This window comes from Amphiura filiformis, chromosome 12, assembly GCF_039555335.1.
Source record: "Amphiura filiformis chromosome 12, Afil_fr2py, whole genome shotgun sequence".
Taxonomy (NCBI): Eukaryota; Metazoa; Echinodermata; class Ophiuroidea; order Amphilepidida; family Amphiuridae; genus Amphiura; species Amphiura filiformis.
The window spans coordinates 19,170,078-19,314,256 of NC_092639.1; the positions used below are offsets into that span (position 1 = coordinate 19,170,078).

The 144,179-nt window shown below is 36.9% G+C and overlaps 3 protein-coding genes and 1 long non-coding RNA gene across 6 annotated transcripts in view; 1 reads left to right on the forward strand and 3 right to left on the reverse strand.

Annotated features, from left to right (window-relative positions):
* The window catches only part of LOC140165903 (scavenger receptor cysteine-rich domain-containing group B protein-like), an 18,370-nt gene extending 1,576 nt beyond the window's left edge, over window positions 1-16,794 (forward strand). Inside the window, exons 2-10 of the mRNA XM_072189246.1 lie at window positions 4,176-4,493; window positions 7,570-7,905; window positions 8,592-8,714; window positions 9,657-9,884; window positions 10,383-10,545; window positions 11,136-11,263; window positions 12,971-13,228; window positions 13,951-14,268; window positions 16,009-16,794. Coding sequence (XP_072045347.1) covers window positions 4,176-4,493; window positions 7,570-7,905; window positions 8,592-8,714; window positions 9,657-9,884; window positions 10,383-10,545; window positions 11,136-11,263; window positions 12,971-13,228; window positions 13,951-14,268; window positions 16,009-16,010 — 1,874 coding nt within the window. The 3' untranslated portion in view covers window positions 16,011-16,794. The remainder of the gene's footprint in view (window positions 1-4,175; window positions 4,494-7,569; window positions 7,906-8,591; window positions 8,715-9,656; window positions 9,885-10,382; window positions 10,546-11,135; window positions 11,264-12,970; window positions 13,229-13,950; window positions 14,269-16,008) is intronic.
* A 1,475-nt stretch (window positions 16,795-18,269) lies between these two features.
* Window positions 18,270-28,343, reverse strand: LOC140165904 (uncharacterized). Its single transcript, XR_011860782.1, has 5 exons — window positions 28,276-28,343; window positions 26,660-26,796; window positions 25,839-26,121; window positions 20,324-20,867; window positions 18,270-18,514 (listed from the first exon to the last, which is right to left on the reverse strand). It is a non-coding gene; the product is annotated as an uncharacterized lncRNA (long non-coding RNA).
* Window positions 28,344-39,576: 11,233 nt separating this feature from the next.
* Window positions 39,577-73,234, reverse strand: LOC140165905 (uncharacterized). Of its 3 annotated transcripts, XM_072189248.1 has the most exons (34): window positions 73,106-73,234; window positions 71,534-71,660; window positions 70,527-70,797; window positions 68,573-68,689; window positions 67,780-67,896; window positions 66,499-66,618; window positions 64,140-64,253; window positions 61,777-61,890; window positions 61,485-61,598; window positions 61,237-61,350; window positions 60,331-60,570; window positions 60,096-60,209; window positions 58,484-58,630; window positions 57,836-58,162; window positions 57,293-57,601; window positions 56,545-56,853; window positions 55,733-55,846; window positions 54,990-55,103; window positions 53,725-53,838; window positions 53,187-53,300; window positions 52,684-52,797; window positions 52,466-52,582; window positions 51,598-51,822; window positions 50,861-51,023; window positions 50,622-50,749; window positions 49,388-49,645; window positions 48,713-48,823; window positions 47,899-48,021; window positions 46,154-46,378; window positions 45,628-45,790; window positions 45,132-45,259; window positions 43,996-44,253; window positions 43,363-43,680; window positions 39,577-41,225 (listed from the first exon to the last, which is right to left on the reverse strand). In XM_072189248.1, coding segments are annotated over exons 3-34 (5,283 nt in total). In that variant the 5' UTR covers window positions 70,765-70,797; window positions 71,534-71,660; window positions 73,106-73,234; the 3' UTR covers window positions 39,577-41,223. The 3 variants fall into 3 exon arrangements, with proteins under 3 accessions (XP_072045349.1, XP_072045350.1, XP_072045351.1); XM_072189249.1 differs by lacking the exon at window positions 64,140-64,253; XM_072189250.1 differs by lacking the exon at window positions 54,990-55,103.
* A 12,810-nt stretch (window positions 73,235-86,044) lies between these two features.
* On the reverse strand, window positions 86,045-88,489 carry LOC140166689 (uncharacterized). The gene is made up of 2 exons (XM_072190187.1): window positions 88,432-88,489; window positions 86,045-87,117 (listed from the first exon to the last, which is right to left on the reverse strand). Exons 1-2 carry the CDS (start codon window positions 88,487-88,489, stop codon window positions 86,045-86,047), a joined length of 1,131 nt encoding a protein of 376 aa, XP_072046288.1.
* Between the last annotated feature and the right edge of the window lie 55,690 nt (window positions 88,490-144,179).

Genomic DNA, 144,179 nt, shown 5'->3' on the forward strand with positions numbered 1-144,179 from the left:
TCAAATTGGCCCCAATATTGAAAATAAAATGGAAATTAAAGTAAATAGGGCCAATAACTACGCATCTAGTCATTTATTTTCAATATTGTGGCCATTTTGACTTTTAAACCTTCCGAATTCGGCACATGTGAATTTAGGGGGGCTAAAACTTGCCAGTATACAAAACATTAATGTTTTAGCCCCTAAATTACATTTGTTGTCAGAATAATTGTTTTTTTGTTGTCACTGATGCGATATATAGGACAAATACAATGCATATCCAAGACATAGAGGTGACAATTTATTTACATTTCGAACAGCGCCCTCGCAAAGATGAAATTTAAGTTGCAAATTCAACATTTTCAGGGGCCCAAAGTCAATGTGGTCAACCTTCAAAATTCATAAAACATCACTTTTATATGACTACTAGTCTTAAAGTACAACTTTGCTATATCCCAGTAATTTTATAGGTTGACTTCATATAAAACGACAAGCCCAAAGTTGGCCACAATATTGAAAATAAATGACTAGATGCGTAGTTATTGGCCCTATTTACTTTAATTTCCATTTTATTTTCAATATTGGGGCCAATTTGACTTTAACCCTTCCAAATTCGGCACATTTGCAGTACATGCAATCATAAGAAAATGGTCAACTTTGGGCTTGTCGTTTTATATGAAGTCAACCTAGACAATTACTGGGACTTTGCAAAGTTGTAATTTAAGACTAGTAGTCATATAAAAAAATGTTTTATAAATTTTGAAGGTGGACCACATCGACTTTGGACCCCTGAAAATGTTGAATTTGCAATAAATTTCATCTTCGTGAGGGCGCTGTTCGAAATGTGAATGAGTTGTGACCTCAATTTTTGGATATGTATTGTATTTATCCTATATTTAGCATCAGTGACAACAAAAATAATTAATCTGACAAAAATGTGAATTTAGAGGGGCTAAACTTGCCAGTTTACAAAACATTACATTTTTCTTGCATATTTAATGACCCCGTGACACAACGCGCAATTACAGATTTTTTTTTTACTTTTTGACAAATTGGGCATGCAGTTAGTGTGTATACAAGGTTTCAGACCTCTCTTATTTTGTAAAGAAGTCACAGACTCCCAAAGATGACATTTATTTAAAGGGCAACTTTTGAATCCAAATTTAGACCCCATACTCCAACTTTAAATGGCTGCCACAGAAAATCCGTAAGAGCTACAGACCTCAAATTTGCAGGTTTTTAATATTTTTACAGGTACAACATATGACTAAAATATAAAGCAAATCTGAGGGGGTCAGGTGAGGGACCTCCTTGATATCATATGGACTTACCCCACTATGGAATACAGCCGACGAACTGTTGAGTAAAATGAGTGAATTGAACTCAATGTTGATTAAAGGAACTAATATTGAGTAAAAATGTCATCAATTGACACACTTTCTTGTTCTGTTCCCTTTTTACTCAACATTGAGTAATTTTACTTTTTGATACTCTCTAAACAGCTACCAAAGATTGATAAATAGTTATACATTCAGGGAATCATGTTAAAGAAATCAGATCCCCCGGAGAAATCTCATAAGCCTGCTGGTTTTTTATATTTAAAGGAACGTTTTTTAGGTTTTAATTTCCGTGAGAAAAATCTGCATTCTTAAACACTTGAGAATGTTCTTGCAATCTTATTGGTTCTTACCCGTGTGATATGACACGATATTACATACCTTAATGCGTGCGTGTCGACGCGTTACTCGTACGCGCTATTTGAAGGTGCATAGCAACAACGGGACATCGATTCTAAGCCATAGGTAATTCCTTGTAAAATGTAGTATTTAATTTGATTAAAATATTTAATATGAATTGAAGTGTTTAAGAATGCGAATAAAGGTATTGTTTTTAGCCGCTGTCGTGTATATTTCGTGTCATATATAACGCGACATCATTATTTTTGGCGTCAAACAACTCGCCTTCGCCTCGTAGTTTTATCTAAAATGATGATGTCGCCCGTGTTATATGAGACGAAAGGTTTTAATTTCCGTGAGAAAAATCTGCATTCTTAAACACTTGAGAATGTTCTTGCAATCTTATTGGTTCTTACCCGTGTGATATGACACGATATTACATACCTTAATGCGTGCGTGTCGACGCGTTACTCGTACGCGCTATTTGAAGGTGCATAGCAACAACGGGACATCGATTCTAAGCCATAGGTAATTCCTTGTAAAATGTAGTATTTAATTTGATTAAAATATTTAATATGAATTGAAGTGTTTAAGAATGCGAATAAAGGTATTGTTTTTAGCCGCTGTCGTGTATATTTCGTGTCATATATAACGCGACATCATTATTTTGGCGTCAAACAACTCGCCTTCGCCTCGTAGTTTTATCTAAAATGATGATGTCGCCCGTGTTATATGAGACGAAAGATACACGACAGCGGCTAAAAACAATACCTTTATTCTCTAATTATAAACCTTTGACCCTTATATCTCTGTTACCATAAGTTGTAGATAATAGAAACTATACTTTTTAAAATCCATGTGACAAGACGGATCGTTTGATATGCATTTACAGTATTCCAAGCATTTTTAATTTCGACCCCTGTATTATGGATCCCCCCCCCCCCTCTGGAACTAGCCCACACTTTTGTGAGGGACATAGGAGCTTGTGTTATTTCAATTATCTCAAAGAACCGATATCAACCCTCAATAATTCCTCTGCTCTCGGGGTCATATGGAAAGGTTTCTATACAAAAACGATTCTCTTATAAACCATCTACGCACAGTTTCCATGGCCACCTCGATACACCTGAACACACATTTTCGTCTAAGAGCTTCCAAGCAGAGAACAGCAAGCAGTGAATTGTCTCCACGCTGTCTTTGATTACACTACACGGTTGAGTCCATAGCATCGTATGAGCTGTGGAGCTTTTAGCTGGAAAATGGGCCTCTGTAATTGTTTTTTGTCGAAACCTCAAGTGTTCCCTTCATCCAATCAGAATTTGTTTTATATCAAACGAAAGCTAAGACTTCCCCTAAAACACTTTTCGTCACAAGGTCAACAGATTCAATGTTATAGCAAGGCGAATGTGGTAAATCTGTTGAAAACTACCTATTAATATCCAAGCACAATTTTTGACCAAAATGTAGGTTTTAAAATTCAAAACCTCAAGTTTTCCTTACAATATTTGTCAAATTTTATGTCATTAAATGAAAAAGCACACTGAGCAATGAGCAATGGCCAATTCTCTTTAAATTGCAAATCTTGTACAAAATGTTACTATTTTCGCCTGTTTTGTCATACGGTTGTAAATAATCAATGAACTATGACTTTGCTTAAGAGCGCTTACAAATTGATATAAACGATCATCACCTGGTATGTTACGACACAAAGTTAATGGGGCTTCCAAAGAGAAAATTCGCCAACGAGTAAAATTTCACTGAAAGTAATAATCATGATAATGTATATATTTTCAATTTCACATGACTCGATAATTTGAAAAAAAATCTACTAAATCAAAACGATTATCACCTGGAATGGTTCGACACAAAGTTAATACCAAAGAAAGGTTGTCATTAAGTAAAATTTCACTGAAAGTGGTAATAATGATTATGCATTTTCAATTTCACATGAAAAGATATATTTAAAAACACATTCACAAATCATAATGATAATTACCTAGTATGTTGCAACACATTATTTTCAATTTCACATGACTCGATAATTTGAAAAACAAAATCTACTAAATCAAAACGATTATCACCTGGAATGGTTCGACACAAAGTTAATACCAAAGAAAGGTTGTCATTAAGTAAAATTTCACTGAAAGTGGTAATAATGATTATGCATTTTCAATTTCACATGAAAAGATATATTGAAAAACACATTCACAAATCATAATGATAATTACCTAGTATGTTGCAACACAAAAGTTAATGGGCCTACCAAAGAAAGTTCGTAAAATTTTGCTGAAGGTAATAATCATGATAATACCAGGTTGAACAAATTCACCAGCATCGGTAGAATAAAACAATCAAAATGTTCTTATTTCTGATCCAAATAAATTGCATTTACTGTGTACGTTTCGATAACCTCTGTGTTCTTTGTCAACACTGAATAAAAACGCTCTGATTTTGATCAAAATTACGTATTTATACTTTTTATATTTTGTATCATTTTGATATTGAAACCCTCAATTACAGAACTGAGCGTTCGCCTTGTTGGAGGAGGTACCAATAATGAAGGAAGAGTTGAAATCTTTTACAATAACACCTGGGGAACTGTATGCGATGATTATTGGGACCAAGATGACGCCACTGTAGTATGCCGTCAACTGGGACTACCTACTGATTTAGTAACAGCGTATAGCGAAGCATTCTATGGTTCAGGATCTAGTGCCATTTGGTTAGACGATGTTGACTGTTCAGGATTGGAAAATAGTTTAATCAACTGCACTTATCCAGAATGGGGAAGTCATAACTGCGACCACAGTGAAGATGCGGGTGTTTCGTGTGAAAATGGTGTGGTATTAGTTTTAAAATATTTTAATTCATTTTTAATTATCCTGATAATTGAATTGTAAATGAGCAACATGTAAGATGTCAAAGTCTTCTTGAAAACAGACAAGATAAATTATACTTGATAGAAACAAAATAGATTAAAAAAACTACAATAACCATCCCCAAGAATACCAAAAAAATTATACAATAAGATTAGATGTTCTTCTGAATATGTGTGAATGAATTTGTTACTTCCCAACGGTGTTTCATTAACAGTAAGTCGGTAGTTCTGAATGGTGGTTCTGAGTGGGGAGAACCTGGTACAAACCCGCGGTGCAGGTCTGTAGATTCAATATAGAGCCCCGCAGGGCGTGGAAGCAAGGGTAAATGTAACACATTTTAACACCAAAATAATATATCAATTAGTAAATTGTTGGGGCCAGTCTGGAAATTTTATGCAAACCAATAAAAAACAAAACAAAACAAAACAAAAACGATATCCATTTTTGCACAGCAGCAGAGACAGCCCACTACCGTAAATAAAACAAACAAGAAATGTCTTTAAAAAAGACAATGCCTCCAAGATACCAGTGGGCACCTTTTGTTATTAGTTAAGGAGACACTTATAATGCTAGCTTTAAGGTAACTCTATTGTATATAGATTTTTGTCTGATTGAAATATGTGAGTCCATTCTCTCCTGATTACAAGACTGAAAATTTTATTTTATTCGGATATTCGGTTACCAAAATATATGGCCTATCAAAATGGCGCAAAACCAAGAAGTTGGCAACAAATTTCTTTTATTTTTGTTATGCAATGTTGTCAGGTAGGCCTTATTTTCTAATTATATATGCAAGAATTGTACAAAGTAAAATGTTCAGATCGGCTACAAAATAAGATATAAAACCCATGGATGCCTTTTTCCATGCAAATTTCCATTTGCATAATTAATTAGGGCCCTAATCAATTTTTCTAATAAGTGGCCCTAATTAATTATGCAAATTGAAATTTGCCAAAACGCAACCGTAATTTTGTAGTACAGTGTGTGTTCTACCCATGTAGGCCTACCATGCCTCAGTACTATAGCTCTTTTAATTGTATCTGAAATCTGTACTTTGCATAATTCATGCATGTAATTAGCAAATCATCTGGCAACTGGACTTAAAAATATAGAAAATAAAAAGAAAGTTGTAGCCAATTTTTCGTTTTGGTTTCGCGCCATTTTGACAGGCCATTATATCTCAAGAACCGAATGTAATCTACAGGGCATAAGATTTAACATATTATTTAAATAGAAAGAAAATCTAAATTTGTGTATTAGCCAATAGGGCCACGGTCACCTAAAGCCATCTTGCAATCTTGCAGATAATTCTGATGTATGAAATAAGACCTTCAAACTTTCAGATATGAAGAGTTCCAGATGCAGGCAGCCGTTTCTGGTTTTTTTTAAATACTATGCCCAAGTTGTATCAAGAGTCATTTCTCGTGGATTTTTTGACTGAAAATTACGATTGTAACGTTTCAGAGTAACAAATTTTCGTATCAGATTTTTTTATGCTTGTTTATTATATTTTGTATTCAAGACTAAAATAATATTAATATTATTATATTTAGGGGGTCTTTTTATAGGCCATTACTCTTTTGTATGTGTAATTGAATAAAAAATCAAAAACATTATTGTTTTATTTTGTTTCCTTCATTTGTGCTTTGTCTTGCATCGAAAGGGCCAATATCAACACCTTGTTTGTAAGAATTATTGTGTGGGGAAAGATGAATCTTGCATTTTATTTTTATTTTTATCTTTACAAACAAAAAGCAAATTTCTCAGTCAAAGTCTTGAAACGGTCATGGGTATGCATGCAAAAATATTACAACAGTACTCAGTAGAACATAAAAAACTGATACATGACCAACCACGCATGGGAATTGGGGAAACACATATTCTAAAACGAATTATTCCGAAATATATCAACGCAATAAAATTGCAATACTTTAGTACATGTATTTGAACAGCAATGAAGCCGGCCATAGGCGCGGCTAGGCGTATCATACCATACATTGCAGTTCAAATGCATCATGATCATGATTGTGGCCTAGTCGAGCCTAGCATGCATGCCAGTCGGTCTGCTGACTCGCCGCGGCACAAAAATACCTCCAATTTTGCACAAAACAATCCATGATGTCAAATTATCACATCCAAAGTGTCGCCATGAACGTCAGCTTCAACTTCTCCAGCCAAAGTTTTTGCATTGATAATCAGGTTTCATGTAATCATGAAATTAAAAGCTTGTTTGATGTGTATTCCCATTGCCACAGCATAACGGTTTTCCAATTTGTCTTCTACGATAAAGCTGCTGATGAGCGCTGAGGCTACAACCTATAATTAAAGACCGAATTAAAAAGTCTAGTTTGCGTCTGACGTCATGACAAAGGCGCGCCGTGATTGGTTGCTGACCTGCGCAGTATGGCATTTTTGGTCTGGTTGACAGGACGGCATACGCAAGCTAGTCTTTTTAATTCGGTCTTCAATTATACAACATATGAGTTTGAAAATATTCTAATGCATAATTCATTAACTTGATAGACCCACGCCATTGGCGCCACGTGCTAGGTGTTTCTAGAATCCCTATAGTATAAGATTAATTTTAATGCTAATTTATTGCACATGCTGAGGAAGCGTGATTACCTTTTTGAACATTCGGAAATGGCGATAGGCGAATTTATGTATGGCGCAGAGAGGTGGGGGATATATATTGGGCTCTCAATATTGGGCGGAAATTAGAGTACTTGTGAGAATATAATTTGTACAATCGGCCTACATGCCGCGCAATGTGCGGCATTTTAGGTGTCAATTTCAAAGCAAACTACCTCCTTCGGAGGCAGAAAAACTTCCGGTAGTGGAACTGTACCGGGTTTTTACCACACATGTACCACCATAGTTCTGATTGATTTTCTTGTTTCTTGTTAGTCACCGGTGTTCTTCATATCGCCCCCCCCAAAAAAAAAAAAAAAGACAAAGCTATGGTAGTTGGTTAATAAAATAGTTGGACTGTACACCAAGTTCTAATTCCAAATATCAAATACATCATTGTTTAGCCTCTGCGAGCTCTATTCAACATCAATTACGCATTGTTGGCGGGCCTAATAGCTATGAGGGAAGAGTGGAAGTATATTATAACAATTCGTGGGGAACAGTATGCAATGACTATTGGAGTATTAACAACGCCAAAGTTGTATGCCGCCAAATCGGACTGCCGTATACTGTTGCTAAACCAATCGGAAATGCTCCATTTGGACCAGGATCGGGACAGATATGGCTGGATGATGTTGTCTGCAATGGATCAGAAAGTAGACTGCAAGAATGTAATCATAACGGATGGGGTATCAACGATTGTGGACATTATGAAGACGCCAGTGTTGGCTGTTATAATGGTACAGAATTTAAAAATAACAATAATACTATACTTAGCATGCTTAGTGTACAGACATTGTAAAACGACGTTATTTCCCCCTTTAATTTGTATATAAATGTTAATATGAAATTATGCAATGCACATATTGCACGTGGCGTGGTAGAAAACTGGCCTGAAACGTCTCAAATGCATATAAATCGATCGGTTTACGACAAATATGTATTTTGGGTTATGAAAATGATCTCGGAATTTTGATCCATGAACTTTCCCACGGTGGACCAAATTTAGATAAAAAATTATCTCAATTTCTTTTAACTACATTTTTGTCCACCGTGGGAAAGTGCATAAATCAAAATTCCAACTTAATATTTATAACCCAAATACATAGCCAACAAATTGTCACACATCGCTCCTGCTCAAGCTATTTCCGGTCCTCGAACCCACGATCTTGGGCGCCAGCATATAGACCAAAAGAGGATATCAACGTCATGTCTATCCACTAACGCATTTATACCTCTCTATGACAATATAATAGTCCTATTTCTGGTAAACCGATAAAATTATGTGTACTTGAGACGTTTCGGCCAGTTTTCTACTACGCCACGGCCATTTCTAATAGCAACAGTAGGTTATGGCTCTCTATGTTATTTCACTAAGTAAACATGGCCTATAATGCTGACAAATTGCCTCTTTTTTGTGTTTCAGTAAGCAACCCATGTGACAGTGCACCGTGTCTTAATGGAGGGGTTTGTAACAACCAAGGTACCTCATACACATGTGCATGCCTGGCAGGTTATGAAGGATCTAATTGTCAACATAATAATCCAAGTAAGTAATAACTATCAAGTGATTTAGAATTTATATTACTAATTGATAATTCACTTTGGGCAAAATCAAAAGCAGGTTAATACTGGAAACAGTTAAGGGGGTACTACACCCCTGACCAATTTTGTGCCTATTTTTGCATTTTTCTCAAAACTTATATAGCGCATTGGTGACAAGTAAGATATATATATTATAGGGGCAAGGACTATACAACTACTGTACTGAAAATTTTATTTCAGCACAGACAACAGTGGAGTTACAGTCAAAAATGAGGGAAAACCAATATTTGATCAATAAATCAATAAATCAATAAATACTTGCCTTGAGTTGCTAAATTTTCAGTGCAGTAGTTGTAGTCCTTGCCCCTATAATATACATATCTTACTTGTCATCAATGTGGTATAATTTTTGAGAAAAATGCAAAAATAGGCACACAATTGGTCAGGGTGTAGTACCCCCTTAAGCAACGTAAATATTGCAATACGTATTATTTTACTGATGCTTTGGTGTGTTTTATAATTATTCAAAAAGTTAATCAAGTTTTACCCACATAAACATAATTATACATATGTAGCAGACTAGTCTCGTGATTTAATATGAAAATATCCGTAAAATCGGTCTGCGTTGTTTAGTATGCAATTAACTATTATAATCCATGCGTATTATGTACTTGGTCACATTCAAACACAGTGGCGGCGCCAGGAATTTTTTTTTCGGGGGGGGCAAAATTGCCAAATTTTGCGCACAATTGCCGCAAAAAGTGGAAATTTACGTGATTTGTGGTATATTGCCTCAAAAAGGGGAGGGTATAAACTGGGGCGGCAAGAAAAATATTTGGGGGGGGGGGGGGAAGTGCCCCTAGCGCAGACACTGTTCAAACACCCTTGCTACAAGATAATCTAATAAGTACTTGTGACATATCTTAATATGTTGTCAAATATACAGATAATGATATCATAATCGTCACTGACCTTGACTCAGCGAAGATTTTTACAGGGCCGATGAGTACACTACAACTGGTTGAAATCCCTCTACAAAACGTACAACGTCCAGTAGCTGTTGACTTTGATCCTGTAGATCAATTGGTGTACTGGACAGATGTAACTACTAATACAATAAACAGAGCATCTCTAGATGGTTCAAACCAACAAGTTGTTATTTCAAATTTGTCAGGTTTGTTTATGGTGTTGTATATATTCTATAGATATTAATAACGTGTATGACAAAGTGAACTTCTACTGCAATAATATATTTAAAAACGATCTACTGTAATAATATATTCAAAAGCAAAGTATTGTTTGAATGTAATTAATTGATAACAATAATTATGTTGTTAATAATAATATTTTTTTCTGTTTTTACAGACTTTTTCTGGGCCTTTTTTAACATACATTTTTTTAAACGTAATACCTGTACTGAACCAGCAAGTTGCCATTTATATAATTTGCTTTGTTCTTTTACAAGGCAAAGTACAAATTATTTGAAATTTTGTCGTAATGTTGTAGTTTTTAAGGAGGATGATCATTTTTATAGACATATTCAGAAAGAAATTCCCGCAGCATGCTATTTGTCAAATTCAAATTAAAAAATAATAATATTGTTCAATATTAAGAAAATATTTTAAAAACCGCACATTTTTAGCAGTGTAGACACAATGCTTTCATTCCTTAGATCCAGAGGGGCTTGCATTAGAAACGGTGAATAGACAGTTCTTCTGGACAGATACTGGTAGTAATAAAATTGAAAAAGCTAACATGGACGGTAGCGGAAGGACGCCTATCATAGATCAGAATTTGGATGAGCCAAGGGCAATCGTGGTAGACGTACAACGAAGGTAAATCTACTAAATTCTACTTTGAGCTATTTCTTTCACATTCTTTGTGGTAAACTTAAAGATGTCATTTAGAGAAAAAGGTGGAAAACAATATAGCAAAAGATAATCAAAAATTTACTTCGTATATTATTCGCATAGTCCTCAAACAAGTACGTTTTTATTGCGAAAACAATATTGGGAATCAGTTGGCCTTTTGACCAAGTCAGTGATTGGTCAGAATTAACTCTCGCAACCTTCACAATCTTCGGTAAGTAGTGTCTCATGGTTATACAGGTTTAGGCAAAGTAGATTTCATCATGCTGTTGCCATCTTTCTCTCTCCTGTCTTCTCCTCTACTCTTCTCTCTCCTCCCTGTCTCCCTCTCTCGTCCTCTTTATTCCTTCCCTCTTCTCCTCCTTTCCTTCGTCATCACTTTGTCTCTTTCGTACTTTGATCCCCCTTACTATAATGTTCACTCACTTTCAAACTGTCCGTTAACTGTTTGATCATGAAAAGGAAATTGTTTCTTTAAATTTTAAGGCGATAGCTATGTATTGTACATGTATACACCTTAACATATAAATCATGCGGATCTTCTTCTCCGTCAACAGCCGCTTTTTTTGGACTGACTGGGGAACAAGTCCCAAGATTGAACGAGCAAACATGGATGGAAGTGTGAGAGCAACTCTTATAAACTCAGATTTACAGTATCCTAATGGCTTGGCAATTGACTTCACAGGTATATAAATATTGTCACATTACGCGACAGGTCCCTTTACGTTTGAACAATTTTTGTTTTTGTTCCTAAAGGTAAATGGAATGGACTCCCGCACACATCAATCAATACGTTTTTATAGTTTTGTAACCATAGTAACATGCTAAACACCCGCGCATGTGAACAAGCTTGATTTTCCCCATTTACCATATCTAAGAAAAGGAAGATTGTTAATTTCACCATTTTGAGCAATAAACAATAAGAAAATAATCCTTTAAGGGGTCGGTCACACCACTTTACACAGTTTTCTTTGTGGGACCTGGGAGATCCCCAGCAAACACAAAAAACGTTTTTAAAACGTTTTAAATAAGTTATATTTTGGCTTTTGGTTTAGGTAAAAACGTTTTAGTAATATTAAATTATATAAACGTTTTTGTATGAAAACACACTACAACAATATTTTGTAAAATGTTTTCAAAAATGTTATTGTAAACTATTTTTGCAAACATTTTTTGCCAAATATTTTGTCAACACTTAAATAACGTTATGTTAAAATATTTGCCTTTTTATTTGCCATATTTTGTTTTCTTCAAAACGTTTGAATAACATTTAAATGTCGGGTTATATAAAGGTCATAAAAACGTATTTAAAACGTTATTGCAAATATTTTGGGCAAAAATTTTTCGCAAAATATTTTTTCAACCCAAACATATTATTCTTTTTAAAATGTTTTGTATCAGATTTTCAAAAATGTTTTTGGAATGTTATTAAAACGTTTTATACCCTTTATATAACCCGACATTTAAACGTTTTCTGGGCAGTAGATTATCAAAAAAAATTTCAATGTTAAAAAACGTTTTACACCCTTAATATACCCTTTATATAACACGACATTTAAACATTTTCTGACAACATTTTATAACCTTTTGCGAATGATGTCGAAAACGTTTTGTGTTTGCTGGGTCATCAGAACATACCGAATACGAGGAATGGCGTTCTGATATCAGTTAATTTGATTGTTTTTTAAATTCGCGATAAAATACCAATTTCAATTACCATAAGGAAGATTGTTAATTTCACCATTTTCAGCAATAAACAATAAGAAAAAAAACCTTTAAGGGGTCGGTCACACCCCTTTGTACAGTGTTCTTTGTGGGACCTGAGAGATCATCAGACACACCATAGTGCATACCGCACCGTATACGAGGAATGGCGTTCTGATATCTGAGAGACAGGATCCGAAACACCACCATGCGCAAAACCTTGGGTGTTGAGTTATCCATCTTGGACAGAAGAACCCGAAAGGTCTACATTACTTTGGCCACATCCAGAGAATGCCTCCCTTTCCCCTTCTCAAGATGGCCTTGAATGCCTCATCCAGGGAGTCAGAGGTGGGCAGACTGCCTGCTAGCTGACTGCAAAAGAACCAACTTAAACGCCATAGTAAATGCCAGCCATATAGCAGACGACAGAACAGTTTGGCAGTTCATTGTGATGCGGATGTCCCCATTCAACCCCCAGTTGGAGTGAACGGGGTAGGTCAAGGTAGATCAAGATCAAGGCTCACAGGTCCCACAAAAATACTGTGCAAACATCAAGCCCTTAATGAAAATCTAAAAATATAAACATTGAATATAACTAAACCTGGTCAACTAAAACGAGATCAAAGTTGGGAGTGTTTTCACTGAAACGCCCTGTATATAATATATTGAAGTAATATGTTGCTCGCAGGTAATTTGATGTACTGGTGTGATGCAGGTATGAATCGCATAGAGGTTGCCGACGTAAATGGACAATCCAGGAGAATTATTGCTACTACCACCAGTGTTGATATTCATCCTTTTGATATTGGTATTTATAACAACGACATCTACTGGTCTGATTGGGGTTTACATAGGTTAGCTAAGGTGAATAGATACAATCCCGAAGATGTAACGACAGAAGGGCAGCCAGTTTTTAATAAAGCTGGAGGATTACATATCTTTAAAGGTAAGTCATAATGAATAATTACTCGGAAAAGAAATTGATGCTGTTACGTTTAATTTTTCTAATTAATTCTATCATGACTATAGTTGTCTTAACCCCCTAAGCACTACCAGCCTCTGATTGGTCAATTACATATATAATATCTTCATTTTAATCACCAATCAGAATGGAGCTTTGCAAATAATTCACCCCAATTTTTTAGGTGATGTAATTATTCTAACAATGTTGCTGATTGGTCCAATTGATAATGAAAACTTCTTGTTGGCCAATCGGCAGGTAGTTCTCATGGGGTTTTAGTTTCGAATTGTGAATACAACATTACCACAAATGTTGGTGCCTCAAAATCCCCTTAATCACATTTTGAATACTGAGGAATGAACAGGGGGAATGAGATCTATAAGATTCACTCTAGCAGGGCAAGAGAATGCGAGACATAATTCTAAATTGAAAATGAACGATACAAGCCCGTGGCATTCTACATTATTTAATATGTACCTGTAATTGGACGCTACGACAAAGCAATATAATGAGCAGTCATGACTGAGGTGATATTACCCGAGTATAATCCCCGCTGAGCCCTGATTTTTTCGCTCTCTCAATTTATGTCAGTTTTTGTGACACTTTTTGCTGCAATTTTCTTATGGAGCAATTTGATCATTTTGACATTTTCCATTGCGATGTAATAATTTTTACAGCGTCAACAATTGTTATCTTTTATTTTTAAGCAATTGGAATTCAACTTGCCGGGGGAAGTAATAGCAACGAAGGCAGAGTTGAAGTATTTCATAACAATGTCTGGGGTACAGTGTGCGATGACTCGTGGGGTACGAATAATGCAATAGTTGTATGCCGTCAACTTGGACTCCCCTATACGGCTGCTCAAACACTAGGAACTGCTGCCTTTTGGAAAGGATCTGGACAGATATGGCTGGATGAAGTAGACTGCAGTGGATCAGAAAGCAGCCTGGAGGACTGCGATCATAACGGATGGGGCACACATGATTGTGGCCATACTGAAGACGCTGGTGTTCTTTGTTCCGATTGTAAGTCATATTCATCATGTTTATGAGCGCACCAAGGTTCGCTATTCGCTATAAAAGTGACTTAAGGCTACCATAGCAATATATGACTATATCGCCCTGCACTACAACGTTCACGCGGTACCTATGCATTGAACCATATCATGCTGAACACTCGCACCTTTTAGATTGGTATCTTTGAAAAGAGCGGTATTTTATTCAATCTATGATTGCAGACAAGCACAGGTGATGAGTACAACCAACTTGATTGTAGTGCAGGGTTTTGTAATCAACATTGTATTCATCTATTGCTATGGTAGTTAATCCGATTATTACGCCACTTCTACAGCGAATACTTTGTGCAAGCTATGAGTGACAAGACTTATAACATCGTAAATTGATGTAGAATACCGTACACACATTTGGGCGCAGTAACGTAGGCTTTGTGTAGTGTTTGACAGGCGGGCGCTTATGTACGCGAGCGTAAGTTCGGACTTAATTGACAAGCACAGCAAGAAAACCCGAATAATGTTTGCCGCTTATATTTTGAAAAAAACTATAGGAGCCATTCTAGGGAATTATAACAACAGTATAGGAAGAATATGCGTTAGTGGCGGCATGTTAACTTAATACATAAAGATAAAAATAAAGGTATTAACTTAATTATATAAAGACAAAAATAAAGGTGTTAACTTAATTATATATATAAAGACAAAAATAAAGATGGACTGTCTAACCTGGCTACTAATTGAATTTCTATTTGAAATTGAATCAATGATTGTAATAGTTAAAACCTCGCGAATAACTAAAACCAGCGCAACTGAATAAATTACTGTAATCATATTTAAAACAAGTTAGTAATGGTAATTTTGCAAGTACAGTTACCCGTTATTTTGGTTCCTAATCATTATTTACCTCATTGGATTGTATCAGATTCTGTCACAAAATTCTGTAACAAAAGTTTCTGCATGTCACTTTTAACAGGTTCTACTCTAAATAAATCTATTGGAAAGGAAAGAAAGAAATTTTATATAAAAGGTTAGCCCCCCCCTTGTATGCAGTATTCCGCCGATTGTATCACAAATCGTATATGACTTTCGGTAATTGTTGCAGTGACATATCTTCGTATAGAGGCCGTCAGCCTTTCGCCATCTTGTGGGTACAACTGATACGCGTGTTCATGCGCCAGGCACTGCGCGCAGGGCGCACCTTGCCACGCAGCTCTTTTCACGCATCGGCGCAGTGATTTTGCTGTTCACGCATGGAGATCGAACGATCATCGCAGCGTGTACCCACAAGATGGCGGCATATGACGTCACGCTGACGGCCTCTATTCGCTGTAGAAGTGATTATGTAACAGGATTAAATACCATAGCAAATAGGCTAAAACAATTTTTGAATATATCGCGCTGCACTAGTGTTCAACAATTGTTTTATCCTATTGCTATGGTAGTTAATCCGATTGTTACATGACTTCGACGGCGAATAGGCTAAAACAATTGTTGAATATATCGCCCTGCACTACAAGCAGGTCGCACTCATCACCTGTGTATGTATGCAATCATAGATAATCTTACAGGTGCAAGTGATCAGCATGATATGGTTCAATGCAGAGGTACCGCATAAACGTACTAGTGCAGCGCGATATATTAAAACAAAATTAACCTATTACTATATGGTAGTTAGTCCGGTTGTTTACATCACTTGCGAATACACATGTACATAATTTCACAATTGCTCTTCTTTTTGTCTTTAATGTTTCAGAACCCGCTTGATCTTGCCTTTATACAGCCATGCACAGTAACAAGAACTGTGCAGGATATCAATCGATTGTGCTTCATAGAGTAATTCAAGGACCTCGGTGCATATTTACCGTTGCCATAACATTTATTTAAATAATTCCACACCGCAAAAAAAATTATTACTCATAAGTACTCGAAGCTTGGCTAGTGGTCAGGCTTCCAAAGCTAGCAGGCTAGCCCTATCAATATGGATCCATTTTATTGATCTATCTTTCTGTCAGTGTGAAATTGTAAGCACTGTTATATGGGACTAATTGGGACTAATAAAAAGTCTGATGGCTTAGGAAGCTTGACCACTAGCCATGCTTCGAGAAACCGGCCCAATGAAGCTAATGAATAGCTGCGTATTTTAAACGGATATAAACTTCGCAATAATTTATTTCTTAAGTTGTATACTAACCAGGGGGAATGTTGGCAATTGCAATATTTTCATCAAATTTATTATGAGGTTATGAGGTTTTGAGGCCTCACCCCAGACAACCTACTACCGTTTGTCTGGGGGTCAGGGGGGCCGGCCAAGATTGACTGAATTTTGACGTCGTCATTGGTTTTACACGTAACACGAAAATGTCTCAAATAATTCCAAAAGTGTATGCATGTTATCAAGCACTATTTTATCAGTCTCAAACCGTTGAGGTTCGACAGTGAACCTCATTGTAAGTACTGTTTTTTGAATTTTTTGTATGATATTTTCGCACGATATAAATAAAATAAATGTAGACATTTATATAGCGCTTTATGCCGTAAACAGCCTCAAAGCGCTTTACATTTATTCCGCCGTCACTAGAATATGTCGGAACCACGTTTGCAGCCTACAAGTGGCGCAGGGTCCATCAGTACAACAACTGTGACTACCCCTAACAGCTTCCCATTGCACCTGGGTGGGGTGAGGCAAACGAGGCAAAGCGCCTTGCCCAAGGGCGCAACACGGTGGTGGGACGGGGAATCGAACCCACACACGTCGAACAAGCTCTCAGATTATGAGTCCAAGGCCGTAACCACTGAGCCACCGTGCCCTCTGATATGTTATGATATATACTGAAAATTTCCTCCCACGTATACCAATGTATGTATGGTCTAGAGGTTGACATGTTCGCCTGCCACGCAGAGGGTCCCGAGATCAATTCCTACTCCCGGCTGATTTGTTTTTCTCCACATTCATTTTGAATCCAAAATTATTTATTTTCATGTGAAAATGTATACATTGCACTGGGAAATATATTGTGTGCATTTTTTTTTCTGTAACGGGGCCAATAGAGCTAAAAACGCACCTTGGCTCGGGGAAAAATAATTGCGTCCCGTCCAGGCAGTGTTGCCGTCATATTGTCTGTTTTGTTTGCGCTATTGGCTGTTGCCACATTGAATAATGTCGGCCACCGTCGTCTGTCTGGGCAGACGATGGTGGACTACATTATTCAATGTGGCAAAACAGACAATATGACGGCAACACTGCCTGCACGATGGACGCAATTATTTTTCCCGGAGCCAAGATCCGTTCTTAGCTCTATTGGCCGGGTGGCCCCATTACAGAAAAAAAATGCACAAAATATATTTCCCAGTGCAATATATACATTTTCACATGAAAATAAATAATTTTAAATTCAAAGAAAAAAAGAAGAAGAAAAATTTTTAATCATCGCCGGGGATGGGAATCGATCTCGGGACCCTTGGCGTGGGCGGCGAGATCCGTAATCACTACACCACGTAAACTCATTGATACACGTAGGGGAAATTTTCAGTATATATCGTAACATATCGTGTGTTATTCATACAAAAAAAATCAAAAAAAGTACTTACAATGAGGTTCACTGGCGAACCTCAACGGATTTAGACTGATAAAATAGTGCTTAATAACATACGTACAGTTTTGGAATAATTTGAGACTTTTTTGTGTTTACGTGTAAAACCAATGACAACGTCAAAATTGAGCCAATCTTGGCCGGCCCCCCCTGTGTCTGGGGGTCTCGCCCACATTCACGCCCTCTATCGACAAGAACATAGGTTTTGATTTGTTATTTGCTGTCGAAGTGACGTAATAATCGGATTTACTACCATAGCAATAGATTAATACAATTATTGAATAGATCGCCATGCACCACAAGCAGGTTGCACTCATCATCTGTAAATGTCTGCAATCATAGATTGAATACAATACCGCTTATTTCAAAGATACTAATCCTACAGGTGCGAGTGATCAGCATTTCTTCGGCATCTATGATTCAATACATATATTCATCTATAATTGCTGTGGTAGTTCGACAGCGAATAAACTTTATGTTTATGACTTTCATAATTTTAGATAATGTTTCACTTAACTTTATTTTGTATTATATTTAATGAGGTAGATTATGAGGCATTGTATTAAACGTCTAAAAACTAGTTATAATTGAAGACCGAATTAAAAATGAAATTGGTTGCTGACCTGCGTTGACCTGCGCTGATCTGGTTGACAGAACGTCATACGCAAACTAGGCCTACTCTTTTTTTTTTTAACTCTGTCTTCAATTATATTATGTTTGACTTTGTTTTCTGAGGTTTGAAATTAATTTCTATTCTTTTATATTATAAATGATAAGGATTTGAAACAGAAGCAGGGCCGTGGCACTCGTATTTAAACCCTGTATAAAAGGTGAAGTCACTTTACGGCAGTTTGATTGACACATCGGCAGTTTGAGTGACAGTTGCTAGGTATTTTCAGTACACATAGTAACGCTTAGAACTACTTAGCTTATAATGTACGTACTTGTACATTGTTCGTACTGCTTCAATAGTGAAACAGACTTATTCTCCGTATTTTAATTGACAATCCTGTATTTGATCGACAGTTGCCAGGCATTTTCAGTACACCAAATTTATTCAAGATGGCGGGTGTCGAGTGCTATTTTACGTTCCCTTTCGAACAAAGATACAGCTGATTTAGCCCAAAGTCAACATGGGGTCATCGGTTATAATATTTTCCTAGCATATTTAGCTAACACCTCAGCTACTTGGTTTTTCACAATATAATAGTAATGGAAAGAAACGCCCGACATTCATTCGTCGGTATTTTTTTTTATAGAATGAAAATAAACATTCATAAACTCTTCCACAGGTCAACCTCTTACACAGCGCATGTATGATCGCGCATTGAGTGTGTGACTGACTTCATTTGCGCAAACGTACGTGTGGCTTATCCTATAGTATATTATTACTCGAAAACCTTGACAGAAGCATCTCGGAAGTTGATATTTATGATTTCCCTCATAATAATTATAATAAATACACAAGAAATGCATTTTGAATACGTCACAAAACAGCAAATTGAACAATAAGGTTCTTCGAAGAAATATAACGCGCTTCCCGTGCAGTGATCCAAGTAACACAGGACCAAAATGATGACCACTGCGAGTTTGTTGTCTTTGCTCCAAAGATTTTTTCAAATTCTTCTTAAATATAGGCCTATCTATGAGGAGATGTTGCAGTACGAAGAGCTGTTGGGAGGTCATTCCCTGAGGAGCATTGAAGTAAAAAGATCTGTCAACAGGGGATTGAATGGAGTGTTCTACTAAAGTTTGTTCGGCTTATATAAGGAGGGAAAAAATAAGATTCCTGTGTATTTGATTTGATTTGATTTGATTTGATTTGATTTGATTTGATTTATTCGGGTTTTGACAACTCTGGATAACCCAAGAAAGCCTCTATTGAAGCTTATTTCCATTGGGGTCCAACACCGGGGCGGGTTGGGAACAGGCAGGGGTTAACACCCTACTCTTTTCGAAACTGGTTGCGAAATACATATACAGGTATGGTTCTCTGCACACAGGACCGTCGGCTTAACGTCCCCTTCGAAGGACGGAGTACTTTTATGATTCTTTTACCCAATTCTAATTGATCCATGAGGAGAGCGGAAGTCTGAATTTAATGTGCAGAAGTTGCCAATTAATTTCAGACCTTTTCCAAGTCAAAATCCCAGCAATCGCCACCGCCGGGAATTTAACCCGGGACCTCATGCACTAAAGGCAAGTACCCTAACTATTGCGCCACGCTCACCCTCTCCCTGTGTATTGATATAGAATTGCGTGCACGCTGTTGGGCGCATTACATTCCTTGACTCAACTATTGCGATAGTTGCACGTTATACTCGCACGTTATACTCGTGCGATACACTCTTTTTATGTGCATTCACCTGTATAGGAACAACCTTGTGCACAGAAAATGGGGAAAGGATTTAGCATAACAAAGGAACAAGCTCCGAGATCCAGGGTGAAAATAATGGAGCGTGAAATTGTCTTCTTTACATAACAAGGCCTAACATTTTTAGAGCCAACGCCCTTTATATCAATTTTGTGTAGTTCTGCTTTCTCATGCGCAATGTTTACGCTAGGTGTGCGTTGCGTAATGCGTGAGTAGCGCACGCTTATGTGAATTTACGCGAGCGTGAGTTGAGACTTTATTCACGCGCGCAGTAACAAAAGCCGAATAATTTCCGCCTTATATAAACCGAACAAACTTTAGCCGGGTAGTGTCTGCTGACAAATTGTAATTCGAATATTTATAAGGAAGGGGTACAAGATGGTCGAAATTTCATTTCAGTGGCTTTTAATGAGTAGCCGGCACCTTCAGGCCTCGCCCACGACCCCCAAACTATACCCTTATTAAGGGGCCGAGATACATTGATCGGCGTATTGTAGTAAACACCATTCAAATTCCCGATGTGACAAAGTGGTGGTGGATGCTCATTGAACCACCATCCAGACTCGAATGGTGTTGCACAGTCGTCCTTCTCTGGTCCGTGGTCTGGTACGGAGAATTTGCTTGAGTGGGCAATTATCAGCGAGTCTCCTTTAATTAGAGAGAGAGATAGAGAGAAAAGACATAAAAGTTTTTATTAACGGGAAAAACATGAGATTTAAAGTACATAAAAATTTGAGTCTATCAAAATAATTAGGATTTTGATCAGACGTGTAGCCAGTCCGGTTAGTTCAAGGACGTTAGAGCCATTTCATAAAAAGCCTCACATAAGTGAACCACGGTGGGAACCTTGCAATGGATATAATTTCAACAGATTTGTGGTGTGATCAAGCAAAATCAGTCTGAACAGTCCGGTCCGACTGCCTAATCAGGAAATACTGCCGAGTCAGGCAGCATGTTGCTGAGTCTGGCAACATGGTATCCCACAATGCAATGCTCTATTTCAAATAGAGCATCTTTTAATATTCCGTTATTTCTTGGTTTAGAGTAAAGAAGTAGGTGAAATATATAAAATTATCAATGGATGTACATTAGTAGTATCTTTTCATCAATTTTAGTTAAAATAACCCGGTGAAAAATTGTCAACTTACATGTAGCTCATGTGTGTCAAAGTAAAATTTCCACTGATCTTTTATAAAATCACCATGCACAATTTAGTCCTTAGTCTGTCAAATTCGGAAGGGTTACCAAAGCCTGTATTGCCTGACTATGCAACATGCTGCCTGATGCGGCAGTATTTCCTGATCAGGCAGTCGGACCGGACTGCTGAAGATGGTCATATTTAATTTTCTTATAGGACAGTAAAAAGCATTTACAAAGCCGCATTCTACAGAAAACCTCTTTGAAATTGAACGATCAATTCAAAAGATGAGCAATTAAAGAGTTTCCAAAACAGGAGGAAACATTTTATACGGTTATGATCCTGTACCCAAAAAGGTGGTTTTGTTACATTTTGATGTGCAGCTTGGATTTCAAAACACTGTCTCTTGAGTATTCCTTTACTTAGGTCTTAAATTGAGGCTAATTGATTCTATATTACTCGTGTTTTTGTCCTGTTTTAAAATAATCTTTAATTATTTTCTTATGACGTTTGGCATGAAATGTGCCAAGGGTGGTTGAGGATTAGGGGGAGGGATTCATATCGTAAATTTGATCTAAAACCCCCATTACAAATTTGAATCTAGTAAAAAAATGTCTAACTGAACTCCCAGACATCTAAACCAAGTAAATAATACAGAAGGTCATTTAAAAGACTAATACTTGCTCAGAATGATTGTAAATGTGGAAAAAAGAGGTTGGGTTAAATCCCACCTACTTTGTGATTGTTTTTGCCCATTTCCATAAAAACAAAATGGTATCAAAATGCTCAGGAGGATGAACCACTTCAAATGAGACGTGTAGGTAAAATGTTTGAAACATTTCTTTTTTTTACTATGTAACACAAAGGTACCCCAGTTTGTGACACATGACCTTATAGTTTATTACACCTATTTGGCCGTTTACCTATGTTTCTGCCTGCGTTACTACACCTTTATTTTCCTATGCTACGTATATTATATGCACGAAGGATTGCGCTTGGGCAACGAAAAAAAAAACCCTGTTCTACGGGCCGGACCTACCTACCCATATTTTGTGTTTTGAGGATTTTGTTTGTACTTTTTTTTCAAATCATGTTTGCGGATTCGGATTTTCAGGAAATTTTTAAGGTAATTTCGCCCGCCATTTCATATAATAGTGTTATATTTGCCAAATTCGTATTTAGTTATACAGGGTTCAAAAATTGAAAGTGTTCAGATATCACTTCAAAGTATATCAAATTATTCGTCTAGGCCAAAGTATCACAAATATGTATTTTTTTTTCTTAAAGGGGGGTAACCCTATCGGTTTAGGATATGGATTCTCTTCAAACTTACACACAATGTCAAATATTGTCCCCTTTATCAATCTATGTGAGAAAACGGAACAATTTCAGCATAAATGTGAATAATTAGCATATTAGCAAGCCAATACACTGGTACGCGTGCATTGCATTCTGGTCAGGCATCCCGAAACAACGGCCGAGCGCATGTCCCGGTGGAAACAGGAAGTGTTCGCCTTGGCACTGAAAACCGGCTCGCCCCTGTACACTTTTATACCCTCTATTCATACTGATTAATCTTAAAAACATTACATATCACTGCGCTCATTATCATTCTTGACAAGATAGCCCATGCTGTATTTACTTCGCTTAATTATTTCTTTATTTTTAGCTATATGATGCACATTTTCACATATTTATGATTTTTCTTTGTTTTATTTTTTAACTAATTTTTTAATGGGGGGGGTGCTCTCATAATTTTTTTTCATATTGCTCGTATCATGCTTGACAATATAGGTCATGTTTCCTTATTTATTTCGCCTTTTATGTATTTCTTTATTTTTGTTTTTTGTTTTATATCATTGTAGCGCCATCTATAGTTTGACATTAGGGGGCCTATTTGATGTATTTTTGCGGACGAATTGGTACTGGGGTGAAGTCTTCCGAATCTTTTCCGATTTCATTCTATGACTACCCAAAACTCCCGTGTCGTGTAAAATGCGAACAACTGGTAGCCTGTAAAAACCGCTGTGTTTCATGATTTCTCCGGAAATACATCGACTTGGAGCGTCAAATTTCAGGATAATAATGAGAAAAATAGTATCTATTATGTGATACCAAAACCTCATCAACAATGAAAAAAATCGGGGGGATGATGCTGTCGATCGGGTTACGGACCTTTAATGCGACCTGTAGTTCAGAAGTTCATTACAACAAGTTGCGATAGACCTAGTGGCAAACTTTAATGAGCTATGACATCATCGCCCAATTTACATCTCGCCGTGATTTAATAGTGTATTTACCATGCAAAACTATCCCAGTTCTACGTGGCTGAAGGTCACACTCGCTATACCTCAGTAAACATCAAAAGATGAGCTTGCTGGTTTCCGCATGTGGGAATTTCTAGCGTATATATTTCTGTGTATAATATTTGTGTATTTGCCAAATGACAAATATGGGCATTATGACCAATATTTATGAATATTGCATGGTACATAATTATAGGAAAAATAACCGGGTGGTGTCCAAATTTGGCTAGAATATACTTTATGGTCTACCAAAAGGAATTCAGAAACATAATAGCTCACACTAGCTACAATGTATAGCTCACACTAGCTACTTAGATAGACGATAACAAAGGTCAACCATCATAGGTTGCCATTTGATCTTATTGAGATTATTTACTTATGCAATATTTGTCTCCGTAACTCATCAACCAGTCATCGAAGCTAATGCAAACTATTATATTTCCGAATATAGAAAACACAATAAAACGGGCGGACGCTGTTTTCAGGAGAGACCCAATACACACATATTGTACATGGAAAACACTGTGACAATACGTAGTGTATTGTCACGGTGAAGACCGTGCTTGGAAGAGTATGTTGTATGCTAGCATACGTATGGTCACGGTGTATCCCGTTGTCAAAATACCACATACTTTAGTACAGTAATAGCGCCCTTTGTTTGTCATAATTCACTTTAAAACGTATTTTCAACGTAGTGAAGAAATATTTTAGGTAATATAACACTATAGAATATAAAAACTAGTATTTTTAGAAGTTACATTACAAGGTTTTAACATTAAGGTTTTTTTAAATTAGAGACAGCCCGTCATCCTTAAGGTTACTCATTCTTGTTTGTTGATGCTGGGGCCCAGTATCAACCAAAAACATCAAGGCCGCAGGGCCGGCAGGCCCGATGCCGGAGACTCCCATACGACGACTAAACACTCCAAGTGGGACCCCAATATAAGGGCCCCGCAGGGCAAGAAAGCAAGAGTAACCTTAAGGATGACGAACTGATAACGAACATTCTGTTATATTTACGGACATATTTTACTCTTTACCCCGTAATTCCCCTCATTCTTCAGGCCCTGCCCTCTATCGGGGGCTAATTTATAGTTTAAGCTTGTTTGCTATTGTTTTTGTTTCTTTATAAGCCTGCGGCGCAACCTTGAACAATATTGTCTTAGCAATATAGCCCCGTAGCCACCCCCAGCCAGCCCCATACCTCATTTTGATTTTAAACATACTAATATTCTGCTTTTTATATTCTATGGGGTCGCATATTACCTCAAATATTTCTTCACTACGTTGAAAATACGTAATTATGACCAACAGAGGGCGTTATTACTGTGCTAAAGTACGTGGTATTTTGACAACGGGATACACCGTGACCATACGTATGCTAGCATACAGCATACTCTTCCAAGCACGGTCTTCACCGTGACAATACACTACGTATTGTCACAGTGTTTTCCATGTACATACGTGAGGATCATTTTGACTATATCCCCCTGCACTACATGCAGGTTGCACTCCCAACCTGTGTATGTCTGCAATCATATATTGAATACAATACCGCTCTTTTCAAAGATACTTATCTTACAGGTGCGAGTGATCAGAATATATGGTTCAATGCATAGGTACCGCGTGAACGTTGTAGTGCAAGGCGATATAGACAAAAATTGCATTCCTCCATTGCAGTTAATCCGATTATTACCTCACTTCTACAGCGAATAGCTTAGTGTGAGGTATCAAAGTACGCAAAAAAATGTAAAAATGTTTTCATCAAACGAGCAAATTTATTTTAGTGTCTATAAGAAACGTGATATTGTTTTAAGTGTACGGATACACTTTGTGCGCAGTAATTATATGCTTTAAATACCCGTGGATACACGGAGTCAAAATTGTATTCATCCATTGCTATGGTAGTTAATCCGATATAATTACGTCACTTTGACAGCGAATACGTATTTGAATGGCAAAATGAGGCATTTTTCATCTCAAAATGTTTAGAAATGAGATGCAAATTCTTTTGATTCGTAACTAAAGCGGACAGAACTTTATAATTAATACCTTTTAATACTAGAATCGATATTTGACTACCAAAGGAAAAAATGTCAGAACCAATCGCTAGCGACTTAGGCAAATTAATGATTGGTACAACAAGCGAAGCCAACTTGGCCGGCGCACACTTACCAGCAGTTCCATTATTTAGTAAAGATCCAAAGTCAGATTGTCCGTCCGAACCTGTAGCTAAGAACTGTTCATACTCTTGGTAACTCGTAGCGTTATTAAAGTCCGTCAATTCAATCCGCAGACAACTGAAATCTTTATTGAAAATCTTATCCATAATCGCCGTAATGTTATCTAGACCCCACCAAAATTCACCACAAAGGTCAGTACCGGTACCAAATCCATAACGGTAGTTATCCCAGTCTTGGTTAAAATCTATGGAGCCATCGAACCGTCTTTGGAAAACCTTCAACAAACAGTAAAGCGGTTATTAGAACTTGGCATGTGTGATTAGAAGTAGGAAGTCCCTTATAGGTTAGTACATTTTTGAGGTCAAAACGAGTAGCCTAGGACTGTACAATATATAGGCAGGCGTGTGTTGGTATGAGTGGCATTGAAATGTGGAGTCATGACGTGGAAGGTTCTTTTTTTAGCTCTGAATATTTAAAAGGAGGAAACTGAACCCGGTAGGTTCACAGCACGCAGTGGCGTGGCTAGGAACCAGGAAGGGCACGTGTCCTGGACTGAGCCGTCATTTGAAAGACCGTTTTAAGATCGCAATGCAAGTTGACTATAACCACATTGGTAGGTCCTACAGTATTTGTACAAATTTGCCCTCGCAGGAATTGGAGAAGAGTGTCACCCTATCTTTTCCGCCTGGCGCCACATCGCTACTGGCAGGACTGGGGGAAAGTCTCAAGCTTCTGTCGTTAATCTGCTGGCAAACAGCATACATACCACGGTGTATCCTTTACGTACATAAGAAATATAAAGTTTAAGCTTACAAGCCATCCTCCGCCATTTGTTTCCATATCACAGAACGCCTTCGCGTAGGCGTTGTCAAAGAAGAGCTGATATATGCCACTTGTATTGTAGCCTTGGTTTTTTGCATGCTGACAACTTGAGAATTGTAAATTATAAGCTGTAGATAAATAAATCAATAAATCAATAAATCAATAAATCAATAAATCAATAAATCAAAAATCAAAAAATCAAAAATCAAAAATCAATAAATATAAATAAAATAAATAAATAAATAAATAAATAAATAAATAAATAAATAAATAAATAAATAAATAAATAAATAAATAAATAAATAAATAAATAAATAAATAAATAAATAAAACTGGAAACTGTGGAAAGGCAACCGTTACCCTGAGTTTCACGGCATACCTTCACTTTCGATCATTTGGTACCCGATCATCAGACGGATGGTGCTCCATGGTCTTGTCTTAACCGAAATAAATATACATACATTCTATGGTGTCACGAGCCCAAATCAGTGACACTGGTTTTAAGAGAAAATAAGACATTCTACATGAATCTGTAATTTTTATACTGACAGTATATAAATTAGCTAGATGTATTTGAATGTGACTTCAATTTCATTAACACTTCAGCTTTCTCTGTTTTTGACCAAATTTTTCATTTCAAAAATACCAAATGACAATTTAAGCAATAAACTATTTTTTTTTGCACTGAATGGATCTTTAATTCTTTCTGTCACCTTTATCTTATTACAGCTACAGGGATTTCCCAAACAATAAAATGTTCATATTGAGCCATGTATATTTAGGATTTTAAGATATTATTAAATATTCACCAAGAGGCTTCCCCCAAATTGTCATTACACACCAACTCTTGCATGATTAGTTGAATATGTTTAAAGGGGTTTCCATCTCTCACATCTGTCATGAAATAGCTTCAAATTGTAAACGAAGTTAAATAATCAAATTAAATTACTCATTACTCACAACCCACCAAGGTTAAGGGATGGTGTATGAACGTTTGGACAGTATTTATTGTGGGACATTAGAGCACATCAGACATATCGAATTGCTTTCTGAATACGAAGAATGTGCTTCTGATATCAAATAATTTAGATTTTTGAAATTCGCAATATAATACACATTTTATGGCAAATGATTAAAAATTGATATTTTTGATATTTAACAGTACTGGAAGTAAACTTTATAAATCTGATGATTTATACTTAAAGTGTATGTAGGTGGAATTCCCCCCCCCCCAAATAGGTCTTTTGGTGAAAAAAATTCATATCTTTAATATGAAAGGTCAAATTTTTCAATTGATCGTCGGCTTTTTTCCTACCAGTTACATACACTTTAAGAATATATCATTAGATTTATCAAATTTACTTCGAGGACTGTTATATATCAAAAATGTGAAAAATATCAAATTTTAATAATTTGTCATAAAATTTGTAGTATATCGTGAATTTCAAAAAATGAAAATTATTTGATATCAGAAAGACATTCTTCGTATTCAGAATGCAATTCGATATGTCTGATGTGCTCTCATGTCCCACTAAAAAATACTGTCGAAACGCCCAAAACGCTCATTCCAGATCTCTTAAATACTCAAATCAAAAAGTAACCCTTACTAAAATTTGGGAAATTTGAACACGCCCAATTTTCGACCGGTTCTGGATCTGCAAAGAATATAACAAAAATACGCCTCAAATTAGCTAGGTCAACATAGACATTTCAGTTTTCTAAATATTCTTTTCACGGGAAAACACTATTTTCTTCTATACGTAAGGCTATGTGTCAAAAGTTGGGACCCTCTTTCGTGACATGCTATTTTCATAGCTGAACGCATCAATTTTGAGATGACCATTGTATGTACCAATTTCAGGTATAAAAAAGTATACATTGCTGGAAAGCATAAAGATGAGAGATTACAATGACCCAAACCTGAAGTCAATATTCAGGTGGTACTAGACGATAGGCTCTTTTTAGGAGTATTTTCTCAATATAAGGACCACAAAATCAAACAGAACTTGAAAAAGCCCACCAGAAAATATATACTTTATATAGCGTGTGATGCTTGCTTCTAAAAATGGGCTTCGTTGTCAGACCTCGTTAAAACGGGTTAATTAGTGCTAATTAGCTGATTAAATACTTTCCAGTAACTGCTTTCAGTCATAATAATCAGTCAAACCATAATAATAATACAATATCTCTTTGTTTGCCACTTTCAGACTAATTACTCGCAATTCTGAAAAAATTCCGTTTTATATAGAAGCCTATGCGAACACGATCCTTGAAACGTTCTCTTTAGTTTAATTAATCAGATGAAATTGTACAAGGTATATATTCAACAGTTCCTACAATAACTGACAGTAAATTGGTAATAAATATTCATGGATTTTAGTTTTCAACTCAACACAAAAGGAAACAAAGTATGTCATCAAATAATTGTTTATGATCTTTTTCCATACACTTTCTATGGTACCGTGTCCGTCCATCCTCCATACCGCAAGTTGAAGTTCGTTAGCTTAATTGATCATAAAATTGATTAGCAATAATGAAAAATCCTGGTTTTGGTGTCAATTAAAAAAAAAAAAAAACATGCACTTTAAAACAAGACCACTATAAAGGTTGTAAGTATTCATCTTCATTTTGAAAATATCATTTCATTTTATCAAGACCTTGTTAAGGGTCCCAACATGAGACACATGGCCATATACAACATAAATACACCCACATATTCATGTACAAGAAAATAAAAGTCATTAGAGAGATTGCGACATTGTGCGGTAGAACGTCATAATGCCGTTCACATCCAAACTAGCCTCCTACACAGCCAGTTTGTGTCAGTCCTAACGCTCGTCGTTCCTAGTATGTTCGTGATAGCCGCATACAGTCTGAACCGAGACTACATGTAAACGCACTTGCAATAAGCTCATGGTGGCGCTATGCCGAGACAAATATATCTAAAGATATAGGAAGCACCCATTGATTCACCTTGGGTGCATCGAACCAGAGAAGATGAGAATAGATACTCATCAAAAACAGACAATTCATACCGCATTATGCCGTAAGACGACACGATCTTGCCTAAAACGCCTTTTCGCAAGATGATTTTTGGACGGCATTCTGCACACACAAATGAATAATAAGGCAATCTGCCCGTTCAAATTCGCGTCGAAAAAAGAAAAGAAATGTATTCTCTTCTTCTTGTCTGTACTAGGTCAAATTGTACATGTCAGACTCTACTTGTTCTATTTGGATACTTTGGATCACTTCATAACATGACAAACATAAAATTTTTCTGCATTTTGTAATGCCCTTTTTTTTCATTTTGGAACTTCATTTTTTGCTACCAACCGCAACGTAACCGCCTTCACGGTCTTTCACGATTGACCAATTCACAATGAATTTCATCCTCTAGAGGGCATACTAACTTATTTTCGACTGATGTAACATGTGGTTGGCGTTCCCGTATCACGTTTCACGTACATTCGCAATCTCTCTATTATGTGAAAAGCTAGGTTTTCAGTCCATTCTTGGCAATTCCTCGTATGCAATTCGATATGTCTGATGTGCTCTCATGTCCCACAAATATACTGTGCACAAGTTGCTATCCAATGCCTTAAAAAACTGAAAAACAACTTTACTAAACTGATTCACATGATCATTTTGTACATTAATATTAATTATGATCACTTAAAGGCCCATTCAGTGATTTGCTCATCCGGACGATCGTAAAAATCATCAAAATTCAGATTTTGGTACATTTGACATTATCATAGATCTGCTAACTTAGCCTGCGAGTGGTTCAGCCGAAAGCCGTGTATTTAAGACAAAATAAGACATTTTACACGAATCTGTAATTTAGATACTGATAGTATCTAAATTAGCTACGTGTATTTGAATGGGGCGTCAACTTCGTCAGTACTGCTGATTTTCTTCGTTTTTTGCCAAATTTGTCATTTCAAAAATACCAAATGACAATTTCAATGATTTATCCTTAACTTTTATGCAATTTATAAACAATTTTAATTTTTTTACACTTGCGCTGGGATCACTGAATGGGTCTTTAAGTAGAGAGAGACTACTCAGTCAGTAACCGTTAAGTTCTAGCGGCGAAACTTTCTGGTCAACCATTTTTGTTTTGTCCCACTGAAAGTCACATTGCCCCCACTAATTCATAGCTACGCTATTATTAAAAAATGAAAAATAAACAAAATGAAAAAATGAACTAAAACAAATATCTAAGAAAATATACATAACAACAGCTTGTATACTTGAACTAGGATTAACAACTTATAAGTTCCCCCTGAATACTTTTTAAAAATAAATATTTGACAAAATGCAATCGTGTAAAAAAGGTTGGGTAGCCTTATTTGTTTTACACATATGGACCAAATTATAGCGTCACACGACATTGCGTTCAGTTACAATGGTTCGTTATGTAAAAAAAGAGACCGTTTTAAACAGTGTTAAAAGTTGCATCTGCATATCTGAGTCCACACAGTAGGCCATGTCTATTCATGTGTTTGTTAAAGAAAATCTGACCATGCTGACCGCTATGGACTCAGGTGCAACTTTTAAAACGGCCTTTTTTACACAATAAACTGAGCGTAATGGCGTGTGAACGCTATAAATCGGTCCACATGTGTAAAACAAATAGGGCTATACATACCTTTTTTCATTTTACATTTCGTAAAATATTTTTCGACTTTTTTTTTTTTAAAGTATTAGAGGGGACGTAAAAGTTATGGACCCTATAATGCAGAACTTACCTTCTTCCTTTTAATCATAAGAGGGCAAGAAGGTGAGAAATAAATTACAACATTGAGTTACTTATTGTGTGCATGTACATTGTTTCGCCTCAGGATGGAAATACTTGGGAATTTCGCTGGTCGCAGTATCAAATCGCGCACGTAAAGTTAATCGCGCAGAGAGCACGCGTATAAAAAGGGCGGTTATGGATGGCGGAAACCTTCAAAATACGCCTAAGAATACGCCTAACCTTAGACGTCTAAGATGCATTCTTAGGCGTCTAAGATGCAATCTTAGGCGTCTAAGAATTTTGCGGTAGACTTAAATCAACGAATCACAGGACCAGAAATTCCAAACAACCAATCATCTTAGGCGTATTCAATTTTTGACCAATGAAATCTTAGACGCCTAAGATTTTACACGCCTAGATTTTCTTAGACGTCCAAGATTGACCATTCGACCGTGACTAGTGATGGACGGTATCGCAAATTCGATCAAAACGTACGACGGACGCTGTTTAGGCCGGTATCACTTGAAAAATGGCGGTCACACAATCTGAACAATTTCTCGCTGAGATCAGGCGTACTATACACGATGTAGTTCGACAACTATCGGCAGAGAGTGTTCCCAGAGATTCTCTAGACGCAATTTCAAACAGGTAAATGTATACAACTTCGTATAGCTATACATGTATGGTGATATCCGAATAATCAGACCCATCCGAACCCCCGGGGGGCACTGGTCATTGACAAGAGGGTATCATGCGTGGCCATGAAGTCTCATATAGCACCCTACACAAGTATTTACGAGGTCTGAAAATGCACCCCTAAACAAGTATGACAAGTGCAATTTTATACCCTAACGAAGTATTGACATTATTTTTGCCCCCATTAGAAGCAAGCAAATCAATCATATTTTGACTCTAAAACCCTTCATGATAACTGGGAAAACACTAATTCAACGAGCTGCTGGTAGTCTTCCAAGGTGCTTTTGGGAGCTATCACATTGGTGATACCGTCCATCACTAAAATATCAATCTTAGACGTGTAAGAATTCTTAGGCGTGTAAAATCTTAGGCGTCTAAGATTTCATTGGTCAATAATTGAATACGCCTAAGATGATTGGTTGTTTTGGATTTCCGGTCCTGTGATTCGTTGATTTAAGCCAACCGCGAAATTCTTAGACGCCTAAGATTGCATCTTAGACGCCTAAGAATGCATCTTAGACGTCTAAGATTGCATCTTAGACGTCTAAGGTTAGGCGTATTCTTAGGCGTATTCTTAGGCGTATTTTGAAGGTATCCGCCATCCATAGGCGGTTGGTTGGAACGCTTGCAGCGCAACCGCGAAAATAATTGACGTCACTACTGAACTTGAGGTGAACCAAAGAATAGCAGGGAAGGGAGAGTCATTTCAAACCTATTCATAACATTTCTACATGTATACCGAATAACGGCTCAGCTCAGGCCATAACAAGCTAGATATCAAAAAGTTGACAAAAAGTCAAAGTCTGAGACGGTTGTGTTATTATGTGCTGGTGATTATATTAGTACGAATATATATAGTTGCCGTAACCACATATACTGCACCAAAAAGTATCCTTAATAAAATAATCACAATTCCAAAAATGTCCATAGGACTGTCAAAATATGGTTTAGTTTTAAAATTAGGATTTTTCTTCCCTTTACCTGATTAAGCAGAGCTTTATGACATATATTGATTTGATTGAATTGTGTGTTTAATTTTTTTTTTTTTTTTTGAGGAAAATTGTAATGTGAATTTTGCTTTATGGCTATAATAGGCATACGGAGTATGTTATAATAGGCTTAGTAGGCTATAGTATGATACACTCAGACTCCCCATTTGATTCATGAATACTCTTGAGTATGTTCAAACGAGTATGTCATGTCGTGAGTACGAGTACAGTAACATCACAAATCATGAGTACGAGTACTATTCCACGAGTACGAATACATACCTCTAAGTGCGAGTACGACTAATAAGAGGGCGGAAAGGCAGGATAAAAAGTCAACATTTAATCATGACATGTATCTATTTTCATCATATACATTATATTATAGCATATAATAATAATAATAATAATAATAATAATAATAATAATAACATTGGTGGCACAGTTGGAAATATAATCATGGCCTACATGTATTTCTGACTAAATCATTGTTGAAATTAAATAGACGATATAATGAAGAAATGCGAGTGGGGTAGCTCGGAATAGACCCATTTTGAATTAAATAATCAGTAAAATTATCAGGAAGGAATTCATGAACGAGGGTCTCTCTTTAAATGACCCACTCCCCTTCGCTCGATATGTCTCTCCTCCCGGCCCCACCGTCCCTTTTATTTAATACTTCAGACTCACCCACTCAGATGGTGTCGAGTATATCTGGCAATCTGGTTGTGCAGCCTTGTTTGTTTGCAGAACACCGGAAGATGTTATAGTCATTAAATCGCAAGTTGTCGCCGCAGATTTACACAAACTAAACGAATTACAACCAGGATTGCGAAGACAACTGGCAGCACAATGCAATACATTCACACTTTCAAAGGTAGACAATTTGCTACCGGTATAAACCTGGTCAACTTCTACCATATGGAATGATGAATTCCGGGATAGAAATTCCGCATTCGTCAAAACTAATATCTGAATAATAATAGCAAGAAATCGACAAAACCCGATAGTCGAGTTAACCTGTTGATTCATCATCTTTCCAGTTTTAAACCTGTTATGTTATAAAGGTACAACTGTGTATATGGTAATCGAATGAGAGAGAATAACATACTGAGGTTTATTAAGGTGAAGGGTGCCCTGACAAATTAGTGGATAAAAGCTTTAATTATATTTTATAATTATAATCGATATAAGAGCAAAATTAATTATGTTTTCATAATCGATATAACTGAAGCTGCCCACCTTTTATTGAGCTGTTTTTCGTAGTCATTGTGATTATGGTATGCTGTGACGTTAAATCCAAATTAATTAACAAAAAGTGCAATACCCACTTTACATGCTGATAAATATTCTTTAAAGGCCCATTCAGTGATTTGCTCATCCGGACGATTGTAAAAATCATCAAAATTCAAGTTTTGTTACCTTCGTCATTGTCATAGATGTGCTAACATAGCCTGCTAGTGGTTCAGCTGAAAGCCGTGTATTTAAGACAAAAATACGGCATTTACATGAATCTGTAATTTATATACTGACAGTATAATTAGCTACACGTAATTGAATAGGGCCTAAACTTTTTTCCTACCCGCTGTTTTTCTCATTTTTACCAATGTTTTTCATGTCAAAAATACCTAACGACAATTTTAATGACTTAACCTTCACTTTCAGGCAATTTATACACAATTTCAATTTTTTTGCACTTTCGCTGGGACCACTTAAGGGATCTGGAATGAGCGTTTTAAGCGTTTCGACACTATTTTTTGTGGAACATGAGAGCACATCAGACATATCAATTGCATTCTGAATACGAAGAATGTCTTTCTGATATCAAATAATTTTCAATTTTGAAATTCACGATATAATACAAATTTTATGACAAATTATTAAAATTTGATATTTTTCACATTTTTGATATATAACAGTCCTCGAAGTAAATTTTATAAATCTAATGATATATTCTTAAAGTGTATGTAGCTGTGAGGAAAAGCCGACGATCAATTGAAAATTTTGACCTTTTATATTGAAGATATGGATTTTTTTTCCCAAAAGACCTAATTTTTTTTGTGTTTTGGGAAAAAAAATCCATATCTTCAATACGAAAGGTCAAAATTTTCAATTGATCGTCGGCTTTTCATCCCACCTACATACATTTTAAGTATAAACCATCAGATTTATAAAGTTTACTTCGAGTACTGTTAAATATCAAAAATATCAATTTTTAATCATTTGCCATAAAATGTGTAATACATTGCGAATTTCAAAAAATCAAAATTATTTGATATCAGAAGGACATTCTTCATATTCAGAATGCAATTCGATATGTCTGATGTGCTCTAATGTCCCACAATAAATATTGTCCAAACGTTCATACCCCACCCCTTAAAGGTCCTTTAATAAAAGGTCTTTAAAAGGGCTTTAATAAAAGTGCTACATTGATTAACGATACCAACATTTTAAATGAGAAACGGGTTGGTTTTTGAAGCTCACCCACTCTTGCCGATGATTTTACATACATTCTGATAGCAGTACATTTCTTCAGTATCACTGCAAATATAAAATTACTCAATGTTGAGTTAAAAGGGAACTACCCAGCAAACACAAAACGTTTTAAACATGTTATATTTCGGGTTTGTGGTTTGCTAAAAACGTTTTAATAACAATACATGTTGGGTTATATAAAGGTCAAGGAAACATTTTAAAATGTTTTCAACATGTTATTGTAAAATATTTTTTGCAAACATTTTTTGCTAAATAGTTTGTCAACACTTAAATAACACTATGTTAGCATATTTGCAGTAGGTTATCATCAAATGTTTTTGAATGTTATACAAACGTTTTTACTCTTTAAATACCCTTTATATAACCCGACATTTAAACGTTTTATGGCAACCCTTTCTGACTTTTTGCGAATAATGTCGAAAACGTTTTGTGCTTGCTGGGTTCTCAATGTTGAGTTAAAAGGGAACTAAGCACCAGTGAGAAATCGTTCTCAAATTGAGTAAAAATTTAATATCAATTTCCATCAAACTTATTATGTCGCTCTGTTTCATTACTCAACATTGAGTAATTTTTACTATTTTTTATTTAGATTGTAACGCGAAAACCAAAGGAAAACGTGTTGATTAGCAGCTAATAATGACATAATGGTAGAGAGAACAATGCCTTTATAACTGCGTCATATTTATTGCTTTTAATTACGTGTGTTCAAAGTTATGAAAACTCAAAGTAGTACGGACTCTCTTTTTTGATGTGTTTACTTTAGAGGGGTATACAGGTTGTATCAAAATGATCGGTACCAATCAATTGAATACATGAATCCAAAACCCACCCAAGTCCATGGGAAGTGATTCTGAGAAAAAAACCTGTGTATCCTTTTAATTCCTTCAGTTAGATTTACCTGGTCAATATGGTAAGTTGTACGTGCAAATGGGTGGGTTAAACTGTATTAGGTATGACGATTAGCATTTCAGGGACTTCGTGGGGTTCATTTTAAATTCTGGACTTGGGTGGTTTTTTGAATCATATACTAAGACAATAATGTTGGAATGAGATTACCACTAGTAAGATAATACAAAATAAAGCACACAGTTATGTATAATGTTGATAGCATTCTGCCATGTAATATAAACCACACACTTTCCTTGATTAAACCCATTTTTTTTCAAAAGTCACTCTCCAGCAATGAATGTGTTACAAGTGGACTTTTATACATACTGGATTTCAATCAATGTGTTACAAGACTCAAATCATGATCTTGGGTTGATTCTTTCATACATGCTATTTTTCACATGCTCAATAGACACAGAGGATGAATTTGAGTTGTTCTTTCATACATATGGCAGGCCTATGTATAGCAACACTTTCCCATGCTTAACTCAATTTGGCCAAAGTATGGACTTGGGTGGCTTTTGTATTCATGTTTTTCCCCAATTCAACATTGAATCCTATTAGACTGGCTCTATTTTGGAAATATGTGTACTTATTTAAGCATCAAGCGGCAAGTTCGCGTAAAAGCTAGCAAACAAATTATTTTGGTTAATTATTTAACATATGGGAAGGTTTGGCTACAAAACGATTCTCTTATAAACGCATCTATGCACAGTTTCCACCTCGATATACCTGAGGACACAATTTCGTCCAAGAGCTTTCAAGCAAGCAGTCTCTACACAGTCTTTGTTTACACTACATGGTTGAGTGCATAGCATTATAAGAGCTGTGTGAACTTCTAGCTGGTGACTAGTGGAAAATAGGCATCTGTGATTAGTTTTGTCAAAACCTCAAGTGTTCCTTCATCCAATCAGAATGTTTGTATATCGAACGAAAGCTAACACTTCCCCCTAAAAACACCTTGTTTCATTACGTCAACAAATAACGCAATTTAATGTTTATAGCAAGGCGAATGTGGTAAATCTGTTGAAAACGACCTTTTCAAGCACAATTTTTAACCAAAATATAGGTTTTAAAAGTCAAAATCCCACGTGATCCTTACAATATTTTTCAGATTTTATGTCATTAAATGAAAGATCGCACTTATATTGTCCATATACCAGCTTCATTCAATGAGCAATGACCAATTCTCTTTAAATTGCAAATCTTGTCATACGGTTGTAGATTTAATGAACAATGACTTTGCTTTTATGATTACACAAAAGTAACATATTTACCCGTAGGACATATAGTTACTAAGTTATGAGGTTCAACAAGTCCAATGTCAATGTTCATGTTATACGGGTGAACAATTTAAGTTGCTCCAATTTTCGTAAAATGGATGCAAACTGTTCCTCAAGTTCAAGAGATTCAGGAAAAGATTAGATCTGCGATGTCAAGTGCAGTGAATTGTCTCTATACAGTCTTTGTTTACACTACACGGTTGAGTGCATAGCATTATAAGTACGTCTGGGTCTGTGTTACAGAAGATAGATGATAAATGAATACAAATTCCATTGAATCCTATGGAATCCTACATTTCGTTTGACTCTTTGCTGAGTAACATGCTAACTAAATATCGGAGATAGTGCAAACTATTCTTTTTCTGAAACCTTTAAGATAGCCAATAAGCTTTGCCTCAATTTTTACGAAAATTTGAGCAACTTTGCCTTTTGACCCATACACAACAGCTAAATCTACCTGTGACGTTCTGTGCCCCATAACTTAAACGATAGGCCGTATACGCACAAACCTTACATTTCTGAGATCGGTGGGGCCAGACGCATAATTTGACATGTTTGAAAGAATTAAGTTTGCCCCTATACGATCTTATAGGGTCATTGGGGGTATTTATTGGATATTATTGCATTTTCATTGCATTTTAATGTGCCCATCACTGGAAACTGATGAGTACCAATTATTTTGATACAGCCTGTATTGGTTATTTATTGTACTTCTTGTACATATAGGAAATCAGCACAAATGTCGCACACATATCGACCGATCTGTAACAATATATAGAGGTCGCATCGATAGCTCTTGATCGATGAAAACTACAGATGACCAGACAGACTATGTTATGGTAGCCTATTTAGCAGAGCCATGTCGGCTTCACTGACCGTGGGTCGATGCAAGCAGGATCAATAGTAACAGAAGAAGGCATTATTAAGTATTTTATCTAACATCATTATTATGGTTGTTACAGTGCAGAATGTTGAGGGCAATCGACCTTTTCATAATATTATTATTTATAAAAATAAGGAATAGAAACACCATTCGGATTCATTCGGATTATGATCGATCCCGATCCTTTTCATAACAATCCTATTCATTATGTTCGGATCCAGTCCGAACAAGTTGTAAACAATAGGAGACGGGGATAAAAATCGGTGGCGTGCTGAAACAGGGAACTTAAAAGGGCATTTCGTGATCCATAGCCTCATCGCCCCACTTTTCTCAAAAAAAGTTGAGATTTTTATATCACTGGAAACCTATGGCTACATAATGTTTATATACACAAAATTTCTTGCAAATTATTTCGTTTAGCAAAGATATCGTGAAATTTTAATTTCGTTCTGGTGCACCAGAACGAAATTACAACACATTGTCTATGGAGCAGTGTAATACACATAATCATTCATAACTCGCAAACGCAAAATCGGAAACAACTTAAATTTTGGGAATAAGCTTTTTTCGTGGATATCTACTGAAAAATGTCATAAAAAGAGGATGCTAGGATCAAGAAATACTCCTTTAACAATATCGGGAATTGCCTGTCACGCATGATCGCACACAGTGACGTGGGCCACAGTGCCCCATCATACTTCCATGCCGCTTGCCGCTACGGCCAGCGGCAAGACGTATTAACCAATGACAAGCTTCGATTGTCCGTTTGTCTGCAATGCGCGTGCGTCACGCCGCTCAGCGACAAAAGTATGAAACAAGCATTGGTCGGACCTCATCTCTAACATAATAACTGACAAAGGTCAATATCCTTCCCGACATGCTTTGTAGCCAAGTCCGTAGAAGATTATTATTCTTGTGATCCACACACTATGTACACATATACATTTGGCCACATTTTATTGTACGATAAATACGAATTTATTAAACATGGTAACAAATATTCTCTAGCAAATCGGTTATACGATCGAACTGGTAGGCATATTATGAATTCGGGATATTAAATATATTCCTGACCAGCCAGATCTGCGCATGGTCAAAGACGATTCCTTACTAGCCACATACCGTCCGCTGGAATTAGTTAGAACATGAACCATTCGTTATAATGAACAAAATGGCTGTTGGTCGGACCTCATCTTTCTATAATTTAATTAGACTATGGATTGTTTAAATGGAATCTTTAATTATATTTAAGTATGCAATATTGCTTAAAACTACACTAAAATTATAGTTCTGTATGTGAAATAGTTAATTTCCCGATATCTCGATTTAGTGAACGATGACGTGACTTTAGACGCATCACATGCTGGTCTGAAAATGCACTTTAAATACCCAAAAATTCAACAACAACAACAAAAAACCATCAAACACTTTTTTTTACAGTGATACAAAAATAAAGAAAATGATTTTTTTCCTATAAATATGCCAAATGACACTTGAAAGTTAATATTCGTGGCAGTCACAGCTTTCAATATTCCCATTTAGCCCTCCACAGCAATATTTTACCATGAATCACAAAAAATCATCAAAAAGGTTAGTTTGGTTCAGAAATGGTATTCATGGTCATTTATAGTGATTACCTGCATTTGGCGGCCATTTCGGACGACATCTTGCAACCCCGCCCCCTTGCGGCCAGATAATATTCTTGGGCACATCCTGATCATCCTGAAACCTGCTGGTTTTGTTTGGTTCTGGCGGTGCAAATGAGGTGTTTCTAGCTCCCCTAGTACCATGTATGGATAAGCCAATACAATGGAGAACTGCAAGAGGCTTACCCGAACTGTTGCAGCAAAAGTATATCGGAGTTAATTTGATGAATTTGATCTTTGTAAGCGTATTGTATAGAATACTGTGTACATAATACATTTGCATATCCCTTTGATATTGTGTCAAATAATTCTGGTGGACAGAGGGAAAAGCAAAAAAGGGAGGCAAGCCATTTTGGCAGGTTAACTATGGATTAACTAATTGTTTGGTTTGATTTGATTTATTTCAGCATATCAGCATATCAACAGAAAAACAATATAAGTACACATATAAATGTTCCATTTGAATTGCATTTAAAATTTGAATGATATATAATATGTAAAATACAAAAACATATATAAAAGGCAGATACTAAAAAATGTATGTTAAGGATAGCACTTAAAGCTATCTGAACAGAAGAAACAGCCATTTGCGGTGGATGGTCACATATTATCAGTTTTCTCAGTTGCTTTAGCAATTTCGTATCATTGTTGTACTAATAACGGGTAAATTCTGAGTAACATAATGCAAAATACAAAGTTAATGTACACGAAATGCATTACAAGCTATTGTGAAGTTTTTATCCCTTAAGACAAGCTACCGATCACAGTTATTATGACCCAAAACTTTTACAGCTGCGCAGCTTCATTTATGCGTGGAGGATTCTTTATATAAATGTTAAAGATACAAAAAGTCCCCCCAGTGTATTATGAAACACATCCTCTATAGTCCTTGTTACTTCCGTGCATGTCTATATAGAGGCAAGATCAGGCGGGTCCTGAAACAGTAAAAGACAAAACAAGTAGAGAAACAAGTTATTACTAGGCATATCACCTCAAAAATAAGCGCAGCAGAAATGTTTCTACATTATTCAGCTTTATTAAAGCATCAAAAATCAAAAAACAGAATTGAAATCGTTCAATGCATTGTCGATGTCATGTAGTGTCAATTTAAAGATGCTCGTAGATGGAATAAAATCCTGCCACAAATGGCTGTAATGACAAAATTGCCACATTTCGTGATTTTGAAGGTTTATTTGGACGCTTGCTTGAAAAAGCAGCGTTAATTTAAATATCACATGTTAAATGCCTATCTTTCCTGACTTCGTTAAAGAAAAAAAAAAGAAAAAATCTATCATTGAATAATAATAATAAATTAACCAAATATACTATTTTAGCAATTTCGGCCAATCTGCAGACAAATTAAACCTGAAAAAAGTTCAGCTAATTAATATGCAAAATTGATGCCAATAGAAAACCGTACATGATATAAATGTGCGGTTTTTTTCACACATATGTATACAAAGTTATTTCAATTGATAACAAAAAATACACAAAAAGGAATTAATTATGCAAATTAGGTAATACAGCTAATTATGTATTGATAATATTATTCTGCAAATTAGGCATGAGTAATTTTGGTGTTTTTTTTTTTTTATTCAATGAACGTCTATTCATTCATCATAAATTTGTCAAGTATGAACCTGTTATGAGGTTGCAAAAATAAACTGCAGCCAATTACTTGACATTTTGACGGTGTCTGGAATAGAATTTTCATTTTTACTGTAAACATGGTATGTGTCACCATTACTCAAAGCCAAACCCGGAAAGTAAAAATAAAAATTCAGTTGAAATGAGACTTGAATTTTGTTATCTGGATTAACATGGGAGGACAATCGGTAAAAGGAACCGCCATTACACTGTACCGCGTATACAAAAATAGCGTGGCCTTGGGCACACACAATGGCTTACAGCAATTGTGGTTTGAAAAACTACTCCCTACGAAATATCTTTGATAATGTTATGTTTCAAAGAGTTTTCCTCTAGTGCTTCATTCGTTGTCGACTGAAATAATTTACATGCAAAGAAAGATTAGTATTTCAGCTAAATGGTGGTTGGTCAGACTATTTCAATAGGCCTATATTTACTGATTAATGATTTACTGATTTTTGAGCGATCTTCAAAAATCCAAAAAACAGGCAGTAACTCTTAACCAAAGCAATATTTAATTTTGTCGGACTCGATGGTAGCCCAGGCTTCACATACCATATATTAAAAATTCAAACAATTCATTTTTCGACATGGATGTTTTCTAAAATTGACCAACTTTGAAGCGCTCGCTTTTCAATTCACGTTTATGCTTGCATGCACAGTGTGGCAGAATTAGTGTGCAGCCACTGTGACAAGTCAAAACTCTTAATTTTATCAACAAGTATCAAAAGTCAGATACGTAAAAGTATGGAATACCGTAAAAAAGGGAGTAATTTTGGCAGGTTTTGGCAGGATATTTTTTAAGTTCAACTCTATAACAATCTTCCAAGTAAACCTGAATTTAGTTTTTCCAAAGAAAATCAATTGTCACCTTTGGACAGAGCTTTCTCCATTGCTGCTGCTTAATCGTGGAATAGGGTTTCCAACACACTCAGAAATCAGTGCTCCAAACATAAAGAGTTTCAACACCCAGTACAAACATCAAGTTTATCCACGGTCATTTTGGTTTGTTACATAATACTTTGCATGATAATTTCACCTTTTAATTTAGTATTCTGGCTTGTTTATATAATTTTTTTTTTTTTTTTTTTTTTGGCGTTGCGTAACTGTTTTGGAAAAGGCGCTTTATGTTGTTGTTTGTATGTTTTATATATTTCCGATACATGTATGTAACGTTGAACTTTTATTTCCCGATTCATGGCTTTAATTTGTGGCACAATCTGATCCAATCAGACCAAAGTCGCGAATGCTGAATCGTATACCTCACAATTTGGTCTTGTATTTTATTCAAACAAACGGTAATTGCAACTCTTTTGTCTCCGTAGCCTGGAAAGGGATATTACTTTGTGTCGCTGAACACTTCACTATTGCAAGAAAACTCAACATTATAAAATACATACTCCGGGGTGCACACATTGGACTTACAATTGGAACAACGAACACCAGCGTCCTCATTATGCCCACAATCATGTATGCCCCATCCGTTATGACCGCAGTCCTCCAGGTTACTTTCTGATCCACTGCAGCCAACTTCATCCAGCCATATCTGTCCAGATCCTTGCCCAAAGACCGCGCCACCTAATGCTTGAGCAGCAGTAAAGGGAAGTCCAAGTTGACGGCACACAACCATTGCATCATTCGAATTCCACGAGTCATCGCACACTGTACCCCAGATATTGGTATGAAATACTTCAACTCTGCCTTCGGTGCTATTACTTCCTCCGACAAGTCGAATTCGAATTGCTACAAAATTAAGGTAAAAGGCTGATCTTATAATATGTTTGCTAAATCATAGATCGCAATGGAAACTGGTTTCAATTATATGCTCAAGATTCTCCATACGAAAACTGCAACAAACTACAAAATGTATTCGTTTTGTAAATAAGGGATTTGAAGGCGGCCTCAATTTGTTTTTCGCGATTATATAATCATTATAAGCCAAGTCTTTCACCACAAATTCGGACATTATTAAGATAATTGGGATCCCGAGGCAATTTATAGACTTACTAAAATTGTGACATCTATTTGTTTTTGCCTGAAGCATTATATTTGACTTACCTTTATAGATATGTAATCCTCCTGCTTTAGTAAATATTGACGGTCCTTCTGTAGTTACTGCATTCGGATTGTATCTATTCACCTTAGCGAGCCTAGTTGAACTCCAGTCGGACCAGTAGATATCATTGTTATAAATACCAATATCGAAAGGATGAATATCAACACTGGTGACAGTAGCAATGACGCTCCTGGAGTGTCCATTTAGGTCAGCAACCTCCACGCGATTCATACCCGCATCACACCAGTACATCAAATTCCCTGCGAGCAACATAATTATATTTCTACAGGATAACAATAAATCACTACCCAAATTCCCTCCTCCCCTTTTTTTTCCTCTCAGATTTATTTACAATAAATAATAGATTTTTACATATTCATAGATTGTATTGTCTTTAAAAATTCTTAATGATGAAATTATCATCTTGCATTTTTGAGTTCTACATGTTCTCTGTTGACAAGGGGCAGTCTTCATTGAACAGCTCTTCCTCAGAGCGAACAAACCTTTAATTTAGCAGATAGGCGAGGTCTGCTTGTTTTCTGTTGACAAGGGGCAGTCTTCAGTGAACGGCTCTTTTCAGAGCCACCAAAACTTACAAAATCTGTAGTTTCTGTTGACAAGGGGCAGTCTTCAGCAAACGGCTCTTTTCAGAGTCATCAGTAGACAAGGGGCGGTCTACATGTCTCATTCTTAGGTACTTTGTCCTGAAGAAGTCAGAGCTACTCCTGACGAAAGCTTGACAGTTCTAAACTTGTCCGACGGCGAACCCGCTAAAACCTACTAATTGATAAGATCCAATATTCAACAAATTCGTGATAACAAAGAACTGCCAACCTTAGATCGGGCCTTAGATTAGGTAACCTTTACTTTAGCTCAACAGTAACCTTGTACTGCATATGGAAAGGTTTGGCTACAAAATTCAGGCTGAATGTCCCAACCCCATATTTCAAGACAAATTGACGCTAATGCCGTTGGGCAAACAAAAGTTCAATGGAGTAAGTCGATCGACCTGAAGTCAATTGACCTGAGGTACAACTGGTACACTCGTCATCTCTGGAACACGGAAAGAATAACTTTTAGAACTATAAAAATGCTAAACAATTAAAGAAAAACCGTAGCGTACTATGACAATTTATACCTGGGAAGTCAATTGCCAAGCCATTAGGATGATGTAGACCTGAGTTTATAAGAGTTGTTCTCGCACTTCCGTCCATGTTTGCTCGTTCAATCTTGGGACTTGTTCCCCAGTCAGTCCAAAAGAAGCGGCTGTTGACAGAAAATAATATGGATATACTATTATAATATATTATATATAGCTATTGCCTCGCACATTGCACAGAAAGAAAATGTAGATTTTCTGATCAAAGAGTTAACCCTTCGACGGATTGAAGGAGAGAGTGAAATTATAGTTAAAAGATCAAGGTATGAAGGAGACAAAATGATGAAGAAAAGAAAGGAGAAAAGATGAGCGGAAGAAACAGGGCGCTGTAGTAGAGGAAGAAAGGAGAAGGATGTTATGGAATATGTTTTATCGACAACAATTTTCAATGTATTGCCTCGAGTCAATTCTGACGTCATTCAATTTCGTTATAATAAACAAAAATCTGGTTATGAATATTATACAACGTATTTACCTTTGTTGTACGTCTACCACGATTGCCCTCGGCTCATCCAAGTTTTGATCTATGATCACTTGACGTACAGTACCGTCCATATTAACTTTCTCAATTTTATTGCTTCCAGTATCTGTCCAGAATATCCGTCTATTTACAGTGTCTAACGCAAGTCCGTCTGGAGCTAATGGAAACATTGATACGTATACACTGTTAAAATTGTGCGGTTTCTTTTACAGTTTGTGATTTTTGGTTAAATATATTTAACAACAATGGGTCCGTTTTTTAACGGAAATTTTACACGGATTGCTTTTTCAATATGCCTAAAAAATGTCAGTCACAATTAGTTGTAATTAAAAGGTCGTATTAATATGTAGTTAATGTAGTATATTAAAAAATGTGTAAAAACTCAGCCGAATCTTGCTAGTAAGAAAGAACAAAACACATCAACTGTCCGTGTTCAAATTTATTTTCAATTTCATTCAGACAAAATTTCATTTGTCAAAATGTAAAACTATTTTCATACAATACAATACCAATAACAAACCTGATAAGCCTGAAAGTACAACTTGTTGGTTTGTTCCATCAAGAGATGCACTGCTTATTGTACTAGTAGTTACATCTGTCCAATAAACTTCTTGTTCTACTGGATCATAGTCAACAGCTACTGGACGTTGAACGCTTTGTAGAGGAATTTCAGCCAATTGCAGTGTGCTCATCGGCCCTGAAAAGATCTTCGCTGAGTCAAGGTCGGCTACGATAATGATATCAGCTGAAATGTTATGTTGAGAACAATTTTGTAAAATACAACGTTTTTTCAAGTAGCGCCTACTTAGTTTATCCGTTGAGCAAGTGTGTATGAATGTAGAAAGTTTTGTTAAAGACCATTTTTAAGTAAAAAAACGTCGGTCTAATGTTTTTCATGTGAAGTGATAATGATCTAATGTATCTTGGTGTAGATTATTCATCCAGTAGTTCAAAACATTATTTTGTAAATTAAATCAAATACTGGAACTAAAATTTGCAACTCACTTTGCTACGTTGCGTCCGAAAGCATCGGACTTCGTCAGGCATCTGATTGAAGATGTTGTGATGACGTCAGATGTTGTGACGTCAGACGGTGAGACATTCCCCATACCATCTTATCAATACACAGGACTTTGTAAAGTGGACGATAACGAGATCATTACTTCTTATGATGTGAGCGCCCTTTTCACCTCCATCCCCCGGACGACGCCATCAAGGTTGTGAAGGATTTCTTATCGCAAGATACCACTTTGAGTGAACACACAGATTTAACCGTTGAACAAATTGCTGAACTTGTCACCATCTGCCTTAAAACAACTTATTTCTCGTACGACAATAAGTATTTCATCCAACAATATGGGTGCGCGATGGGCTCAGCCGTTTCCCCAATTGTGGTTAATCTCTACATGGAGAAATTTGAACAACACGTGCTGAGTAATTACCCCGGTAAACCGCCCAAATTGTGGCTTCGTTTTGTGGACGACACATTCATTATCATAGACAAAAGCGAGTCGGAGTCCTTCTTTAATTTCATTAATCAAGTTGACCCGAACATCAAATTCACTCAGGAGGAATGTGTGGACAATAAGTTAGCTTTTCTGGACTGATTGGTTCATTTGAACAGTGACGGTACCCTCAACTCAACAGTTTATAGGAAACCCACGCATACCGATCACTATTTACAATTTGACTCACACCATTCCCTGATCCACAAATTAGGCGTGATCAGAACCCTCCAATACCGTGCGGACACTGTGATAAGCAATTCTGAGGACATTCCGGAGGAAAAAGATCACCTACAGAAAGCCCTTGGAAATTGTGGATACCCCGGTTGGGCGTTTACCAAAGCAAACAAAACCAAAGACTCCGCTAAATCTACCACAGGAGAGGCAAACTACGACAATCGCACACAGGTAACCATTCCATACATCGCTGGATTATCTGAAAGGCTTAAGAACTCTTTCAAGTCCTTCGGCATCACTTCGTGCTTCAAACCTATTAACATCACAACATCTTCAATCAGATGCCTGACGAAGTCCGATGCTTTCGGACGCAACGTAGCAAATGAGTTGCAAATTTTAGTTCCAGTATTTGATTTAATTTACAAAATAATGATCTAATTGGTTTAGGGGTGCTAATAAATTCTGGACAATACATCGGAACTTTTTGCAATCCCGGTACCTTGTGCCAACTGTCATCTCTCTTTGCTTTGTAATTTTGTCCAAACCAAGTTATCAATGCTTAAATCGCTAAATAATTACTTACTTTGATTATTAAGTTGACAGTTAGATCCTCCATAACCTGCCGGACATGTACATGTGTATGAGGCACCCCAGTTGGTACAAACCCCTCCGTTAAGACACGGTGCACTGCCACATGGGTTGCTTACTGAAATGTCAAGAATTTGACAGCATAGTAGTCATACAATCCATAACTTATCATTGGTATCAATATGTTCTGACGTGTGCGATTATGATTAAAATCAAAAACATTCTCGTTATTGTTTGGAGAGGGGGATTTTCCATTTACGCTATTGCTCTTAACTGCCTCTGACGTGTTCCAAGTATTGAATTTGAATATCGGTTATTCAGACCATTATGCGCCAGTTTCAATAATACATTTATCATATCAATACGGAAGACAAGGCAGCTCAATATACTCAGGAAAGAAAACTTAGTTTTAGATGCAGAGAGAAACCAGGTAACCCTGGAAGAGCGAGTATAGACTGGATTGGACCTCAGTTGTGCAAAACGATAACAGAACCGACGGCTAACCCGGTCCTCCATACGTGTACGAATTATTTTGAGCGTATTGACCAATTATTTTACTTGATTATTTAGACTGTTACGTAGAGTCCATTATTATTGTATATACTGTCGGAACACATTCATTTAGACATGGCATTGACGCATATTGTTTCTTTAATCACAACTTATGAACTGACATAATTATAAAAATAAAAAGCATTGTAACCTAATTTATCATAAAAATGGTGTCAAGCATTTTTACGAGTTATACTCGTTCTGATTAATAGCACTAAAGAGCCTAAATTATTTGTGTAATTTAGGTGTCGACATACCTTGACAGTTAGTTCCTGAGTACCCTGCTTGGCAAGTACATGTATACGATGAGCCCAGATCGTTACATAACCCTCCATTTAGACATGGTGTACTGGCGCACGGGGTGCTTCCTGAAAAAGGGGTGCTTCCGGGTTAAATAAAATTTCAATTACTTAGAGATTAGTTCTTATTCAAATTGTGTCCATTAATCATGAAACTCTGGCTGGTGACCATGTCGCAAGTCTAGTATATCGTAAAAATCACGTGCTCGTCTTTTTTCAGTATAATGAGGCATTCAATTGACCACCAGATGTAGCCAAGGGGTGACAGAGGGGGCAGACCGCCCCTGGGACAAAATATTTTCGAACAAATCACGATGGAAGAAATGTAAATTAACTTGAAATTGTTGTCTTGAAATTCTGCTACACCTCCAAATTCTCGAAAACCGGGCTTTTGTCCCCTTGGATGAGCTATTGCGCGGGTGGATATGCAAATTCTTTCCGGTGAAACAAAATATTGTATCCACATGTACTGTTTTCAATAATTATTATGTAAGAATCAGTCACTGAAATAGGGGAGTCTCGTTTAGTTACATGTTATCCACAGCTATCAATGTTTGTTTGTTTTATTTCTGCTTTAACCTGGGACACTCAATCAGTTGAAAACACAATTAATCATCTGTTCTTCCTTCTCACCCTTATAAATATGTAATCCCCCAGCCTGAGAGAAAACTGATGGTCCTTCAACTGTTACTTCTACAGGATTGTACCTATTCATCTTAACTAATCGAGATAAAGCCCAGTCAGACCAGTAGATGTCATTGTTATAAATTCCGATATCGAATGGATGAATGTCAACATTGCTGATAGTAGCAATGGTTCTCCTGGATTGACCGTTGAGGTCAGCAACTTCGATTCGATCGCGTCCTGCATCACACCAGTACATCAAATTCCCTATGAAAAAAGGCAATATCCGATTAGTACCTGTTATGTTCTTGGTGAACTACTAGTTCCCACAGTGCCCTCAGTATAGAGACCAGAAATCGGGTACTCAACTGCTATGTCATCCCTGTATTAATGTATGGAAGTGAAGCATGGTCAATAACAACAGACATTAAAAGAAGATTGGAGAGCTGCGAGATGTGGTTCCTTAGAAGAATGATGAAGATCCCGTGGACTAATATAGTGTCTAATGACGATGTCCTAAGTAGAGCAAATGTGAACAGGAAGCTGTTACGTGAAATCAGAGTTAAGCAGCTCAAATTCCTTGGTCATATCCTCAGAAAGGATGGTTTCGAGAACCTAGTATTGACAGGAAGAATAGAAGGAACAAGGAGCAGAGGCAGGAAGAGAGTGATGTGGTTATCAAATCTGAAAGACTGGCTAAAAGAAAGGGGAGCTGAACATAAAGCGGCAGAGCTTCTGGAGATGGCTTATAACAGAGAATTGTGGCATGACATGATCGCCAACGTCTTAGGATATGGCACCTAGAGAGAGAGAGAGAACTACTAGTGGTATTATATCCTACTCACAATTGATGTCTTGGTAGGCATTGCAAATCGGAATCGGAATATGAGGAGGGGAAACAGAAGCAGGAGTAGGACTGCTACTGGAGGTACATCACATCATGATGTAAAGCACGATTAGGTGAAAAGACTTCAATTTGATCGTTTTGTGATCGTTTTGTGATCGTTTTGTGATGCCAACATGTAAACTTCGATAGAGAGCTGGTTAATGTTAATGGGGTTCAAAGGGTATGATTCAACTGCTATATTACCCCCATGTCTTTGCGTCATTTACACAGAAAACCAAAAGCATTTTTATACTAAATTGTTGGCTCCTGTATGATCTTCGATTGCTTTTTAACCTGAAAAGTTATTTTCCATCATTTTGCAGTATTTAAATATCTTATGACGATATAATAAGATACCTGGGAAGTCAATTGCCAAGCCATTAGGAAACTGTAAACTTGAGTTTATAAGAGTTGCTCTCACACTTCCATCCATGTTTGCTCGTTCAATTCGAGGAATACTTCCCCAGTCAGTCCAAAATAGGCGACTGAAATAGGGAATAAGATGAAAATAGTTATAATCAAGAATAATAATATTTGTGAGGAATGTTCCGTTTAGTGTTTTAGGATAGCCAGAGATATATGTTCTAGATATTTACCTTTTTAGTACGTCTACCAGGATTGCCCTCGGCTCATCCAAGTTTTGATCTATGATCACTTGACGTACAGTACCGTCCAAGTTAGCTTTCTCAATTTTATTGCTACCAGTATCTGTCCAGAATACGTGCCTGTTAGCAGTATCTAAAGCAAGACCATCTGGAACTAAATAAAGGCAATGAGAAAGTATGAATGTTACTTTAATTTAAATCGATGAACCGAAAGAAAATCAAGACTCTGCCAGTTATTCGATTACCTGTCGAAATAAAATACCACCACCATGACCACCACCCGGGTTCTTAGTTGATACTCGGGTAATCTCATTATTAGTCATGACTGCCAGCGGAAAATTATAATGAGGAATGATTTAAATCATTGTTTCTTGGGCTTGCATCGCATATATTATTTGTGTCTCACATTGTCTGTTGCAGATAGCGGGCCTGATTTGGTAAAATGATCTATGTAACTGGAAAATCGCTGTTTCGAGAAGAAGAGCTTTAAAGTTCGAACACTTGACGTTTTTCTTTTTTCATCAAATGAATTATTAAACAGGTAAAGCATCTTAGAAAAAAACTTTCGTTCAATAACTTTGAATAACAAACATTTTTAGGAAGATTATTGTAGATTATTTTACATTGATTTACTTCGTAACAAAATTAAACACAACATGACTCGTTAACTATGGTAAAACGATCTTGAGATAAAAAGTTGTTTTGAAAATATAACACCAAAAACAAACCTGACACGCCTGAAAGTACAACTTGTTGGTTTGTACCATCTACAGATGCTCTGTTTATTGTATTCATTGTTACATCTGTCCAGTACACCAGTTGATCTACAGGATCAAAGTCAACGGCTACAGGACGTTGTACGTTTTGTAGAGGAATTTCAACCAGTTGCAGTGTACTCATTGGCCCTGTAAAAATCTTTGCTGAGGCAAGGTCAGTTACGAAAATCATAGCAGCTGAAAGTTTAAAAACAAATTAAAAAGATTTTTACAAGTTCTCCCGTTGGGTGTGTAATATGTGTTTAAAATTGACTTGCATAGTAATGATGTCATCGGTATATTTAAAGCATCTTAATAAAGATGTCTTCAATATAATAATTACCTGAAAATGGGAAGGGTAAAATTAATACGATATGGATCTTCCATAACCAGTACCCGAAGGGCTCAAATAGCATACTCGTATTTTGTACAGGTTTGAAAACGCCTAGGTGTAACCACCAGTCCATATCCCGCTATATCTGAATTTGCAATGCACATTTTTGGCACTACAGAATATATAAATGAGTAAGTTAGTGTCCTTACATTAAGATTACGCAGGTTTCGTCAAGTTAAAAATGCCAATGACGTTAGAGACATCCCGATACCCATTTCATACTTAATCAAGCGCGAGGAAGCGACATCGTCGAGCACGGAAACTGCCATAGTAAAGACTTGTGATTTGGGTTCAATTTAGAAGAGCCCCGCAGGGCTGAGTTTTGGTCACAGTTCTAAATGAGGAAATTAGTAAGTGAAACAAAACATTAAATTATCAATCCTATATGTGGGTCTGACGATGGATTTTATTTTAGGACTTTATGGCCACACCTCTTCAGTTACTTACCGATGGCGGTGTCACAGTCATCACCACGCCATCCTGGATTACAAACGCAGGTGTATTGATTGGTGCCAGCCTGACATTGCCCGTTGACACATGGGTTGCTTGCACACTGATTTATTGCTGCACGAATCAAATAGAAAGTTTAAGCCAAGCGTATTAATTTTCATAAATTAAAACATAATGCAAAACGTTATAACAAAACTCAACATCATAATACTTACCAGTTTCGCATATGCTGCCTGTCCATCCACCGAGACAAATACAGAGATAGTCGTTAATCTCATCTATGCAAATTCCACCGTTAAGACAAGGGAAGCTTGCACATTCATTTATGTCTGAAAAAAATGTTTTCAAATCGTATAGAATGAGCATTAAATAATTTATTGCAAAGCCTTAATGTAACTTGAGCACTTTTCTGCATTCTTTCTTGATAATTTCGACCCTCTTTAACAAAGGAGGCTAGTAGCAACTACCTCTTTTCCATTTGGCAAGCAAAGGTTTTGAAATATAATATAACTTATGCTAATTAGAAGCAGTACTGACACTTGTATATTCAGCAACAACAAAATCCGTTGAAATTACGCATTTTTAGCCGAAAATAAAATGTTGGTCTATATTTGTGTATAACCAAAGTCCCTGATGATACACTACATCAGAGTCAAACAACATGCAGATATTGACAACAAAATGGCCCTAATAGTATAATGCAACTTCAATTACTTACTCTCGTCACAATTTATTGCCGCATAACCTTCATCACATAGACATGTGTATTCACCTATTCCATCTACACATGTCGCTCCATTGTGACACGGTGCTGAAGAACACTCATCAATTTCTTGTGAAGCAAACAGAAAATAAAATAAAGATTGGTTCAGGAGAGGGGTCAGGGAAGCGATCCAAATAAGGAGAACTGGCAAAAACAGAAACAAGGGGAGTCATGATCTTCCAGCTGTTTACAACAAGATTTTGCCACTTGACCAAAACCAATCAATATCTGGTAGTCAAGTACCAAGTCCAGTAAAATAATCTCTTCAGTGGCTACAGTAGACCTGTAGATGCAGGTCACAAGCGTACTGCATACACGCTTAGTACGCCATAGCTACGTTCTGCTATTACTTGAAATAATATAGTTTTGCTCATGCCATGCACATTAACTGACATGATAATAAATTGTAAGGCATATGCAAATCTCATTATTATGAATTAGAGAAGGATATTCCGGTCATAAAATGAAGTGAAAGATTTAGAGCTAGACTTACCTAGCTCACAGTTTGTACCATTGTAACCCGCAACACACTGGCAAAGGTATACATTTATTCCATCCTCACAGGTGCCTCCGTTAAGACAAGGGTGAGAGACGCACTCGTTAGTGTCTGCAATTGGTTTTCGTATAATATAGAATAATATAACAAAAGAACTTATCTTTTTCCGTAGGTGATTTAAAATACGATAAACAAATTATGTGTTTTATGTGTTATATGTTAGGAATAGTAAGCACACCTTCTTTAAAATAGGTATACAGTTTTACTTTAACCATAATTTCCATATTATGTATTCTCTGTATTACCATTGATCCATACTTCGGCCTTTGACATCAATAAATTCGAGACATTACATACAAAGGAAAATTAAAACTGATTTAGTCGGTGTGCATGATACCTAATTATAAAACATTTCAAATAAAACCCCTTCCAGACAACCCTTTTAAACTTAGCATCTCATGATGCAGTCATGTATACAGTAGAATTCACCACGACCTTTGCGGGACTTAAACCCCATTAAAAGCTATTAAACCAAGATAACACTCATTGAAAACAACTCAACTGATTAAATCAGATCTTCTCTGGTTGTGCACACGTGACTGTTTTATATGTGCGGTATCGCAATGAGCTGGTATTATAGCTTCAGTTGGGTAACCGATTATAAAGGAAACAATGGTATGTGGACCTTTGTTCACGAAATGAGACAATGGTCTGCTTTTTGTTAACCAGCATTCTTGAAAATGAGCAACATAATGATTGTTGACTTAACACGGTTTGGAAATAATTTCTTCATATTTTTTGGTGTTATCTGTCGTTTACATATCCTTCCTAAAACACCAAAGTACGAATATTTCCAAACATCTAAATTAGCTAAAAATGTAGGACATGTTACAAAACTATATTTTCTAGAATTTTAGAAGAATACTTTTAATATTGGCCGGTTATTTTTCACACAGCGACGTTAACTAGGCAATGTACTATTACCTATAACATACACTAAAACACCAAAGTACGAATATTTCCAAACATCTAAATTAGCTAAAAATTTAGGACATGTTACAAAACTATATTTTCTAGAATTTTAGAAGAATACTTGTAATATTGGCCGGTTATTTTTCACACAGCGACGTTAACTAGGCAAATCCCATACTTCTAACGTACGCTATTTGTAGAGGTCACGCGTCAATGGTAAGAGCACTGTGTATTGTGTATAGGAAAACGGACAGTAACTGCAGTATGTAGCAACTTCACAGTTGACGTACTTTGTTCACATAGTGTTCCTGTAAACCCTTGAAGACACTGACACACAAATGTATTAATTCCATCTTGACATATCGCCCCATTCATACAAGGTCCTGTGGCACATTCGTCAATATCTGTCAAAGTAACACCATGTTCATCAGCTCATCATCATTCTTATATACATTCCAGATGATGTATCATGCCTAAAATACAGGCTGTATCAAAATGATTGGTACCCATCAGTTTTCAGTGATATGAACATCACTGCCCGCCATCAAAATGCAACATAGGATCAACATAACTTGTTGATTAATGTAATTGACAGTCATATAACTATAAATTAGTATGGTAAATTCAAGAAGATCCTACATTACATTGGGGGGGGGAACAGGCATTTTAATACTGCTGGGTACCAATCATTTTGATATAGCCTGTATGAAGTACAGAGAAGACGTCCGACATTTATGTAAAATACATAATGTGCTCATACACTTTGTGAGAATGTGGTTAAGATGGTTACTAGGATACCAGCATCTAAAGACATTGACATATTTATCTCACAATAGATTTTTTAAAAGCTAAGAAAGATGAAAATACATTACCAGTGCGCATTCGTGCCTTTACATATCCCAAACAGGGATAATGTGTTTAGGAAAACTTTGATTGTTTGAATATGTAATGACTATAACGCGTCGACTCAAACACGCACAATAACACATAAGGCTCCAGCTGACATAAGAGCTAACAAAGATGACGTTCTTACTGAGTTCACACACGGTTCCGGTAAAACCCAAAGCACACTGGCAAGTATATCCGTTGATTCCGTTATTACATGTCCCTCCGTTTTCGCAAGGGCTTGAAAGGCATACAGTGCTCTCTGAAAACACACAGACAAGAAAAGAAGTAAGGTAAGTTATTGGGTGGAAGGTCCTTAAGGTTAGATTAATTCTTCATTTTGCATGTGAGTTCTATCATATAAAAAAAAAAAGCGCAGTGATTTATAGTGCGCTACGCACAGGCACAACGCCTAAACGTTGATCCACAAGTCTCAGCACACTTTACAGGTTGTCGCTGACCACTACGGCCCCAAATCATTCCATAAACCATTTAACAACAATTCAGGGACTTTGCTGCTACAAGAGCGCACAACCTGGACATTCCACAAATAACCTTTGCAACCAGGATCAGCTCCCCGAATTTTGTATGGGTTACAACGAGACAATTAGCAGTAAGTTCCTTGTCCAGGGGAATTACAAGCTAGCTCAATTTTTCCACGAGGGCGTACTAGGCACCCCATGGTTCGAACCCGCAAACTCTTGCACCTTAGTCGAACACCTTATCGATTGAGCTAACTTGACTGCTTGACTCCTACAGAGGAAATCATGGTTAATGCCATTCATTACTAGCCCAAGACACGAATGAAAAGCTTCTTGAGTAGCAGGCACTCAGCTGTCAAATAACGGTTCTAAAAGATTTTAAAATATTATCTGAATCGTATAATCCTGATCACTTTCATTTCATTCAAAAAACACGCGAGATTATGTACAGATAAACGCTCGTGGTTTTATTTCTTACCATCTACACATCGTACACCAGCGTCTTCATCATGTTCGCAATCATCAATGCCCCATCCAGCATGATCACAATCCTCCAGGCTATTTTCAGATCCTGTACAGAGCACATTGTCCATCCAAATCTGCCCAGAACCTCGTCCAAAAGCAGCACCTCCAATTGCTTGGGCAGACCCGTATGGAAGTCCAAGTTGACGACATACTACTTTTGCATCATTCGCACTCCACCAGTTATCACAGACGGTACCCCAGAGATTTTCATGGAAAACCTCAACTCTACCTTCGTTGCTGTTAATTCCACCAACAAGGCGAACTGAGAGAAAGCAAAGTCAAAGATAATGTCCTTATATTCGCGCAGCAAATGAATAAATGTTCGTTACTTTTAATTTCCCTTTTGGTAATTTTGCCTGAATGTGATCCCATTATTATAAACTTAAACCTTGACATTTGACCCTAGGCAAAACCTTACATGAAAATGAAACAAAAGAGTGGAGTACAACAATATAAAGTTGACTATGAGCTAACTTTGCTCCTCAACAGTGTTGAAGTGAAACAAAACATTTGGCCACCTGACACCTGTTCCTCTTCTTCAGAAGAAACCATTTTTGGACTTCCAGTGGGCTTTAGGGTGGGGTCTGGAATTTGAGGTTCCAGAAAAGCCCCCCTGGAAGTCAAATGGTACGTCTATTATTACCACCGTGACGGTCACAACCAAAAATCAGTTTGAGCCTTTACGCCTAATTGTTCCTTACCATTTACACATCGAACGCCAGCATCTTCTTCATGTTCACAATCGTCAATACCCCATCCAAAGTGATCACATTCCTCTAGGATACTTTCAGATCCATTACAGAGGACATTGTCCAGCCATATCTGTCCAGATCCCTGTCCAAATACAGCACCTCTGATTGCCTGAGCACCGCCATACGGAAGTCCAAGTTGACGACACACTACTTTTGCATCATTTGCACTCCACCAGTTATCGCAGACTGTGCCCCAGACATTATCATGAAACACCTCTACTCTACCTTCGTTGCTGTTTCTTCCTCTAGCAAGACGAACTTGGAGAAACCAAAATCAATGACATTCTCATTATTTTCCTAGATGGGACACTTAATTTCTTTACACATAAGTTGATGATGCAATGAATGGTTACTTTTCTTTTAGGCATTTTGCCGAGTCTATCATATACAGAACAACGTTTAGTAATACAGATTTGCAGAAATCGTGCACGTTTTAGCTCGAAGTCCATTATACTAAAACAAGATATATATATGTGTGGTTTTATTTCTTACCATTTACACATCGAACACCAGCATCTTCATCATGTTCACAATCATCAATGCCCCATCCAGCATGATCACAGTCCTCCAGGCTATTTTCTGATCCTGTACAGAGCACATTGTCTAGCCATATTTGTCCTGATCCCTGTCCAAAAGCAGCACCTTTATTTGCTTGAGCAGCCCCATGTGGAAGTCCAAGTTGACGACATACTACGTTTGCATCATTCACACTCCACCAGTTATCACAAACTGTGCCCCAGGTGTTATTATAAAAAACTTCAACCCTGCCTTCGTAGTTATTTCTTCCACTGGTAAGGCGAACTTGAAAACCTGATGGGTCTGCATTTTTTTGCAATAATGAAGGAGAAAAAAAGGGAATAACTCATTACAAATTGGATATTGGGGCATCGACCGGTTTGCCACATTGTGGTGAGTTTAACGATGAACATCCAGACAGACAGAGAGGAATCGAGTTAAACCTAGCTGAACGAGTTATGCGAATGAATTTAACTAAATATACTCAAATGACACTTAAGCGGGCAATGAGAAGGGTAGCTTATTACCAATTAATTTGGCCGTTCTTGCTTATAAATAATAAATAAATCCCAAATGTGATTATTAAATTTATTTGAACAACTTAAAATAAACTACAATACAAACCAATGGGCTCATCAGTAGTTGTCTCAAACAGTTCTATTTCACAGTTGATCCCTGTCCATCCATCACTACATCTGCAACTATATCCGTCCACTAGATCTTCACATCGTCCTCCATTCATACACGGACGACTGCCGCATTCATAAATATCTGCAATATTAAACAAATTTCCTAAAAAGCCAAATCTATCAAAGTAACACCATGTTCATCAGCTCATCATCAATCTTATATACATTCCACATGATGTAGCATGCCTAAAATACAGGCTGTATCAAAATGATTAGTACCCATCAGTTTTCAGTGATATGAACAATTTTGCAATGCATTGTGGGACAGTTTTGGGACACTTTGCCCTCTGACCTTTCGGGAAAATATTATATAAAATGTTTTACTTAGAATAAAAATTGTTTAAAAAACATGATTATTTTATAAATTAATTATCAAAAATATTAATAATGATAACATTATTACAATAGTAATTCCCTCGATATGTCAGAGGTCAAATTGGTCCAAAACTGCTCTGAAAAAAAAACCCGGAAGTTACAATACCGATTGGGCTTGTTGTTCAATGACTTCAGTTTACGCGATTGTGATCATTTACAGTTACCAGTAACCGACAATTCTACGCGCTAGAGGATCACCACCAACCAAAGGGCTATCGACTTGTTGTCATGATTGTTGATCAGCCAATCAGCTTAATTAATTATTATTTCTCATTTATGGGTTCACGATTGTATACACTCGACGTTCGTGAACGCTCGACACTCGGCATATAACTAGCTCCTAATCAGAGCACTCGTGATTTAACGTAAGTCCAGTCTAGTGACTAGGGCACAAACCATGCACAAACCCTCTGATCAACAAAGGTCCTGAAAGTGCCAATTCCCTCTGATCGCGAAATATTTACTGACCGTAGAGCCCTCGTGATATGACATTAAGTCCAGTTTAGTGATTCACTGACATCTAGAGTCAGCTCAGAGAAGATATGTTCCTCGGAGGTAGGTTATGGTTTTCACATTTTATTTTTCATAACCACTTGAGTGAGGACTCACATCAAATCTCCGAAGCTGGCCTACATATAACTTGAATTAGAACTGTACTTTTAGAAAGTTGCCATAAACTTAAAGTACTTTCTTGGTGGAAAATAAAGCTATTGTAAGTTAACTCTCTTCACGCGGGTGTCGACTGCAGACGACATGTTTCAAATTTTTTTTAAAAAATCAAAAATTCAGAAATGTAAATTGTCATGACCATATTTGGAATCAGCATGAAGAATGCATTAAAATGAGTACAAACAAGCCTAGTATTGGTTCAGTAGTTCTTAAGATAGCTCTTGATATTTTGAGAAAATATTTCAAAACTTCAACTTTTTCCGTTGAAGCGCATCGCTAGCACGAAGAGCATTAAGCATAAAATATCAAAGAACTGGTCGAATCGATTCGAATTAATCACATTGTGATAGTCTGCTTATAATTATTTCTTGCTCGGAGTTATTTTTAATTATTGTTCATTCCGTTCGTTCATTGACTTATAAATGTTATTTGACTTATAATTATTTTAATGAAATGTAAATATTTTAGCAAAGTAGATCGTTTTCAAACTGATGTTATCTTACCAATTTCACAGTTAATTCCGGTCCATCCGCATTCGCATATACAAATATACTCGTTGCGTCCATCTTCACAACGCCCTCCATTTTGGCATGGGCTAGAACCACATTCGTCAGTATCTATAGAGTAACCAAATCCCACTTGAAAACTTGTGTCATAAATTAGTTTATAAATATTGCTAGAGATATTATAGTCAATAGTTTTGTTGAGTGTTTAAACAATAAACAACGAATTACTTACTTTCATCAGCGCAGGTATCATTTGCTTCATCACTTCCGTCAAAACAATCTTCAAAGTCATCACACACCCATGTGTTGTGCACACAACCACCGCTTAAACATTGGAACTCATGGTCAGAAATACAAGCACATCCGGACTCATCACTGTTGTCATTACAGTCAGGTATATAGTCACAATGGTAAATTTGCTGCACACAACTAACACCATCACTACACGTAAATTCATCTTGTTTACAATTAACTGTCAACAAATTAAATAATTCTCCTGAAGCTGAACAAAGATATGCTCATAATTGAATGCCTTTATTTAAGCAAAACAACAGAAGATCTTGGCTGCAAACCGTGTTGGACATGAACAGAAATGTTAAAGGACCATATGGGCTAGTAAATTTAGTACGGGCCCAAAAATTAATCAAATTTAAATATGTGTCAACTGTTACATTGTTTAAGACGTAAGATTTGGAGGTCAACTATGTTAATGCAAACGGTATAATGAGGATGGAAGCTTTACATTTATAACATTAATGTTGAGGTTGGAAACAGGTACGTACTTCCGACTTTGGCCCGTAGGTGGGCCCGCAGTGAGTTGTAGTGCATTAGGCATTAGGCACAATAGCCATCCTTATGTACAATACTGGCTATGAAGGTCACATGTTAGAGGGTAGATTCTTGACTATTGGAGACATATTATGATGACATAATTTTCTACATGATTTTCTGTTAAGCACTTGTATTGATGCTTCCTGGAATAAATAGTTCTGCAAGCATCTCACCAAAATGGCAAATGATTCTTCCCCGAAATTAAGGGCTATCTACCAATTTTTCGTTTTCCGATCCTAATAGAACATGCCAAATATACATTAACATTTCAGATGTAGCTGATATTAATCAATTTTCGTTCGCTTACTTAATTCACAGTTTGTTCCAGTCCATCTACGGTGACAAACGCAACTATACTGATTTAATCCGTCGATACATTGTCCCCCATGTTGACACGGTCCAGACTTGCACTCATTAATTTCTACAGAAATTGTTTAAACATTATTATTTTCTCTTCCGGTACTAAAAATTACATGTAGATAACGCATACGAGTTTTATTGTTCATGCTCAAAAAAATTATTAGAAAGAAAATTGTTAGCTTCGGTCAAACATACCTTCACTGCAATTGGTTGCAGTCCAACCCAACGCACATGTACAAGTATACGAGCCTTGTATATCCTGGCAGGTCGCCCCATTTAGGCAAGGGTTAGGTATACACACATCCTCAGCTGAAATGTAAGAAAACGGCTGTCGGCATTAGTTTCGAATACATATTATCTGAAAATATTGTTAAGATAGTGAATTATGCTATATCATCGTTATTTTCTTTCTTTGATTAATATTGCAACAATGGGCATTTATTTGCCACGGAATTCCCACATATTCAAAATATACATTTTTACTTACCCCCTTCGCAATTAATGCCGTTCCGCCCTCTTGCACAGACACAGCTATACTGGTCAAACCCATCAACACAGCTGCCTCCATTAAGGCATGGTTGTGACAAACACTCGTTAAAATCTAGAAGGGCAAATGGGGTACATAGAAGTGTGCGTGTCGATCAGGGAGAGCAAATAGCGTACCTCCTGATTATTTCGCTATGCGCTTGACAAGCTACGATTCAAAGTGCGTGGTTGTTTGTGTTCCGCGTATAATAAAAAGCGTATCAAAAATGCGCGATAAAAGCTGAGTTCGCAAGCCTTTGTAACGCTAAAACTAAAAGCAGAGCGTTGCCTGAAAAAAGAAGCCGTCGTGAATCACAAAATTTGACGCACGTATGGGAGCCGCCATTGGGGTGCTGAGATTACGTAGCCGGGGTGTTGAAACCGCGTCACCAGCACCCCGACTAAGCGATAATCACCGCGTACAATACGCGTCCCTGGTGTCAACAATCGTGAGTTTGACGACGAGTTTTGAATAGACTAGCTCCAAGTCTTGAGCAATTTCTCTTCAATGAAACAGTAATAACCCTAGATGGACCTTGGTAAATTTTATGTATTTGAAAGTTTTAGTGCTTTAGAGCGTAAGCATCATGCGTAATGCACGGGTAAATTGCGATAGCGTTCCAGACTTTGCGCCATGGCAGGGTAATGGCGGATTCCATTACTTTTATATAGTTACTTCCCAATCTTATTTATTTCATGCTTAAAGAAAACGCTGGAGGTACCCATTTTGCCCCCCCCCATGGTGACAAACTAATTTGGCGGATTTACCATAGCGTTACAGACGAGGATATTCTATTATTAAAAGGCATCACTCCAAATATTGATATTACATGCTCATTAGACAAGACATTCTAATTATTATAATTGAACTTTGAAAACATCGGAGAAGGCTATTCGTATTGGTGACCCCATTCTTTGGATTCAAGCATGAAATTCAAACACATCAAAGTCAGGCACACGTTTGTGCAAAACAAATTTACACATAGTGAATCTCTATGCACATAACTGCTATGTTAGGCCTTCGTAATCTAAGTTAAACCTAGTCCAGGCTGACACACATGTGTACAAGTATACGAGCCTAATTAAGACATTCTCACATGATGCCCATGATGACAAATGGTTTTCAAATTGGTTTCTACAGCGTATTAGGAAATTGGTTATGAAAGAAGGTTGCAGGGACGTGGTGCTTGGAAGAAAATAACAGTCAAAGATGATCAACGCCTCAAAGAGTTGGAAGACTCCAACGACGTAACGAGCGCACACGACAATGTTTGGTGTGATTGAAGGTGACCTGTTGCATTATGGGGTTGCCACGTGATCTTTCTTTGTCTGAGTCCCCAGACCTATATAGAAGGACATTTGTCTTCACCCGATACTTCGTGAATCATTCTTCTGCAACCATTTATCCTAAACTGATACGTTGCAGAAAAAAACCAATTTCCGTAAAAACTCGATACTTAACAAATGTGCTTACTATCGAGCGCTTTTAAAACATGCAAACATGAAGAGCCTCATCCACAAAAGTGTAAAAGGTTTTGAGCAAATCATCGATGCACATAGTTATATACGAACAAGTACTAGTAAACCTGCAAATGTGTGTCTCAACCTCATTAGCTTAGCAGGTAAAGCGCCGGACTTTGGTACAATTCCATGTAGTTTTCAAAAGCGCTCGATAGAAAGCACATATGCTAACTATCGAGTTCTTGAGGAGCACGTGTGGCCGAGTGGATAAGACTCATAATCCATAGGTTGCGAGTTCGAACCCCACTTGTGTCAACGTGTTGTGTCCTTGGGCAAGGCACTTTATCCTCATTGTCTACGGGGTATGGGTATGGTGGGGATGGATGTTTGTATAGTTGTTTGTTTCGATGTTGCAATATTGGCGCTGATTAAGCTACTGCCTCCAAATTGCATTGTTTCTGTTTAGGTGTGTTAAATGTAAATTCTAGCAATTTGAAATAAAACCTTAATTTTATTTTATTTATTTTACGGACAATCATCTTGCGAACATTTTTTAAGCACCTGGACGATTTTCATACTAAAGTTTCATTATTTCAAATGAATTTTCATCATTCCGCCACTGTAATCACTGGAATACGCACATGATGTCAACAACGTGGATACCGTCCATCCCAATGATTAGCGTGAATTGTTTAAATGCAAACATTGCTATTTAGAAGATTGTGTAAATTCGACGGGATATTGGATCAATTGTCAACTTTTTTGTCGATTTCTACATTTTCAGCTATGTTGCAAAAATTGTGTGTAGTTACGTGATAATGGGGTATGGAGGATCACACATTATAACGTCATTAAATATCTTACCTTCATTGCAGTTCAGACCTGTCCAGCCCGACGCACATACACATGTATACGAACCCAAGTTATTCTGGCAGGTTGCTCCATTTAAGCATGGGCTCGATAGACACCCATCAACAGCTAAAAAGGTAACATCGTCATGCCTTAGTAATATATTATGAGATGACAATATGAGATTCGAAAATTTGAAATTTGGAAATAGCCAAGAAAATTGACTATTTAACTTTTGCATTGGAGCAGGTCCCCCACTGTAAAAATCGGACCAGCCAAATTTGCACGCTGCAGAGCCTGAAAAATAAGATCCCGCGAATCACAAATTGACACGCGTGTGATGGAGCTGCCATGGGGCTACCGGGTGCTAACGACAACGCGGGGGGTCGCTGGGGTGCTAACCAATGCGTCTCCAGCACAAGCGTCCTACGCGATCAATAACGCATTCAAGTGCGCCTACGCGACCGGTAGTTCCTGGATACTTGATGACAGGGTCAATGGCCGCTTCCAAGCAGTAACATACTTCTGAACTTGCTGTCAGGGTCTTAATTGGAGCGTCTGGGTATCTTAATTTTCAACATCGAAAAATGGTTCCGCAATGTGGATTACGACAAATCACACACTGGTTTATTAATAATTTCATCCATTCCAATAGATGATCTTATCTGGGAGATGACAGGGGTTTGGGTATTAAAATATGAATATAAACTAAGGTAAGCAGCACTTCATATCAGATTTCTTATAAGATTTGAGCACCGCATTTTTTGTTGTTTCTTCGTTAGTCCTCTCATTCTAAATTTTGTTTTAAATAACATTGAATGGATATCAATTAGAGAATAAACAATAGGAATTTTCGTTTTTACTACCCTCTACGACGCAGCCGGTATCCACTAGGATAAAAAAATATTGGGTACATGTAGAGGATAGTAAAAACAAAAATTCCTACCGTTTATTCTCATCCTTAGTAATTTAAATAATATTCTAATAACTGTAAACTATTTTTAAAGCAAAAACTAAGCTCCCGTCATAAAAACTCCCCTTATTATAAAATGAACGAAACTTGTTTACAACTTCACGTATTCCGCACTAGTCTACGCATACAATGCGAAACATACACGCACCTCTACAAGTGTGTTACGCGTTATCAACACTTATGATGACGAGGGGTTGTCTACGGCCTGATAGACGGCACCCAAAATCATGCGATTGTCCAATCAGATTATGTGTCTACGAACTAGACCACTCCCACTGACTAAGAATTACAAAGTAAAATCTACCGGGAAAATCTATTTCTCTCAATTTCATCTTTATACTGGTACATAATGCTCGAATGCTCATGATGCAGTCATGTCTACAGTAGAATTCATCTCGACCTTTGCAGGACTTAAACCCCATTAAAAGCTATTAAACCAAGATAACACTCATTGAAGCAGCTCAACTGATTAAATCAGATCTTCTCTGGTTGTGCACAAGTGTCTGTTTTACATGTGCGACATCGCAATAAAGCTGGTATTATAGCTTCAGTTGGGAAACCGATTATAAAGGAAACGAAAGGAAACAATGGTATGTGTACCTTTGTTCACGAAATGAGACAATGACCTGCTTTTTGTTAACCAGCATTCTTCAAAATGAACAACATAATGATTGTTGACTTAACACGGTTTGGAAATAATTTCTTCATATTTTTGGTGTTATCTGTCGTTTACATATCCTTCCTAAAACACAAAAGTGCGACCCTCTCCAAACATCTAAATTAGCTAAAATTTAGGACATGTTACAAAACTATATTTTCTAGAACCTATTTAGAATAGTTTAAATGTAGCTTGTACCGTTGTTTTTGTGGCATCCTTCAGAACGGAGCGGTCCGTTACCAATATAGCTCAATATTTTCGGTCAAATCTCCATTCAATTAACACGGGGAGTTGGCTAGCTATGAGCTAGCTATGCTTTGCCCTCACTCATATTTTACAAAAGTGCGACCATTTCTGAACATCTAACCTAGCTGTAATTTTAGGTCATGTTAGAGAAATATATTTGCTAGAAGTTTGGAGAATAAATTAAATATTGGCTGGTTATTTTTCACACAGTGATGTTAACTAGGCAAGTGTCCATTCTTCCAACATACATCATTTGTAGAGGTCACGTGTCAATGGTGAGAGCACTGTGTATTGTGTATAGGAAAACGGACAGTAACTGCAGTATGTCATGATATTCATCCTACGTGTTTCACCGTGGTTTCCATTTCACCTCGCTCACAAACAAAATTGTACTGGACAAAATCCATCAACACAATCTCGTTCTTATTATGTTGCGTGTTGTGAGTATAAAAAATGTCTAGTTTTGTTGTGACAATAACACATAACGGTTCTCTTACCTTGGCCGCAGTGGACACCTGTCCAACCCGTGGCACATGTGCATGTATACGCGCCTTCACGTAAGTAATTGTCACAGGTTGCTCCATTTAAGCAAGGGTTCGACAGACACCCATTAACGTCTAAAAGGTAACAATATCAATGCCTTAGTACTAAATTTGGGAATATATATTATTTTCAAGGATCAGTTATTTGGGTTAAGTTTTACCATTTAAGCAACCGGCGATTTAAAACATGTCATAGAGTGACTGAACCGGACGTTATGTTACCTAGACTCTTTTCATGAAATTATATTTAGGAGGTGATATCAATATAAATTTTTGAAATGTTTCCTGTCAAAAAGTTCATATCAGTTCAAAATTTAAGCTGGACATTATGGAAGGTACAGAGAAACGTCGAAGACTGGTTCCACTGTTGATAATACAGTCCGTTGTAGTAGGTAGTATTATAGTGTTGACAAATATGAACGAGCATTCAAAAATGCTTTAAAATACATGTAGGTTAAAGCAACGAAGTAAGGTCTTCAATGTTGCTAAATTTACAGAGTAGAATCATATTCTCTTAAATATCATTCACACACGAGTATGGTTGGCCGCAACCTCCCAAAATGTGGAGCTGCTACGCATAGCTTACTTTTCGCTTTGCGGAACTAAATTGATCAATCGGCTTAGAGCTTGTCATTACGAGGAGGTAAACCTGACCAATCAAATACCACTTACTCATTTCTTGGAGTGAATTGATTAATTTCTTGAATTTGAGCGATGAGCTACGCGTAGTTGCAAGGTACCCTTGGTCACGAAGGTTTTCGTCATTCAAAAATCATTGAATAAACAATACGAACGGAATTAGTATTCAGATGGGCAACACTACCATAGTTTGGACTTTCTTCTCGTAATATTTACCATACGGTAGTTCATTGAACAACATGAGTCAGACTCAGAGAGTGGTGGTGGTATACCACACAGGCTGTCACAGCGAAATTCATGGACTAAGATGACTATAAATTATATGCCAATATGTAACTTGTATTATGTTGTAAGCAGGCTGGTATCGATCCTGTTTACAACTCATGGTTTGATTACATTCAATTCGTTTAAAATCCCCGCATCAAACATCAATTTTGACTCTCTTTTATAACCAAGATGTATCTACAGGCTCCGCGTAATGAAAAGCTCTAACATGATTTGTGAATTTGGCTCCGCGTAGAGAATAATATGCTACGCGTAGCAGCTCCACGTTGTGGCGGTTGCGGCCAACTATATACGAGTACATATTCTTCTCACGTGATTCACAGTTGATTCCCGTCGTTCCAGGAAGTCGACAAACACATCTGTACTGACCAAACGTATTAATACAACGTCCTTGATTACGACATGGTTGGGACAAGCACTCATTGATATCTGATTGGGAAAGCAAAAACAATTAACTAAAACAGAAATTGAAAACAAGATGTCCTGAATCATTAATCATCATCATCATCGCCATCGTCACCAGCATCATTATCACCACCAACAACAACAGCAGCATTAGCATCACTGTCGTTGTCAACATCCGAGTCGTCATCATCACTGCCACCGCACAATATATTCATCAGGTAATATTAAAGGGATTCGGTCACGTTATCGTAATTTTGGCACTTACCGACTCGCGCGCTCGTTTTATCGTGTGATGGGTTAATCAACATCAACACGGCTTGGTTGGCGAACGAGGTGTCGATATTTTATAGCTTTTACAAATGTGATTATATTAGCCAATTAGAGAAATGTTCATATATTACTGTAATACCATTTACCGCAAGTAACACCTGGTCATCTTGACACAAATATGATCCTAAAATATTCTCAAAGGTTGAAAGAAAATGTGACTTGCTCTGTTAGAATGGGTCATTGATGGATCACATTACTGCAATTTTTATTCAATGAGAACAACCAGCTCCCTTCTTCACAATTAGCACCTGATCAACTTGACACATGTATGATCCAAAACTATCCTCGCAGGTTGCAAGCCTAAACGTGCCTCTTTCTGTAAGAATGGGTCATGGATGGGTCACATTACTGCAATTCCATTCGAACCTACCTTCTTCACAATTAACACCTGTCCAGCCCGACGAACATGTGCAGGTATACGAGCCTATAAAATCACTCTCACAAGTCGCTCCGTTTAAACAAGGGTTCGCCAGACACTCATCAACAGCTAAAAAAAGTAACCGCATCATTTACTTAGTACTAAATTGAGGGAATATAGATTAATTTCAGAATAGTGTCTGGGATTTTATTTGTTATTAAGATTAAGCAAACGATATTAAGAGTAGACGAGTAGTAAGAGTAGTATTGTCTAGATTTTCAGTATCTAGATCAATATAAAATTATTGAAAAATATTACACCTTGATGTTTTGCAAAAGTTCATCCTACAAATCATATACTTTGAAAACTTGCTTGATTTATTGCTGTTAAAGTTATGTACGTTTTACAAAGGTGATGTTGTTTCGGCCCTCTTTAGGTACAACGTAACTCAAGAACCACACGACTTACAAAATTATATTTGTGGTATTTGAATTCTTCTACACGCTCGCTATGAACTGAGCAATGCAGTTTTTGCCAATGCTCACTACCATTCGCAAGATGCTGTGAACTACCAAATCGCAACAGTTTAAAATATACTGCGCCAATAAAGTATCCTTACACTTGGATAAATAATCCCAATTTCAAAAGTGAACCATATTGGGGTAAATTTGATTTTTTAATAGATTCACTATCTAATCCTGCACATTATGATACCACATTGAATCCAATGTGACATCAAGAAGTAAAGTTATAAGCAATTGAATAGACGAAGGTCCAGTTTTAAAAGTGACAAACTGGCCTATACAAGGCGCAAAAAGATTCCAACAAGCGCAACAAAGAGACAACACAGTTTCTTCAATGAAGCGTTATTTAAAGCAGTTTTTATTTCTCTGTACTTTTCATAACTTTCATTTTATTTGTCAGTTCTTTTGTTTCAGTTTTCCTTTGTTCCTTTTGTTTTAAATTAAAGTCAAACGAATAAATTGGTCATTCACCACTCTCAAACCATATGTCTAGTCTGTGAGTTTTGAATAGGCCCGTTTGTCACTTTTAAAACAGGACCTTCGTCTAATCAACTGCTTGTAACGTTGTTTCTTGAAGTCACATTGGATTCAATGTGGTGTCATATTGTGCAGGATTAGATAGTGCATCTATTAAAAAATTTACCCCAATATGGTTCAGTTGTGAATTGTGATTATTTTTCCAAATGTAAGGATACTTTATTGGCGCAGTATAGTTACTAACCTTAATTCATTATTGATGTCTGTCAGAACAGGGAAAATATGTCTCATATCCCTGATCAGAATATATGACATGACATAACCCTCGTCTAACATGGGTATTTTGTAAAGTGCAAGAAAGAGGCTGATACTTACGTCCTATTACATGGATTTTGTATACTAAATGTTCCCATTGTTAAAAAAATATTGTAAAATTGAAAGTTTCCTTCCCCTATATAGTAAGGTATAATTATTAGGATTTATTATTATTATTTTAAATGGCTGGTCGTCAAACACGGTTGTTTGATGTATATAGAATTGGCTTCATTATTAAGTAAATGCAAACTATAGGTGGCGCTATTTATCATAAATCATATTTCTTAATTTCCAAGGGGCAGGTGATCAATACTGTCATTAAAACCGGTGGAATAGGTGAAAAAAGCAACAAAGAAATTTTATAAACATATTTCATCAAAAAATAAAAGGAATTATTTGTATTAAAAGGCTGAAAGGGTGCTTTTCAATATCTAATAGCGCCACCAATCTTGTCATAAATAGATACATTTTATATTCGAAAAAGCTTTAAAAACCGCTGTGAAACTGAATAATGTTGTAAATGAGGGAACATTGAAGTTGGAAATGATACCTCTTTAAGCGGTTTAAGCCTAAAATTGGGTTGTTCGTGATGTTTTGTTTGAAAAACTAATAAATGGCCACATCAAACAACCGTGCAAACATGTTACAACCTTGTGTAGTTGTTTCTTGCGTGGTGGTTTCTGTTGTGCAGGTTTCTGTCGCTTCATCGCTGCCATCATAGCAATCTACCAAACCATCGCACATCCACGTTATGTCCACACAACCACCAGTTACACATTGGAACTGAGTAACTGTGTCGCATTCACATCCAGACTCATCACTGTTGTCATGACAATCAATCGGCAAAAGTATCACACACGTAACCGTTATATGCGCATTGAGTGCCATCAGCGCAGGCAAATTCGTCCGGAGCGCAGACCACTATAAAAAAAATAATACATACTACCATAATAAGAGGAGCACAAAATGGATAAGACATTTACGTGAATTCAAATTTTATCAAATTATAATATTTATGAATATGACATAATATAACTGCATTATTATCTACTTGAAGATGTAACAGATTTTGTAAACACGTCTAACTCAATACATTACCTGTTTCAAAACTGATTTTAAACCAAGGACACACGAGGAATGGCATCGACAATGTATTTAATGTTTCTAAAATGATTTTAAACCAAGGACACACGAGGAATGGCTCCGACAATATATTTAATGTGCGTACAGGTAGTAAACTAACCGCCTGGCGTATATTGCTTTTCTTCTAATCTAATATCTCTAATCTATAATAAAATTACGCTATCTTTGCCAGTTAAAAATGTTGCATTTAGTTACATTAATGTTGATACATGGTAGTTGCATAAAGACAGTGAGTTAACCGGCGAAGGAGACAATTCAATTATCAGTGTTTACAGAGACTTTGGTTATCGTGGAGTTGGATATGACATGACGAAGAATATGACACAGGTTTACATTACAAAGGCTTTTTTTTTCAATTCCTATGCCCATGTGTCGAAAAGGACCAGTGAAGGGCAAATCGACTTCGTGCCCAGTAGGGTTTAGATAACGTTACTAAATGTTTTTCCTGATGGCTATGTTTACTACCTTGCGCAGTTAATACATTACTAATTGGTATAGGAAGTAACGAACAAACCTTGTGCTAGAGTAGTTCCGGACTGTGTTGCAAGTAGCCTAAACGTTGCTACCAACACTAGTCCTGCATCAAGCATCACACGCATTCTCAGTCGTGTCTATTATCATTCATATAAATGTAGCGCTACCTGTTAAACAACAACAACAACAAAAAAGGAATCATCATTTTTGTTTTTTTGTTTTGTATCCAGTTCAATATGGCAAATTTATCATCACAATTCATAGCAATGTCATATTTTTGTCTGATTTAAAAAATATTTTTGTGTAGATGTAATTAAGGCCAAAAACAACAACAACAAAGCAGTCAACAAAATCAAATTTGACTTTTTCTTCCAGTTGGACGAATCCCGAGCACAGAGGGTGTAGCATTGTCACTCAGTAGAGGATCATATACGTGACTTAGATAGGCTAAGATAGTGGGTCCCACCGTCCCTAATCATCAGATCAAAATGGACTATTTGATGTGTCTAATATTTGTGTTACACTCCTTGCTAAGGATTTTTGAATTGTCACAATCTATTACGTGGTTATGTTGAACTGCATGGTCTGTAATAGCCGATTTCAATTGTTGGTCAGTCTCTGTGGTCGGGATACGTCCAACCGGAAGAAGTGACCATCAATCAATATTCTGATGATACTTTTTGATTATGAAAAGCGAAACCGTCAAAATAGTGAGTAAAATTTGGTTTCACTTAAACCTGAATCTTCCTATTCGAGTGGTATGTTCAACAGCGATTGTACACTTGTTTTATCAGTCAATAAGATGTCATGGGTCTCATTCTTTTACAGTGCAATATTCTTTATTTGAACATGAACACCACACTTTAATACAAAATGTACCTGCACCTTATATATTACACTGCATGATCTAAAGGGACACATTTGATCGTTTGACAACAGTCTATCAACAGCCAGAAAATACAACACAATTTACTCTTTTTTTGTGTGGATATCCATACTTGAATTAAACCCTAAAAAGAAAATGTGAAATCACGAAATATCCCTAAAATATTTCTTTTGTTTATTTTGACTTTGATAGAGACAAAGCAATCGATAAGCACTTGGGAGCTTAGTAACAACGATGTGAAACCACGTGACCAAAACTATAAACTTAAAAAGCCCGATGTCAGGAATAGGATACCGTCTGTGCCCGAGGCAATTGATGGTATCTTATTTCAACTACAACAGTCGTTTGATCACATTCACAACACCGCCATACATTTTGAAGTCGCAATCAGTGACTTTTGGGGTACATGTTCAAAAATACACAATTTTAGACAATTTGTTCTAAATGCTATAAAATACTATTTATGTGAAGACATCAGCAGACCCGATGAGCTGAAAGGGTTCCTGATAATGTCAATGTACCTGTTGCAAACATTAACATCATATACACTGTAAATCAAGGTCATTTATATGGTTATTAACAATGCTTTCGTCTGCGTAGACGAATCATGAAGAAATGTTTCGTTTCGCAGCTTCGTTTGTAGACTTACTGCTAGTTTTTACTACTCTTTTCATTTAATTTTAACACTGCATAACTTTGAACATAGGAATCATAAAAAACACTTACCTTTTCGCTTCTCACACCACTAAAACGGGAAATGGAAATATTATGAAAATACAACTCCAACTCAAGCAGCACAACTGGTGTAGAGGTGATTTTGACTATTAGTACAAAAAAGATCATATCGGCAATAGCTGCCCTATAGTATGCATAATTTGTCAAACGTATATATTGTACACATATGACACCTGGCAGCTATTGTAGATATAGCCTTCTTGAAGTAACATGTCGAAATAATTTGTTACGACTACGCTACTTAACAAAGCAACATATATATTGATGAATTAGTATTGCCTGTAGTTATATGCACAAAATGGTACGAAGTGCAATCGATAATTTATTTCCTTGTTCATGGTTCACTGCATCTAAAGAAATACTATTACTTTGTTCATGCAATACGAAAAATATCACTGGTTTGAGGTCGTATCACCTGAGACCATAGTGTAAATAAATAAATAAATAAATAGGCACGGATAACTTATGGATAAATAAATAAATAAATAAATAAATAAATAAATAAATAAATAAATAAATAAATAAATAAATAAATAAATAAATAAATAAATAAATACATAACACCACAATCCTGAAATAATCAAATTTTTATATTCCGAACTTTTCCATGCATACTTTTACAGTTTTTTGGGCGGAGTGCGGCGTGCCGCACCTGCCCTGTATTCTCTGACTATTGACCTACTTTCTCACATGCCGCAGTGTTGAGAAAATATTCGTGCCGGTTATATCCCAAACACCCACAGAGGTGATAGTTTACGGCGAGTTTTGTAATTATTACTTGATTTTGATATGTAAGTAATACGATAAAGTCGTCACAGGCAGTAATGTGTTTCTATTAAAAGAAATAACAAAAATAATTATTTAAGTAATAGAAATACTATTTGGAAATTGCAGCAAGATTTGCAGATGTTTTATTTGAACAGTACCAGTTCACCAGTTTTGCTAGTTTTCCTAATCTTTGGGCTAAATTAATAGCATCGTGAAGGTCATATATATATCATTTAATACTGATAGCTTCGGCATGTACTTAAATACAGCTTGTATATGTGCATAATTTGTGTTCAGTGTGTACATAGGCTATTTACTTTTCAAATCTTGTGACAAATAGTGCTTGCTGATGCTTGTATAAGGTATTATAGACAAATAATTAGAATGCATGTGCACCAGTAGAAACGGCCCAGGTTGAATAAAATAAATAAACATGAATGAATATTTTATTCCCTGGATTATTTTTGTTGGGACAAAATAATGATATTTTGACGCTTTGAAATACAGTTATGTTAATCATAATAAAGTTACAAAGTTAAAAAATAATATCGAAATATTGTAAAATCAAACTTTTCCCCTCATAAGTTGTATCAAAACAACATATTGAGGAAATTGATATGACAGATTTTTAAACTTTGATATGGAAAGATACCCCAGCCCTGTTGTCTCACCAGAGAAGATGAGCAGAAGTCTTTCTATCTGATGATAAAAAAACTCTAGGTATGATTACGAAAATGTTTTAAATAACTATTATCTACAAAAGTTTTATAACAATGTTTTATATAAAATGTTAACATAAAACGTCCTCTGTTATGATGTGAAGGGTTAATATAAAAACAGGGGAAATCTGTTCCAACTGACCAGCAGAGAATAAAGGATAAGCAATAGATAAGATTAAAATCAAGGAAAATATTAGTCATGCGACCAAAGCAAGGCCATGTAATACGGCCATTGGCAACGCGCGACGCACAGTTAGCGCACGTCGCGAGGTAGCGCATACTTGCCGTCTCTACTGCATACGCGATCAGCACGCTTAGCATGCTTAGCATACTCCACGAGTATGCAGACCCGCGCGGATATGGCATTAATACGTAGTTTCAGTCGTTTTTTATAACGAAACGGTATTCACGTTGTTTTATCTTTTTTGTTTCTGTTTCGGTTTCAGTTTTCGGTTTCGGATCTCATTGTTATTTTGACGGGTTAGCATGGTACGAGTGAACAATCCTTTTATTCTAGTTTTTTGTTGTCTACTGAAAAGTTGGTCGGTTTCGGGAGTTATGTTAATTTCTGACATGAAACGTGAATTGAGAGGGTTGATGCTAATCTAGACAAAAGAAGTGTCTAAATGTTACGGTCGTAAATTCGCGATAAATTGTACGGCTTCAATTGACTTGCGTCGTGAAATTAGCCCAGCGTAGAAATATACACTAATAAGTGTTGCCTAGAATTACGTATTCTTGTTCGTGCAATCGCGAAAAAAATCGGTCATTATGATTATGTAGAGATGAAACCATGGAAACGGGGAATTATTTTCGTCCCAAATACACCTTAAAACTTGCGTGTGTGGTAATATGCAGCACCAAAGAAGTGAGTTGAAGTGAAACTAATTGGATTTCTTTCACTGGAATTGGTAATCTGATAATTTCTTCAGGCAAAATTGCCAGGCTCAAATCTATTTTAAATGCATATTATTTGTCATTCATTGACCAGGCTGTTAAACATGTTAAAGATTGCAAATTTCGAAGTAGGGGAAATGAGAGAGTGGGGATGATGAGACAAGGAGATGATCGGGTGGAGGGGAGGATAGGAGAGTAGAGGATAGGAGAGTAGAGGAGAGGAGAGGAGAGGAGAGAGGAGAGGAGAGGAGAGGAGAGGAGAGGAGAGGAGAGGAGAGGAGAGGAGGAGGAGAGAGGAGGAGAGGAGAGGAGAGAGGAGAGGAGAGGAGAGGAGAGGAGAGGAGAGGAGACGTTGATCATAGGCTTACTGCTAAAATAGTGAGAGGGGGAGAAGGGTAAATGAAATACAACATCCAATAAAATTCAGATATCCACGTAATTCAAAAGATGACACAGGTGAGAGTTTGGGAGGGGAGAGACAGACAGCCTTGTTTTTAAATGTCACATTAATATAGACAAGAATGACATCAAATTTGCGTTTGGACCTAGTTAAATGAGAGACATGAGTAAGATTGCCCACTTGAAGCACCAGTTTGCATATAATTGACTTATCCAATATTTATTGACAGACGACATAAGTGTGATTGACAGCACTATTATTACCTCTTGAAATGAGAAGCACGATGAGCCGAACGTAACAAGTCAATTACTTGCGTTTTCGTTTCTGAACAATGGAGCTCCCGAAACAGAAAAGGTAAAAAGATACCAGCTTATATAGTTAATAAAGAAAGGTGATTATACGTATTCACTGATCAATTTGGCATGGATGCAGGCCCCGTCTGCATAACATGACTACCGCTAAGGGCGCAAATTTGAATGACAATAAGCTATTTACATAACAATGCGCCTCATGCTAATTATTGAAGCCCTCTCAAGGAATTTACTCTGTGGTCCTGTCTCACTAACTGACTGCAAATATCAGGGAGGGTTTTATATCCAAGGGGGTTTTAGAAGATGTAAGTCATAACATTGACCACCAACAGTTTGTTAATGTCAAAGGTGTGGCAACCTCACATTATTCAATTAGCATGCTTCACTTTCTTCATCAAGGCGCTGACAAAGCCTGACGGATTTCTCAAAAGCATTTGACTTGATCTCCGCTTATGGAGAAATTTATCCATATGTGAGTCCGTGAATCTATTGTGCCATGGTTGTCTGACTTTGTCAGCAATAGACAACAGTGTGTTCGTTATAAACATGTTCTTTCTGACTACAAAACTGTAAATGGAGGTCTCCCACAAGGTACAAAACTAGGTCCAATAGGCTTTCAGACTATAATCAATGATGCTGTATCAAGTAGTATGCCTAAAACAAAATGTTGGAAATATGTTGATGATTTAACAATATTGTTGAGAACTATATCCACCCAAAATCCAGCCAAATTCAAGATGTTTTGGATGAATTCAGTGAATGGTCTGCCAATAATAATCTGAAATTTAATCCTTTGAAATTTCAAGCCCTACAGGTCTGTTGTAAGAGGAATCCACCCAATAATGTTATCAAAATCAATGATATTCCCCTCAACTTTGTTTCTGAGGCAAAAAGTTTGGGTATTTGGATGCAGGACGACCTCAAATGGGATAGAAACATTGCTGAAATTGTGTCCAAAACCAATCGTTTATAGTTTATTTTAATGCGCATGTGGACTTTCTCCCTAGATGGGGGATGGACAATCGGGGCCGTATCCTGGGCGCATGTGGATTGCTGGACTTTTCTTCCTAGATGGGGGCTGTTGTTGTTGTCACCCTATTCTCTGATCAGCCAGGGGATCTTCCACTGTCTCGGTTGGGATTGTGGTCCAGTGTCTGGCATGTGCCCGGGTGTCTGCTCCGGCTGCCCCCACTGACCCTGGTCCACTCTTTCTGCTGACTACTTTTTTAGAATATGTGTGCTAGTTTGTATTGCGCATGTTATTGTTCCTTTAAATGTTGGCCTTGTGCCACCTGGGTACCTTAGGAGAACAATGCTAGTGCATTGAAAGGTCAACCCATCTTAAATAAGAAATACATCAATACAATCAAGCAAAATAAGTTAAAACTAAATTGTTTGACAAATTGAAGAATATAATACAAAATATAATCGAGCAAAAATTCAGGACTAATCAATCAAGTCATACAGTAAACTATTTTCTTTGACGAAATTACGAAATTAAATTATATAAACCAAAAATTTGATTATAGGCCTATCTATTATTTTCTTGACGAGATTTGGAAAAGAGCATTTTATTTGCCAAAATTAGATATTTTCAACTTTCAATTTCTGACCTTCATGTCCAAATTACATTACAAATAATCTATTTTGCAAAACAAACAAATGCCTTTATAAGGTCAAATATAATCAACTTGTCTGCATTTAAAAAAAAATAATACAGTTTATACAAAGGCCATTCATTACATTTATTTCTACGAGATATTATAATTTTGCTCTTTAAAATCATTGGTATTAAAAATCAAGGCCATTATTGAAAGTAATTTAAATTAAATTTCAACACTACTTGTATATTTTCGCTTACAGGAAGCGCTTTCGAGGAACTTCCTCGTCATCAGCATGTTGTTGGCTCTGATGTATTTCTTGGAAACGGCTAGAGACCAACCTGATCAGGTGACATCACACTCGATGACGTCACCGAAATCGGAAAAAGTCCTGCCCCTGATGCCGCTGGGTTTGATCAGGTTGTCCCACACAGGATTTAGTTACAATCCTCGGTTAAATGAGGGCCCTTCTTGATCTGGATGGCTTCCAGGACCCTCCTAGGGAAATCTTTTGTTTCTTTCTCCAGTACTTGTACGTTGTCTCAATCTATTTGGTGTGTGTTCTTACTCGCTTTTACGTGTTCTTGCACGGCCGATTTGGAGCCAGCTGCTTTTGACTTGTGTTCCGCAAGTCGCTTTTCAAGCGTCTTACTTGTCTCATCGATGTATATGGATGGCGTGACAATCAGAACATGCGATTTTATAAACTGTTCCCGACTGTTTCAACTTATCGACCTTCTCTTTCGGTGCAACTAAGGTCAGTCGTAATATCGGATGAGGTTTAAATGCAGTTGGAACACCTGCTGTATTGAACGCTCATCGTAGTCGTTCCGAGGGTGCCTTCAATGTAAGGTACCCTGACAGTAAAGACCCTACTCGTGGACTCACACACAGATTCCTGCGGATTGGATTTATCTCTCTTGGCACAAACGCCAAACGCCTGCAAAAAACCCCTTTCTATCGCGCGCTACTCGTCACATACACTATATACTATCTGTAACAGAAATTGCCAAATGCAAACGTCTCCCAATGAACACAAATGTTTAATACACACTTTCAGGTTTTTAATTTCTTCCTATCAAGCTTCTAATGAATGCCCGACAGGGGGCATATTTTGAAGGAAGTTAAAGAATGACCAAGATGCGAGTAACTTGATTTCGAACTTGTGTGTGATGTGACGTTGTTATCAGAACCAAAAAAAATTAATACGGCCTCGATTTTAGCACTTAATACCACAATTATCTTTGTGTACATAAGCGATAGAGCTATTATCGGCCAAAAAAAACAACTAGTAAAATGATTGGTTCCGTTAATGTGATAAATGGAATGTAAAAGTTTACAGAACGTGGCATGGTTTTGTAACCAGCTTTATCTAGCCAACTGATGTACATTTAGTATTGTTTCTATATTGTTTTGTTGTAAATGTTGCTGGTCTGAAACCAAGAAACCAAACAGTAGTAAGTACATTGGTTCTAATAATGTCGAGATCGATCTAACGTATGATTTTTTATTTATTACATTATATTTACCAAGGGTAGCCCGATCAGCCAAAATGCTGTTTTTACACAGGGCCCTGCATAACATTTAAAACCATAGAGATACATGAGTATATAAAGCATAAACATATAAAGTACAATTAAATTGAATATACGAATAAAATGGCACAAAGTTATGAGCAAATATATTGGTCAAATCCCAATCAAAACTCGTCATATTCCCATATCACAATCAAACCCTATACATCCACCACTACACACCTCCTCACACACCATGCATCCTCAGCCTCATATCACCACTCCCACACAAACAGATACACATCCAATACCCCTACACCCATCAGGTACAAACTCACCCCATGTACGCATCCCACGCACCCCCTCCTCATGTATACATAATCGAATCATAATTATACAAACATGAATATATATACAAAATGAGGATACTCTTTATCATGATGTTTTATGAGCATCAATCACAATGAACAAAAACACAAAATAAGATATGATATAAGTAACAACCAAATTCATTAGAGAATGAATTTGGAGAAAACCTTCTGATAATTACAAACACTCGCTGAGCAGCAAGACCTTCTCTCTAAGCTTTTAATCCGATAAGCTGATTATATATTTGTTTTCATGAATTGGAAGACATTCTTTGATGTATTACTGAGCTCAATCACAAATTACTGGAGCGTGAGCCACCCAGGCTGGTGGCTCAGCATAGTATTTTATTAACAGAAGGTTTTCTCCAAATTCGTTTCCTAATGTTCAAAAACATTAACCAAAATATACGATATACTCTAAATGCAAATAGACTAGTATTGATAAAGCAAAACTATTATGTTCATCAAAAGATATAGACATGCAAACTTCATGGACAAATACCACTTTATCATTAATTATACATGGGCTTAAAACATTGAATACTTGATGTCTTTCTGATGTCAAGGTTAATTTTGTTTCATACCTCAACACCACTGTAGAAAAATGAAGACTTAAAATATTAAGGATCATTGCCATTGTCATTGACAGCAGAGCAGCTGCGGTTTGTCTTGTATTAACACAATATACGTAATTGAACTTTGAAGAGAGATATCACGGGGCCAAACCTAACATTGAAAACATGTATCAGCCTGGAATCGAACGTTTTGTCGAAGTCGTGTCCTTGTTCTTGGTTACATGAGGTCAAAACAAAGGCATTGGGAAACGAATTTGGAGAAAACCTTCTCTTAATAAAATACTATGCTGAGCCATCAGCATGGGTGGCTCACGCTCCAGTAATTTCAGATGATTGAGCTCAGTAATACATCAAAGAATGTCTTCCAATTCATGAAAACAAATAGATAATCAGCTTATCGCATTAAAAGCTCAGAGGGAAGATCTTGCTGCTCAGCGAGTGTTTGCAATTATCAGAAGGTTTTCTCCAAATTCATTCTCTAATGGTACATAAACCTGGAAGAAATGTCCCAACACACCTTTTGATACTTCTTTAACTGTAAACTGTATTTAAAGTGTATGTAGATAACAAATAAACAACTCCATTTTACATGTAAATCGTGTTAATTTTGAACCGTACAAAAAATGACAAATTAAATCACTACAAGATCATTCACCGAGATACCAAGTGGCATTTTGATTTGTCTTCTGCTAAGCAAAATCAAGCACCTTTATACAACCCAATAGGTCTGAAGTGGAAATTGGCCTATTTTTTTCCTAGAGGCTGTTTCCGCCATAATAATTCTAACATTGGAAAAAGTTGGAGGACATCTCCCCTTCACCCGTGTGTGGTAAATTGACTATGTTATAATCATACACCCAAGGCTTTAGGCCAACTGCACGTATCCACTCCTTTCGAAAGCCTTGCTAAACAATCTTCCTACACAAATGTATTTAGGCCAAAATATCACAATTAATATTGATTTAAATATGTTTTCTTTATATTTCATGCATAAATAAATAAATAAATAAATAAATAAATAAATAAATAAATAAATAAATAAATAAATAAATAAATAAATAAATAATAAATAACCAAATAAATAAATAAATAAATAAATAAATAAATAAATAAATAAATAAATAAATAAATAAATAAATAAATAAATAAATAAATAAATAAATAAATAAAAAACTTAAAAAACCGACACATGTACCTGATCTAATTTCAACCAAGTAGGACTGTTTCGTAGTGAATGTGGATATGGATGGCGCGTCCTACCATTCATACTACAGTTTATTCACAAAAATATCAAACTCCTCAATAGTATCGACCATAAGAATTGTCTGCAAATTCCAGCTTTATATATGCTTTTTACTATCCTATAAGAAACTGAAAATTTAATATTTCCGAGTCCCGACTGATTTTGCTTGATCGCATTACATATACATAGGTAAACAACTTTCTAGTAGAGGTTTATTTAGATAGTTCAATACTCAATTACTAGCTAAAGTTCTATGAAAAATATCCATGTATAAAGTACTCACATTTGATGGAGACTCGACGTTTTGAAACCTACTTATCTTCTTTCTTAGTTATTTAGTGATGACTTCATTCAGCAGCACTGGTGGTGTTTCTATAAGATGTAGTGTTTTTAGGATTGTTCTGGATCCAATGGTCATAATGATTGTGACTAGGGCTTGTTCATTGCTTTGTTTCCACAATGACGAATCCATAATGGATATCTGGTATATCTTCTTTGTGGAGAAGCTTTGCTTCCTCCCAGTCTATAATGTTGTTTGTTCTGGCGACATGTTCTGATATGGCCGATTTGTGTTGATCTGATAACGAAGAAGTCTTCGGCCACATAGACAAAGTCACAATTTCGGCCACATAGCCAAAGTCACAATTTCGGCCACATAGACAAAGTCACAATTTTGACAGGCCTATTTCATATACGTAGCCCATGGTCTCTATGGGTTCCCGTTAACTTTGTCTTTTTAATGCACAGGAGATTTTCTTAGTGTGCTGTGAGCTTTAAGGTTAGCAACTATTTTCAACTGTTGCGATTTGGTAGTTCACAGCATCTTGCGAATGGTAGTGAACTTTGGCAAAAAATGCATTTATCATTTCGTAGCGAGTGTGTAGAATAATTCAAATACCACAGCTATACTTTTGTAGGTCCTGTGGTACATGAGTTATGTTGTAAAGAGGGCTGAAACAGCAACACATATGTAAAACGTGCGTAACTATTAAAAACAATAAATCAAGTATATGATTTGCAAAACATCAAAGTGTTATTTTCAATAATATAATAATAAAAATAAAACAGCATTTAATGATTTAGATAATAATAATCGACTTTGGTGTTGGTTAATTCGACCAACAATACATCGCCTACCCTTTAAGGCGATAGCGATGTTGTGTTTCTTGAAGACGTTTTCCCGAAACTCCTTGTACTTGTGGAAGTATTACTATGGCTTGCGATTGTGGATGTGGTCTTCTTCTTTCTGTCTGTCTTTGGGATATATAACTATCCGCTGAGATCTAATCAATGAAGTTCTAATCACACCAAATTTATGTTGTAATGGGCGGTGTGAGTTGAAGTCCAGATATTGGTCAGTATAGGTGTGTTTCCTACAGATGAAGAGTCTGATTGTGCCATCTGGTTTGCGAATTACAGGCGTGTCCAGAAAGGGTATTCGTTTATCTTTTACCGGTTCGTGTGTGAATTTTATGCTGCCTGTGTCATCTGCCTTCATCAAATATTCAGCAAGCTGATCTACACTGCCTTGTTTGACGGTAGTCATGGTAGTATAGTGGTTTGTTACCAATATCAGATCACATTGAAAATATAACACATTGTTTCCTATTAATCAAATTCATTTACACGAATGTCTGAACATCATCTAAAAATATTTATGAATAACGTAATTTAATCATAATATAACACAGACAATAATTATTAACGTTTGTTTAGTATTTAAACTATACAATTATTTTGTAAAGAGTTTTGACTTCGAAATATCTCGTCTCAGTTCAGGTTTTACAAAAAGAGACAGACACTTTTGAAAAATACAAACATAAATTCATATTTTGCTCTCAGTAACACTAAGGGTATTTTTAATTCTCTTTACCGATTCAGATCGAACAAAACCAAAGGCTTGTAAAAATCCCTTTCTATAGTGCGCGCTACTCGCTACATACACTATACTATTACTAACAGAATTCATAAAAACTAAAATCCGAGCGATGATTAAAAATGTTTGACGAAAATCTCCAGAAATTATATTTCTTCCCGTCAATCTTCTGATGAATGTCGCCACAGACACAGATCTTAAAGGAAGTTGAAGAACGAAGAATAAAGTACCAAGAATGACCAAGGTGCGAGTAACCTGATTTCGAATTTCTGTTGCGTTTGATGAGATGTTGCTATCAGAACCAGTAATACCTCGATTCTTGGCGCTTAATGCCACAATTATCTTTGCATACATAAAAAATATAGCTATCATCGGTAAGAAAAAGGCAGCCTGAAAAATGATTGGTTCCATTAAGGTGAAAATTGGTTTCGTGATGTAAGGCATGCAAAAGTTAACTGTACGTGGCATGGTTTTGAAAATAGCTTCATCTGGCCAACTGATGCACAGTTTAGTATTTTTGCTATATTGTATCGCTGTAAATGCCGACGGGCCGATATTAAGAACCCAAACAGCAGCAATTATCTTAATAGTGCGTCTCTTACCCTTTAGATGTCGATGTCGTAAAGGGTAACAAATAGCAAGAAATCTATCCAGTGACATGACAGTGACTATCCCTAAAGAAGAATAGTAATTTAGCATGGATGGGGCAAACATAAGAACACAGCTTAATGCTCCTTGAAAGGGGATGTTTTCTTTAACAGAGGAGTGAAGAAAAACGGGTAGGTAGTAAAGCGCTGAGAGTGTCAGAAACACAATATCTGTTATTGCTAAATTGACCAGATAATAGTTCACAGAAGTATGCATTGATGGTATCTTGGCTACCATGTAAAGGAACGCAGAATTGCCGACAAAACCGACAACATATATTACCAAAATGACGCTGAAGTAGACTACTCTTTCCAGGTATGTGTGAATCCAATTAGAAGCTATTTCATGAGTTGGGAGAACCAGAGTATTGTATGGCGAGCATATGAAATCCGTTCCCGCTTCGTTAAAACTGCTGTTTCCTGCCATGGTTTCACAAACAACTGACTTTTTATAGTCAGCCTGATCTTTATCAAATGATGAACCGCACTAAACATTGCAGGCTACGACTCGGCCTTATATGTATCTTCAGTAGCCAAACGTTAGTTGCGCAAATCACTTCTCGTTCAAGAATCGTTGATTAACTTCCAGAATGAAATTGTTAACAGAAAATTGCAGAATTTAATCATCCACTGTTCAGCGTTTCAGAAGCAATGCACATGCCATTTTTTGGCTTCATCACATTAACAATATATCGTCGGCAGTTGTGACGTATTTGACATTTGACGCATTAGTATGTCATGTTCTACTCTATATATTCACCAAAAACCATGCCTCAATGTGCCTTAATTAGTAAGATATTGATTAATATCATTTTATTAAGGTAAGCAACTATTTTGAACTGTTGCGATTTGGTAGTTCACAGTATCTCATGGTATCTTGTGAATGGTAGTGAGCTTTGGCAAAAATTGCATTGATCATTTCATAGCGAGTTTGTAGAATAATTCAAATATCACAGATATACTTTTGTAGTCCTGAGGTTCTTGAGTTATGTTGTAAAGAGGAAAGAAACAACAACACTTTTGTAAAACGTACACAACTCATTAACAACAATAAATCAAGCAAGTTTTCCAAGTATATGATTTGTAGAATGAACTTTTGCAAAATATCAAAGTGTTATTTTTCAATAATATATTGATTTAGATAATAAAATTGATCGTATTTACTGAAATGTCTGTATGACATAATGACGTATTTGCCGATCATCTCTCATACTGTGTAAGCTGTCGTATCTGCAATTTTAAGAATTTGCCGTTTCACATAGTGACGTAATTTTCGTTTGAACGGCGAAGTCCTTTTAATATAGTGACATAGTGACGTATTTGATTTAATATTGATTTTGTGCAGAATATGTTCAGCTCTGGTAGTGATAAGTTAATTATAATGAAAATATGGTATGTTTGCATTACTTTTAACCAGGTTTTAATCGACAATAATGTTTTTATCAAGAATATGCAGCAAATGAAAATCGCCAAATTTTCAAATTCGCTTTTCTCGAAATGCGTGCTTTGCAAATGCGTCAGTATGTGATACGGCCGACGATATCTACAAAAAAACATAAGTAAACCAATTGAAGTGACCGTAAAATACCATTCGGTCACTCCAGATGGCTTAAATTGAATCTGATAAATAAAGACAAAATATTGAACATTCTGTAAATGATAATAAAAGCTGGTTCGCTCTCACAAAAACCGTTGCTATGGCAGTTGACTTATGCTCCTTCAGTCTTTCTCCTAGTTGTCTACCGGTCTGGCCGATGTACGAACTTGAACACTCGCCGCAAGGGATCTCATAAACCGCACCTGATTTTTTCTCTGTTGGCGTGGGATCCTTTGGTGAGACTAACAGTTTCCTCAGCGTATTGTGTGGTCTGAAGCTTGTCGCAACGCCATAAGATTTAAAAATACGCTGGAGTTTCTGTGACAGCCCCTCTATATAGGGGAGGGTGATGTAAGTTGATGATTTCTTGCCCTCTACTTGATTGGCTGTAGTAGGAGGGTCAGGAATGTTCTTTCACTTGTCCTTGGCTTTTGCCAAGCCAAAAGTCCAATTGTGATATCCGCAATGTCCTAAGGCGGACTTAATATGATCGACTTCCTTAACCCTTTCCTCGGGGTCTGTCACTGCGATTTCAGCTCTGTGAAACAATGTCCTGATGACGCTTAATTTATGAGCGATGGGATGGTGTGAATCAAAATGGAGGTATTGATCTGTGTGTGTGGGCTTTCTGTAGATGGAGATACTCACGGTTCCGTCAGCATTACGTGAAACTTTGGTGTCCAAGAAGGCGAGGTATCCATTAACTTCCGATTCACTTGTGAACTTGATATGCGAGTTCTGGCTGTTAATATGCTCCGTGAAAATTTCCACATCGGTTTCGCGAATGATTACGTATGTGTCATCCACATAACGAAGCCATACGGATGGTTTAACAGGTGAATTGCGCAAGGCGGTGAACTCAAAATGTTCCATATACAGGTTTGCGATCACCGGACTGACCGGACTGCCCATAGCACAACCCCCACATTGTTGATAAAATTGTCCTCGGAAAACAAAGTAGGTGGTGCTGAGGCAGAATTCCAACAGTTGTATGACTTGGTCAGCGGTAAGCTCTGTCTTTTCTTTCCAGCTGGTGTCCTTCTCAAGTAAATCCTTAGCTACATCCAAAGCGCTATCCACTGGGATACTCGTAAACAATGCAGATACATCATAAGAGATCTGAATTTCACCCGGCTCAAGGCACAAGGATTTAATACGCTCAACAAAAGATTCAGTGTTTTTGATATGATGTTCACTTTTACCGATCAGTACATTCAAAATATCTGCAAGGTACTTAGCTGATTCATATGTTACTGAATTGATGCTCGAGACAATTGGTCGAAGAGGCGCTCCCTCTTTATGGACTTTCGGTAGCCCATAAAACGATGGCACACAACATGATGAGGGGTACAACTTGGAATACTTGTAATCTGAAAGATTACCCTCCGACTTAAAGTCTTTCAGTATTTTGATAAGCTTATTTTGGTAGGTCTTAGTTGGGTCTTTCTTAAGCTTAACATACGTGTCTCCACTGTCTCTACAACGCCCTCATTCGACCAAAAGTCACCAATGATCAACAAAAGGGCAAGTCCATCACAACATCCTAGGACTTCTTCTGATGAAGATGTGTGTCACACATCGAAAATTCAAGGTTAGTTGGATTTTTGTGCTGAATGTCAGTTTAAACTTTTAGAAATTGTTTATCACCAGCACGTATGAACTTACATTCCAGATAAAAACTGTAATAAAATTGTAATGTTTTTCTTAAAAATGCCCACAAGACATCTTTGCAGAAAGTGTGTGTATTAGAAAAAGGCTACTTGGAAGTATTTTAAACCTGCTATGGATATGTCACTTGGTAATTGAACACCAAGAAAAATAATTTCAAAAGAGCAAGTGATAACAAGTGGTTGGGTGCCATTATTTTAACTTTCAGCTTTGCGACAGAGCTTTATAGTCATTTCATATGGATGGTACCCTAGCATTGTCATGTTCTGAAAGACCACAAGACATAACATTAAAAAGTGGATGCTGGTATACGTCTTTAAAGTTCACAAAATGCATTTTGTACTGTCATCATAATTTGTCATCATATTTGTGCTGTTTGATTACACATTAATTGTTGTTGTTTTATTTACAATCTGTTAGCATAATCATATACTTACATATCGAGCTAATCTCGTAGGAGGGATACACACATATCACGTATCAAGTTGTTGGAAAGGGCATAGGCAAAATAATTGTGTGTATATAGCTTCTGAACAATTATAAATAGGTTTCTAATGAAATGAGCCTATGTGGGGTGAAAACATTAGTTGTAATTACATATTTTTATTAGTCTAAAGCATCTATACATTTTGTAGAAGATGTATTGTTTCTCTTTTTTCAGCTCTGACATTGGTCACTGACCACAAGCACGCATTTTTTTTAATAAAATCTGAGAATAATTATATCTAACATACTGAAAGAGATAAAAACGATTCTATTCATCGTTATCGACTGCAGTGGACTGGGACTTCCACGGGCAATGTATCGATTTGGCCAATGACATCACTACGATCGAATTAGAGTTTATTCTCATATACTTGAAGTTTGTCCAATTTTTTGTTTCAATTAATGCAAATCAAAATTTAATTGGTTTGGCCATGCAGAAAATACCTTCACCATATTAGATCCTTGTGGTTAAATACCTTGTATTAAAGCTGGGAGGTGCTTGAAAAGAGAGGGCTATTTACTTGTCTAAAAGGGGCTATCGACTGCAGTGGACCGGGACTTCCACGGGCAATTTATCGATTTGGCCAATGACATCACTACGATCGAATTGGAGTAATTGGTTTGGTCCTGTAGAAAAATACCCTCACCTTTATCTGCAAAATATGAGCCAACATCTGATATTAGATCCTTATGGGCAAATACCATTTATTAGAGCTGGGTGTGCTTGAAATGGAAAGATGTAAGGGTAACTCAAAAATAGCTTTTGGTATTGCCAAAGAACTTACTAAGAAGTGGATGGATGTTATAAATGATGAGAAAGGTAGCACTCTTACCGTAACGTTCCACCTGGGAACCAAGGGAGAACAGTGCCAGTGCATTGATTGGTCACCCCAGGTTAAATAAGAAACAAATAAATAAATAAATAAATACCGTAAGTGAAGACATCAAAAGGCGATGGGTTCATTATAGTTCCCAGCTGTTTGAGGCACAAGATGACAAGGTGTATGTACAGTGTGAAACAAGCGAGGAAGAACCTCTACCATTGAGATCCGAAGTTGAGCTTGCCATGGAACAAATGAAAAATGGTAAGTCACCTGGCGTTGATAATGTAGCTTCTGAGTTGTGGAAGGCAACTGGGAAAGAAGGAATAGACCTAATGTGGCGTATATGTGGTATCATCTGGAAAAAGAAGAAATGGCCGAGAGACTGGTGCAGGGCATTTATTCCACTGCCAAAGAAGGGAAATTTGAAAGAGTGTGCCAATCACCGGACCATCAGCCTGATTTTTCACGCAAGTAAAGTGCTTCTGAAGATCATCATCAAGAGAACGAAGAACAAAATGGAGCAAGAAATATCTGATGAGCAGGCAGGATTTTGTGAAGAAAGGGGGACTAGGGATCAAATTGTCAATATCAGGAATGTGATTGAGAAATGCAGAGAGCATAGACTTCCTCTTTACATATGCTTCATAGATTACAGTAAAGCTTTTGACTGTGTTAGCCACCCTCAGATGTGGGAAACTATGAAAAAGATGGGTTTCCCAAGTTATCTTGTGGATCTGATCAGCTGCTTATATGAAGATCAAGAATCGGCAGTCAGAACAAGTAGTGGGGACACAGATTGGTTCAAGATTGGAAGAGGCTTACGACAGGGCTGTGTGATATCACATTTCGTGTACATATCCTTAAAACTTTTAAATGCATGCTTTTTTCAGCTTTGACAGCTAGTTGCCATGCCAATTGCCATGGGCATGAACGTTAGTCTTAAAAACACACTGGTCAACCTGTCATCATAGCCAGCTGGACTTGGGTCACCATATGCCCTCCGGCAATTCCAGCCCTGAGACTACTTTCAACCACTGTTTTTTATCAATGGCATTAGGTCATGCCACTGCCCCGCCCAGCTGACCTCCAGAGCACCGGGAATATGTTGACATACGAAAGGTCAAACACCAGCAGGTGTTGAGGTATATGAGATCAAATTATGAAATCCAATATCGGGCAATGAAACCAGTGGAACCAAATTTATTACCCTCGCTTTTCTCTAATCGAGGGTAACTTTGCTAAAATTCTTTAAGGATCCGTCGACGAAATGACCAAACCTATTTAACATCTACTCTGAAGGCATAATGAGAACAGCTTTGGAGGGGTTTGAAGGTGGAGTTAAGTTTGGCGGTACAAGAATTACTAACCTGAGGTACGCCTTATTTGTAGCAGCAGAATAGGGCTGATTGATCTTTTGAAGCGCATCAAAGAGGCCAGCGAAGAAAACACCTTCTCCTGAACACAAAGAAGACAAAAATAATGGTTGTAAACAAAGAGCGGTAAAGTGCTGAGTTTGTGATAGATGAACAGCAGATTGAGGAGGTGAAGCAATTTGAATATCTGGGTTCAATGATTAACAACAGTGGTGACAGCACAACTGAAATTAAGAGAAGACTGACTATTGCAATGACAACTGTGCAGGGCATGTCAAGCATATGGAAAAGCAGAGGCCTATCCATTGACCTCAATGTACGCCTACTTCGTGCAACTGTGTTTTCCATTGGAAAAGAGTATGCTTTTGAGATGTGGTGTTACAGGAGGCTTCTACAACTGACATGGAAAGACAGGAAAACAAAATTCCTGGATCCTCGACCAGATTGTTACAAGTCTAACCATCAGAAGCGGCATAATGGAGAGATAGCTGTTAAAGTACTTTGGGCATAATTGTCAGGAAACATGGAGGTGTAGAAAAACAGATTTTGCAAGGGGCTATGGAAGGCAGACGAGGAAGAGGACGTCCACCAACATCTTGGACTAATGACGTGAAGCTGGTTTCTAACCAAGGAATGCAAGGTGCAACGCATTTGGTATCAGATCGAGTGAGATGGCGTACTCTTGTAAAGACCACAGTAGCGCTACACAGTGCCACCTGACACAGAGAGAGTGTTTGAAATAAATAGAGGCTTAAAATCACTGAAAATACTAAGATTTATAGCCATATATATATTTGCAAATTTCAGAGTAACATGCAGAAATGGCATGTTTCTATCATTATTTGACAGTTTTGATGAAATGTTACCTAAAATCGATTCGCTAAATATCGACTTTCCCATCCTACCGGTGTGTTTCTCTATAAAACTAAAGTCCTATAAAACAGGGCGCACTGTAAATTTTGTAAAATCTTCACACTTTAATGGTTTAAAACAAGAAAAGTCTCAGCTCATCATACATTGAAATTTGGTCATTTGATGATTCAACCTACTCTTAATTGATACTGTAATTATTGTCAATCTCATCAGTCTTGTTTCCGAAGGATTGAGCATTAATTAATAATGTATAACAGGTAACTGGTTACGTCAAATTATTCTGAAGGGAGCGACACAGGAGTGTCAGCAGTGAGATCTTGTACCCGGGGTTCTTGATTTCGGAAATTGAGGTTCAGTAGTTTCGTTATGTAAGTAATTTTGCGGCGAGTGTGCACACCACCACGAATACGCCTTTGCATATTTAGACCAAAGTTCTTGCGATTGGTGTACATGGTGTAGGTGGTATCCATTTGGTAGCATTCTTACAGTCCAGTCCTATTATATTGCAGAATAGTGGGTAATTGGTTAGTAGCACTTGACTGCTGACGTGACCCGTTGGTGATGAAGTGAAAAAGTTACTGGAAAAGTTATTGATTCGTCAATACAGAAGTGGAGGAATAGGGTCACTGGATATATAGACACAGAACACAATAGCAAAGTTAAAGTAGTAGAAAATAATTTCATCTTGAAATTGCAAAACTAAACAAGTTCTAGTTCATTAAAAACAGCCAAAAAGTGTCAGTAGCCTTAACACAGACGGATTCCAGTCCATACGCGCTCTCGCAGGTCTCCAGGTTTCTCCTGCATCTGAAGACTGAATTCTCTCCCCTGAGTATATTGATATGCATTGTCTCCCGTATCGAATAAATTATGATTAATGGATTATTGGAAAATGGCGCCAAATTATTTGAGTAACCAATAATCGCCAATAAAATACCAAGGACCTAATCTCAACACTCGGATAAATTGTTCTGAGACACACTAGTCTTTTTTGACTTTTAATCATGTTAAAACAACCATAATTTCTATATATATTGGACCACATAGAAAACTATCAAACATGTTTGGACTGTTTAATCAAAATCACTTACACGAACGTTTGAACATCATCTAACAGTAATAATGAATAACTTAATTTAAGCTTAATACGAGGGGTGGTCAATAAGTTCGTAGAACAAGGTACTTGAAAGAGGACTAGCCAAATTCTTTCTATCTCACTCTTGAACGTGGTCACTGCATACCCCAATGCACCTGTCTCAATTTTTCTTAAAACCTGCTATGTCAACAAAATGGAAGTCTTCCGATTGCTTCCGAGCCACTCTTCAGTGAAGGCTCACCAGCATTGATCACCAGCAAACCTGGTATTATGAATGTACGATTTAAAATTCTGAAATAGGCTTCGCTATCTGGAGGCCATGCCTGGACCACAATATGGTTGTTTTAGTAATCTGACCCCTCGGTCGTGAATGGCAGCTTGACAAACTGAGAATAGTGTACAAGACACAATCCGAGAACAGCCCCATTCCTACCACCAATATTCACATGATGGTTTGCCTCTAATTTGCTATCAAAATTGTATGATATATGCCTATGATTGTACTTTCATCTGGCAAATGATTTGTTATCAAGACTCTCACTGACTCTCAGAAAACAGCGATGAAGACCTTCCACTATGATGATCGAGTAATGATCTTCTTAAGGGTATGAGATCCAGGTGCTTCCACTGAATGGACTCATAATAATATGGACCTGATTATGTCAACTGGTGTCGTTTTTGTGCATGAAGATTCGGGGACCCCATGAAGAAGACACCCTGGAATACCTAGATGTTAATGGATTTACGTTTAAAACACTTTCATCAGAGATTTCATATTTTGTGGCTATTTCTTTGTGGCTTTATTCATTATCAATGCCACTGCACCAGCACGTGTATCATTAGTGGTGACGTCAACAAGTCTTTTGGACCTTGGATAATCTTCAAGGACGCTCATTCCATCCTTGAACTCTAAGGACCATTTCGTTGCTGTTGAATATCAAGGACTTCATTACCATTTACAGCAACTGTACATTGTTAAATTTTGAGTTTTCACCACCGTCGCGAGAAATTTCCATGATGACCCTGTGTTCACTTCTGGTAGTACCTGTGAATTCATGGAGGTAGGCTTCCTCTGAAGAGTGTCCTGACCATATACAGTGATGCAAAAATCTAACACCTTTCCAGTAATGTTTTGAACGAAATACCGTGCAACAAAGTAACATAACTTGTTCTACGAACTTCTTCACCGCCCCTCTTACAAGACAGCCATAAAACTTTGCTTATTATTTAAACTAATAATTATTATCGAATTTTGACGTCTGTACAGCTTCGTAATACTTCGCCTCGGTCCACGTTTTGGAAAAGGGGACATCAGACACAAATGTATACAAAGAGAATTCACATTTTACTCTCGGTATAACTACAGGTATTGTTAGTTCCCATTCCCGGTTGAGATCGAACGAAACCAAATGCTTGCAAAAACCCTTTTCTGTAGAACGCGCTACCAGCTACATACACTATACTATTAGTAGCAGAATTCATAAGGACTAAAATCCGACCGATTATCAAAAATGTTTGACGAAAACCTCCAGATATTGTATTTCTTCCCGTCAATTTTCTGATGAATGTTGCGACTGACACGGATCTTAAAGGGAGTTGAAGAACGAAGAATAATACACCAAGAATAACCAAGGTGCGAGTAACTTGATTTCGAACTTGTGTATGGTTAGATGTGACTTTGCTATCAGAACCAGTAACACCCCGATTCTTGACGCTTAATGCAACAATTATCTTTGCGTACATAAAAGATATAGCTATCATCGGCAAGAAAAAGGCAGCGAGAAAAACGATTGGTTCCGTTAAAGTGAAAATTGGTGTCGTGATGTAAGGCATGCAAAAGTTAACAGTATTTGGCATAGTTTTGTAAATAACTTCATCTGGCCAACTGATGCACAGTCTAGTATTGTTGCCATATTGTATTGTTGTAAATGCCGCCGGTCCAATAGCAAGAACCCAAACAGCAGTAAGTATCTTGACAGTGCGTTTCTTGCCCTTAAGATACCGATGTCGTAAAGGGTAACAAACAGCAAGAAATCGATCGAGAGACATGACGGTGACTATCCCTAAAGAAGCGTAATAACAAAGCAAGGCTGGAGCAAACATGAGAACACAGCTTAATGCGCCTTGAAAAGGAATGTTTTCTTTTACAGGAGAGTAGAGAAACACGGCAAAGTAGTAAAGCGTTGCGAATATCAAAAACATGAGATCTGAGATTGCTAAATTTACCAAGTAATAGTTCACAGAAGTATGCATTGACGGTATCTTGGCCACCATGTAAACGAACGCAGAATTGCCGACGAAACCGACAATAAATATGACCAAAATAACACTGAAGTAGACTACAATATCCAGTTGTGTGTGATGCCAGTTAGAAGCTATTTTGTGATTCGTGAGGGCTAGCGTATTGTATGGCGAGCACGTGAAATCCTTGCCCGTTTCATTAAAAATGCTGTTCCTTTCCATGGTTTCAAAAGCAACTGACTTGAAAATCGCATTTCTGCCCTTTACTGAACAAGGAAACAAACTAAATACTGCAGGCTACGACTGGAACTTTTAATATTGTATCTTTAGTAACCAAAATATAAGCGTAAACATCACGGTCAATTAGATTGATGTCCAATAATTAATTAACAATAAAGAATATTAATAATAATATTATTGCTTGGGACCCAAAAATGAACCTATGGTTAAATGATATTTTGATAAAGGCGAGGTCACACATCACTTACATCACAGTGCCTTTGAACTCAATAGATGGATAAGAAGTTGACCATTAGCAAAACAGTCAGGAAAACATATAATAAAAGCTTCCCCTCACTCATTAGCTATGTTTCGACATATCTCAATGAGCACATCAAATAAATATTGGACTTTCTAAAAATAAAAAAAAGATCTCCACTAAAGGTGCCAATAGAAATTGGCGTCAGTCGTTTTACGTTATGTTGGTTGGTCTCATTTTTATGGCAAGAAAAATGAACTATTGGTTCGAGAGATATATTTATAAAAGCGAGGTCACACGTTACAAACACACCCCCACATGCGTACAGTAGAGAGCTTGCGGTGGCACCTACTTCTTGTGCCTAACGACGGTAATTTCGCCCTTTCATAATTATGCATGATGATACTGTGCATATGATTTCAAGACATTGTACAACATGGTCACACCTAAAATTACAAAATATTCTTTGCATAACTTGAAATATATTTTGAATGGAAGAAATTGTTTTTACCATTCCAACGTTCTTCCTTGTCAAAATCTTTTCATTTCTTTTGAAAAAAAAATGATACAAAGGTGGTAATTTTCAACATCCTACACATGAAATATGTAGTTATCAAAGTTTTGATTTAACTGTTTGTTTATTTTCTTTAATTTCCGGAAACGTTAGTTGTGATTACATATTTCTATTAGTCCAAAACATATATATTTTTGTTGAAAATGTAGTGTTTTTCGCTTCTCAGCTTTAGCATCCCTTACTGACGAAAAGCACATTTTTAAAATGTCATTAATAACACGATATGTGTTGGGTAATAAAACCTGAGAGAAATACCCAAATGCCGAAAGGAATAAAAAACGCATGTATTCATCGCTGCAGTGGAACGGGCAATGTATTGATTGGGTCAATGACATCACTACGATCCAATTCAAGTTTATTGTAATATACATAGCAGTTTGTCCAATTTTATTTTCAATTAACGACCTAACCACAATAAATCCATATTTGCAACAACTAGAATCAAATTTTAATTGGTTTGACCATGTAGTAAATGCATTCCGCTTGATAAAAGAAAGGGACATGGAGCAAAGATTAAAATGTGTACTTTCATGTTCTGTACATAACTCATTTTCGGCAAAACGGGAATATAGATTTTTGGTTTTTAGAAACAAGCAATTCATTAAAAAATAAAATCTGCTGTGTTTGTGACAAAATCTGAATTTTTAAATAAAAACGGCGTGGCCAGTCGTGTTATTCCCACGATCAAAGTGAAGGTGACTATCCCTAAATATACGTCTAGCCCTCTTCTTTTGTTCCATTATCTATTGTATTTCTTTTGTTCAAAGTCTGGTCAACTGTTGATTATATCAAGTAATGTGGACAGGTCAAGATAATCTGGACAGGTCAAGATAATCTGGTCAGGTCAAGATAATCTTGGTCAGGTCAATAAATTTTGAACAGGAGAAGTACGTGTTCATATTTAGAAACACTGGCCACATTATTTGACTTTTTGGACATTTCAACAAACTTAAAATGCATCAACGTTTAATATATTTTACACGATCAGCATCAATTATTATGCAAGTTTATGCATATTAGATTTAAATGAAGATGGCAAACAATACTTGTGTGCATTGAATGACACCAAAAACACCTTTATTGAATAATGCAAATTAGTTTGTATTATGTCTCTTAAAGCCTGTATAATTAGAACGAGGATGTCAATCTACCTTTGTCCCCCCTCTACCAACAAACGCAGATTCCGACAAAGTAGGTAACAAAACAAGAGCCATGAGGTCTTACAAATTAAGTTCAACCAAGGATATTTTGCACCTAAAATGCAGTACATTACAGGCCACAAGACTAGATGTAGAAAAACTACAACAATTTGAGGCCTAACCCCAACCAAAATAGGTCGAGGAGGGTACCAAGGAATATGCGTTGATTTGGTTCAGGACATTTGTTCTATAAGTATATTAAAGATAAATATAAATTCTATGGTGTTAAATGAGTTACCGTCATGTCTAGGTAAAACACACCCACTTTGGTAATTTGACCTTTGAACTGTTTACATATTCATTATTAATATTACGAATATGTATAAAGAATTAATAATAAGAATTAAATAAGGCTATCGAGTGGGACAGGACCACAAATGAATTGAATAGAATCTCCCGTTAAAATCAATGCTGTATTGATTTGATTAAATCACTTGCAACTGATACTTGATAAGACTCGTAGACTCGAACGCAGGACATACGGGAAGAATATTACACTGTCTCGGTGTGTTTTTATTTTTGGAAAACCCTAAACTTACACAAGATAATCATATCAGCTTTTCCAGTTTGTCTTTTGGAAAATGAATAAACCATAACAACAAATTCGTTTATTTTGGCTCACCGTATATGTAAGATAAACGGTTCAGTCGCTCGGAAGGCGAGACCCCGAAGGGGTCGAGCCTTCCGCAGACATGCGAACCATACCTCAACAAGACACCGATTATCTATGGTAATGGTCTGTTTCTCACCCTTTATCTACTACAGAGGCGTAGTAACATAGCATGGCTGGACCAAACACGAAAGGGCAGCTTAATGATCCTTGTTTTCTTTTAGACGATAGTGAAAAGAACACCGCAAAGTAGTAAAGCGCTGAGAGTGTCAGAAACACAGGATCTGAATTGCTAAATTGACCAGATAATAGTTCACTGTAGTATGCAATGACGGTATCTTGGCTACTATTTGACTATATAAACGAACGCAGAATTGCGGACGAAACCGACTATAAATATGACTAAAATTACCGCCTAGGTGTCACACACAACTGACGTTTTGATTTCTACCCTTTACCGAATGAACGAGGAAAGGCACTAATTACTGCAGTCTACGACTTGAACTATTAATATTGTATCTCCAATAGACAAAATATAAGAGTACACATTATTAATAAGATGCCCAAGAATGGATTAACAATAAAGTATGTTAAAATAGTATCATTGCTTGGGAACCTTTTTATGATTGGTCTCGTGCATATCATGATGGTGACAAAATTAACCTCTGGTCTAAAGATATTTTTGCTAAGGCGAGGTCACACATCACTTGCATCAAAGTTCTTTTGTACGTACTCGTTAGATAAATATTAAGTCAACCATTATCAAAAATAATAATGTTCTCTTCAATTAAAACAGTCATGAAAGCATTAGATAAAAGATCCCGCTCCCCCCCCTTGTCTATGTTTTGACCTATCACGATGAGGACATCAATTCAAAATATCGTACTTGAAGTGTTTGGTCGTTCTACTACAACACAACAGTTGATACAAGTACGGGTGATAAATGGGGAAATGTGTAACAAAGTAGCAACACCTAAAAAGGTTTAGGTATTTTTATCTATTGTGCAATACACTTTTAGGTATTTGCATAACGTGGAAACAGTACATAACTACTCATGCTTTTGTTCCCTTTATGGATACGCGTAATTGACCATTAGCAATAATAATAATAATAATGTTCTCGTCAGTTAAAATATTTATAACAAATATGATAGAAGACGCTTACCCTCACTCATTTTTAAATATCTCGTTGAACACATCAATAAAAACATTGAATACCCAAATTCACCCCAAATCTGTTATGACGGTCAATTACGCCAAAAAGGAATACGGAACCCTAAACACAAATAACTAGACGTTACCAGGTGGTATGCGCCGTGCATTCTATAAATTCAGTAAATTTCCATCGTCAACCGTGTAATTGAATGGGATTATTTTGACATTTTTAAACGCTTGAAATCTCACAAACAAAAAGGCCTATGTTAATAAATAATATAAATACAAACTAAAACCGTTGGGGTTCGATAATGAACCCCACAAAACTAACCGAGTATATGGAAAATGCCATACGGCCGGGCGGTTTCACAAGTTGCCGGCTCTATCATGCCACTCGCCGCCTGGACGTTACCTAATAAATAAGTTTCACTTTAACTTTATTTAGTACTTATTTCCAATTACAACAACGTAAATAAATATATATATTAATCCTAACACTTAGCCCTGCTTTTTGATATCGGAAGTTACAGAAGATACGGAAATTCCGTGAGCATATAACACTTGGGGTGATTGCGTCATCGCAGACCCTGGGATTCACGCATGCGCAGCATTTTCATCGTGGTATTTTGTGGGGTTTTTTTTGGTGTTAGGGTTAATAGTATGGTCACCTTCAAATAAAGAGGTGTTACGTATTTTGACGACCGACGTGCGTACATTCAACCGACCCAACAAGGATGGACAGCAACATGTATTTTATCAGCACACTGTTTGATATGGCAAAGTCCATTGAGTAATATACTTTAGTTGTTGGTAAGCATCTCCCAACAAAAAAAAAAGAAGCAGAACTCTATGGATTCTCTACCCATACCAAATTTGGAATTCATACGTCTTTGAGCTGAGAATACATACGTTTTAAGAATTGCCAATCTACAAAAGAAATACATGCACCACCCATCTCGGTCAAGCTATTCAAGGGTGGAATATTGTTCACAAATGTAGAGAATCTCATTTTATTCGACCAAATCAATAGTGAAAGGTACGTCTGCAAAGGTTCTGCTATTCAAGCAACAATGTACTATTCTATAAATAATTATCTTGTTTTTAAACTCAGTGCAGAAGCAATAAAGTCACTATATACTGTGCTCTATAACCGCATGTTTGATGCTGAGAAAACACACGTTTTAAGAATTGCAGAAATCGCAATACATACATCTCGGCCTAGTTTAACTCAATGGCATAATACTCTTCACAAAATGTAACGAATGTCATGTTATTCGACACGACCAAGTCAATAGTGAAAAGCACGTTTGCAAAGGTTGTCCTATTCAAGCAACAATGTTCTATTCTATCCATCATATCCTGTTTTAAACTCAGTTCAGAAGCAATAACGTCACTCTATATTGAGCTCTAACACCAAGAAAACTATTGTTATGCAATATCCAAGTCACTGTGTCACTGTGTCACACACACAAATAAATAAATAAAAATGTAAGTGCAGTCGTTCTTCACTGAAGAGCATCCGTTTTGACTGGCAAACAAATGTTAGCCTTCAACCGATTTTGTCTTCATTTGAAGTGTAAATTACAGCTGCCAAACAACTAACCACATGTCTAGCTGTTTCGTGGTATAAGTATAGTCCAATAATTTGACGGCGTGTACATATGCGTGAGGCATCTTTGCTGCTGTATTTGATTTACTATCAGTATTGTTTTTCAACCGAATTTCCATTTTTTTTAAATTTATTATCAGTATTGTTTTTAAAAAATCCCTGGTGTTTTCTACACTTCTGCATCTAATGCTCTAATTCCCCAATCCAGTCCGTCTTCAGCCAAGAAGCAATCATTCTCAAACTCATTACCACCTTCGTTTTCTCGGTTGACAGTCAGTCAACCGAAGTATATATTTTTAGTCATGCTCCCAAACTGTGGAATTACCTCCCTAAGGAGGTTGTCAACTGCAATACCCTCCTCACTTTCATAACTGCTTTTCAACGTATATGTATATATTATTACTGCAGTTACGACACTAGTTTGTTACGAGTTCAGACAGAATCAAGGAATACAGAAATTCACATTTTGCTCTCAGACAAACTACCGTTATTTTTAGTGTCCATTCCTAGTTCAGTTTTCCTAAAACCAAAAGCCTGCAAGAATCCCTTTCTATAGAGCGCGCTACTCGCTACATACACTATACTATTCGTAGCAGAATTCATAAGGAGTAAAATTCGTCCGATGATCAAAAATGTTTGACGAAATTCTCCAGATATTCGACTTCTTCCTGTCAATCTTCTAATGAATGTCGCGACAGACGTAGATCTTGAAGGAAGTTGAAGAACGAAGAATAGTGTACCAAGAATAACCAAAGTGCGAGTAACCTGATTTCGAACTTGTGTTTGGCTTGATGTGACGTTGCTATCAGAACCAGTAATACCCCGATTCTTGACGCTTAGTGCAACAATTATCTTTGCATACATAAAAGATATAGCTATCATTGGCAAGAAAAAGGCAGCGAGAAAAATGATAGATTCCGTTAAGGTGAAAATTGGTTCCGTGATGTAGGGCATACAAAAGTTAACTGTATGTGGCATGGTTTTGTAAATAACTTCATCTGGCCAACTGATGCACAGTTTAGTATTGTTGCCATATTGTATTGTTGTAAATGCCGCCGGTCCGATAGCAATAACCCAAACAGCAGTAAGTATCTTAACAGTGCGTTTCTTACCCTTAAGATATCGATGTCGTAAAGGGTAACAAATAGCAAGAAATCGATCAAGAGACATGACGGTGACTATACCTAAAGAAGCGTAGTAACATAGTAAGTTTGGACCAAAAATGAAAAGGCAGGTTAATGCTCCTTGAAAGGGATGTTTTCTTTTACAGCAGAGAAAAGAAACACGGAAAAGTAGTAAAGCGCTCCGCACATCAGAAACACGAGATCTGAGATTGCTAAGTTGACCAGGTAATAGTTCACAGAAGTATGCATTGATGGTATCTTGGCCACCATGTAAACGAACGCAGAATTGCCGACGAAACCAACAATAGATATGACCAAAATTAGGCTGAAATAAACTACTCTTTCTAGGTATGTGTGATACCAATTAGAAGCTATTTCATGAGTTGGGAAAACCAGAGTATTGTATGGCGAGCATTTGAAATCCGTGTCCGCTTCGTTAAAACTGCTGTTCCCTGCCATGGTTTCACAAACGACTTTTTACAGTCAGCCTGTTCTTTATCAAATGATGAACCACACTAAACATTGCCGGCTACGACTCGGACTTATATGTATCTTCAATAGCCAAACGATAATTGCGCAAATCACTTCCAATATGGTTCTCGTGCAAGAATTGATTACATTATCCGAATGAAATTGCAGAATTCAATCATCCACTGTTGAACTTTTCAAAAGCAATGCGCATGCATTTGATTGGCTTAATCGACTCGGACTTATATGTATCTTCAGTAGGCAAATGATAATTAAACAAATCACTTCCAATAATGTTCTCGTTCAAGAATTGTTGATTAACCTATCGATAATGAAATTGATAACAGCAAATTGCAGAATTCAATCATCCACTGTTCAGCGTTTCAGAAGCAATGCCCAAGCATTGTTTGGCTTAATAAAATTAACAATTAAAAGAAGTTCCGGTTGTTCAATACAAAACAACTATATGAAATAAATATCTGTGACTTGCATCTTAAGACTCAGGGTCTCTTATTTTCAAGCAAAATTTTAAATATGCGGACAAAGTCAAAAAAATAGAAATCCTTGATTCTTCTAGCATAGAAAGGGTTTAGGTGGGACATTTTCAAAATGATATTAAAAAAGTTGTATTTGGCCTGTTGGTAAAATAACGGGCAAAACAAATTTGAGCCGAAAATGACCAAAATTGCATTTTTCATTTTTGAAAAAGGTAAAGTTTGGTCTTATGCTACAACTATATAAGATGCGATAAATTTTCTGTTTTTTTAATTTTAGGATAGAGACATGCTTTGTTATTCATTGTAAATGAAGAAAGAGTGTGTCACTCTTCGAAAAGATCCTGCAAATTTAAGTAGAAAAGTACATTTTTGGGCAATAATCATAAGCGTCATTTTACCCCGACTTTGAAGGGGCATAAATGTAAAGGTAGGATTTGTATGTTGAAACTGTATAATGTCATAGTTAGAGTAAACCCTTGTTAACTGATATATCCTTTTCAAAAATTGGGCTCTTAACTATTTTAGAAGTTCTGGCTTTTCAAAAGTATCAAGTTTTTAAAAAAATTCAATTTTTTCACAAGGGGATTTACAGTAAAAAAATAGTTTCATTATTTGTTTTAATTATTACTGAAACTAATTGTATTAAAAGAACTTAATGGGACTTAATTGAAGAAAGTAACGATTCTAATGGTACAAACAAGCTATACAGAAACCAGATGCAGAAGCATTGTTAATGAAAAATGCAATAGAGGGCAGCGCTGGGTGACGGACTGCGTTTAGCTGAAAAGGCAATCAGGGGCCGGTACAAACAACAGTTCATCAATTATATAAGAATAGTATATAGCTGGTAAATGGTAAGTGTCAGATTATTAATTCTCCAGTAGTTAACTTCTACGACTCTACTCAGGGAGGTAAATAACATGTTAACTGGGTGGGCAAATGCCCACCCAGTAAATTATTTTGCCCACCCAGTAAATTCAACTTGCCCATTGCCCAAAAGTGCCCACCCAGTAAATTATTTTGCCCACAACAAATTGGGCACCATAATATTTATCATAAAACTAGTACCAACGTGCATATCTTGAAATCAACTTGCATTTTGAAAGTGATGTTGAATAATGAAAGTGATGTATCTTTTCTTAACATTTGCCAATTTATTCATTTACCATGTTTACAACTTCGGAGCAGGAATAATTATCACACAATATAAAATGATATATAAGATTTCCACAGAGTTTGCTAGTAATTAAAAAAGAAGATATTCCGACCGACCGACAGACCCAATTGTTAAAATTCATTTGAGGGCAAGGAAACAATTTTTTTCTTGGACTTATGGTGAGGGTAAAGTCCACTTTTTACATCAAAGCCATCTTCCACGCAAAACCAGGTCTACATTTCCGAAAATCCAAAGGCCCAGGCCCGTACGCAGGATTTCATTGGGGGGGTGCTGATTTTGAAAAAGTGGACCTTTTTTTCCAAATTTTGTGAAAAGTGGACTTTCTTCCTAAAATTTGGACCTTTTTTGTCCAAAAAAGCGTAAAAACGCTGATTTTTTTTGGCTCGCTACGCTCACAAATTCTGAAATTATTGGACTATTTGTATACTTTTCCAAATTGGGGGGGGGGGGTGCATCGCACCCCCCCCCCCCTCGGTCGGGGCTGCCAAAGGCCTTTATGAAATTAATTATCGCTGCCCACCCAGTAAATTATTTTCCCAAATTTGAGGGCAAAAATAAATTAAATTGCCCACCCAGTAAATTATCCTTATACCTCCCTGACTCTACTAGTAGTGTGAGCTCAACTGGTATATTCAGTTTCCCCGAGGAAACATGTACAAAGACATACATCAAATCATCAGCGTTAGAAGCTCATATTCTGTCAGGAAAACATGACCGGTACAAACAGAGAGAAAGGCTACTAGATAGAGCCAAAATGAGATATGCAAATATGCTTTCAAGAGAGGAAAGCACACTTCCACAAGTTTCAGGAAACACGGGTGGGCAGCATTGTATTCTAGCTGAACCAACAACAGAATTATGTCTTGGATGGGCCTTGAAATCAGGCAGAAAACATACCAGGTTTTCTAACAAGCAGAAAGAATTTCTCATAAAAAGCTTTGAACATGGAGAGGTCACTGGGAACAAAGATGATCCTTCTAGAGTCGCTAAGCAAATGCGTTGTCTGAAGAATGAAAATAACGAGAGGGTGTTTAGTGCAAGAGACTATCTGACGCCACAACAAATAGGTAGTTTTTTCTCCAGACTTTCAGCCAAGAAAAGAGCAAATGGAGATTTAGAGGAGATAACTGATGATCTGGAAGCTCCAGCAGACAGCGGAGTTTCAAGATAGCCTAAGACAAGTGGTGCAGGAAGTTTCTCATCCTATAATTGTTGGTGAAATAAATGTATGCCGCTCTGTAAAAAATGACAAACTTCAAAGTTTGAGCATAAATACCCTCAAAGACATCTGTTCCTCACTTAACATTGACACTAGTGATGTTAGCATTCGACGAAAGGCACCATATTTGGACAAAATTAGGATTGCTGTTAGTGATTGTTCATGTTCTCACTAGGTTAGATTTAGTTGGCACTAGCGTCAAATTTGTCGACAATGCCTTGAGCATACCATAAAATACTGACTTTTTTTTCATTACATTATTTCAAATTGCTTGTTCACTCATCGGAATGCCAGTTGTTGATTTGCAAACTATAGAAACAACTCGTAATTTACCAATTGACATCATTTATAATCCTTTAAATTATGGCATGCACATTTACACTATAATGTAGATTGTATTGTAGCTTTATTATAACATTAGGCCTACTCCAAAGTAGTGACGAAGTTGCCTAGCTCTGGTACTGTAGTTACATGGTTAAATCTATCACAAACTGTATGATCCTGGTCAAAATATATCCCCCTTGCTTTCCTCAAGGTAATCTACCTTAATTTTCATCATGTTCATATGGCAATTCTATTTCTTGACATTTTTGCCTATAATTCTATACACTAGATGGATGATTGTCTAATAGATAACAAACGTGGCGGGAAAGATTGTTGATTTTGACGAAGTTATTCTGGACGCCAAATTTGATTTTGTTGGAAAAGTACCATTTATCATTAATTATCAATTGGATGATGATAATAGACAGATACCCACATAATTAGTGGCAACACAATTATCAACAACGTAACTTACCCTACTTTTCGGTTTGAGAATATTAATTGTTAATGGGGGTGGGAGTTGTTTGACCAATAATGTGGCTATGAAAATTTGCATACATACTTAAGTGGCAGTCTATGGATAAGATATGGGTCAATAAACATTTCTCGGTATGTTATTTGTAAATCTCTGACCAATAAATGATTACGTTTACTGTAAGAGTGCTATGTAATTAGCTAATTTTAATCGAAAATAGTGAATTTTCGTATAAGTAAAATTTCGCTATGGGGTACAGACCCCATTTTTTTTATTTTTTTTATTTATAAACCCCATTCATGGTTATTCTCATTCACTCCCAGACTTAAATCAGCAAACCCTACCTTGAGAGTTATTGACTTTTAAAGTTATAGTACTTTTACTAAAAAAAAAAAGTGCAAAAAAGCTGGATTTTGCATTGCGTATTGCGCAATATTATGGATGATTGAAAAAAATGGCAATACTATTTTTGTAACATGTAATGTATAGGTATTTATCAGAAGAAATTTCAATTATCCTGTACTTACAGCAATTTTGTTAGAGCCGGCCGAAAATGAGCCTCTTTCAGTACTGCGAAATTGAAAAAACTGACTTTTTCTGTAGCCAACTTCAAAGGCCCGTTGTCATGGCGACAAGGAACATTTGAATTTTTATCAAGCTACATAATCATTAGACCCAATAACCTTTCCTGTCATAAGATTTGGACAAAATCCATTGACCTTCATTTTTTGGCTTTGGCCGCACCTTGCTGAATTGGTACAGACATCCAGTCTTAATTGTTTTTCAAAATGTAGTCTAAGAAACCTTTATCAAAATTGGTTGTTAATTGACCAAAAAATATCTTTTTCAAAATGAAGATGCAAGAACCAATTGAGCATATATGAAAAATTTAGGATAGTTTGAAATTGGCCTCCGGCTTCCCAGTAGTTTAACGTAATTGACTGCAAAAAGGCTATAAATGCATATACTGTTGAAATAAAAACAGGTCAAAATTAAAAGAAAATTTAAAAAATCAAAAGAAAAAAACGTTCGTGTTCATCGGTCCAGTACAGAGCCACCGGTTACCGGCGAATACATGTTAGGTTGGGGGTGGGATGTGGATGTGTGTGTGATAAAATTACGTCTAGCAACACCTAAAAAATGTTTAAGGTGTTTTTTTTTATCCATAGACCTTTTCAAATCAAGGTCGGAAAAGTTCAGAAAACCGCGCTATTTATTCAGTAACCTCGGGGGTCAAATTGTACTCAAACTGGCGGGCAAGAAATTTCATGAATTACGACACCCTTTTGCGCGAATATACAGCTTAATATAAAACCATTGTGAACATGGGGTCATCGCGAGAAATATTGTCCTAGCATATTGAGCTAACACCTCAGCTACTTGGTTTTTCACAATAAGATACTAATGGAAAGAAATGGACAAATGTCCGTCATTATTCGTCAGTTATATATTTTTTTCAGAACGTTTTGTTTACGCATCACCTCTTCCACAGTCAGTCTCTTACACAAGACATACCATCACACGCTTGATTGTACATTGACTATCCTTGGCAAAAGTGCCTCTCTCGTCTCTAAATTGACCGTCAAAAGTTCATCGTAGTTATGATGTCTGTTACACATTGAACTTCGCACTGTACATGATGCCCGCGCGCGATAAGGGAAATCATGCTTCGGGTTTTATCGGAATTACTCAGTATGAAAAGGTCTATTGTGCAATATACTTTTAGTACTTGCATAACGTGGAAATAGTACATACTACTCCTGATTTTGTTCCCGCTGTATGGATACAGGTTATTGACCATTGGCAATAGAGGCCGTCTTGTGGGTACAAATGATCTGTGTGTTCATGCGTTGGACACTACGCGCAGGGCGCAGCTTGCCACGCAGCTGTTATCGCACATCAACGCGGTGATTTTGCTGCTCACGCATGGAGATCGAACGACCATCACAGCGTGTACCCACAAGATGGCGGCATATGACGTCACGCATGAAAAATAAGACAAAAGATGCTTCGCGTAACTCACTCGTTAAGCACATTAATGCAAACATTGTACTTCTTGCTATAACGTAAGCTCTCCACTAAAGGTGTAGAAATTGGCGAAAGTCGTTTCTTCTTTTTTCCTTGTTGCTTTCTCTTGTAATATGAATATCCATTCAAAATGTACTATACTACATACTTAACAATCATCTTCAAATGGTACACCACCCTTTGCATTTTGAACTTAGACTAAGACTCATGTAAACAAACGCGGTGGGTCAGAGAGGCCATGTGGATCAGAAAGCGGGGGGACAACGTCATCAATTGTGATGACGGAACTTATTCTTTGAGTCATGTATACGATCAGCTACTGCAAACAACTACACACCCTGGGGATGAAAGTAAGAGGACCAGAGGTGGTGCAGCGACTGTATCGGCGCATTACTGATGAAATCTTCTGCACGGAAGATGAAACGTCTAAAACGTGAGTAAATTTCTTGACTTGAACAACATAATCTGATATTTAAATTATTTTGATATTTTGACATTCGCGATATAATACGCATTCTATGGCAAATGATTAAAAATTGACATGTACTTAAAGTGTATGTAGCTGGAATGAAAAGCCGACGATCAATTCAAAATTTTGACCTTTCGTATTGAAGATATGAAATTTATTCCCCTCCAAAAAAATAGGTCTTTTGGGAGAAAATGTATATCTTCAATATGAAAGGTCAAAATTGTCAATTGATCGTCGGTTTTTTATCCCATCTACATACAGAGTGATTTAAAATGAACTGTACCCAACTTAAAAATTACAATAAAATACTTACCGACATTTAAATAATTTGTGTTTGTAAGCTGTAACAGGATAGTATGTTTCCTATTATCGGTGAAAAAAATCGTGTCTTCACCTCTAATGGTTTTGAAGAAAAGTACATTTTTAGAAAACACACCAAAAACGATGTTGCACACGGATGAATATTTTATTCAAACTATCTATTCTACAGCAAATAAGATGAATTGATAAATATATACAATTAAAATTACATTTAAAATAGATTTGGTGATTTATTAAAGCATTATTTACAATATTGTTTCATGCAGGCCAGCCGAAGCCGACCTACACTCGTCAGAATAAATTAAATACTTACCGACATTAAATACTCGTCAGAATAAATTAAATACTTACCGACATTTAAATAATTTTATATTGCAAGCTGTAATAGGGTAGTAGGTTATGTTTTTATTATTGGTGAAACAATCAAGTCTCAATTACAAGTGTATGGATTTTGCACCAGCACCATTTTTATTTGAATTCAAATTTCCCTCTACAATTTCAAGTTAAGGATCCTTTGTTCTACATGTATTATTCAACATGTAGGCCTAATCTTTGCTTCCGTGTGTTGGTCTAAAAATGGGATGATAACTTGAAAATGCGATATCTTCTGACTAAAACCACTTATTATCAAAATTCAAAGAACAATTATCACTGCTTTCTATGATATTTTTTGATATGTACAATCTCCGCAAATATATTTTAAAAAATTGGGTGAAGTTGGGTACAGTTCATTTTAAATCACTCTGTACACTTAAAGTACATTTCATTAGATTGATAATAAAGTTTACTTCGCGGACTGTTAAATATCAAAAATTTTAAAAATATCAAATTTTAATCATTTGTCATAAAATTTGTATTGTATCGCAAATTTCAAAAACAAAATTAGTTGATATCTCGTATGTGCTCTCATGTCCCAGAAAAAATACTGTCTACACGTTCATACCAGAACCCTTAACTTTGTTTAATTCTTATTTCAAATTACAACAACTGAAATAAATATACATTTATAGTATTGTTACCTTCAACTAAAGAGGTACTACGTATGTTGACGACCGACGAATGTACATTTAACTGACCAAAAAAAGGTTGGGACAGTTCTTGCTATAGTACGTCGCCAATGTATTTATCAGCAACATGTATTTTATCATCAAATGCTTGATATGGCAAAGCCCATTGCGCTATATACTTTTGCCTTGGTGTGCATCTCCCAAAGAAAAATGAAGGGGAACTTTACGGATTTTCTACCCATACCAAATCAAAGTTAATTTGGAATTCATACATTTTTGAAGCTGTGAATACATATGTTTTAAGAATTGCCAATTTACAAAATAAAATCGTAATACATGCATCACCCATCTCAGTCAAGCTATTCAAGGGTGGAATATTGTTCACAAATGTAGAGAATGTCTTGTTTTTCGACACGACAAAGTCAATAGTGAAAAGCACGTTTGCAAAGGTTGTGCTATTCAAGCAAAAATGTTCTATTATATCCATGATAATCCTATCCTTAGTGCAAAAGCAATAAATTCACTATATACCATGCTCTATAAGGGGCGGTGCAATAATTATGAGACCTGGGGAGGGGGGCAAGAAATTTTAGAATAGCCGAAAGGGGGGGGGGGCAAGCAATTTTTGGCCAGCCGAGGGGGGGGGGTGGCAAGTGATTTTTGGCACACATTCATGGCACACATTTTAATAAAACTCTCTAAAAAGGCTTAGGAAAACAGTACGGAAACATTTAAATATGTAAATTTTCCTGCTCGCTGCTCTAGCAACATAAATCTGCTGTGTACACCATGTAAGGTTTGCAAATTGGGATCCCAAAAATTTGCCATGTTCAATGGGCGGGGCAAAGATTTTTTGGCGGGCCGAGGGGGGGGTGATTTTTGGCGGGCCGAGGGGGGGGGCAAGCGATTTTTGGCGAGCTGTTTGGAAATTCCCCCGCTCATAATTATTGCACGGCCCCTAACCATGATAACGCATTTTTGTTGCTGAGAAAACACACGTTTTAAGAATTGCAAAAATCGCAACATACATTACCCATCTCGGCAAAGCTAACTTATTGCATAATACTCAAATGTAGTGAATGTCATGTTATTCGACACGGCCAAGTCATTAGTGAAAAGCACATTTGCAAAGGTTGTCCTATTCAAGCAATAATAATTCTATTCTATCCATCATATCCTGTTTTTAAACTCAGTTCAGAAGTCGCTCTATGAGTTCTAACACCATGAAAACTATTGTTATGCAAAACGAAAGATTTGAACCAAGTCACTGTGTCACTATGTCACTTCTTCACTGAAGAGCATTCGTTTTGACTGGCAAAGAAAACCCCTCAGCCGATTTTGTCTTCATTTGAATCGTAAATTACATGTGCTAAATAACTAACCATATATCTAGCTGTTTCGTGGTATGAATTAGTGTCCAATAATTTGAAGGCGTGTGCATATGCGTGAGGGATTTTTGCTGCCCGTGATGTATACATTTGTATACATAAATCCTAATACAAAAAAAAAAATAAAACGAACGTTTAATCTATACATCTGAGAGTTTTAACGAAACTTTATAGGCCGAACTTAAAGGTCCGTAACCCGATCGACAACATCATCCCCCGATTTTTGTCATTGTTAATGAGTTTTGGTATCACAAAATAGATTGCATTTTTCTCATTCCTATTCTGAAATTTCATGATGCAGTCATGTCTACAGTAGAATTCATCTCGACCTTTGCAGGACTTAAACCCCATTAAAAGCTATTAAACCAAGATAACACTCATTGAAGCAGCTCAACTGATTAAATCAGATCTTCTCTGGTTGTGCACAAGTGTCTGTTTTACATGTGCGACATCGCAATAAAGCTGGTATTATAGCTTCAGTTGGGTAACCGATTATAAAGGAAACGAAAGGAAACAATGGTATGTGTACCTTTGTTCACGAAATGAGACAATGACCTGCTTTTTGTTAACCAGCATTCTTCAAAATGAGCAACATAATGATTGTTGACTTAACACGGTTTGGAAATAATTTCTTCATATTTTTGTTGTTATCTGTCGTTTACATATCCTTCCTAAAACACAAAAGTGCGACCCTCTCCAAACATCTAAATTCGTCGTCCGTATTCCATAGTGGCGTATAGTGGGGCGCCGCGAATAAACAACTTTTCGAGAAAATCGGGTTTGAAGAAATGCCAATTTAACGCGGCTGTGTACTCTAGCCATTGTTTCTTTCTCAAAATTGAGTTTTTATGATATGTTTGTACCTTGTTATGTTTTTTATAAATACAAGGAATGAAAATCCAGATTTGTAAACTCCAACTGCAATATTTTAAGGATTTTATTTCACTATTCCACTCGTGTTTGAAATTGAAAAGGAAAGAAAATCTTTGTTGTACCAGCAAGGTACACGCGCGCAACAACTCATCGCGTTGCGTATCGCGCAATTTGTTAACGCAGGCGCATCTTATGGAAACACCACGGAAGCACTGATTTTACAAAAACCTAGTGGTCAAATGGCTCCGTTTTAGCTGATAAAATGTGGTTTTTTCAAGTTCTTCCCCCGATTTAAATATCAAGTTATGAATGGATTTCGCTCAAACTTCTCAAGGGGCTGTGGATTTACCCGATGTTCACGTAATATAAGTTACAAAAACGAAAACTGTCGCATTCTCCTGTGAGATTCGATGAAAGTGCAAAATGTGACCACTTTAAACTTCAACGGCCATTATTTCAATGTTCATTTTCTCGGTAAAATGACGATTTAGGTACACGACAACTCAATAAATACAGCATCTATAGGTAAGCAAATATGATCATCGTAAAAAGCATGATCGACTCAAGAAACGGTTTTCTCATTTTTTTATATTTTGGTCTATTTCCGATTTTGGGCATCATTTTGTACAAATAGGCGTTTTTGAATTTTAAAAAGTTCATTTTGATGCCTTATATGGTCAATATCTCAAAAAATAAGGCCAATATCAAAAAAAAAAAAAACGTTTTTGGAATGGAGCCTCAAGATTGAGCTAAAAACAAAATAAAATATTTTGGAAAGAGTGTATTTTTTGTTGTTCTCTGTATCATTAAAAAAAAAAAAAATTTACTTTTTTGTGATTTTCTTCAAAATTTTTGTTTTTACCCCAAATCTGTATTTATATTAAGATTTATTGATGTCTTGCCTTCATAAAAATGTATACTTTTATATGTTTTGCGCGAATAATTACAAAGTTATTGCACTTTTACTACATGCATGTCTGAGAGTACACAGCCACCTTAAAATCGAGTTGTGTAAATCAGACATTCATTATATTTTATAAATGATGTGAAATTTCTGTAGTAAACTAAATAGATTTTATTGTTATATATTTTTCAAAAGAAATAAATACATACTATTGCTGGCAAACTGACAATAAAACTATCCGTCACTATGGAAAACGAACAAAACGCAATACCCTAACCTTACGTTAACCGTACGCCACCTCGGTCGCCGTGTAATCCCTATGGCGTTACTATTCGTCGTTCGTATTCCATAGTGGCGTATAGGTCCGATACGCGTACGCCACTATGACATACGATGTTTTTCATTTTTGCCGATATTTCATAATTATAAAATGTGTATAAAAAAGTGGCGTATGGTCGATACACCACTATGGAATACAAAAATGTCACTTTGTAACTATACGCCACATTTAATTAATTAATTACTAATTAATTAGCTAATTATGACTGATGAGACTTAGACAAAATGAAAGAGAACATCATTAAAAACATATGTGCCAATTTTCAAAAAAAATGACCAAAAATCACTATACGCCACTATGGAATACAGCCGACGAATTAGCTAAAAATTTAGGACATGTTACAAAACTATATTTTCTAGAACCTATTTAGAATAGTTTAAATGTAGCTTGTACCGTTTTTTTGTGGCATCCTTCAGAACGGAGCGGTCCGTTACCAATATAGCTCAATATTTTCGGTCAAATCTCCATTCAATTAACACGGGGAGTTGGCTAGCTATGAGCTAGCTATGCTTTGCCCTCACTCATATTCTACGAAAGTGCGACCCCTTCTGAACATCTAACCTAGCTGTAATTTTAGGTCATGTTAGAGAAATATATTTGCTAGAAGTTTGGAGAATAGTTAAAATATTGGCCGGTTATTTTTCACACAGTGATGTTAACTAGGCAATGCCCATATACCTATAACATACACTGTTTGTAGAGGTCACGCGTCAATGGTGAGAGCACTGTGTATTGTGTATAGGAAAACGGACAGTAACTGCAGTATGTGACGCTCTAAGTCGATGTATTTCCGGAGAAATCGGAGAATTCATGCCAATATAGCTCCCTTGGTGGCTACCAATTTCTGGAATTCTGGACAGGCTTATCGTAGATAATTATAGTCTCCTCAACAGCTAGTTTGGTTTCGCGTCATTCACATTGTGTGAAAAGAGCGAACCACACTAACTGTTGAGGATACTTCAGATCAACGATGATAGTATAAAGCTTTAAAAATTCCAAGATGGACGTAGTGGGCTGTTTGGCGTAGTTGGTTAGCGCGTTCTGTGTTTGTACGAGAGGTACCCGGTTCAATACCCGGTATCGGCAGGTTTCTTTTTCCTCTCCATTTTCAACCCAAACTTTTTTTACATTCATTAGACATGCACATATTGCAAGGGGAAATATATTTTGTTTCCTTTTTTTCTGAATCGGTACGAAAAAGATTTAAAAACGAAAATTTTCGGTTCAATATGGGCATTTGCAGGGCATTTCTGTTTTGCTTTCAATATTGGCTATTATGTCATAATTTATACACAAAAATCTATCATGAACAATATAAAGACGAACATGTAAAAACTGGTTGTGGGGAGTGGTATATGATAATATGAAAACAAATGTCACAACTTAGTATCGGGACGTGGACCTGGTGCCGGAGCTTGGTTGTCAGTGAGCTTCAGTGCAACCATGCACGCACGGCACATGACGAACGGGAATTATGGCACATGCTGTTGCTTACGTGCCCAGAATGCAGTTCACGCATACCAAGGTAATGGATTGCAAATTTTGTTATTTATTCACATTTACGCTGAAAATGCTCTCGTTTTTTCACAAAGCTGCATAAAGGGGACGGCATTTGACATTATATGTAATTTTAAAGACAATCCATATCCAAAACCAATAGGGTTACCCAGAGCCCCTTTAAACGATTTTAATACAGTCGGTATGCATGCTTCTACATACTGATAAACGATACTTATCTCTAAGTTCTAAGCTTGTCCGTTCTAAAACTTCAAAAAATAATAATAATAATGATGATAATAATAATAATAAATAGAGAGGGCGGCCTATCTGCTGTGTCCTAGCAGGACATCAGTCAATATGAGACATTAAATATTAAATACGAGGATCCAGAGGATACATGCCTGAGAAATATATAATAAAGAAATGGAGCTCAGACATACTGGCATTATAATAATGGAGAGAAAAAAACAGAACCGTTCGGATTCGAACCAGCGCGCACCCACGATTACATGTCGTTGAGTTCACCACCACAAGCCACAACAGCTCATGGCGGATCTGCCGGCGAATTGAACATGTAATGATTTTATTCTCTCGGAAATGTCTCACGGAAACCTGCTTGGCACTCCGGGATTTTATTGTTTACATCACACCATTCGGTTAACCTTTTTTTTTAAATACCGGTTAATATCTAGCTAAAAAGATATACCTCTGTAATTTCCTGGATCAGATGTAGACCGGTTTTTGTGCAATGGAATAGTCATGCCAGTTGACCATGCTTTGGGGAAATAGCCAGAAGATAAGATTGAATTGAATAATCTGGTTATGACAGCAGTGGCGTAACTACGGGGGGGGGGGGCAAATGGCCCGGGCGCAACCCTTAGGGGGCGACAAATTGATCAATTCAGCATCGATTCTGCGCCCCTCCAATCGATGAAAGTCAACATTTTAAAAGAACATTTTAAGACCGATATTCAACTTCTAGTAACCAAAATTAATTAGTGTATAGGCCTTATTTTGTCCAAAATTTCGCGCGCTCCTCGCGCAATTGTTTCGAGAATGGGGGGGGGGGCATTATGTATCCTTAGCCCATGAGCTACACCTCCACTGCCCGCGTCAAAGATATTCTTGGGAGGGGGTAGGGGCGCCAATTTTGTTCCTTGCCCCGGGCGCTACCGAGCCCAATCATTCTCGTGCTCTTTACCACATTCAGTTTTATAGGTTGACACTCTGTCAAAGAAGAATTTTCAATCATGCTCCCAAATTGTGGAATGAGCTGCCTGAGGAGGTTGTCAACTTCAGTACACTCCTCACTGTCAAAACTGCTTTTCAACGTATGTATATTATTACTGCAGCTACAACACTAGTTTGTTACGAGTTTTGACGTATGCACAGTCCAACCTTTCAAAAAAGTGACATCAGACAAAACCAAGGAATACAAACATTCACATTTTGCTCTCATTCGAACTACCGTTATTTTTAGTGTCCATTCCTAGTCCAGTTTTCCTGAAACCAAACGCCTGCAAAAATCCCTTTCCATAGTGCGCACTACTTGCTACATACACTAAACTTTTCGTAGCAGAATTCATAAAGAGTAAAATTCGACCGATGATCAAAAATGTTTGACGAAATTCTCCAGTTATTGGATTTCTTCCAGTCAATCTTCTAATGAATGTCGCGACAGACGTAGATCTTGAAGGAAGTTGAAGAACGAAGAAGAGTGTACCAAGAATAACCAAGGTGCGAGTAACCTGATTTCGAATTTCTGTTGCGTTTGATGTGACGTTGCTATCAGAACCAGTAATACCCCGATTCTTGACACTTAATGCAACAATGATCTTTGCATACATAAAAGATATTGCTATCATCGGGAAGAAAAAGGCAAAGAAAAAAATGATAGATTCCGTTAAGGTAAAATTGGTTCCGTGATGTAGGGCATGCAAAAGTTAACTGTACGTGGCATGGTTTTGTAAATAACTTCATCTGGCCAACTGATGCACAGTTTAGTATTGTTGCCATATTGTATTGTTGTAAATGCCGCCGGTCCGATAGCAAGAAGCCAAACAGCAGTAAGTATCTTGACAGTGCGCTTCTTACCCTTAAGATATCGATGTCGTAAAGGGTAACAAATAGCAAGAAATCGATCAAGAGACATGACGGTGACTATTCCTAAAGAAGCGTAATAACAAAGCAAGGCTGGAGCAAACGTGAAAAAGCAGCTTAATACTCCTTGAAATGGGTTGTTTTCTTTTACAGCAGAGTGAAAAAACACGGCAAAGTAGGAAAGCGCTCCGAATATCAGAAACACGAGATCTGAGATTGATAAATTGACCAGGTAATAGTTCACAGAAGTATGCATTGATGGTATCTTGGCAACCATGTAAACGAACGCAGAATTGCCGACGAAACCAACAACCAACAATAGATATGATCAAAATTACGCTGAAATAGACTACTCTTTCCAGGTATGTGTGAATCCAGTTAGAAGCTATTTCATGAGTTGGGAGAACCAGAGTATTGTATGGCGAGCATTTGAAATCCATGTCTGCTTCGTTAAAACTGCTGTTCCCTGCCATGGTTTCACTAACAGTTACCTTTTTAGAGTCAACCTGTTCTTTATCAAATGATGAACCACACTAAACACTGCAGGCTACGACTCGGACTTATATTTATCTTCAGTAGGTAAATGATAATTGCCCAATCACTTCCAATGAGGTTCTTGTGCACGAATTGTTGATTAGCCTATCGAGAATGAAATTAATAACAGCAAATTGCAGAATTCAATCATCCACTGTTGAGCGTTTCAGAAGCATTGCACAAGCATTTTTGGCTTAATAAAATTAACAATTAAAAGAAGCTCCGGCTGTACAATACAAAACAACTATATTAAATAAATATCTGTGATTGGCATCTTTATTTAGGATAGTTTGAAATTGGCCTCCGGCTTCCAAGTAGTTGACTGCAAAAAAAAGCTATAAATGCATATACTGTTGAAATAAAAACAGGTCAAACGTCCCCGGTTAGGCGCAGACAATTAAAAAAGTACAGAATCATCGGTTACCGGCGAATACATGTAAGGGGGGGGGGTGGAGGTGTGACAAAATTACGTCTAGCAACACCTACAAATGTTTAAGTTTTTTTAATCTATTGTGCAATAAACTTTTAGGTATTTGCATAACGTGGAAATAGTACATACTACTCATGATTTTATTCCCGCTGCATGGACACGCGTAATTGAGCATTAGCAATAATAACAATGTTCTCGTCAGTTAAAACATTCATGAAAAATAAGACAAAAGACGCTTCGCGTAACTTACTTGTTGAGCACATTAATGAAAACATTGTAAGCTCTCCACTAAACGTGTAGAAATTGGAGAAAGTCGTTTCTTCTTTTTTTCCTTTTGTAATATGAATAGCCATTCAAAATGTATATTATATACTTAACAATCATCTTCAAATGGTACACCACCCTATGCATTTTGAACTTAGACTACAGCGTACTCGTTCAATCATACCCCTGCGTGGAACAAGCATTTGGATTGGTCTCATTGATGTACACACACACACCCACACACAAACACCCCACCCCGGCCGCCCACACCACCACCACCTCCACCCACACACACACACCCCCACACACACACCCACACACAAAGAGGTTAAAAGTTCATAGTCCGGAGGTACAAATAACAAATTGGGGAATTGGGGAAGAATCCGGGATCGTTTTCCAAATTCTCGTCGTTCTTCACTGAAGAGCATCCGTTTTGATTGGCAAAGAAATGTAAGCCTTCAACCGATTTTGTCTTCATTTGAATCGTAAATTACAGCTGCCAAACAACTAACCATAATTATGTCTAGCTGTTTCGTGGTATGAATTATAGTCCACAAATTTGAAGGCGTATTTGAAGGCATATGCGTGAGAGATTTTAGCTGCCCATGATGAATACATTAATTTTGTATACATAAACCCTGATATAAAAAATAAAACGAACGTTTAAACTATACATCTGAGTGTTTTAACGAAACTTTACAGGCCGTACTTCGACGATTTTGATACAGCGGGTATGCATGCTTCTACATAATAGGTCTGTCACACTACGACGGACTGGATCAACGTACATCACCGAATACAAAAATATTTTATTCGGTGGAAAAATTACCAGTCCGGCAGAAGATTTGGTGGGAATTTGGGTCCGATTCCCGTTCGTCTCTCTATGCGTTGTGGCCGCTAATACTAATGCAGTCGTCTTATATCCGATCGTTCAACGTCCGACAAATGACCGGATTTGGGGGTCCGATTCCAGTTCGTTTCTCTATGCGTTGTGGCCGCTAATAATCCCGCAGTTTCATTTTAGTTTGAAACAGCCGCAAATTGGTGAAACGATAGCCTAATTGAAGCCATTGAAAAGTTTTCACCATTATTGCATAATATAAACAATTGTTTTAAAAATAACACGTGGATGTCCATAGGAGAAGCAAAAAGGAAGACTTGTCCATTTTTCAAAATGAAGGTCCAATTCAAGCCATTTGCATGGGGACTGTAGGGCTTATTTACATTATTAGGCCTAGGCTTATTGTGTAAAAATTTAGTTTTAAAAATGGAAAATTTGGAAAATTGTTTTTGGTGCATTATTTTTACACTATTATTTCCTTAAACAAAAAACAAAGAAGGCCCGAACTGAATTTGCAAAATTTAAAATGTTACACTGATCCACTGACACTTAGATATAAGACTTCAGACTCGAAATTTCAGGTAAAGCATGCATGGATTGATATGTTAAAGTCAGTAATAGACCTAAGTCCGTTTTAAATACTGACTTTGGTGACAAAATGTCCCGGGCCCTACATATCGACGGGCCGGCAGTAATTTTCACAGGCTTTTGGGCCAAGGAACCACATTTAAGCACTGCCTATAATAATCACAGGCCTATAATTAGGCTTACTATATACTATCCTTGGCCTACTCAATAACGTACAATTTAACCTTTTCCATGTTTTCTCTTCTTTTTTTTTTTTTTTTTTTCACTAAAACTGGTAGGAATTTGATATTGCGTCCTCTACCCTTCAGAAAGTGCCCCTCCCTCAATACTACTTACATGCATAGACCTACTAAATTACGTGCAATTTAACAATTTCTCTTCTCTTCTCTCTTCAATTTTTCTCACTTTCTTTTCTTTTTTCTCTCCTTTCCCCCTTTTTTCTACTTGTCAGTCACTAAAGTACTGGGGGAAACATGATCGATGCACATGTTCGCCATATGCCTATATCCGGCACAAGCGCCTGCGAAACCTTGCAAACACCTGCGGTATATAAACGAAAGAATAACGAACAAACCCAGGGTATATATACAGAACAGTATACGAACACACATCGGACAACTTCCGAACATGTGTATTCGGCACACTCCGTTTCAAGTTTTGTGCATGCACAAAACTTGAAACGTATTGTCGACGGACTAAACAAACATCACCTAACACGAAACGCATTTGGCGGATAATAGCAGGACATATGAAGAACATAAAACGAATATTGACGAACACTAACGGATTTGCTAAAATACCATCCGTTTCTTATACGGAAGACCGATCCGGTGTAGTGTGACACTAACACGGTCTGGGTCAACGTACATCACCGAATGCAAAAATATGCTATCCGGTGGTGAAGGTCTCACAGGAACGTATTTGCAACGAACACGGGCCGAGTGCAACGAACAAAGAACGAACATAAACGAAAGGAGAGCGAACAAAGTCCGGCAATATGCAGCACCATACGAACACACATCGGATAAATACCGAACATGTGTATTCGGTACACTCCGTTTCAAGTTTTGTGCATGCACAAAACTTGCCGACGGAATTAACGAACATCACCTAACACGAAACGCATTTGGCGGATGATAGCAGGACATAAAAAGAACATAAAACGATCATTGACGAACAACAACGGATTTACTAAAATACCACCCGTTTCTTGTACGGAAGACCTATCGGTGTAGTGTGACAGGCGCATAAACGATACTTATCTCAAAGTTCTAAGCTTGTCCGATGGCGAACCCGCTAAAACCTTTTTTTTTTTTTAATGTGAAATATAGCTGAAGGTTGATAAACGTTTAATTATTAGTGTTATTAGATTTATCATATCTCAAGTTATAAAATTGACAACAAGTGTCCTTAGTATAAGTCACATTTTGAAACTAATCAGTTCCGGATAGTGCGATACGTTGCCGTGATTTTTAGATTAATAGTTTCAGACGTGCATTTTAATACTTGGACGGGAGTACGATCACGCAACACTTGTGGTGTATTTGAATCGCAACCCCTCTATTTTTTTAACATGAAAGTTCATGACAATCAAATAAATGTAGAATTGAACTTTTGTGCACCTGTGCATGAGTGCGCAGATCCCAACATTTTTGAATTATGTACATTTCTTTGCGGGGGTTGGGGGCCGGCCGAAAAACGAAATTAGGCTGAAATAGACTACTCTTTCTAGGTATGTGTGAAACCAATTAGAAGCTATTTCATGAGTTGGGAGAACCAGAGTATTGTATGGCGAGCATATGAAATCCGTGCCCGCTTCGTTAACACTGCTGTTGCCTGTCATGGTTTCACTAACAGTTACCTTTTTAGAGTCAACCTGTGCTTTATCAAATGGTGAACCACACTAAACACTGCAGGCTACGAATCGAACTTTATATGTATTTTCAATAGCCAAATGATAATTGCGCAATCACTTCTCGTTCAAGAATTGTTGATTAACTTCCAGAATGAAACTGTAGCATTTAATTGTTAGCGTTTCAGAAGCAATGCACATGCAATTTTTGGCTTAATCACATGAAATATCGTCGGCCGTATCACATAGTGACGTATTTGACATTTTTAACATTTGTGAGAAAATTGGTACATTCGTTTGTCATGTTCTGCTCCATATATTCACCAAAAACATGCCTCAAGTTGGTTAGTAAGATGTTAATTAATTTTATTGTATTAATTTGTCGTATTTGCAAAACCTTGAAATGTCTGTATCATATAACGACGTATTTGCCGATCATCTGTACTGCGCAAGCTGTCGTATCTGCAATTTGAAGAATTTGCCGTTTCACATAGTAACGTATTCGCGCGAGTTTGTTGCTGTTTTGTCCTTTTAACATCGCAACTGGTTTTTTCACATAGTGACGTATTTGTAATTTGAGATTGTCATTAGTCATTTTAACAGAGTGACTTATTTGATTTAATATTGATTTTTGCAGAATAACTTAAGCTCTGATGGTGATAAGTGAATTACAATGAAAATATAGTATACTAGAGCCACATTGCATGTATGCAGTTAAAGACCATAAACCTAGGTGGGGCGTGCTGGTGTTTTGGAGGTATCTGACCCCTGCAAAATGTTGGCCATGTAGAGAATGCCTTTACCTTTAACTGCCAAATATGAGCCAGCAACTGATATTAAATCTTTATGGTTAAATATCATTTATTAGAGCTGGGAGGATGCTTGAAAAACAGTCGGGCAATTTACTCTTGTCTAAAAAGGGGCTTAAAATCACTGAAATATACTAAGCTTTATAGCCAAAAAATTGCAAATTTCAGAGTAACATTCAGAAATGACACGTTTCTGTCATTATTTGACAGTTTTGATGAAAAGTTTCTCAAAATTCGCTGAACATCGATTTTCCCACCCTACCGGTGTCTCACTTCCGTCTTCAAACTCATCACATCACAACCATCGCTTAAACATTGGAACTCGTGGTCAGAAATACAAGCACATCCGGACTCATCACTGTTGTCATTACACAGTAGACTTCAGTTGTATATATAAATGCGCTTTTATAAATGCGCACGTGACCAGATAGCTAGCGCCATCTTTGCATTACATCACTGTCAATCACTGAAATGGCGACCATTGAGGGAGTGGCTACAATTGTGACCTTGTTTCGTTGCTAGCACTGGCAAGGAACATTGGCTGGAGGTTCGATGCTATAAATTTGCAAGGATAAATCATGGATATCGAAGGATCATGATTATTGCACAGCACCCCCCCCCCCATGTACAAACATAACAAATTTTTTTTTTTATTTATTTATTTATTTATTTATTTATTTATTTATTTTTTTATTTATTTATTTATTTATTTATTTATTTTTTTTTTTTTTTTGCTAGACAAAACCCCACCCTCTCCCCTTTTACACTCATAAATTAGTTGTTTTTTGCTAAGTTCCCCTTCCGTGTAAAGTAAAACTTTATAAGCCGTTTGAACCAAACTGAACAAAATTGACGTATACATTTACAATATACCATGACAATAATGTGTATGACGATCTAACTCACCATACGATACTAGCCCAATAAACCATGATTTACATACGTGATTGTACGTCAAATTGTCATATAACGTATGAGTGTGATGTATAGTATACGAGTCTTCCTCAACATCTTCCAGCCGGGATGATTAGATCATGTACAGTCATCTACGTGTTTATACTCTAAATTGTACGTCAGAGGGTGTACAGATTACCGATTTAGCATGGGGGACACAAAAAGGTGCTTAAAAACACATTTTGAATTTGTTTTTTGTCCATTTTGATACTTATTGTGAACGAGCGAATGAGTAAGTTAGGGTTGAGGAGGTCAGGCGGGAACATCTATTAGTTCGAGAGGATCATTATTCCGAAAAGGGCTTAAGTTACAGTTTCGTCAATTTACGTTAAAATTAGAGTTAAAATTAGGGTCAGGGGTATATTCAGTGGTGGCACTACGGGGGGGGGGATACTTATCTTGACTTCCAAATAAATAAATCCATGACCCATTTCTCCCGAAGAAAATGACAGCCCCCTAAGTTTCTTATCATCACGCGCAAACATTATCAAATAACATCATCGGCAGCTACTCAGTTCTGACCTTAATGCCAGTAACAGTCACATTTCGTCATCAATATGGCCAATTGCCACGCCCATTTAGCACGGAAATAATGAAATATAAGTTTTTAAATCAGCTATATCTAGCTTTTCCGTCATTAATTTTTTTTCCGTGATGGAAAATCCAAATAAAGAGTTTATGTTTCGGGTCAAATTATTTTGCACTTTGCAATCAATGCCACTATTTTGCAAAAACGATTTTCCTTGTAACCTGTCATTTTCGCCTATACTTTTGCGTGTGGAATTTGTGTACATCCGGGTACCTTACATCGTTGAACACGGTATGGCGACTTGTAGATGTCACGTGCGCATTTATAAAAGCGCATTTATATATATATACCCGAAGTCCACTGTTACAGTCAGGAATATAGTCACAATGGTAAATTTGCTGTACACAACTAACACCATCACTACACCACCATCTTGTTTACAATTAACTGTCAAAAAAGAAAATAATTCCAAAATCTTCTGAACCTGAGCTAAGATATGCTGATTTATCTTGGTGTAAATTATCCATCCAGTAGTTCAAAACGTAATTTTGTAAATTAAATCTAATACGGGAACTAAAATTTGCAACTCACTTTGCTACGTTGCATCCGAAAACTTGAGACTTCATCAGGCATCTGATTGACGATGTTGTGACGTCATACGCCCGCCATTAACAAGAAAGGGACTCCATTTCCAGTTGTCACACGCATGGGACCCGGCATTAAGAGACATTCCTCGCCGTCTGACGTCACAACATCTGACGTCGCAACATCATCAATCAGATGCCTGATAAAGTCCGAAGTTTTCGGAGGCAACGTAGCAAAGTGAGTTGCAAATTTTAGTTCCAGTATTAGATTTAATTTACAAAATAATATGCTGAGTTACTTAACTTTGGGCGCATATAGTGTCGGAAATAAGCGGAAACGTTCAAGCACCATAATGGGCCCGTAGGTCTAAAATTGTAGCACAAATTTCAGTATTTTACACATACATGTTTCAAATTTTTACATTTAAGGGCGTATGCTCTAATTTGGAAAATAACTAATGTTGAGTTTCAAAACAAGTTCGTCTTGCTGAATTTGGCCTGTAGGGTTGTATATCGGTCGGTATTCCTGGCTGCGAAGGTTATAAGTTAAAGGGTTAATAGCTTCGGTCGAACTTACCTTCACTGCAGTTGGTTGCAGTCCAACCCGGCGCACATGTACAAGTATACACGCCTTTTATATCCTGGCAGGTCGCCCCATTTAGGCATGTTAGGCAAGGGTTATACACACAAATCCTCAGCTGAAATATAAGAAAAGGACTGTCGGCATTAGTTTCGAATAAATATTATCTGAAAATGCTGTTAAGATAGTGAAAATGCTATATCGTCATTCTTTTATTTTTCTTTGATTAATATTGCAATAATGGGCATTATTTGCCACGGAATTCCCACATATTCAAAATATATAATTTATCTTACCTACATGTACTTCACAATTAATACCGTTTCGTCCTCTTGCTCAAACACAGCAGTACTGGTCAAAACCATCAACACAGCTGCCTCCATTAAGGCATGGTTGTGACAAACACTCGTTAAAATCTAGAAGGGCAAATGAGGTACCGACTCCGTCATGTTTGCGTGTTGCTCAGGGGAGGGCAAATACCGAATTCTGAGGGCAGTTCGTTAAAGTTTCTCATGTTTTTTTAATTTGTGTGCATTTGTTTTTTAGTGCATGTACAATCAACATGGACTAATAAATGTATTAAGTACCTATTCAACATTTGGAAAAAAATCGCGTATAGCAGGCTCGAAACACTCTAACCGTGGATGCAGCAAATGACAATAGTTCTTGAAAGCGCGAGCATCATATGCATGATGAAAGGGGAAGTCGCGGTAGAGTTCCAGGCCTACGCGATGGCAAGGTAATGGCGGATTTTATAACTTGTATATAGAGCAGTCACTTCCCGATCCAATTTTTCCCCTGCTTAAAGATACAAATTATCGTTCAATTTCGGGTTCTTAACAAAAAAACGCCGAGGTACCTTTTTTGCCCTCGATGAGCGACAAACCAATATGGCGGATTGACCATAGCGTTACAAACGAGATGATTTGAGTCTCGGGCATTAAAATTGCGATGATAAGGTCACGTGGTTACTCCGTAAAGGACAATGATTTTTAACCACGTATAACAGACACACATTACTTTTTTTTTTTTTTTGATTTAAGGTCATTGGGTGCCTTAGGGGTAGCTTCGTGATCCTTTTTCTTCTGTGTTCCAAAACCTTAATGACCTTTGTCTTAAAAAGCTGTTTCTTTCACCAGACACTTCGTGCATCATTCTTCCGCAACCATTTTTCCTGATACGTTGCAGAAACCAAATACTAATCTTGTGAACATTTTTAAAGCACCTGGACATTTTTATACTGAAGTTGAATTTACAACCGTATGACAAAACAGGCGAAATCAGTAACGTTTTGAAGAAGTGACATAAAAGTTGAAAAATATCGTAAGGAATACTTGAGGTTTTGACTTTTAAAACCTATATTTTGGTCAAAAAATGTGTTTGGATAGGTAGTTTTCAACAGATTTACCACATTCGCCTTGCTATAACATTGAATTACGTTTAAAAAAAGTGTTTTTAGGGGGAAGTGTTAGCTTTCGTTCGATACAAAAAAGTTCTGATTGGAAAAAGGGAACACTTGAAGTTTTGGCAAAAACCAATCACAGAATAATGTCTATTTTCCACTAGATCTCACAATGCTCGTATGATGCTATTCAGTCAACCAGGTATAAATGCGTAGAGACTTAGACTCGCTGTGCTGGAAATATCTGTGTACTCGAGTGCATCGAGGTGGAAACTGTGCGTAGATGCATTAGTAAGAGAATCGTTTTTGTAGTCAAACATTTTCATATGCAACATAACCTCGTTCTAATTATGTTGCGTGTTGAGTGCACTCTAAAAATATTTTTACATAACCTAAGTAAAATCGTACTCCTCGTAGGTCACAGCTCATTTGTCGAATAAACTTGACTCAAAGAAGGTTGAGTAGCAGCTTAACTCTGCCTTTGAGTAAGCATTTTACTAAGTACATGACTCAACATTTGTTGAGTTAACTTTTACTCAACCTTACTCAACAGTTGAGCTGTGACCTTTTTTTTACTCAACAGGGTGGTAAAAATCTACTCACTCCACAATGAGTAATAAGTTGCTCTGTATTTGAGTAAATATTTTGCTCAACAGATAAGTAACATGTATTTGACTCAACTGATATTGAGTAGACTGTTTGCCCAACTGTTAAGCATCATGAAGTTGACTCAACTGATATTGAGTAATACTTTGGATGTGTGTTAGTCAAAAAGTTTACTCATCATATAGCTTCAGGTTACTCCTTCCATGTTGAGTAAAATCCCATACTTGAACCCCTACTCAGCATATTTTGATTTATATTTCTCACACAAAAGAATACAATCCAGATTCATGTTAACTGTGGTGTTGTTATCATTTTATAATTCACATAAAATAACACAAAATCTACAAGAACATAATATCTGTGCAAACAAAACATGTTTTTTGTTGTCTTCTTTTAGTTCTCTGGTTTGTCGAAGAATCCAAGTGATACCACTTTGTATAATAATGTCTCCAAAGGTGACTATACACATGTCTCCAAAGGTGACTATACACATGTTCAAAAGTCAAAAGTCCTCTATTGTCACTGTCACAATATGGTTATTGTTAAGGGTACAAATTTAAATTGCTCCCAAACTGTCTTACAAATGGCTACAAATTCTTCATCCATATCAGAATTAAACTACTCAAGAAAAGTAGACTATTATCCTCAATATTAAGTTACTAGAATAGTAAGTGACAAAGATCAATTAGCCATTGGCTCTCATGCGTCCTTTAGATCACAAAGCATACATGAACCATCAGACATCAGTGATAGTGCAAAATGTTTTCTCTTTCTTTTTCCTCTTGGGATGAAGAACGATTTGCATCATTTTCTATGCAAAACAGATCAATTTTATTCTCTGGCCTTTGTACAATCAGGTTATTAATTTTCACTTATAAGTATACATTTGATAGTGTTCATCATGTCCTTTACTAAAATTACACCACAGTTACCAGGTATTCCACTTGGTTCCTTTACCCCTCTGATCCAACTTGAGTGTCTCTCATCCAAGTTATAACTCTCTTCCTGTATAAAATTAAAAAGGATAAAACAAAAAACTCACTGTGAGAATCGGGCTCTTGAGAGAAAAACAAGTGTGAGTATTATGACAATGTGTGACCAAAAATGCTTGTTCCCCCCTTTCTGACCGGCCAAAATGCTTGCCCCCCCCTTTAATTTGGCAAGGCCCCCACCCCCCAATTTCTTCACCCCTGGGAGGGGCATAATAATTGCACAGCTCAACACGTGTACATGGGCATAATTGCCTTGCCAAAGAGTCAATGCCCTCACCCCACCCCATTTCTCTACATTGGGGATAATTATTGCACAGCACCTTACCACATGTACACCCGGGCATAATATGGTGTATACATACAGGGTGTCCCAAAAAATAAGAGGCCCCTCATTGCGCCCTCTTTTTCTCCTATTTCTAAAAAGTTGATTAAATATATTTTGGTATGTAAAGAAACCTTTAATCATTAACTTTAATAAACCAAAACAATTATTTCAATCGGCTCACAACTTTTGAAAATATGCCCTTTTGAATAAAAGTACCCGTTTTTCACTCTGTCCACGGATAGCAAACAGGGTGGTTGGGATGGCTCATGCTGTGGAGTGGCCTGCACGATCACCAGACCTCACACCACTTGATTTTTTCCTTTGTGGCAAAATGTGGCAAAATCTAAGATCTTCGCAAACGTATTACTGAATGCATTCGCAAGTATCCGGCGCACAAGGATGGTACGCAACGAGGATGCATTGATGCAATGAGGACCAGAGCTGAAACCTGTATTCGCCAAGGAGGCAACCAGGTAGAGGGCAGAGCAGCACAGTAAACTCACTTCAGAAGAACCAAAGACAAAAAAACCTTTTATCCTAAAAAGTGAAATGACTTATGTTGTAAAATTTTTTTTTAAAGCAAGAAACAACAAAGTAAGAAAGAAAGAAACATAATAAAACAAAAAGGCATAAAAAACCAAGAAAAATTAAGTAATTGCAAGTAAAGCAAAAGAAGTCCCATTCGGCATCCATTTTACCCACAAATTAATGACACTATTAACAAAAACCATTGCCCATAAACCCACCGGTAAAGCCCATTCCATAATAAAGTTATTTTATAAAGTTATCATTGAGTAATGTTTGATATTCATGCATGGTATGTGTACTCTTTTTCAATCTTTGAAGTAGCCAAACCTTCTCCGTGGACAGAGTGAAAAACGGGTACATTTCTTTAAAAGAGCATATCTTCAAAAGTTGTGAGCCGATTGATATAATTGTTAATTAAAGCTAACGACTCAAGGTTTCTTTACATACCAAAATATATTTGATCAACTTTTCAGAAATAGGAGAAAAAGAGGGCGCAATGAGGGGCCTCTGTTTTTGGGACACCCTGTATATAAATGATCAAGTAGCTACAAAACCGAATAAGCCTAGGCTAATTCACCTGTGAAAAAATATAGACCATCGAACTATTTGCATTCGACATTACAAAAGGGGCCACTATTGTAATTGTATAGGTGCTATAAACAAAATCGATTCATGTCCTTAATCCCATGTGCCAGAATCGATGGAAGGCCATTATATGACCTCTAATAACCTAATGACTTTTACTGAAGCAATTTTTTACTGCAAAAAGTAGAAGATAGAGGGGAGGAGAGATCTGTGGTGTGTGTGTGGGGGGGTAGGGGTTGGAGGGCAAGGGGGATATGGGCCGGGAGAGAGAGAAACAGATGAGAGAGAGCATTGGAAGTGAAAGAGAAGGGGAGGAGAGCTCGAGATGAAGATATCGAATGTAGGGGAGGAGGAGGGGAGGAGGAGTCACTTAGGGAAGAGGTGGTTATATAGGGAGGGGAGCCCCCTCTTAAAGAGGTATGGGTTGTGCTTCCCGGGGATAATAAACTAATTCATAATCAAATCATCTCCGTGCATCGTTTATGTTTCATACACACAAACAAAGCCCCCACCCCACCCCATCCTTCAATAAGGCGCATGTATATGATTTCTAGGCCTAGAACTCGTGAGTGTAATATGCCACCTTCGACAGAGAGCATCGACTGTCGTCCGCGGGATAGATTTCCGATATCAATCATGATAATAATTATGTTAACACAATAGGCTATTGTATATACTTCTGGTTATATACCCTATACTGTGTCCTCCCAGCATAATAGTGTTATGATTGCAGATCAGATCTGCTCTACTTTTTAATCCCTTGATTTTTGGTTTCTGAACAAAAGAGAAACCAAAACCAAAGATTTGAAATGAGGGATTGTCATCATTTAAATTCTGTCCTCCACAAGGTAACACTGAGCAAATTCATGATAGCAATGAAACAGATGATAGGTATATGCTTGGGGAATCGATTTAGAGACCTATCATCTTATCTTATTATCTTAGAACTGTCCTCCAACATGGCTGCCATTTCAATTGTTATACAGTTTCGGTTGGTTTATTCCATGCACTCTACTATATTACAATATCAGCATGATCGTATTATATGCAGGGCAGGGTAAATGCATAGCCTTAGCGTCCGGACCAAGTTAGCTTAAATTCATTTGCATTACGTTCACCAACTTCATCATGCCAAACATGAAAATTTCTTTTGCATCATACAATGACACAATATTTGCCTAACTTACGGGTCAAAAAAAATCAGCTCTTACCTTCAAGAATGGGGGAAATTTCCCCTAAACCCCAGCTAGATAACAGATCATACAAGTCCGCCATGCTGGCAACATGGTATATACATGTGAATCGACAACGCGACGTTGCATGCGATTGTAATCGACGCGGAGTAACACCTCATCTAACACTGCGTCAAAGTGCCAGTTAACGCAGCGTTGAGCTAGACTTCCAATCTGCTTTACTCAACATGATTTTCACAGCTTTGCTCGGGTGAGGGGTTATACGGAAATTCGCGTTTTGCACTTTGTTGACAAAAATCTTTACTAAACTTATTACTCAACACGCTTTACTCCACACACTGAATAAAATAATTTTTAGTTTAGAGTGTATAAAACACTAGTTTTGTTGAGACAATGACACATGAAGGTTCTCTTACCTTCGCCGCAGTTGACACCAGTCCAACCCGTGGCACATGTACATGTAAACGAGCCTTCACGTAAGTTACTGTCACAGGTCGCCCCGTTTAAGCAAGGGTTCGACTGACACCAATCAACGTCTAAAAGATAACAATATCGATGTCGTAGTACTAAATTTTGGAATATATATTATTTTCAAGGATTATTTATTTAGCCGTCTTAGGTTGAGTTTTGAAATTATTTTAAGTAACCAGCGTGATACAGCATCTATCTGATATAGTGACTGAAAAGGGCGTTGTGTTCTTCTAAACATCATTCACATACGAGTACAAAAAATCGAATTCTCTAAAATAATATTCTTACGTGTTTCACAGTTGGTTCCCATCGTTCCAGGCATCTGACAAATGCACCTGTATTGACCAATCACATTAATACAACGTCCTTGATTATGGCATGGTTGCGCCAAACACTCATTAATATCTGATTGGGCAAACACACGAAAAAAATAATAACTAAAACAGAAACTAAATCCTCATCATCATCGTCAACTTCACCAGCATCATTATCATCATCACCACAAACAACAATAGGAATACCCGCATTAGCATCACTGTCGTTGTCAACATCCGATTCGTCATCGTCACTGCCGCCGCACAATATCCCGGGTGTATTATCCGGTAAATATCAAAGGGATTCGGTCACGTTGCCGTTAATTTTGGCAAATTACCGACTCGCGCGCTCTTTTTATCGGGTGATGGATTAATCAACATCAACGCGGCTTGGTTGACGAACGAGGTGTCGATATTTCATAGCTTTTAAAAAATTAATGTGACTATATCAGCCAATGAGAACCACGCTTCGGTTATTACCCAATGTTCATTATATTACTGCAATACCACATATTCTCAAAGGTTGCGAGTACATGTGCCTTGTTCTGTTAGAATGGGTCATTGATGGATCACATTACTGCAATTTAATTCGATGGTGTTAGACTACTTCCTTCTTCACAAATAGCACCTGTTAGCACATGTATAATCCTAAACTATCTTCACTAGTTGCGAGTAAATGTGCCTCGTTCTGTGAGAATGTGTCATTGAGGGGTCAATTTGACTACTTACCTTCTTCACAATTAGCACCTGTCCAGCCGGACGTACATATACAGGTATACGAGCCTAAATCACTCTCACAAGTTGCTTCGTTTAAACATGGGTTCGCCAGACACTCATCAAGAGCTAAAAGAGTAACCGCATCATTGGCTTAGTACTAAATTACGGGAATATAGATTATATTCAGAATAGTGTCTGGGATTTTATTTTCATTAAATATTAAAGATTAAGCAAACGATATTAATTCTTTATTGATGTCTGTCAGAACAGGGATATGTCTCATATCCCTGTTTAGAATATGTGACATCACCCTCGTCTAACATGGGTATTTTGTAAAGTGCAAGAAAGAGGCTGATACTTATTACATGGATTTTGTATACTAAAAGTTCATATAAGTTATCATTGTAGCTTTAGTGGGAGAAAAATATTGTAAAATTGAAAGTATTCCTTCACAAGTTCATGATGTATGGTAGTTGTAAAAAGACACACTGAAGACAGTGAGTTACCATGGTTACCGGAGAAGGAGACAATTCAATTAGCAGTGTTTAAAGAGACTTTGGTTATAATTGTTATAGTTCGTGGAGTTGGATATGATGAGGAATATGACACAGGTTTACATTACAATGGCATTTCGTTTTCAATTCCTATGCCCATGTGTCGAAAAGGACCAGTAAAGGGAAACTCGACTTCGTGCCCAGTAGGGTTGAAATAACGTTACTAAAAGTTTTCCCCGGATATATACGAGGGGCGGTCAAAAAGTTCGCAGAACTCGGTATGTTACTTTGTCGCACGGTATTGAATTTGGTCTCATTTGAATGCTTGTTCTTTCAAAACATTACAACAAGGATATTATAATTTTGCATCACTGTATATGGGCAGGACATTCTTCAGAGGAAGCCTACCTCCATGAATTCACAGGTACTACCAGAAGTGAATACAGGGTCATCGTAGAAATTTCTCCCGACGGTGGTGAAAACTCAAATGAAAATTAACAATGTACAGTTGCTGTAAATGGTAATGAAGTCCTTGGTATTCAACAGCAACGAAAATGATTCTTAGAGTTCAAGAATGGAATGAGCGTCCTTGAAGATCATCCAAGGGCCAAAAGACTTGCTGACGTCACCACTAATGATATACGTGCTAGTACAGTGGCATTGATAATGAATAAAGAACCAAACAAGAATGATGAGATGGCCACAAAATATGACATCTCTGATGAAAGTGTTTTCAACATAAATCCACTAACATTTGGGTATTCCAGGGTGTCTTCTTCCAGAATCTTCATGCACAAAATTGATAGCAGTTGACATAATTAGGTTCACACCTTATATACACTTAGAATGAAGACCGAGACACGTTTCATCTATATTTGGCTAAATGTGATATGACATGCATTAATCACTCGAATTATGAGTCCATTCAGTGGAAGCACCTGGATCTCCCACCCTAAGAAGATCACCACTCAGTCACCATAGCGGAAGGTTTTCATCGCTGTTTTCTGAGATTCAGAGAGAGTCTTGATGACAGATCATTTGCCACATAAAAGTACAATCATAGGTATATATCACACAATTTTGATAGCAAAACTGAAGTAAGCCATATCAAGAGAAGAGGGTTGGTGGTAGGAATGGGACTGTTCTCGGATTGTATCCTGTACCCTTTTCTCACTTTGTCAAGCTGCCATTCACGACAGATGGGTCAGTTAACTAAAGCAACCATATTGTGGTCCAACCATGTCCTTAATTAGTGAAACCTATTTTAGAATTCTATGTCCTACCTCCATAATATCAGGTTTGGTGGTGATCAATGCTGGTGAGCCTTCACTGAAGGGTGACATAGAATATTTTGTTGACATAGAAGGTTTCAAGAAAAATTGCGACAGATGCATTGAGGTATGCAGTGACCATGTTCAAGAGTGAGATAGAAATAATTTAGCTAGTCCTCTTTCAAGAACCTTGTTCTACGAACTTATCGACTCGTATGTTTACAACCTTGAACAATTATACATTAGGCTAATTGGTATAAAAAGTATCGAGCAAACCTTGTGCTAGAGTAGTTCCGGACTTAGTTGCAAGTAGCCCAAGAGTTGCTACCAACACTAGTCCTGCATCAAGCAGCACACGCATTCTCAGTCGTATTTATTATCATTCATATAAATGTTGCGCTACCTGTAAAACAACAATTAAAAAGGAACTTTATATCTCTGTACTTTTGATAAATGTATGTATTAATATTCTCATCATTTTGTGTGTGTCCAGTTCAATGCCAAATTTACCTATCATTACAATTCACAGTAATGTCATTAACAACAACAACAGCAACAAAACCAGTCAACAAAACCAAATTTTACTTTCTAGTTTGAGGGTTTTGCTCTTCATGGTCAAAAATCATCTTCAGATGTTTGATCGATGATCACCTCTTCCACTTGAACGAATCCCGAGCACAGAGGGTTTAGCATTGTAGAGGATCATATACGTGGCTTAATAGGCTAGGAAAGTGGGAACCATCGTCCCTAATCATCAGATCAAAATGGACTCTTTGATGTGTCTTATATTTGTGTTACACTCCTTGCTAAGGAATTTTGAATTGTCACAATCTATTACATGGTTCTGTTGAACTGCATGGTCTGCAATACTCTGACTTAATAGAGACACAATCTTTGGATAATCAGTTCCACTGGGAGCTTATCATAAGACAATGTAAAACCACGCGACCAAAATCAAAACCAAAACTAAAACTAGGAACTTGAAAAGGCCCAAAGTCAGGAATAGGATACCGTCTGGGCCTGGCTTTTATTTTAACTGCAACAGCTGTTTGGTCACGTTAACAACGCCGCCATGCATTTATCAGTTACTTTTGGGGTACATGTTCCAAAATACATTCAATTTTTTAAGATAATATATCCTAAATGCTATATATATATATATATATATAGAAAATTAACTGCGTCGACATTCAATTACGACATTTTAATTATTCTTCGCTTCTATATGAATACATGAATACAAAAGCCACCTAAGTCCATGGGAAGTGATTTTGAGAGAAAAACCTGTGTATCATTTTAATTCCTTCAGTTAGATTTACCTGGTCAATATGGTATTAGTTTTACGTGCAAATGAGTGGATTAACCTGTATTAGGTATGACGATTAGCATTTCAGGGACTTCGTGGGGTTCATTTTAAATTTTGGACTTAGGTGGTTTTTTGAATCATATACAAAGACAACAATGTTAGAATGAGATTACCACTAGTAAGATAATACAAAATAAAGCGCACAGGTATGTATAATGTTGATAAGCATTCTGCCATGTAATATAAACCACACACTTTCTTTTATTAAACCCATTTTTTTTTTTTTTTTTCACTCTCTAGCAATGAATGTGTTTCAAGTGGACTTTTATACATACTGGATTTTAATCTATGTGTTACAAGACTCAAATCATGGAATTGGGTGATTCTTTCATACATGCTATTTTTTCACATGCTCAATAGACACAGAGGATGAATTTGAGTTGTTCTTTCATACATATGACAGGCCTATGTAAAGCAACACTTTCCCATGCTTAACTCAATTTGGTTTAAGTATGGACTTAGGTGGCTTTTGTATTCATATATTCATATATATAATCTACTTGAGATAAAATACCAAGACGCCTAAAAGGGTCCCTGATGATTTTTTTTAATTATTATTGTTGCTATAATCTGAGCTCTATAATGTAACGACGGGCATATTTTTTGCTGACGAAAGTTGTGAATTGTTGACCCCAATTTTGTTTGCCCTGTACATTATTTTTTTTAATATCAAGGTCATTTATATGGTTATTAACAATGCTGTTTTATGCGTAGATGAATCGTTGTAGCAATACAGAAATGTACGCAGTTTCGATTGTAGACTATTACTAGTTTTTACTATTCTCTTCATACAGTTTTAACACTGCATAACTTTGAACATATGAATCCTAGAAATCACTTACCTTTTCGCTATTCACACAACTAAAAAGGGAAAGGACGATATTATATAAATACAATTTAAACTCAAGCAGGCCAACTGGTGTAGAGGTGGTTTTCACTAACAACAATGCCAACAATCTGCAATAGCTGCCCTGTATACCTTCGATAAATTATTATGCATACTATATGTGACCGTTCACGGCAAATGAGCCGTAAATTCCTCCCCGGTCAATTTTGTTTTATTTCGTGTTTAAAAATAAACATCATAAACTTAAAATGGTATATCATTTGACTTCAAACGATATCCAGAAGCGGGGTTATGGTTTGTTAAACTTTGCTCCTTCAACAAAATTATAGCTTTTTCGTTTCTACGTGTGTCTCTTTTTCCACATTGCTGGCAATAAATATCAAACAGTCATAATTGGCGGTCATTTCAAATCATCCCCAAGTCAACGAGGTTTAAGAAAGTTCTCTCATTGTTAATTGTTGGTTATGCATACCTATACAAAATACAATGCCTGATAACCCAACACTTGAACAGGATTTAGCAACAGCAAACAAAGACCAGAGCTATTAAAAGTTCTATAGCCATCTAAGGTAGAAGCTTATTATCCACTTCAACAATAGGATAATTGATTAGTGTTTCACTATCAAAATGAGATCAATGTCGGGCCAGCTTAAGTTACCGATGAATACGAGCTTCGTACACATTTTACACCGTATAACTCAGAATACAATTTAGGGAATTTACGGCTCATTTGTGCTGCCGGGTCACATATTGTACACGTATGACACCTGACAGCTATAATTGCAGATAGGGCCCGTCGAAATAATTTGTTACGACTACGTTACTTAACATTGATGAATTAGTATTGACTGTAGTTATGCAAAAGGTTGTGCGAAGTGCAATCGATAATTGTACATGGTTCACTGGATCTAAAGAAATAATAATAGTTATCCCCTGTCTGTTCATGCCATGCGAAAAATATCACTGGTTTGAAGAGGTCGTATCACACGAGGCTGCAGTATAAATAAATAAATAAATAAATAAATAAATAAATAAATAAATAAATAAATAAATAAATAAATAAATAAATAAATAAATAAATAAATAAATAAATAAATAAATAAATAAATAAATAAATAAATAAATAAATAAATAACATCAATTCAAAATATCGTACTTGAAGTGTTTGGTCGTTCTACTACAACACAACCGTTGATACAAGTAAGGGTATTACATGGGGAAAGGTGTAACAAAGTAGGAACACCTAAAAAGGTTTAGGTATTTTTATCTATTGTGCAATACACTTTTAGGTATTTGCATAACGTGGAAATAGTAAACTCCTCAACAAAAGTTTGGAAAGTTTTTTCAAGCATCTGTATCTACAATTATTTGTGACATATCCATATCGTGTTGCATATAGCTACAATACTCCCCTTTACAACGACACCCCATTTGAAACAATAACATTTTTCACGTCTGAGTACACGCCTTGTGAATGTAGTGGGGTCTCAAACAGAATTTGTCAAATTGACCATTATTCTGTGCTCAAACAACGCTAGTCATTAACCTCAATAGCGGGTGGAAAAACCATAGGCAGCCACAATAGTCAGGCACCTTCTCCTCATGTTGCTCACCGACCTGGTTACACGTTACTGTGGCATGGCATTCCATTCTTCAACAAGGATTCAATATGTGGTTGCATATGGGCTTCTCTGGCACGTACAGCACGATCAAGCTGGTCCCTCAAGTGTTCAATCGGGTTGAGGTCTGCCCCCCCCCCCGGTCCGGCCTGATGGCAGGTCATTTTGGCTCTACTCCCATATTCTGTACGTAGTCGTTGACTACCGTGGCTCTGTGGGGCGAGCGGTGTTATCTTGGAGGATTGCATTAGGTCCCAGATTGTGAAGATATGGGATTGCAGCTTTGCTTGCACAGAATAATGCCCAATTTGGCAAATTCTGTTTGAGACCCCACTGCATTCACAAAACGTGTACACAGCCGTGGGGTGTCATTGTAAAGGGGAGTAGTGTAGCTATCCATTGATATACAACACGATATGAATATGTCACAAATAATTTGAGATACAGATGCCTGAAAAAACTTTACAAACTTTTGTTGAGGAGTTTACATAACTACTCTTGCTTTTGTTCCCGCTGTATAGATACGCGTAATTGACCATTAGCAATAATAATAATTTTCTCGTCAGTTAAAACATTTATAACAAATATGATAGAAGACGCTTCCCCTCACTCATTTTTAAATATCTTGTTGAACACATCAATAAAAACATTGTATACCCAAATTCACCCCAAATCTGTTATGATGGTCAATTACGCCAAAAAAGGAATACGGAACCCTAAACACAAACACAAATTTCCAATTACAACAACGTAAATATTAAATATACATTGTGATGTGCCCTGAGTAATTTAATTTAATTATTTAACTTTGTTGACAAGCTGGAAGTATTTCATGAGATGGGAAACCCCCTTGCACTTGTAAGAGTTGGTCTGTAAAGTCATTTTGGGATACCCCTCTAATTATTGTAAACAAAGTCAGATCTATGTTTGGAACTTGGAAATCCCAAGTTCAGTGTATTGAACCATAGGAAAAAAAACCAGGAAGCGATGTAATGTGAAAGGTTAATGTGTATAATTGATCTTGGGAAAATCCCTTGGATTGTGAAATGGAGATCATTTTGGAAATTCCCCTCAGGAAGTAAATGTGACAAAATGGTCTATTAATAGATTGGGAGTATAAAAATGTGAGAACTTGAGTTTGCTGATTACAGAATGTCATGGGAGATTGTAAAACTCCACATGTGTGTGATGGTCTTCGTGCTTCAAAAAAAGAAGTACATTTTAACCAGTTTACATAGCCAATAATTGAGCTAATTTTAATACAGCAACGAAGGAGATTGCGAGCACACAAATGTGCTCTTCCTCATCAAAGGATTAAAGTTCTTCTGTCGAATTGCTGGAGTTTACTGGGTTTATGAAAACCACACATCTGTCAAATACAGCGGAGCAGTGTTAAAGAAGCCTGTTCCCTGGAGAAAGAGCGATTGGTGAAAGAAACACCATTTTTGGATAAAGCAGCGCAAGGACATACTTTTTGGGAAAAACGGGCCCAGGGAGATATATTTTTGGAGAAAGCAGCGCAAGAAGATAAGTGATTGGAGAAAGCAGCATCATTTTCGTGTGAGGATTTCATACGCAAGGATATTTATAAACGCAAATGTACAATGGACTTCGCTGATTTTCGCAGGACAAGTGAATGAGGATATATACATCAGTCGTCCAGAACATTGCAAGAACTCTGGGATCACCAACAAGAAGACCGCTGGTTAAGTATTGATAGAATAAAACTGTGATTTTATAGTATATGCAATTGTTGTTATATGTACCAATCATATTTAACTTTCAATAAAGGACTTAGATTTTGTTAGCTTAATCAAACAGTGTATTATGTTGTGTTGTGCATTCGTGTGAGTTCGGGTAAAAGGTGATTTTGGCCTTGAGTCAAGTACGACTCGTAACAACATTAATCCTAACACTTAACCCTGCTTTTTGATATCGGAAGTTAAAGAAGATACGAAAAAGGAGAGAAGATGAACAAAGAAGTCACTTGGCACCCCGGGGATTCCCCCCCGCATGCCAACCACACGATCACGGACAGGTAGCTACACGGATTATCGCTACCCGGGCAGCAATTCCGTGAGCATATAACACTTGGGGTGATTGTGTCATCGCAGACCCTGGGATTCACGCATGCGCAGCATTTTTCATCGTGGTAGTTTGTGGGTTTTTTTTTTGGTGTTAGGGTTAATAGTATGGTCACCATCAAATAAAGAGGTGTTACGTATTTTGACGACCGACGTGCGTACATTCAACCGACCCAACAAGGATGGGCAGCAACATGTATTTTATCAGCACAATGTTTGATATGGCAAAGTCCATTGAGTAATATACTTTAGTTTTTGGTAAGCATCTCCCAACGAAAAATGAAGCAGAACTTAATGGATTCTCTACCCATACCAAATTTGGAATTCATATGTCTTTAAGCTAAGAATACATACGTTTTAAGAATTGCCAATCTACAAAAGAAATACATGCACCACCCATCTCGGTCAAGCTATTCAAGGGTGGAATATTGTTCACAAATGTGGAGAATCTCATGTAATTTGACCAAGTCAATAGTGAAAGGTACGTCTGCAAAGGTTCTGCTATGCAAGCAACAATGTACTGAAACTCAGTACAGAAGCAATAAAGCCACTATACTGTATAACCATGCTAACGCATTTTTGATGCTGAGAAAACACGCGTTTTAAGAATTGCAGAAATCGCAATACATACAATACCCATCTCGGCCAAGTTTAACTCAAGGGCATAATACTCTTCACAAATGTAATGCATGTCATGTTATTCGACACGACCAAGTCAATAGTGAAAAGCACGTTTGCAAAGGTTGCCCTATTCAAGCAACAATGTTCTATTCTATCCATCATATCCTGTTTTAAACTCAGTTCAGAAGCAATAACGTCACTCTATATAGAGCTCTAACACCAAGAAAACTATTGTTATGCAAAACTACAAATTTGAACCAAGTCACTGTGTCACTGTGTCACACACACAAATAAATAAGTAAAAATTTAAGTGCACGGCATTTACTTTAAATGAAAAAATAATCCGTCACAAGTGAAAACAAAATCACTTAGAAATGAAAGGTGACATTCCGTCGTTCTTCACTGAAGAGCATATGTTTTGACTGGCAAACAAATGTTAGCCTTCAACCGATTTTGACTTCATTTGAAGTGTAAATTACAGCTGCCAAACCACTAACCATTATGTCTAGCAGTTTCGTGGTATGAAGTATAGTCCAATAATTTGACGGCGTGTACATATGCGTGAGGCATTTTTGCTGCTGTATTTGATTTACTATCAGTATTGTTTTTCAACCGAATTTCCATGTTTTTTATTTATTATCATCTGGTGTTTTCCCTGGTGTTTTCTGCACTTCTGCATCTAATGCTCCAATTCCCCAATCCAGTCCGTCTTGAGCCCAGAAGCAATCATTCTCAAGCTCATTACCACCTTCGTTTTCTCGGTATGTACTTTTAGTCATGCTCCCAAATTGTGGAATGAACTCCCTAAGGAGGCTGTCAACTGCAATACCCTCCTCACTTTCATAACTGCTTTTCAACGTATATATAATATTATTACTGCAGTTACAACACTAGTTTGTTACGAGTTTTGACGTACACACAATCGAACTTTTCAAAAAAGAGACATCAGACAGAATCAAGGAATACAGAAATTCACATTTTACTCTCAGACAAACTACCGTTACTTTTAGTGTCCATTCCTAGTTCAGTTTTCCTAAAACCAAACGCCTGCAAGAATCCCTTTCTATAGAGAGCGCTACTCGCTACATACACTATACTATTCGTAGCAGAATTCATAAGGAGTAAAATTCGACCGATGATCAAAAATGTTTGACGAAATTCTCCAGATATTCGACTTCTTCCTGTCAATCTTCTAATGAATGTCGCGACAGACGTAGATCTTGAAGGAAGTTGAAGAACGAAGAATAGTGTACCAAGAATAACCAAGGTGCGAGTAACCTGATTTCGAACTTGTGTTTGGCTTGATGTGACGTTGCTATCAGAACCAGAAATACCCCGATTCTTGACGCTTAGTGCAACAATTATCTTTGCATACATAAAAGATATAGCTATCATTGGCAAGAAAAAGGCAGCGAGAAAAATGATAGATTCCGTTAAGGTGAAAATTGGTTCCGTGATGTAGGGCATACAAAAGTTAACTGTATGTGGCATGGTTTTGTAAATAACTTCAACTGGCCAACTGATGCACAGTTTAGTATTGTTGCCATATTGTATTGTTGTAAATGCCGCCGGTCCGATAGCAATAACCCAAACAGCAGTAAGTATCTTAACAGTGCGTTTCTTACCCTTAAGATATCGATGTCGTAAAGGGTAACAAATAGCAAGAAATCGATCAAGAGACATGACGGTGACTATACCTAAAGAAGCGTAGTAACATAGTAAGTTTGGACAAAAAATGAAAAGGCAGGTTAATGCTCCTTGGAAAGGGATGTTTTCTTTTACAGCAGAGAAAAGAAACACGGAAAAGTAGTAAAGCGCTCCGCACATCAGAAACACGAGATCTGAGATTGCAAAGTTGACCAGGTAATAGTTCACAGAAGTATGCATTGATGGTATCTTGGCCACCATGTAAACGAACGCAGAATTACCGACGAAACCAACAATAGATATGACCAAAATTACGCTGAAATATACTACTCTTTCTAGGTATGTGTGATACCAATTAGAAGCTATTTCATGAGTTGGGAGAACCAGAGTATTGTATGGCGAGCATTTGAAATCCGTGTCCGCTTCGTTAAAACTGCTGTTCCCTGCCATGGTTTCACAAACGACTTTTTACAGTCAGCCTGTTCTTTATCAAATGATGAACCACACTAAACATTGCCGGCTACGACTCGGACTTATATGTATCTTCAATAGCCAAAAGATAATTGCTCAAATCACTTCCAATAAGGTTCTCGTGCAAGAATTGATTACATTATCCGAATGAAATTGCAGAATTCAATCATCCACTGTTGAGCTTTTCAAAAGCAATGCGCATGCATTTGATTGGCTTAATCGACTCGGCCTTATATGTATCTTCAGTAGGCAAATGGTAATTAAACAAATCACTTCCAATAATGTTCTTGTGCAAGAATTGTTGATTAACCTATCGATAATGAAATTGATAACAGCAAATTGCAGAATTCAATCATTCACTGTTGAGCGTTTCAGAAGCAATGCACAAGCATTTTTTGGCTTAATAAAATTAACAATTAAAAGAAGTTCCGGTTGTACAATACAAAACAACTATATCAAATAAATATCTGTGACTGGCATCTTAATTGTTTTTCAAAATGTAGTCTAAGAAACCTTTATCAAAATTGGTTGTTAATTGACCAACAAAATATCAAAATGAAGATGCAAGAACCAATTGAGCATATATGAAAAAAATTAGGATAGTTTGAAATTGGCTTCCGGCTTCCCAGTAGTTTAACGTAGTTGACTGCAACAAAGCTATAAAAGTTGAAATAAAAACAGGTCAAAATTTAAAGAAAATTTAAACAATCAAAAGAAAATTACAAAAAAAAAAAAAAAAACGTCCGTGTTCATCGGTCCAGTACAGAGCCACCGGTTACCGGCGAATACATGTTAGGTTGGGGGTGGGGTGGGATGTGTGTGTGTGATAAAATTACGTCTAGCAACACCTAAAAATGTTTAGGGTTTTTTTATCTATTGACCTTTTCAAATCAAGGTCGGAAAAGTTCGGAAAACCATTTGTATCGGCACAGGAATAATCTCCTTTAATGTTGTACTCTGAAGATCCGCTTGAGGACATATATTTCATTAATTAATTAATGTCATTATGTTATTTTCATTATTTTCCATTTTTAGCGAGATGCTCACTCGCTTGATCCAAATTATATTTTTTTGTTTTAATTCGGATATTTTTGCAAATTAATTTGCTTCTTTTTTTGTTAAGTAATATATTAAGTCTATTTGTTTTGTATACTTGTTATGTCCGACTCCATATCTAACTCTATTTTCCAACCCTTTGCCTTTGACAGCTCTCTGCGCCCGTTCGATAAGTTTCGTGATAGCACCGATGTTACCAACCTCAAAGATATCCCTTGCCAGTACTACACCAATGAAAATATAAATACTCATGATCCCCCCATCAATACATGTAACTTGTCTTTGTTTAACCATAACGCATGCAGTCTCAACAAACATTCCAACGACATTGTTAATTATTTGTCTTCTCTGGATCATCACTTTAATATCTATGGTTTCTCTGAAACTTGGTTCAACTCTGAAGATGAAGCTGCATTAATTGACATAGATAATTATTCAAGGGAGAATTGTGTTCGACCACACCGTCGTGGAGGAGGCGTTTCTCTCTTCATCAATCATGATATAAAGTATTGCCTTAGACCCGACCTCTCCCTAGATTGTTCAGACTGCGATTCTCTCTTTATTGAAGTGTCCCATAATCCTACTAAAACCATCATCGGTATTCTTTATAAACCCAAGTACGTTATTCACAGTGATTTTTTTTGACTAACTAAGCAATACTTTGAACATCATTTCCAATAAAAAAAACCAGTGTTATATAATACGTGACTTCAATTTAGATCTGCTTGACCATGAAACCGATTCCAAAGTAAATGACTTTATTAACATTCTTTATTCGCATGATTTTATCCCATCCATTGACCGTCCAACCCGCATAAAAACTAACATTCATGGGCATACTAGCGCAACCCTAATTGATAACATTTTCACCAATGACATTACATCCCAAATCAAGTCCGGTATTATCATCACCGATCTTGCAGATCACTTTCCAATTTTCCTCACTCAACAAAATTGTAGGCCTAATACGGTACGATGCACACCTCTAACAAAGAAGTCACGTCATATGAAAGCTAACAATATTAAAGGTCTTAACAATGCATTGTCCCTTGTTGAGTGGCATCGGATAACCAACACAATGGATCCAGACGAGGCATATAATAGATTTAATTCTAAATTTTCTTCACTCTTAAGCACTCACTGTCCAATTAAAACTAGTGTAATTTCTAAACGTAACTCACCGAAAAAACCATGGGTAACTAAAGGACTCATTAAATCGCTCCAAACAAAAGATAAATTGTATAAAATCTACATCTTAAATCCAACTAGTGTTAACAAACTAAAATATAATAATTATCGTAACCATCTAAACCTTTTACTTCGTCTCAGTAAAAATCACACATCACCTCAAAATTGAAAATAATAAAAACAATACAAAAGAAATGTGGAAAACACTAAACAATTTACTAGGACGTAATAAAAAAACTAAATTACCCGATTTCTTTAACGACGGTGAAGGTAAAAGAATAACTGATAACCAAACTATAGCTGAACACTTTAATAACTTTTTCGCCAATATTGGCAGTAACCTTGCTGATAAAATCCCTGATCCATCTGCCAACTTTAAACCTCCCC

Excerpts from the sequence above, each read along its gene's own strand:
- LOC140165905 (XM_072189248.1), bottom strand. The coding sequence starts at position 70,764 with ATGGCACTCAATGCGCATATAACGGTTACGTGTGTGATACTTTTGCCG. Across the intron at positions 64,254-66,498 it reads AGGTGTCCACTGCGGCCAAG|CTGTTGATGGGTGTCTATCG; the intron begins GTAAGAGAACCG and ends TTACCTTTTTAG. Across the intron at positions 48,022-48,712 it reads CTCAGGAACTAACTGTCAAG|TAAGCAACCCATGTGGCAGT; the intron begins GTATGTCGACAC and ends TTGACATTTCAG.
- LOC140166689 (XM_072190187.1), bottom strand. The coding sequence starts at position 88,489 with ATGGTATTTGCCCATAAGGATCTAATATCAGATGTTGGCTCATATTTT. Across the intron at positions 87,118-88,431 it reads CTCATATTTTGCAGATAAAG|GGCGTTGTAGAGACAGTGGA; the intron begins GTGAGGGTATTT and ends TGGTCGAATGAG.